General features: G+C 41.5%; 1 protein-coding gene and 1 long non-coding RNA gene across 3 annotated transcripts; one reads left to right on the top strand and one right to left on the bottom strand.

Annotated features, from left to right (window-relative positions):
- The first annotated feature begins 12400 nt into the window (after nucleotides 1-12400).
- On the top strand, nucleotides 12401-21398 carry LOC123353073. 2 transcript variants are annotated; one of them, XR_006574379.1, is made up of 4 exons: nucleotides 12401-12515; nucleotides 17582-17649; nucleotides 19287-19384; nucleotides 20397-21398. It is a non-coding gene; the product is annotated as an uncharacterized LOC123353073 (long non-coding RNA). The 2 variants fall into 2 exon arrangements; XR_006574380.1 differs by lacking the exons at nucleotides 19287-19384; nucleotides 20397-21398 and adding an exon at nucleotides 18441-18635.
- An 8317-nt stretch (nucleotides 21399-29715) lies between these two features.
- WSCD1 (WSC domain containing 1) lies at nucleotides 29716-86038 on the bottom strand. Its single transcript, XM_044993839.1, has 9 exons — nucleotides 85840-86038; nucleotides 71802-72511; nucleotides 63758-63872; nucleotides 61265-61449; nucleotides 50684-50805; nucleotides 39225-39402; nucleotides 35420-35584; nucleotides 33901-34101; nucleotides 29716-32277 (listed from the first exon to the last, which is right to left on the bottom strand). The coding sequence occupies exons 2-9, from the start codon at nucleotides 72226-72228 to the stop codon at nucleotides 31925-31927; spliced, it is 1746 nt and encodes a 581-aa protein (XP_044849774.1). The 5' UTR covers nucleotides 72229-72511; nucleotides 85840-86038; the 3' UTR covers nucleotides 29716-31924.
- Between the last annotated feature and the right edge of the window lie 58141 nt (nucleotides 86039-144179).

Genomic DNA, 144179 nt, shown 5'->3' on the forward strand with positions numbered 1-144179 from the left:
CATGGACTTGCTGGGCTGGAATTTAGGCAGGGTTCCATAGTCTTTCAACATATGACCATGTGTATTCATTTCCTTGGGCACGGAATTGTTAGGGTCTGTTGTTCAAAACAAACAAAAAAAAGCATCTGGCTAGAGTTAAAGAAAACTTCAAATTGTCTCTTTAGATAGAGAGTCTGAAGCCCAAATAGCCTACAGAGCTCAAGGGGGGAGCACATAATGGGTTTTTAGTTTAAAGTTAAATTCAGAGAAAACTGGAGTGGTCATTTTCAGACCCAGACAGGTCAGTTTGTACTGTTGCTGCTTTGATGTTGCCTCTTAATGGTTGTTATGTTACTTCAGTTTCCATTAATGTCCCAGAGTGGTTCTTGAGTCAAAGCTTCCCTGCTCAGGAGCATACTTAAATGAATTTCCAAATGCTGCTTTTACCCTTTTAGGATCATTGTCAGCCTGTCCTTTTGCTCCATGCCATACTGGCTCTAATTTGAAATAATAGAATCACCTTTTTGTAAACCTCTTGGCTTTTTCCCAAAACCTAGTCACAGGCCACAAGATATTCAGTGTGAACTTGCCTGACTTCTTGTTGGAAATCCAACTTGATCATAGAATATCAGGATTGGAAGGGACCTCAGGAGGTCATCTAATCCAACCTGCTGCTCAAAGCAGGACTAGTCCCCACACAGATCAGATTTTTGCCCTAGCTCCCTAAATGATCCCCTCAAGGATTGAGCTCATAACCCTGGGTTTAGCAGGCCAATACTCAAACCACTGAGCTAACTCTCTCCCCCGAAATTGCCTGTGTTTGGAGGCTTTTCATGGCAACCTTTTTTTTATTGATTTTTTTTTTGAAAGCTGCATGCTCATGACTTTTAAAGTTGTTTATGTCCCTCATTAAAAGTTATTTCATTCAAGTATTGACAATATGATTGGTGATGGTGCTGCAGTATTTCTCAGTGCCTGAGCACAGTACAAACAGAGAATAACATGGGTCTGTATGGAAAAGCAATCTTAGGTCCCGATCATGCAAAGACTTACGTTAGGTACTTATTTTTACATTCTTGCAATAGTCCCACTGAAGTCAATGAGATTGCTCATGTTCTTAAAATTAAGTTTGTGAATGACTTTTTGCCTGACTGGTGTTGCACTGGATTGGGCTATATCTATATTGCAATTAGACACCTGCAGTTGGCCCATGCCAGCTGAATCAGACCCATGGGGTCCAGGCTGAGGAACTGTTTAATTGTGGTGTAGACATTTGGGCTCAGGCTGGAGCCTGGGCTCTGGAATTCCGCCCCCCTGCAAAGTCCCAGAGTCAAAGCCCAAATGTCTACACCACAATTAAACAGCCCATCAAGCCTGAGTCAGCTGGCATGGGCCAGTCTTGGGGTTTTAATTGCAGTGTAGACATACTGTTAATCATATTAACTACTTGAATAATATTGACTTTAGTGGGGTTACATCTGTGCTTAAGGGTTTCAGTGACTTGAATTATAGTGCCCAGCACACCCTGCAAGATCATGCCCTAAATAATGATCCCCCGATCATCAAGCTCAGAATTTTCAAATGATCATGTTGGATGTTCAGCTCTTATGAAATTCTGGATAGTTGTAGGTTCTGTGTACTTGAAAATCTGACCTTACTCTAGACCTCGGTGGGAAATGGTCTTCCTGTCCCATGAAAATTTTTTTCCATACATGATCGGAACAAAAAGTCAAAATCTTCAATATTTTCACAAATTGACAAATAGCAAAAATGGTTTGACAATCTAAATGTTTTGTTTGATCATTTCAAAACACTGTTTCAACTTCGTTAACCTTTTAAATCTAAAATCGCTAATTTAAAGTTGTTTCAGTGCAAAAAACTAAAATTTTCCTGTTCAAAAATGGCAAAAAGGGCTGCTGCAACATCTCTGAAATTTTTTTCTTATAAAAATGGCTAAGTTGGGAGATGTATTGATACCAACTCTCCTTTGCAAATAGTTTAGGTTTTGACATATTGGCATTTTAGCAACCTCCCCCGCCCCCAAATGGTTCATTGAAAATTTCCCAAACTGCTCTACTGTGACTCTTTAAAAATTTGTCCCAGAGAGGCCAAAATTCAGGGAGATAAAATAAAACTCACATGAAAATTGTCATATTTGATAGCAGGTTTCCTAGTTAAAGCTCATATTTTTACTCTCTACTTAAGACACAAAAACAAATGAATGGTACAACAGCACAAGACAATTATGCCTTTTTTGTACAATCTTCTTGTTTTATTTTGTACAATAAACAGAAATCATGGAGATACAAAGCATTGTTCTGTAAGGAAATCAGCAGGAGACCCTCTGGACTGGAGCACAGCTATAGGAGATTAATGAATTAGTAGCACAATGGTATATGCATTCTTGTGTCCAAAGCCACAAAGAGGTTGAATGTTCCTTTATTGTTAGATTTGTGAAGAAACAGTATGGTTCTTTCCAAAGTGATTTCCTAAAAAGAATTCATTAGTTAACCATGAGAAAAGTCAAAAGGGCATATTTAATTTGAGGGGAAATGAGGCTATGTGACAGCTCATCTTATCTTTGTTAAATAAATTGAAATGTTTTCTACTTTTCCTTAGGCAGAATTGTTTGGTTGGCATGGAGTGTATCATTATTAGAAATGGGTGAGAACTGAAACCCAAATTCTGAATTTGAACTCCTTGATCAGAATCCAACCCATGAGTCATCACGATGTGAGATGCCAAGGGTGCATTGCCCACTCCCTTCCCACAAAAGCGGGAGAAATAAGAGCACATCATGGGAGATGCAGCCTTACCAGTGAGCCCTGCCTAGAGAGGAAAATGGGTAGCATGAGGCACTTGAATTACAACTCCTGTGAGTTGTAGCATGAGGCACCATGGTAGCATTTCAGAACTGAAATATTTCACGGCAAAGTCAACATTTTCCATGCAAACACCTCTCCCATTTTCCAACTAGCTCCAGTTGGGAAATCTACCCAGGAGGGCAGCTTTAGCCATAAGGCGGACTGGACTGTCTGGCAAAGGCTGCATCTCCTGAGTCAGCATATCTGCTAGCTGGACAAATCATGTTTCCTCCGCAGTCACTTCAAACGAGGGCTGGATCCCTATGGAGGAGTTACAGGTGCCTTTGTGCCCCCTGTGAGCAGATCCTCTGCCCTGAGTTTGGCTGGCTGGTAGAAGCAGTCATATCCCTGGGCTTAATTTAGCCCATACAATCACAGGAAGTTACTAAATCAAATACCATGGCTGTTTTTTTAAAAGGAAGCTGGGTAATTCTGATAACCAAGACCAATATAACAATATAGACTGTAATTATGCATGCTAAGGAAATCTCATGCTTCCAGATGTAAACTGATGATCATAGGGAAGGGTTTTTTTCTCCCTTATGTACAGTATTCTCCAACATATTCATTTTAGAAGGGTTTCACCTTCATCTGAAGCATCGGGCATTTGCCAATGGCGGACACAAGACATGTAGACTTGATGTACAGACCAATGATCTCTATACACCCTCCCACCCTAAACAATACGTTAGCTAAATTTAGTTGCCAAGACTACAGGCCAGAGCCTCAGCTGTTATAAATCGGTGTAGCTCTAATGAAGTTAATGGAGATCAGCTCAGAGCCACAAATGAGCATATGGTTCTTCTCTTTTTCTAGTCTAATAATTCTAAGATCTAAGGCTCCCTGAGTGCCCTAGCTCAGGAAATAAGTTTAAATAGTTTGATAAATGAGCCCCTGATGAAACAAGAAATTCAGGAACACCGTATCTCACATTTAATCAAAGGAGCTTCTCAAAGAAACTGGAAGCAAAGCATTCTCATTGGTTTGACTTTAACTGAAGGAAAGCTTGTAGCCAGAACAGAGGTCAAGATTTTAATAGGGAAGGATGATAAACTTTTTAATAATTCTTTTTGCCAAGAAATCAATGCTTAGAGATGCAGTTATTTTAGGGAAAAAAAGTTAAAAGTTCCTTTAACTCTTACTCCTGGTGCTTTGTCATATGATTTGCTGGCTGTTAATTTTAACGCTTAGGACAGTAAGTCAATAGTCCCCGCTGAAGACTGCAAGCCCTGCTTGCTAAAAAAGTAGGCCACCAGAATTGAATATTCTTGAGGGACTGTATTCAGTGATTGGTCTACATCATTTGGAATAATTTCTCAGGGTACTAGGGAGAGCTGTCCTGATGTGTATATGTGATGCTTCTTAAGAGTACAGTCTACCAGTGTGGATCAATTTTATACCCTTCACAAGCACTGAGGATGTTTGTAAAGTGATTAATAGAGCATCAATCTTATGGGAATTTAATCAGCTCTTTTTATCTTTATTTAAAAATATGCTAAGTCTGTTTAAAACAGAAGGAAACAATATTGGTGCATGGTTTACTGTATAATTAAGTGCATAATTTCAGTATCTGTCTTGGGTTTGTTTGGTTAATTTTGTATGTTCTCCTTTAAAAATGTTGACTGAGAACCCAGCTGGGGCATTATTTATATCCATTTGGAAGCCTCGTGCTAATATTTAAATTGCTTCCCATTTTTATTGAAATATTTACTTTGGGGAAGGTGGGAGAACCAGGCGTTGCTTGCAATCTACGTGGCATAGACACATCTACCCTTAGTGATAAATACAGACTTGAGGAAAAATAAATATGTAGAAGTATTTCCCCTTGAGGACTGGCAATGAGGAAACAATGGCAAATTAAAATGTTTCTTAGTTACGTATTGGAAAATTAGCGAGAGCCTGCATTAATTGAGATTCAGTTCTCTATATATATCAATTCCTCCTTAACCGTCTGGGATTTGCAGTAGTGAGAGAAACACAGAGCAACAGATTAATCCAAATGTTGTCAGTGACAAATATAAATTGAGGGTTTAAAGCCTACATTGAAATAAATTAGTATTAAAAACCTGTTCACTCTTCCTAGATTTCTTAGAAGAACAGGAATTTTGTAAAGAAATGTATTCATTGTTCGTAGACTAAGCTACTGTAGCTGGAAAAGGCAAATAAAAGACTTTAGACCTGATCTAAAGCCAAAAATGTCAAGCTAACATCTTCATGCTTCACCTCATGTGGGGGAGGATTGCCTCATAAATGTGTACAAAGATACCTCCTTGTCCTCCTTCAGATCTGTCCTTAAAACTCTCCTGTGATGTGATGCCTACAAAAAAAAACTTGACAATGGTTAGGCACTGGTGTGTAATGACCACTCTGCCTACCATGTTGACCAATAATCATTGTTTCCTGATGCTCCCCCATCTGTCTGTCTATATTAAGCTATTGTATCTGGTTTTATAGTTTAAATTGTACGTTCTTTGGTGCAGGGATTGTCTCTTTGTTCTGTGTTTCTATGGCGCCTAACACACTGGGGTCCTGATCCATGAATAGGGTTTCTAGGTGCTACCACAATAGAAATAATTAAAAATAATCCTGAAGTCAATGGAGAGAATTGTATTGACTTCAGGAGGTTTTGGATCAAGCCAAATATGCCTTTGGAGTGATTTTCAAGTTTTGTATGTTGTTAAGATGTGGATTCATTTTAATGTATCTTTTTCAATACTTCTGGCCTCATTTACAAGAGGCACTAGATAGGCTTTGTAGATAACTGTGCCATCCCACTACAATGCTGTACTGTTCTTTTTTACTTAAACTTTTAATTTTAATAAGCAACCTTATTATTAACCTTGTACCCACAGGCTAATCTAAAATTTTCCAATGATAAAGATATGAAATCACAGAAAATTAGAATAATTTTGAGTATTCTATAAGGGGCTTTTTATGGCATTTGAAAATTTCAGCTTGCTGCCAATACACTGAAAACTACCTGCTGAGCATGTGCATTTTATTTTTGTTTCCAATTTAAATGTGCAAGGCATTTGAAGACCTAGAAACAGACTCTCTGGAAATCAGAGGGGTGCTCTGTGCAACTTCAGAGATGCAAAGCTGCCGTAAACCTAGTTTAATTGGCCAATTTAACTGAATGTTTGTCTACTTTGGGTGACTACAGTGGCACAAAGCAACTGAAGTGAACTGGTGAAGACCTTAGCAAATAAAATACCAATCTAAGGACCAAATATATGGCTACTTGTCACATTTTTGTTTAACAATACAGGTTATAGGATGCTATCTGTTATGGCAAGGAAGGCGAGAAGAGGGGCCAGATCCTCAGCTGGCATAAGTTTGCTTCACTTAATTGATTACAACTGAGCTGTGCTGACTTGCACAAACTGAAATCTAGCCTGGTTCATTTGAGTTGATACAACTGAAGAGGACAGATGGAGGAGAAATGCTGTGTGGCACCGGGAGACACCGTAAGATTGGAGTCCATTATTCAGCCACAGAACAACACAGGAGCAGACAGAACTCCAGCTTGCCTCATTTTCAGCAAACCAATACAGTGCTCTACTGAATGAAGATGTTCATAAGCTTTCAACTCTCATACCTTGAAATCAGCAATTTTTTCTGTGTCTGTAATAGACTTAGGTTTGAGGCACATTTTTGTCCTATGTCCATAAATATGCAGAACATATAGTCTGTGCAGCGCTGAATCATTTTGTCTCTTTCTTTGGTTTTAAGTCAAATGTCAAAGTCATTCTATGATTCTCATTCGTTAACTATCCATTACTGTGACAGTGAGCTAGGTATTGTCCCTGCCTCATATATTTATTGCTTACAGTACTTTTCACTGACAAAACACATGTTGTGTACCACTACAATGAGTCAAGTCATAGTCATTTTTGAGAAGAGTCATGCCACACCAGTGTTTTATGCTGTTAAATATAACACAGCTCTTTTACCTAAGTGAACATACCCTAGAGTTAGAGGGAGAATTGGCCTGAATGAGGGCTGGTGTATAACTTCTCTGACCAAGGAACAGCCCCAGGAAGGAATGTGACTCAGCTAATCTCAGTTCCTTTCTTGCTGCCGGGGAGCCCTTTAAATGGCCCACCTTATTGGTCCAAACTTATGCCTGACCATCTCCTTGGATCAGTAAGACAGTGGAGCATAGCCAAACTTCACCTCTTCCCCACACCCTTGCTCACTGATGGAGCACCAGGAAGCAGAGATTGTGCTCTGCACCAAGGTCCCAGTAGGCCGAGCAAGGGTGTGTGGCGGGGGGCTTACTCTCCTGCTAGCCCGAGTAAAACAGTGATGCAATCTGGTCCTTAAGTCCAGCTTCTGACTGCCTTATGCACGTTAAGCAGTACCATGCTGTACATTTAATCCTACTGTAGTCAATGGGATCAATAGTGGAGTAAAGCACTACTCTAATAGTAAGTCACTATTTGTACATTACTGAGTTAAAGCTAGGGTGACCAGATGTCCTGATTTTATAGGGACGGTCCCCATTTTTGGGTCTTTTTCTTATATAGGCTCCTATTACCCCTCCACCCCCTGTCCTGATTTTTCACATTTGCTGTCTGGTCACCCTAGTTAAAGCTGCTGTTTCCTGTGAGAGCTCAGCCTCTTGCAGAATTGAGCTGAACTCAGATATTCACCTGGTTTAAAAATTGTCCAAAATTAGCTACACCAGTTGTTAATTGAATGTGTGATTAGCATTGGACCTTTTCTGTCAGCATCCAGAACTCATCTCCAGAATGATTTCAAAATTAATGTTGTGTCTACATTTATAACTCAGCAGTTGCTGCTAAATTTGCTCAAATATTCAATTAGTTCCATTCCAAGAGTTTCTAATCAATATCACTCTCTAGCAGCAAAATAATGCAATGAAAGCCATTATTAGGATAATTTGTGCTGTTATCCCTGACTACTAGCTAATCTTTAGTTAATATTTGATATATTAGTTAAACAGAAGCTATTCATATTTTTTATTTTGATTTTTCTCCCCCTTACAGCACAGACTAAATTGGCAGGATTGACCAGACATTTATATTCTCATACTAGGTAACTTTAAAATGTATTGCTTAGCATTTCAGTGGGGAAAAGTTGTTTGTTTTTTCTCCCTTACAGCTTGTTCTGTACATATTCAATGATGATTCATTTTTATGAAATGTAAGAGGAAGTCATAGCTCTTCCTAAAGCACCATTACATTTCTATTTTTCATGGCTTGGATTAAAGATAACTTGCAAGTGTGCAATATTCCACTCCGCTAATATAAAAATATAGAACTCAACAAAGAGTCCTGTGGCACCTTGTAGACCAGGAGTCGGCAACCTTTCAGAAGTGGGGTGCCGAGTCGTCATTTAGTCACTCTAATGTAAGGTTTTGCGTGCCAGGAATAAAATGTGAAAATCAGCTCACATGCCACCTTTGGCACATGTGCCATAGGTTGCCTACCCCTGTTATAGACTAACGAAGTGGGCATTCACCCACGAAAGCTTATGCTCCAATACATCTGTTAGCCTATAAGGTGCCACAGGGCTCTTTGTTGCTTTTTACAGATCCAGACTAACACAGCTACCCCTCCACTACTAAAAATATAAGAGTATTTTTTAGGGTACAAAGCTGAAATTCTGCATTTTAACTTGAAGAAAGAGGCTGATTCCAGTGAGTTAGGTTATGGTTTTTCTAGGAAACACCCCTGACTTTTCCCCACCTTTCATCCTGGGTAACTCAAGAGGATCTTGGCTTTTAGGAAGAAGATCTTTTCCTAAAAATGTCTCTTCCTCTGTCATTACTTAAGCATGTCTATCATGCCCCTGGTTATCACTAGCAATGGCACCAGATATAGCAAATGTATGACTAATCGCACACTACTAACCTGCGAGAATTGTCTTGGGGTTAAGACACTGACTGGGCCTGAGGAGATCTGAGGTCAAGTACTAGCTCTGGTACAGACTTCCTGCATAGCCCTGGGCAAGTCACTGAATATCTCTGTGCCTCAGTTCTCTGTGTGTAAAGTGGGGATACTTCCCTACCTTGCAGGGGCATGATGAAGGTAAATTCATTAACTTTTTGGGAGTTGCCCAGTAATTAGAGCCATAACACCAACATAGAGTAAAGCAAAGTGTGCTCCTAGTGTTTGTGCATACGTCCAGGAAGAGTAGCAAGATCTTTAATGTGCTACCCGTAATCTGAGACACCCATAGGTTGAAGGAACTCAGAAGTATTCATCTTTCCCCAAACTTATCCAATGTCATTTAAAGAGTGCCCCCTAAACTGGTGTAGTATGTCCTAGGGATGTAAAAGTTTAACCGGCTAACCGATGAGCTTGATGCTTATTTTTTCCAGTTAACAATTAAACTCTGCTGCCCCCGCATGTGCCGGGGGTCCCAGCTGCCACACCGGGGGTCCCGACTGCTGGCCCCATGCACGGGGCTCGGCTGCTGACACCGGACACCGGGCGCCAGCAGAGCCCACACCCCTACTTCCCTGTTGAACCCTTTAACTGATTGACTTTCAATGGGTTAAATGATTACTTCTTTTTACCTGCTATTTACATCCCTCGTTTGTCCAGCTGTGGGGTGTAACTATGTTAAGGGCTGTTATAACAAGAACAGTGATCAGTTGCTCATGTTGTCCACAGAAAGTACGATAAGAAGTAATCAGCTTAATCTTCAGCAAGGAAGATTTAGGTTATAGTTAGAAAGTTTTCCTAATATCTAAGGATAGATAGTTTTCCTAATATCTAAGGTGGAATAGGTTACCAGCAGAGATTGTGAAATCCCTGTCATTGGAGCTTTTAAAGAACAGGTTAGACAAACATCTGTTGGGGATGGTCTTGGCATACATTGTCCTGCCTCAACATGAGGGGGATGGACAAGATAACCTCTCAAGGTCCCTGCCAGCCTTTATATTTTTATCATGTTATGCTTAATCAGCCACAGCATGAATTTAAAAAAAAAAACCCAATTTCATCTAAAAATACCACATCACATGAATATATTTGTAGTGGAAAATTTCAGCAATCTAATAGGATTTTACATATAATTTGCAAGGTCGTTTAGGAAGTTGTTACAGGTTCAACTTTCACTTCTACCATCAGATGGATTAGAAATGAATAATACCTGACCTGCATTGCTCAAGGTGTTTAAAAAATGCATGATACCCCCTGCCCATAAAATAAACACTGGAGATACTGTGTCAGATCTCCAGCCTCTGTAAATCACTGTAGCTCCACTGATTTCATTCCAGCTGAAATATATAGCCAGCTATACTGCATCTTATAGACCCTCAACCATCAAATATAAGCTTTCTTGTGGACCACAAAATTAACTTCACTGGGAGTGAAAGGCTGGGTCCTTTCCTCATAATTTATAGTTGATCAAACACAATAGATAGCAATAAATTACTTCAGTTTAAACATTCCACAATTAATAGAACTCTTTCTAAGGGCTGATTGGAAACAAGAAATGCCAGTAGTGACACAGTCTGTTCTTGTAAGATTTGCAGCCACAAGCCATGAATAAAGTTGTTGTGTTTATTCAAGCCGTTGGACCTCTGATTCATCTGTCACTAATAGAGATCTCACTGCTACCCAATTATTCAAAAGTGGGAAACCTTCTCACTCCTTGTCAGAACTTACTTACAGCTGTATGATTCCAGCTGTGCCTACTGCAAGCCTTCCACGTACTCCAAGCTAAGGCTACGCTGCAGGGTGCCAGCTGTCTCTTCTTAGCCATGAACATCCATCCATGAGAATGATAGGCTACTACCAGGTTAGCTGGTTTCTGAGAGTGCAGAAATATTTACTGAAATAATATCTCAATTTGGAGCTAGCCTGTCATTTTGTACTGTACAACTGTCCTCTACTCAATTCCCAACTCACGTAGCCATACATGGTCTTCCTGTATGTAATATACATACTTCCTGTATGTAATATACATTCCCTTTATATTTGTCTATATCTAGTCTATATCTAGATACATATTTCTATGTAGATAAAATGAGATTTTACATTTTTTCCTAGTGCTGAAGAAATGTGCCAGACTGTGACAACCATAAAGAGTGGCATCCTCTATTAATCCACATGCTGCCCTTCTGCTGAGGAGGAAACTCTTTTTAGGGCCGAGTTGATATTTCACTCTGTATCCAGTCTCTCATATTTCTACTAAAATGTACAGCTGCTTGGAAGATTTTCAGTTACACATGCTGTTGGTGGAAGATGTATTGGTGGAGGGGTGATTCTCTCAAATGCTATAGTCAGGGGTGCAGGTTTAAGTCCCTGCTCTGCCTGAGTCCGAGTGATCTGGGGTGAAAAATCACAGCTCTGAATCAGGCAGAGCAGGGTCTTGACCCTGGGTGTCACACAGGCCAAACAAGCACCCTGGCCACAAAGCCGGATACACTCAAAAAGTTCAGCTTTCCACTTGGCAACTGCCATTTTGACATGAAATAGAATTGGCATCCTCCAGCCAACTCTACTACAATGGGCAAAGGAGGCTCCCAGTTTGTCATCGTGCCAACTGAAATGAGATGTGCATCTTAAGTTACGTCTACACTACACACCAGTGGCGGCAGCGTGTAGCTACATGCTCCAGTGAAACTATTGTCGCTACATGCGTCAGTGACTGCGGCAAGGAAAGGCTCTGGCAGGGAGGTAGGGTGACTATATAGCAAGTGTGAAAAATCAGGACAGAGGGTGGGGGGTAATAGGAGCCTATATAAGAAAAAGCCCCAAATATCGGGACTGTCCCTATAAAATCGGGATATCTGGTCACCCTACAGGGAGGAGGCAGCAGGGAAAGGCAATGGGATGCTACACTGCTAAAAATAGCAATGGAGACAGGGGGGTGCAGCTTGGGTGTGTAGAGAACTGTGGAAGGTATCTACTCAGGTACATACCCAGAGACCTCAGGTGTGTCTTTGCTCACCTAAGCTGTGCCTCATCGTCTGCACTGCTATTTATATCTATATATGTTCTCTACATGCTGCTGAAAGAAGCGTGTGGTGTAGCTGTACCCTTAGGGGCATATATGGCCCCCCATTACTGTAATATCTGAGCCCTTCACAATCTTCTACAAAGTCCCTGCTGACCTTGGTTGGAGTTGGATCAGCCCAAGGCAAATGGCTCCATCTCCCATTATCAATCACCTCAACTGTCCTGATCAATTCCCCGCTGACAAGTTTGTTTTCTTTAAACTTTTATTTTAATAAAAAACACAATCACAATTTGCAATTCCTGCCCTTTTGTTTTTAGTTCAACCTCCAAAATTTTGCAAACAAAATCCCTGATTCATGCCTTTTGACCCACATACGTCCCTACACACAGTCATACCCCGTGTTAGTATCCTGTATTTTGACAGAGAGCCACAGAGGCAGATACAGACAAAAGAGAATCCCAACATGCCTTTCACTTTAACCTCTGGTTTTGTTACATGGTGGTCTGCCCCCTTAAGGGCCTGGGACCAGCCAGCCCCATTCAATTATCAGACCCAGCTGAGAAGGGCTCAAGTGATTATAAAAGCCTGCAAGTAGCTCAACTGAGGAGGAACTGGAGGGAAAAAGGAGATAGGTTCTTGCAGTGGGTGCTGAAGCAGGGCACCAGGAAGGCGTATTCTTTGTTCAGCAATGAGAAAGGCAAAGGGGAAAGTCTTTGGTAGCTGTGTCCTCTGGTGAGCACAGGAGTTGCTTTATTTTGATGTTTTGTCTAAGTTTTATGTTTAGAGACTGGCCCATACCCTGAGAGAAGAGCCTAAAAGAGACTCTGGGTGTTGTACTGGCCTTTCTTGGCCTGGGAACCTACAGGTTTTCAGTGATATCCCCACAAATTATGCAGTAATGATACTGAAAATGATAATTTAGATGTAGAGCCTATTGTATAGTAGTCAGCAAAAAAAGGAAATGTCCAGCTAAACTACATTTGAAGAGGAAACAAGAAAGACAATTTGAGGGGTGGGGGGATTGTGACAAACATCTAAGATCAAATAATAGAACAGGTTAACTTGTCTTCAGCAGAAGGGGGTAGGGAAATGGTTTTCCTCTCCTGTGAGATTTTTGAAAATGTTTCCCACATCAAATCAGGATGGGGGAAAAAAATCAAAATTCCAAAAATGTTCATGAACAGATGACCTAATCAGACCCCCCCTTTTTTTTAATTGATCAAAATGAAACATTTTGATCATCTTAACTTTTAAATATAAACTAAAATTTTGAAACCAATAACTTCTAACTGAAAAACAAAACTGGTTAGAAAACATCGAAATAGGATGTTGAAACTTTAAAAAAGAATTCTCCAAATCAGGAGACGTATTGAAACTGTCCCTTTTGCACAAACATTGTTGGTTTTGACAAATAAGCTTTTTCCAACAAACAAATATAACCCCAGAAAACATGTTGATGCAAGATTTCCAACCAGTTCTAATCTTCGCTACCTACCCATTCCCTGGGTACACTTAAAATGGGATGGAACCTGAGAAAGGAGGTGAACTGAAGCTGCCACGATCTCTATAAGAGACCAGCCTATGCCAATTTCATTAACTTGGGAGTCACTCATATATTGGTGAAAGGCACCAGCTCACAACCTTAAGATAAATTGAACAAAGCATTAGAAAATATCCTGTAGGCTGAGGGGAACATCTTGCATAATATACTATTGTGGGCTACCAGGATTTCCATCCCCAGCAAACCTTGTTTTCAGCTGGTGAATGTTTGTCAGATGGAACTCTCCTATCTATATATACATCAGTGTGATCTATTTAGAGCTCAGCCATGAATTTCGTACTCAGTAGGGAAGCTTGCCTGAGTAAGGACCTCATGATGAGGCCCTTACAAAGAGAATGTCTCCACCTCTACACAAGTGTCTTAAGGCACTAACTCACTTTAAGTGTTTTTGTATGTGGCATCTAGATAGACAATCCCTGCCATAAAAAATATTGCCAATTTAATTATTCCATGAGTGGTCCTGTTGGCTTCTGTGGAGCAACCCATTGGGTAAGGTACTATTGAGTTTGAAAAAAGACTTTGAAATCTGTCCCTGTGTGCTTGGACAATGCTTAGTATAATAGTGCCCAGTTTGGAGTCTATAATATTAGTGATAATAATAATAGTTTACCAGATCTGATGAGCAAAATTACACCTTTAATATTGTACAGCAGGAGTGGAACTCTGCAGTGAAATGTTAGCACTTATAGTAATGCCATGGATTGGCATGCTAATGAAAAGACTGTTCTTTTAACCAGAGAAGGGCTAATGTTATCCTACCTCACCTTCTATTCTTGTAGTGTTTGAGGATGAGAGTTTCCTGGGGTTCTTCCATATCTTTTAAATGCAGTTTTTCTGCTGTGTGAGTGTTTAGCAGCAAGACTGTTCTAGTCACATCTACCTTTGAGAGCCCCCCTGGGCTCAATTAGAAGTTCTGAAACTGTACAAGCCTGCAATTATTTTGCTGTCCTGTCCTGATCCTGGCTTGTATGGGTATAGCTGAGAATATGGACAGTACTTTCACATTATATAGAGAGCATTATTCCTGTACTTACTTTTACTCACAAACCATGAACATTTTAATAGGAAGTTGTTCACAGCACTAGGACTGCTGATCCATTTTTTAAACTACTCAGAATGGCCATTAGTTGGGTGAGAACTCAAGCTGCTGTGGAGAGACTGTATTAGGAAAATGTATGCTAAATTTCATCCTTGAAGTCAGAAATTCATCATGCTTAATTTTAACATAATCTCACTGTAAACTCCCCAATCAAAAAGATCATGAGATTAAAGCTCTCACAGAAACCTCCAACTTCCTTAGCAGTAAGGCACAGAATAATAGAATTGTAGGGCTGGAAGGGGTCTCAACAAGATATATAATCCATCTCCCCCTTGCCACCCACACTGAGATAGGACCAAGTACACCTAGACCACCCTGACAGATATTTGTCTAACCTGTTCTTAAAACCTTCCAGTAATGGATTCCACAACCCCCTGGAAGCCTATTCCAGTGCTTAACTAACCTTATAGTTAGAAAGTTTTTCCTAATACCTAACCTAAATTTCCCTTGCAGATTAAACCAATTACTAATTGTCCTTCCTTCAGTGGATATAGAGAACAATTGATCATCATCCTTTTTGTACCAGCACTTAACAGATTTGAAGATTATCAGGTGCCCCTCATTCTTTTTTTTCTCAAGACTAAATGTGCTCAGTTTTTTAACCTTTCCTCAGTAGTCTGGTTTTCTAAACCTTTTATCATTTTTGTTGCTCTTCTCTGGACACTCTCTCCAAATCTTTCTTAAAGTGTGGTTCCCAGAACTGGACACGGTATACCATCTGAGGAGAGCAACACAATTATCTCCCATGTCTTACATACAATGCTCCTGTTAATGTACCTCAGCATATTAGCCTTTTTCTTTTTTTTTTGCAAATGCATCAGTTGACTCATTCGATTTGTGATCCACTATAACCCCCTAGATCCTTTTCAGCAGTACTACTGCCTTGCAAGTCATTCCCCATTTTGTACTTGTGCATTTGGTTTGGTTTCTTGTCCTCGAGCGTACTGTAGTACTTTGTAATCGTCTCCTTTGGAGTTCATCTTTTTGATTTCAGACAGTTTCTCCAATTTGTCAAGGCTGTGTTGCACTCTAATCCTGTCCTTCAAAGTGCTAGTAATACCCACCAACACCCCCACCGCTCAGCTTATCTGCAAACTTCATATGCATATTCTCCATTCAAGTAACTAGTAAAATGATTGAATAGTACCAGTCGCAGGACAGAACCCTGTGGAACCTCACTAGGTATGTTCCCCCACCCCCCGTTTGACAGCAAACCCATTAGAACTACTCTTTGAGTATGGTGTTTCAATCAATTTTGCACCCACCTTATAGTAATTTCATCTAGACCACATTTCTCTAGTTTGCTTATGAGACTGTCATGTGGGAGTGTGTCAAAACCTTTATTAAAATCAAAGATATATCATGTCAATGCTTCCCTCTAGCTAGTAAGCCAGTAACCTTGTCAAAGAATGGAACTATGTTGGTTTGGCGTGGTTTGTTCTTCACATATCCATGTTAGCTATTCCTTATAACCCTATTATCCTCTAAGTGCTTACAAATTGATTGTTTAATAATTTTTTCCAATTTCTTCACCGGTATTGAATTTAGGCTATAGTCCCACGGGTGCTCTTAGTACCTATCTTTAAAACAGGGAACAAAGTTTGCCCTTCTCCAGGCCTCTGGGACCTTACATGTCCCCCATCAGTTTGCAAAAATAATTGCTAATGGCTAGTTCTTTGAATACCCTACGGTGAATTTCATCAGGTCCTGCTCACTTGAATACATCTCACTTATCTAAATCATCTTTAACTGCTTCTTTTGGCTTTCATTCCTTCCACATTGTTGTTAATATTAACTTAGAGAATCTGGTCACCATTTATATTTTTAATGACGATTGTAGCAAAACAGGCATTGAATACCTCAGTCTTGTTGATATTGTCCATTGTTAGCTCTCCTTTCCCACTAAGTACAGGACCTACACTTTTCTTCATCTTTCTTTTGTTCCTAATGAATAATCTTGCATGCATAATATTAAAAATCACTGTCTACTCTGAGATGTTGTTATAGAGGAGCAGAGAGGCTTGTATTTAAAGGGCAAAGTCTTAAGAAGTGTTGACAATAGGTTAATCAAATCCATCTAGTCCAGGATGAGGTGGCCTGATCTTTGATATTAGTGTGGGTTATATGTGCATACTGGTACAGCATGTGTCACATAGCCCAGGTTAGGGATAACAACTTACTACTGCTGACAGCTGATGGAGTTGTTCTTTGGCTTTGATGGTATAGGAGTGTGCTGTGGGCAGAAGGTCCAGGCTTCAAATCCTGTTGATGGCCAGGCAGGAGGTCTCAAATTCATACCTCAAGATATAGACAAATGAAGACAGTAGGAAGAGACTATTTCAAAGGAAGGCAGAGAAGATCTCCCTAAATGGTTAGAAAGGGAAGTCAGTGTACAACTGCACTGTAAATCTTATACCTTGTGCTTTCAGAAGGATTTTACCTGTAAACGTTATTGCAGGTTGAAGTGCTGTACCATCTAAATTCCACTTAACATGCTACTGATCACTCTCTTCCCAACAGCAATAGATCTCTTGATAATTTGTGTTACTGCTGCAAGGGTTTTTGTGACTGCAGTGTGGTAGGGATAATTTTTGTGTGCTGAAGAGTCTAATGCAGTACAGGTGAAATTCACTCTTGTCAATAGAATCTGCTGGCCTTCTGCACTGCTTAAATCTTCAGAATAATGCTTAATTGGGACTTGTTTTGCTTGCGGCGTGGGGGGTAGGGTGGAGGGAATTTCATCCCTAACAATTTACTACATCAAACCCCAGCATAACTTTACTGAAGTCAGTGGAGCTATTCTGATTTACACCAACTGAGGATCTGGTCAGCAATGTATTTCTTAGAAAACTGATGAAAACAGGGATAAGTTAACAAACAGTGATTTGGTGGTGGTGGTGGTTCGTGGGGTTTTTTTTTATTTTTTGCCTCTTCTCTTCCTCTTCCCCCTCTCCCGCCCAATATGTGATGCCCCTGGTAGAATCAAAATATGATCCAAGTATTGCTATAAATTTTATCATTCTCTTATGCTAACCCTACTAAACTTTTACAGTCTCCAGAATGCACAAAGTCACTCTCCTTTGAGTAGGAAGTTCCTGTTTGTATTTTATAGCTGAGAGTTTGCTTTTTGTCTTTCAGGTCACAATGGAGCATTGCGGCCTTTAAAGCATGATTAAATGATACAGCTTCAGGGCATCTGTCAGAAGGTGAGTCTTCTATTCTCACACTTGATTTTACACTTGGGTTCCTCAACTGACTTCTTGTACAGTCACTCTGATTTACACTAACATAATCAAGAGTCGACTCAGGTCCTATACCTTTAATGCACCAAACAGATTAAACTGTGGGGATAATCCAATGCCCATTAAAATCTATGAGAGGACTACCATTGATTTGGATCAAATCCTGTGTGCATAAAAAGTTTACATTTGCTTTTTTTCCTTTGCATTTGCAGTACTTTGTGTCAAGCAGAAAACTGGGGAAGTTAAGCGTACATCTGAATGTATATTGTCTGCCCTGTAATTCTTATCAAATTTAGGGACACTAAACACAGTTTATTGTCACTGCCAGTGGCTGAAAAAGATGGTATTTGGAATGATACCCAGCAAGAGATATTACTCAAGTAATACTTTGTTCACTCCTTCATCTCTGTTGTTGAGCAAATAGATACATTCATTTTGTTTCAAGACCTGTTGCATCACTAAAATATGCTGCCATAGTGAATTGACTATGGAAAGCTATATGGCACACTTGGCCACATAACACTCTCTTTGAAGTACAACAGGCCTATTCCTGTAAAGAGTTACTCATGTGACTAGACCTTGCTATTTATTCAGATTCTAATACTGTGCCCATCACCATGGTATCTAAGTGCCTGTCAGTGATGTGTTGACTTCAGTGGAACAACTTACTAAGAACAGCTCATGTAAATAGGGGTCTGCAGTGTTGAACTTTAGTGTGCTAATTCATATCTCTCTCTCTCTCTCTCTCTCTCTAGATAGCTATATCAAGAGGGAGATGAGAGAATAAATCTACCTACAAAACCCCAACGCGCTCTCGTATCATTTATTTCTACTGCCCCAATATTAAACACATCTATTGTTTTATCAGTAGGCTATTTTTCAATGATCCCATAGACATACTGTGAAACTTAAATGAATTGCTTGTTTCTCTGTGTAAGGTAGTTGGCACACGCCAGGTCTACTGTATATGGAAAGCCAAACTTAAATTTGGCTAGGCTCATGAATATAAGATATTTCCCAGATGCATCCTGGTTGTTGTCCTGAAAAAAGTCTCATTTTTATAATTTGTACAAATTGCAATGATTCCCCTTGAAGGCTAAAACCTACTTCTTCCCTATCCCCTCAGACTGTAACCATGACAAGAAAAATATAACGAACTGATCTTTTTAGCAGCCTAAATATTTATTAAATGGTAATCCAACTGCTCTATAAAATTCTAATGGATTTTTAATGTTTTGTTCCCCCCCCCAAGCATGCTTTTTTAAAATAAATCTTGCACAGATTTATAGCTCCAGGTTTTTCAAGCAATCTTTATATCTTAGATATTGGGGGGGAGGGAATATGCTTTTTAGGTCACTTTTTTGTCATTAATATTCACAAAGTAAGCGGCAGTGTCAGAATATTAAATAATTGTGACCTGTGCGGGAAAGGAGTTTTTTACTTTAACCTTTTAGAAACCATATTTACATGTAATAGTATCATGAATAATGCATAAGGCTAGGTGCTAAGGTTATTTTCAAAGTCAGCCATTTTGGGATCAGGATGTAGAAAACAAAGTAAGAAAAGAGGCGCTGTTTTTCTTTTTTTCTTAAACTCCCCAGTACTCAGGAAATAGCACTGAAGTTTTATGCCGATGGGATTTCTCACCAAACTTCAAAGCTTAATTTAAACTCTGTTGGAATGAAGAGGCATAAAACAGGTACAGTAGAATCCATTTAAATGAATGTCCGCAAAAGAGACGTTTCTAAGAAAACTAATGTTCTACATAGTGAAGTATTAAAAAAAAATCATGCAGCATAACAATTGCTAAAATATAGCAATCCTTATGTCCTCTTCTCAGCAGAATTGTTTGGAAGCCTTTTGAATTAGTTAAGCTCTGAAAACAAGGCTGACCAATGTGTTTGAGATAAGGGGCGGAGAAATTGATAGAGATGCGGAACATCTCCTTCTCCTATGTGAAAGACACCCTAGAATTTCTGGTGTTGGTGAATGACTAGGGACTTGAGACTGAAAATTAATACACTAGGCCTTCATTTTAGGGCACGGGAATAGAACCCACTTCTCTTGCCATTGGCCTGTTGAGTGACCTTGGAAGAGTGATCTTGCATGGTGTGCTGCTGGAGAACAATTCCCCACACTTGGTCTGCATTCAGTGCCAAGAGCTGTGGCCCCTTTTCTAAATGGACAGGAAGGACTCGCTTGTTTTCCTGCTAGCTTCAGGGGTAGGCTGGGTCTACAAATTACAACCCTATGTGAGCACAGGGCAAGATTCTCATCACAAGTGTAAATCCATTTACTTAAGTTGTATGAATGTGGCCCATAGTGTCAATCCCTTCCGCAAGGGATGAAGATACAGTTAAAGAAAATGCATGCACTAACCTGCATTTATTAAAATGATGTTCTGGAAAATTGTTAAAGTATGCCAGCAAGCAAGATCTGGTTCATTTTCCAGCATATTTGATGCTTCATGAAGGATGGAGTTTTACTTCATCTCAAGGAAATGTTCTTGTCACTGGCAAGGTACTTCGTTTAAATCATTTCCCTACCTGTTTTCTTATCCATTGTGACATGAAAATTTTCTCCTATGAAATGAGCTGTATAATTTGACTAAGGAAATGCTAAGTGCTTCATTTTAGAAGCATTATAGGTTAATGAAGACTTTCAACACCAGAAAGAAAGAGAAGCTGGGATTGTTTCTTCTGTCTTTTCAGTGATTTTATGATAACTAGTTGTAATCCAGTCATTGAATGAAAAGGGCCCCAGTTGTGGAGTATTTCTCCTGACATACCACATTGATGGAAGAGTGACTTTGAAAGATCTTCTTGCTTATGTTTGCATGAAACAACTTTGCTCCCTTTCAAGAATTATAATAACCGTTTGCAATAACGTAGCAGTTTTCAGGATGGAAGGTACTAACTGCAAACAGCATCACCAAAATGCCGCTGTAACAGGTGGACAACCAGATGCAGTCATGCTGCACCGGCATGGGAGGAGGAGCAGCTCTGTCCAAGGGCATTGGCAAGGTTTTAATTTTATGAAAACTATCATGTGGGCTTTCATATCTACTTACCCAAAGAAGGCAGGAACTAGGAGCCCGATTCTGACCTTACATTGGTTTTACATGACCAGAACTCCATCAACTCCAGTGAAGTTACTTCTGACTTACACCAAATGAAACCTTGAAAGCCCGAGGTATCATTTTCATCTTAAAAAACACCATTCCTCCCTCCAGTTCAATAAACCACAGGGGACTCAGGTGGCTGAGGGGCTTTTGACTTTCCGGTGATATTAAAGAGATTCCAGGGAATCTGGATATTTCATACCCAGCAGATACAATGTTGAACAAAAGTTCATTTACCAGCCTTCTTCTTCACTGCCCCTAGGACTGAGTTGTTCTAAGCTGAGTTTTACTGAACATAACAGTTGGGTTAGGACAATCTGCCAAATTGTTCTGGTTTTTTACGTCTGTACAAACTGCACATTCTGTCAATAACTAGCTTAAATTTAAACAGTGTTTCTCTTTGAATTTGCTCTCTGAGTGATATAAAGTAACTTGAATGTTTTCTTAGTATTTACCACAAGAGAGAACGTGTGTTCAAATAGGAATAGTGACTTCTTGTGTGTATCATAATACACTAGAGCTACACACTGAAAGGCCTCCTACCATTATCATTAGAGCTGTGCAGAAAAGTTATGGGTGAATAGTAAATTCACTGAAAAGCAGTTTTTTGGATGCATCAAAGCTATGAAGTCAGGTCAGAATTGACTAGTAGTTTGGGCCAAAAAAGTGTGTGGTGGTCTGTTTGTTTTTTCCTCCTGAAAAAGTCAAAATATTTCATGTCTACTATTTTAAAATTAAACATTTAGACTTTGCATTTAAAGATGTTGCTGTATTGAACTTAAAAACAAAAAGGATTAATAACAATTTTAAAAAAAATCTAGTATTTAAAAAATAACTTCTACTATTCTTTTAATCCATAACAAAATCTATATTTTGTTTTAGTGATAAATGGAGTGCTCAGTTTGGGCGAGAAACAAACCAGTTTTGTTTTTTTCTGGCTTTCTTGGTTCACTTGGGGAAGATTGATTCAGCTCTCACCTGTGCACAGTTTCCTTTACCCAGTCCATGGAACACTTGTGGATCTTTTTAGCTTTCACTGCCAGTCTGGCATGAATCCTTTATGGGAACATCACATTAGCTACCCTGTTGCACATAGGTTCTTTTAATCTTTGGCTTTCTTCCTCCCCTTATAGAGTGACAAGTGGTTCCCTCATCACATAAGGGGAAATTCATCCCCGTGCAAAGCACTTAAGCCTTTGTACCTAATGTAAGAGCTACTTTGGATGCTGAAGTATTGCATACACCTTGTGTTGCTCCTTCGTGCAGGGGTTAACTTCACCCATAAGGAAGTCTCATGTTGTCTATCTTCATTTGTTCTGCATAAGATAGAGTAGCATATGGTCCAAATAAGAGAATAGACAAAGCTTGGAGGTTTAAATAAGACATGCAAAAATGACTAAAAAACTGATCCTATAAATACAAATATTTAAAAAAATATATTTGGATCTGTAACAGTTCTGTTGCATAAAACATTTCATTGTAATAATGCACTTTAATTGCATATCTTTTCATTTGTGGGAGTGTGGGATAGATATAATATGCCTTGGACAAAAATAACGATCCATTAACTGCAATCATGCCACACGTTTAGAAATGATTTAACTTCTGATGTGGTTCTCTCACTTTCCTGGACACATACTGTGAAAGTTACTCTATTAGTAAAATGGAATTAGTGAGAAACTTAGTAGATAGAAATAGACTACACTGAGTAAATCCAGGCCTGAGTACTGAGCTATGAACAAGTCCCGACACTAGAAACCATTTAATTAAAAATAAATAGAATATATTTTACAGGTGCCATAAGGGGAAGCGAGGGAACAAATATGCAGATAGAAATGCTTCACTAATCCTGAATGTGAAGAAAGTTCAAACAAATATATTGGCCTTTGTCATATTGTACTTTGGGGGGGGGGGGAGAGAGGGAATTGAATTAAAATCCTTATAGAATTTGTAGTCTGAAAATTTGTTACAGTAATTAAATGCTAATAAAATAAGAGATTAAAAGGATAGCTTCCTTTAAAGACTACTCTCAGCTACCAAGGTCAGAAGGAAAGGATCATTCTAGCTGGATAAATGTCATAACTGAAACAAGCAGTAACTCAATTTTCTATATTTGAACATCTCATTATAATCCATGCCATTGAAAGACATATTAGGTTCCAGAGAGGTGACACAAGGTCTCCTGCTGAAAATCCAGCCTTTAATTATTTTATGGAGGTTAATGTGGCTGTAGTGGAGTAGTAGCTTGGTCTTAAGAGTGAATAATAGATTTCAACAGAAATGAGTTTAATAGAAAATTAATAAGCACAGAAGAGTTGGAATTCAATATGAAGGCTGGTGATGAGCACAGTGAGGAGAAGGTCTTGAAGCTCAAAGTTTGCAGGCTCTTCCCAAAGGTCACATTTCTCAGGTGGTTTTCCAGAGGTTGTACAGAGGTTCTGTGGCAGGATACAACTAGCATCATACGTACATTTTAAAAGATGAATATTTCAAAATGAAACAAAACCACTCTCCTCCTTCTGTAACATTGGCAGAGTCAGGTTATCACTGTCAAAACATGACATTGCAAAACTTACCTGGTTTTCCTTCCCTAAGAACTGTAACAGAGTGTTGGTCCATTAGAGGAGGCTACAGGCCAAGTACAGCCCTGATCCTGGTTGAGCCCCAAACTGAGGGATTCTTGGGAAGTGTGGTTCATAAAAGTCTGGATACCCAGTCCTGCCCTCCCACCAATAGAATGACAGTGTTCCCAGGCAGTGCGTTAACAGGTGGTAAGCCATGTATGCTGTTTCCTGTTTTCCCCACAGGAAGTACCATACTGAAATAAACGCAATAAAACCCAAACTAAACAGTATTCACTTTGTTCTGAGTTCCATTAAATGCTTGAGAATCAGCCTAAATCCATCCAAAGGTTTGATCTTCCAAGCAAACCACAGCCTGGTTTGGCAAGAGCTTGTCCTGACCGTCATTGTCTATAGCTTTAACATTGGACTTCAGCCTGGTTGACCAGCCACTGGTGTGACTGCAGCATTGCAACCCCCAAGTGTAGACTCCACTTGCCCTCGTGGAGCTTACCTCGGTTGCAGGACGGTGGTGCAAATAGCAACTACGTCTGTCTATACTAAGGTGTGTGTTTGTCAGGAATCAGGGCCTGCAGCAGAGCCAGTTTCTGGGCACGCTAATGAGTGCTGTTGGCTTGCAGTAGCTGATAGCTCCTGTCTCAGACCAAGCCTTGCCCCTGCCTACCCTTGCTTCAGGTAACCCAGCTTGGACTCTCGGCTCCAATTCCTGACTCGTGACGATGGCTCTGACCCTTGGCTCTGGCAGCCGGCCTATGACAGATCTTTTGGCTCCTATTCTTGGCTATTGGCTCCTGGTCCAACCACTGGAGGAGTCAGGCCTAACCCCTAGACACGACCACCTACATGCTGATCTCTGCAAATGTGTGACTGGCCAGCAATGGCTGTAATCAGGGCAGCATAGACTAGGCCTAAATCGTGAGAAATGTGTGCAAGGCCAGGTCAGCCTTAGTGGTTTTGGCTGGAGTTTTGCTTGCAGTTCCTGGGTCCATCCGAGTCTGAACTAGCGATGAGAATGGGGGAAACTATGATCCAATGTGAAATGAAAATGAAGACTCTCAGAAACAGATGTGACCCAAACCCTTCACAGCTCTGCTTCCAGTAGGGTGACCAGATGTCCCGATTTTATAGGGACAGTCCTGAGATTTGTGGCTTTGTCTTATATAGGCGCCTATTACCCCTCCACCCCCGTCCCGATTTTTCATACTTGCTGTCTGGTCACCCTAGCTTCCAGACTAAACTGAATCTTAACAGAGTAATGGGCAAAATGCTGTAATTTGACTGAGAGAAGTTTACTTGGAAAGCATTTATGGCTGCAACTTCTTGTTTAAATTAAAATTGAAACTTTTTTCCTTTCATATAGAGCTTCTCTTTACTTTTCTGCTTATGAATCATCATAGCTTTAACTTCCTGAGGAAAATTGAGCACTCAGGGAATTGAGTGCATGTTGTTACTTCTAATATGCTGGTTTTGAATACAGAATAGGAAAGAATGTGTAGCGAACATCAGCATAGTTTTTAATGGCATAATCACCTATTTTTCTGACTAAAACATCCTGGGTAATTAAGGCCCAGTATAATAAGCCTAGATCTTGGCGAGTATGGGAAAACCTGCCTTGTTAGGGTTGCTTCCTGCTTTTAAAAACTAAATAGCAAGAGTTCTGCTTTGTGAGCTTCATTGAAGTTGATGGAAGGAAAGCAAATTAAGTAATTCAAATGCAGGTCCAGATTCACCAGAACATTCTGGCTTCTTTGCATCACTCCAGTGTGGCAAAGCAGCTGCAAACACATCTGAATTGACTGGGTTAGCCAGGTTTATGGCTGACTTGCAGCACTGAATGGGCATGGGCAGGCAGGTTGTACATGTGAGTCTGGCCCTACGTTCATATCTTAGAATTTTGGGGTAGAACAAACCTATAGAATCTTCACTTTATGATTACGGGGTGCATTTGTACTGTGCCTGGATTCTGGTTGCTGAGTTGGGTTTTAGTACATTATCTTTGCATTCCTGAAGGCAAACTGAAAATTGCATATGCATGGTTTTCAGCCCTTTTTTATGCTAATGTAACCTTTGAGAGGGCTCACTCATCTGAGATGCTCCCTAAGTGGACCCTTAGAACTTTATCAACGGTCCCTAAGCCAAGGCTGGTGTATAGTTGAGGTGCGAGGGTGAGATGCAAAAGACAACTGCAGCTGATGCTGCCATTTTGTCTGAGTCCTGTAAGTCCTGATCCAAAGCCCACTGAAGTCAATGGGAGTCTTTCTGTTGCATGGACTTTTTTTCTCTCTCCAGAATGGATCCTTTCTGTTAGTGTGCAGTGAACTGTTGAATTCTGATGATTGAATTTACCCCTATGTATGTTATGCATTAATGTTACTTTGAGTAAAAAGTCAAGTGATCAATAGCCTATACAGATCTCATTTGATAGCTTCTTTCTCAATTGCTGGCTGTACTGATTTTTTTTAAGAGAAAAATCTCTACCTGGACTGAAGGCAGAAAAAACTGTTATCCTAGGTCCAGGAGAGGAAGGCTAGGTTAACTTGAGGCCTTATTGATCTCTTCTCGCTTATACCAGTTTTATGCGAACATACCCTGGCTGGACATGATTCTGTTGCCCCCCACCTTGGGTAGTCATTCATATCAGCGCCAAATGCCATCCTGCTAATCTGATGGGGTTTTTATACTCACTTTACAATGGTGTACATGGCTGCACAAGGTGCAGAGCAACAGTGAATTGGGCCACAGAGCTACTTCTGATTCACACCTGAGTTAAAGAATCAAATCTATGCTTTTTCTTTTGAGTTTTCTATACACCTAGGCTTGCTAGAGTCTGCTGGATACAAAAATAAAGGTGCACTGGCTGGGTCTTATCCATTAGACATGGCAGCTGTCAGATTCTATAGAGCAGTGCAATATTTGTGAATAATTTCATAGCACATAATGCTGTCTGAAAAATATAAGCGCATGATACCCTTGTACAACATTTGTCTGAGATGCATGAATGCATCAACTCATTGCAAAGCTTGAAAAATCCCTGGTTGCTACTACTTTTTAAAATAATAATAGTAAGAACCAGGGCCTTTGGGTCCTTCATTTGATAAATGCTATTTCTCCTGTCCAGCTTCACTAACTCAGAAATTGTAGTTGGAGCTGGCAAATGACATGCCAGCTGCACTTGTGAAAAAGTGCATTTTGGTGCAAGGTGCCAATGTATTTTTGTGCAGGGACAGTCCTTTATATTTGCAAATGCTCTTAATTCATATTTTGCATAAATTAATTTATCCACAGATAAGAAATGAGGCATATATAGTGCATTCTCCAATCTAGTAAGATTTAGAGCTTGTCCACACAGGAAAATTAAACCAGAATATGGTGTGGTCTTAATTTAAAGAGGATTAACTATTTCTGACTGACGCGTGGATGCCTTATTCTGAATCCCTTCCAAAGAGCATTCACCATATAGTTAGTCAGGAATAGCTCCCTGTATAGACGGGTTGTAAGTTAGCTAGTGTTACTTTTTTTGGAAAACAAACCCACTTTGGCATGCAAAACGCTACTGCATATTCATGCTCTGTAAGATCTAATTTTAGCCAGCTTGAAACTTCATTACAACATGCTCACATAATTAAACGGCTTTCTTCTAAGAGTTTTTGTACTGTCCTATTATTCTTCCTCACTTGCATAGAATTGAAATGATCCAAATGCTTTTCAATTTTTTTTTGTAATGATGCACAGCTAGAGAAGGAATCCACTAACATTTAATTTCACACCAAATTTTAACCTCAAACCTGCAATGGCTTTAACTTTATACACACGAGTAGCCCAAGTTTTGCAGGGTTAAGGCCAAACTTCGATGAATAAATCCCATATACTGAAGCCCAAACAGTTATCAGTGGGTGCCAAATATTCATTTGGGTACTTCAGTGATGATTTGCAAGTGTGTGACTTCTTCATGTGTGACTTCAACCAATAATAAAGGGAAAAATTAGCTTGTGCACCTAAGTATGTTGCACTACATACACGTTCTTGAGATAGTTTGTGCAAAAATAAAATCATGAGGAAAATACTAAAAATAAAGGCCAAAGTGTTTTTAAAACCAACAATCCCACCCGCTCTTCAAAACTTCCATTGGCAATGTATTGGCTCTGATTCTCATTGGCAATATATTGGACCCTTTGTGTTGCCAGAGAGTTGGAAAAGAGAATCAGGCCTGGAGTATAAACAAGAATCGAGCCCACTGTTCTTATCTCCTCTTGGCCTTGTACCTTGAGTGGAATCATTACACTATGAAGCCATGATCCTGCAAGCTGCCTCACATCCTAGATAGAGCCTTAGAAGAATAGTAGTCATTAGGAGAACTTTAAGTGTGCTTTACAATGGTGGTCAGTATCTCTATCCCCATTCTACAGCTGGGGAAGTGACTTGCCCAAGGTCACACATCAGGCGGAGCAGAGATAGGAATAGAGCTCAGGTTTCCTGTGTTTCAATGTAGTGTTTTATCCACTGGTCAACATGCTTTCCACTGAAGTCAGGGGGGCTTGTGTGTGCGCAGGGTTCTGTTCAGCTTGTGGAATTGGGGCCTAAACAATTACGGACCAGATTCCTCACAGCCCTGCACCATGTGCACTCAATTGCAAAGTGGGCATAAAATGGTATCGGTCTGACCAGCGGCGGCTCCAGGCCCCAGCACGCCAAGCGCGTGCTTGGGGCGGCAAGCCGCGGGGGGGTGCTCTGCCGGTTGCCGGGAGGGCGGCAGGCAGGGGTGCCTTCGGTGGCATGCCTGCGGAGGGTCCGCTGGTCCCGCGGCTCCGGTGGACTTCCCACAGGTCTGCCTGCGGGAGATCCACTGAAGCTGTGGGACCAGCGACCGGCAGAGCGCCCCCCGTGGCATGCCGCCATGCTTGGGGCGGCAAAATGTCTAGAGCCACCCCTGGGTCTGACTTCTTAGTGTCTTAACATCCACTTTCCATTTGACGACACATTAGGACACCATTGGAGAATGTGGTCCACTAAATCAATAGGCATTGAAATGAAGACCCTGTATATAGTGTTCATAATTTCTTAGAAAAGTAAATATCTTCCCTCTTCTAGAATTATATGGCATCCATGTTTCTCATAACCAACACATTTTAAATCAGTCTTTTATTATTGCTTCTTGGTTAATCTGTTGTGTTCTTTTGCGCTGATGTAAATGAAAATAGCTGTGTTATAAGTTATTACAAACATGGCTTATATAATAAACACGGACATAGTCTTAATTAAAATGATGCTGCCAGGCCCCTCAATTTAAAATAAAATTATATGACCTTTGTTACATTGCTGTATCCATATTCCAGCTGAAAAGCTAGCGAGGCGGTGGACAGAGAAGATGTAGGCTTTCCGAAGTAAAATGGGACTATATGCTGCCTTTTGATCTATGAAGCCAATTCTCATTACTGTCTGAGACTGTTGCACACAGACTGACTTGTTTGTACTCGGTATGCATAACTGCTTCCCGTCTGGATTTTCATCAGCAGTATTAGTTACCCACCGCTTGAAACAAATTAATATTTGGGGAGTAAGGCTGTGGGTGTATTGAGGGTCTATCCAATGAGCACTGCAATCAATAAAATTCCTTGGGCAAGTGACACACTCTGTATCTGTCAGTTCTCCATCCCTAAAATGTGATAGCGGGTATAACTTCCAAAAGCACCTAAGGGGACAAGGCCCTTTTTGAAAATGGGAACTTATGCCAAGATCCTGAAAGGTAAGATCCATGTCACTTAGATGCTTATGAAAATTTTATCGAGAAATGCTTCCTCTCCCCCCCCACCTTTGGACTATATGTGCAGCACTTAGAGCCATGAAGCCCTGCTTTTGACCAAGAGTTCTGGGCACTACTATATTCCTTCCTTACAGGATAGGAAGAAAGCCTTTCAAACATCTATCTGTATCCAGCATATCTTTATTGGTCTATGTTTTAAAGACAACTCTTACTTTCTTTTAGCATAGCTTGTTAAGTAAAATACTGACGGTTACCTGGGTTCCACTTAAAACTAATTAGAATTGAATGGAGCCTCGAAAATCTTTGGTACAGGGACACTCTTCTGTCTCTATTATCATCCTCCATGTACCTTAAACTGGATTTGCAGCCGCATAGTTCCACTGATTTCATTTATGGTTTACTACTTGTGTAAGTGAGAAGAGAATTAGACTTATTGGGCTTCACTGAAAACTCTCTCACATTGGTGTACAGAACAAACAGCTTCCCTGAGATTAATGGGAGTTACACTGGTGTAAACTGCAGAACCAGAGTGGAAAAGCAGGCACATAGAGGGCATTTTTCTCCATTCATACCTGAATTTCTCTCCTCACTCAAGCAATAAAGTCTCCATCCATTTTTGGTTCCAGCTGAGATGGGACTGTGTAGTTAGTTTCATGATATTGAGCAATTCTTCCGAGGAAGAAAGAAAGAAAGAAGACAATTACATGCAGAGCACAAACAAGAAAAACTTATAAAAGACACGGACCAGACTGTGCTTGATTTACTATATTTTTCAAAGCATCAATGGTACATACTTAAAGGAGGTCCAGCTCCCTTCATATAAACTGTTTTATTATTTTTTTATTAAAACTAAAATTCCATCGGGAGTTTGGGGGATTTTTTTAAAGTTAACATGAACAAATGCACTGTAGAGTAATACAACCTTCCAGGCCTAGCCCCAAAGCATGTAGGGTGATATAAAGTCTCTGAGCTTCATGTGTGACTCCTGCTGACACCGAGGGTGGCTCTTGGACACCCTTAGAGTGAAGCTGTCTCATATCTGAAAGCACAAAGCTAATTGGTGTCATGTTGCTGCATGTGTTCAAGAATGAAATGTAATAAATTGAAGGGAAGCATAATGGAATTAACCCCCTCACCGCCAACCCCAGCCTGGACAACCATCCACCTTTCAGTGTACAACAACCATAGTTATATACGGGACCTATGTTGTCTCAAAGGAAAAGTTACTTCATCGCTAACTCTAAATAACAGCCCTTAAGAGGTTGGGAGGAAAGCTGGAGATGGCTCCTGGGGAAAACAATGAGTAGCTTAGTCTTTACCTAGAGAGCTTAGACGTCTGGAAGGGGCGAATCTACCCAGGTATGAATTTTTTTGTCTGCCAAGAGGCCAGCAAGCATGCTGTGTGACCTCACACTGCATGGTCCTCTTCACTCACCCAGTCTACCAGCAGCACTGCTCACCCATAGAGCTTCTGTTCTCCCATGGCTCCCTGTGCCACCTTCCCCAATCCTCCAACTCATTAGTTTTAATCACTTGACTATAGCCACTATCCTTGCAATAGAAAATCACTTTCTTGACTCTTCAGCACTATACACAGCTAAGCTGTCGTTGGGACCAAATGGCACACCAGGCCCAATGGCAGGACCCATTGTAGAAACCATAAACTTAAAGACAAAGGGTTCCCACTCAGGCATTGAGCGTCACTTGTAACAGAAATGAAATGCTTTGTTCTTCTCTTGATCTCTTCACCCTTCCCCAACCCAGCAAGAATATAATATACAATGGGGCCTTTACCAAGCCTGAGGTATGCCTCTGAATTTGGGGCTGGTTTGAGTGGGATGATATCATGGAGCTTTTGCCCATCCCTTTATACTGAATCACCATTTTCTCCTGTTGGGATTTCCCTCTTTCCCCTGCTCAGGCCCCTTCTGCGTGGGGCTATATATCCTACCGCAAAGGGAGACCCACCACTCTCCTTGATTCCAGCCCGAAAAGCTGGAGGCAAGCTGGAGACAGGATGCACCTCCCTCCTGGAGATTATATTAATATCTCCTCTGGCACATGTTTTGAGTCCATATTATGATGAAAACCCAAGGTCAGTCTTGAATCAGATCTACCATGCAACAATGCAGTTTCTGACAAGGTTTTTAAGGTGAGCCTTAGACAAGGTTTGTCTGACCGTTCATATCTCTGTGGAAGTGTTCACTGCAGGTATATTTCTATTTCTCCCTTGCACACCAACAAAAGTCTAATGTGAGGATGTTGGGATGAGTAGAGGGCAACCAGAGAATTTAGGAGAGGGGAGGGAGGAAAAAATTTAAAAAGAAAGCAACTAACTTTCTTAAAAACTTGGATGAAAATATTGATCACCTTTGAGGGTTTTCCATACACATGTATGATGAATTTCCAAATCAAGCACTGCAAAATCTCAAGTTATTCTTGACAGGTATTGCTAGTAGACAGTAAGGATGAGAAGAAGGAATCCTTTTCCAGAATTAGCAGTGCACAACTGTTAAATTTGTAGCCATTTATATAGGGAAGGACATACATAGGTGGACACTAATAGCTTTTTCCTTGGTTTATAACCCAATTTCCATCCTTCATTGCTTGCCTTTTGAAGCACTTAATGCCCCTGAAGAACATCCAAGAGTGGAGAGAATTTGCATTCCTCAGCAGACTCCAAGAACATCTTTGCTTTTGCTGCTATAAAGCTCTGGTCTCGTATTTATTTATTTTTATTTTATTTTAAAAACACAGCTAACTGCAACTGGGATATCATCTTGGAACATACTCTCTTGGCAGCCCTGTCAGGTTTCTTCTTTTCAGCGCTTCATCCACTGTCAGGATGTAGCTGTTGATAAGATCTTTCATTTCCTGGGTAAACGGCTCAAAATCCTTCTCCCTAGCACCTGACCGCTTGAAATTCCCATCTCTGTTGTTTTCGACACAGAGCAATCGGTCCTCTGTCACCGTCATGTTTAGGAATTCCACCATTTCTTTCAGCTTGGGGATGAGATTCTGTTTTAAGTCTTCATAGTGAATAACGAAAAGATGTTTTCCATATTTTAACCAGTCTAAGACATGAGAGGCCCACCATGAGGCGTAGCTGTTGACAAAGTCTGGCCATTCTAAACATTGGGGAAAGAGATGGGAAGAGGGGAAATATTAGATGATCTTATCCACACTGTGTTTTAATAATTTCCCAAACATTCTCCTGGGGTAGTAAAAGAATGATCTTGCTGAATGGGGCAGCAAAAGTCTAAATTGGAGCAGTACTTGTCCTGTTTGTTAGGGACGGCTGACTTCTTTTTGCCTAAGTTTGATCTAAAGCTGGTGAGATTTTTTTTTTTCTTCAAATTTTGAAATTTCAATGAAATGTTTTTTTTTCACAAAAAAGTTAAACTTTTTAGTGGAAAATGTTCAGTGTTTTTAAAATCAGCTCTAGTTTGAACCCCCACTAACTGGCTGTGTTTGGTCTGAATATGAAAGTTGCTGAGTTTGCATGTTGCTTAGAAAATATATTGAAAACCAGAAGCAGAGAAAGGGGCGTGTTGGTGTGTGTGGGGAGGAAATCTATAAAATAGTTTCAAAAATGAAGGAACGATTATGATGATCTAGTCTGACCTCCTGTATAACACAGGCCATAGGACTTAATTGAATTAATTCCTGCTTGAACTAGAAAGCCTGTGCCTAATTCTTCACAAGTAGAACACTGGTATATTGAAACCACCGGTGTAAACCTGCAGCACGTTTATGTAATCAATTGCTGCAAAGAGAGGAGCTATTCTAACAGAGAGGGCACTGGACAGGAAGTCACGAGATCTGGATTCTAATCCCAGCTCTGCCACTGATGTGCCTGATCTTAGGCAACTCTGCCACCCAGTGTCTCCACTCCACTCCTTTCCTTTGTCTTGTTTGTTAGATTGTAAACGAATGGTCCTTGGTTGTGGTGGGGGGGACCATGGGTTCAGGATAGAAATATACGATGTTGGAGAACCTCCCAAAAGAGTTTATGCAGTTTACCTGTCCCTTTATTCTAATGCTTCGGATATACAAAAGGGGAAGCCCATGCTGAGTTCTTTAGCATTGTGAAGTATGAATGTAGCAATGCATTCTGTGGGGGATTAAAAGTTCTCATTTGCTTTGCCAGCTGAAAGTATCAAAAGAAAAATGAAGTGTGGGGGGTGCATTTTAAAAACGTGTTCAGGGGCTCTGAGTAATGGTCAATGAGTCCTATTGTTACTAATCTGTACTACAGTAATGCCTGTAAAATGCATAAAAATGTACCCCAACAAATCCTGTTCCATCATCTCCTGGATCTTAAACTAATTTGTCTAATAGCTCTCACCTATTAGATAATGCGGGGGCAAATTCTCACCACAGCACATAGCCTGGTTAAATGGGTTGTGTGTGGTGTTTCTCTGCAGAGAGACATTCTCTCAGCCAGGACATTCTCCTTGGTCACTGTTGGAACTTCAGTGCTGTGCTAGTCCTGGTGCTGTGCTCCCTTTCTGTGACTCTAAGCACCTCCAAAATTCAGATCTGAGGTTTCTGGGGGCCTCCCTCTGCCCTAGGACCTGATGGAAAGTTCACTAACCTCAGTGGCAAAACTCCCAAAGACTTTAATGAGCTTTTGATCAGGCCCTCAGTGCATTGCCCTACCAGCAACACCCATAGCACCCCACTTTCAAGGCTTATCGTTTGAAGGCCATTTTAGATGCCCATTGGTTAGCAATGGCTTGGCATGTTACCTTTACTCTTCCAGTTCCTATCTGTTGCATATCCCAGGTGGCCAGCACACTTCCTGTTGAATTCTGCCATTAGAGATTTGTATGGGTTCCTTATCAACAAGATGGCGGAGTCAAACATTTCAATCTCTCTCTTGCCACTTTCATGTGTTTTCACACAGATAGTCCTCCTGCTTCTCCAGTGGTCTTTTTCTCCTTTAAAACCTGTTTTAAAATATGAGGGATTCATTGTTTTAAAAAAATTCAGGTTTCACATTATAAATGAGATCCTCTAATGGTGTAAAATTCTAACAACTACAAGAGACAAAGTAACTTAGTGGATCAAGCCCTGGACTGGGAGTCAGGAGGTCCGGAATTCTGTTACTGATTCTATCAAAGACCAGCTATGTGACTATTAATTCTTAATTTTACTTGGCCAGTAAGCTCTTTGGTGCAGGGACCACCTTTTTTCCCCTGGGTTTGTACAGCTCCTAGCACAACAGGGCCCTGGGCTATGACTGGGACTTCCAGGTACAACCACAATATTAATAATTGTAAATAGATGAGACTTGGGTGGCCAAGGAATTAGTGGAAGCAATCTCAGAATGGTTAGCAATTATCTTCAAGATCTCATGGAGAATAGCTAGGTCCCAAAGGACTGGAGAATGGCAAACACAGAACCGATCTTTAAAAATGGGAAGCAAGGGAGATGTAGGTTAGATATTAGAAAAACTTTCTAACTATACAGGTAGTTAATCTCTGGAATAGGCTTCCAAGGGAGGTTGTGGAATCGCCATCACTGGAAGCTTTTAAGAGCAGGTTGGATGAACATCTGAGAGGGATGGTCTAGGTATACTTGGTCCTGCCTCAGTGCAGGAGCCTGGACTTGATGACCTCTGGAGGTCCCTTCCAGCCTAACATTTCTATCATTCTATGATTTTCTTAAGTGATTAGTGATTTTTGGGTGCCCAACTTGAGACACCTTAAAGGGGCCTGATTTTCAGAGGGCAGCTGTTCAACACTTTCAAAAATTTAGGGCCATTTAATGTCTCTCTCATTGGGCCCACAGCCACTAGTCAGTTTTGAAAATCATGGCCAAATTCTTTAGGTGCCTTTGAAAATCTTAGCCTAAGAATCTAGCTCATTTGTTGCCTATAAAATTCTTTATGGGCCAGTGGAGAAAGGTAGGTGTGTGTGTGTGTGTGTGTGTGTGTGAGTGAGAGAGAAAGATAGACATGATGATGATGATGATAATAATAGATGCTCAAATTTGCACAGTTTACCTAATATGACCCCACAAATCAGAGCAAGTTTTTACTCATGAAAATGTTTGTGAATCAGTTTGTGTATGCTATTCAACCAGTCTCTGTACACTGTACAGAGGATGGTACTCTCACATTCCAAATGTGTTTAATTTTTAACACAGGTGTTTATAATATTGACAGATGTATTTATTCCAAAGAGAAACAAATGTCAAGACAAGTAAATAAACGTGCATGTTTAAAGCTGATTTCATGTTTCCACGTGTCTCCGACAACAATACCTTTGTTGTACAGGGTTCCGTCAAAGTAATAGCTTCCAGTGTAGTATCCAGTGGCATGTTCTATTAAATGACGAGCCCAGGTATTCCCGGCCCCAGGAAAACTAGACAAAGCAACAAACACTTTGGATTTGGTAGTGAGGAATTTCCTATCTGTGCATCGGGTGTCTGTAAGTACAGAAGATATTTCATTGTAAGCATGGTGGCTTCTTATTAATTTTACTGACAGCTACTGATTACAAGATTTATTGCTTTCATTTTTCTATTTATACCATAGGATATCAGTTTGAGTCCAGTTGTGATTCAGATACTTCTCAAAATTAATTCAGCCTTAAGAGGCCAAAGAGTTTCTCTTTAGAGGAGGCTTTCAAGAGACTGACGTCATGTTAGGCAATGCTTTATTATTAGAACTGCAGCAAATTATTGTACCTACCTGCAGGTTCTAATAAAAGCCCCTGGATGCATGTTTGTTTATGCTATTTGCCTGGCAGGCTGGCTGTTCACTGACCAGCTGAATGTACCATTAGGCTTGTGAATCAAGTGTCTCATTGTAATAGGAGGGGTTTCCTATAGATTAGAGTTCAATTCAACCTCTTAGCCTAGGATTTTCAAAAGCAAAACAATATTCCATGCTTTGAAGGCCCTTCAAGGTTGCAAAAGCAGTGCTAAAATATTGCAAACAAGACAGATTGCATGTGCTGTTTTAAAAATATAATTGCCATTACGGACAGCCACAGTCATTCTTTTTGTACCTGTGTAAATGTCATCTTGGTGACAACTGCTGACTATGGTGTCTGTTTACAGAATAATCCACTGATTTCCATACAGAGAGAAAAGATGTAGGTACATTTTGGGGGAGGGGAGGGAATCAGGACCCTGCAAAGAAGCATCACTAAAAAAAATAGCACCACAGGCAGAAGATGTAGCTCTTTCCATTTACAGAAGCGTGTTCAGCATTACAGAATGATGCATCCTTGGCATTTAATCCTCCAACAGTCATGCATCGTGCAGCATCAGTGCATACTTGCCTATCTACAGTATACGGGCCAGAGCCACAGCTGGTGTAGCTTGGTGTAGCTCCATATGAAAATGGAACTCTGCCAATTTATACCAGCTGACGATCTGGCCCTACATATGTAACTGTATCACCCAGACCTTTTGCTACCTCCCGGGGGAACATCTGAGTGCTTTGCAAAGGAAATAGCCATAAATTAATGCAAATGATAAGGGTGGGATGGGGCAGATTGCTCACCCACTATGGAACAACACTAGGCAAGATTGTGTCTTTGTCTGTATAGGGCTCTTTATAGGGCGGGGAAGTGCTGCACCACTCCTAACTCAAGGCAGTCTCTTAAAACCCACAATCTACCTCTAAACATGTATGTAAAGAATGTTCCCGTTGTATCTGAAAATTAGTCAATGGGCCATAATCAACATGGGGGGCGGGGAGAAAGGGCAGGGATTAAGCTTCAGACTTGAGTTCAACATCCTTCCTGAATGGCTTGTGCTGAAATGGAAATCAAAGGAATTAGGCTTTCCGGTACTTCAGAAAGGCTGGGCGTAACCTGTCTCACAAGCACGTTATGTCAGATCTGCTGCAAACAGGGCCAATGACAGTCTCAAAATTCAATCCTCAAAGTAAGGGATGCTGTAGAAGGTAGGGTCAGCTGGCTAGTGAGCTTTTCTCACTCAGAAGAAAGTATCAGACCCTGGCCATGTATATATTAACATGAAATGGTTCAACTTTAAAACAGAGAGTGGTGGTCTATGAGCTATTTTCTCTAGTTATATTTCAGAATCTGTATGGACATCTTACATTGTGGAACTGAAGGAGTTCACAATCATTACGCTACTTTATTGGCATTGCCTGTGGATACGAGGCATTGTGCCTTAGTAGATGGTCCACCACAGTGGGTCTCGGGAGGCCTGGGTTCTATTCCCGTCTCCACCTTGGGAAAGTCACTTTGCCTCTCCCTGCCCGTTTCCCCATCTGTAAAACAGGGATAACGATGCTGACCTCCTCTGCAGAGGACTTTGAGATCTTCTGTTGAAAAGTGCGACACGAGAGCTTGGTATTATATAAGTGTACCTATTAATACCTGCCTAACCTCAGAACGGGGAATGAGGATAACCCAAGAAGGGGCTATGTATGGTCATCCCTAATGAATAGAAAGAAGAAATGCTGCACATTGCTCCTTATCCCATTGCATGCAGTGCCATCCAATTAAAAGTTGCCATGGACGAACGCCTGCACGTGATCCAGCATGGAGGGTGCCCCAATACCCCTCCCCAACGTGATTTCTAAAATCAAAGCACGCTTTGAAGTAGTCAGAGTTCAGATCTGGAACCCTGATCCTGCTCTGGCTGAAGTCGATGGGAAAATTCCTTGCTTGAACTGCTGGATTCTTACCCAAAATAACTTGAACTTCCAAACATCTTGAACTGTGCACAATTAAATCTCTGGATTTTCAGATCAGTTCAGAGGGCTGTAGTCCAATAGGGGTATGAACCAATAAATGCTCAGAAGTGGGTCTGACCTACTCTACTCTGAGTCTGATACGTGTTGGTGAAAATGGGCTATGAACAGACGTTCAGGCCCCTGTCCAGCAGGGCTCTTAGAGGGATGCTCAGCTTCATGCCTAGGAATGGTCCCACGAAGATCAGTAAAATTACTCATGCGCTTAAGTATCCGGTTCACTTTAAGTGATTTGCTGGATTGAAGCCTTATTGTCAATGTTACCAACCTACTTCTAGATGCTTCTGAGGATGAGCATTTAGAGGAAGATGTCTCAAGTAAATTAGAAATGCTGGTAGCACTGGTTTTAATGCAACTATAACTGCAATATGTATGAGTCGGAGAGAGCATGGTTTGTGGTTAAAGAACAAAACTAGAAGTCTAGGTTCTATTTTTGACCGTGACATAGCTATTGTTTGGCTCTGGGCAAGAGGTGGGGGTGGCTGGGTTCAGTGTGTAGGTGATGGGTGGTGTTGCTGGTCTGTGAGATACAGGCTGTCGCAGTGGATGATCTGGTGGTCCCTTCTGGCCTTAGTCACAGTGTTTAAGTGCAGGCAAAGCTCTGCGCCTTTATTTCCCCAGCTGTAGGATAATTACTTACACCCACAGGGGTTTTGTAAGGCTTAATTCATTGTTTGTAAAAGTGTCTGAAATTCTCCTTTGAAAGGAGGTTTATTGAAGTTCAACACGATATCAGTGTAGTTTTAGTTTAGGGTGAAGGGAAAGTTCTAATTTGTATAGTTAAAGTTGTTTGAAAAATCTAAAGCCCATGAAACTGGCCAGGAATTTTAAGGCCAGGGATTTCCAAAATCTTGATTATGTTGTATCAATAACATCTTGTTTGCTTGAATGGCTATTTTACTCTTGTAAACATCGCATACAACAGTGTTAATTTTGTGTTAATTTCTATATTACACGTATGTATAGTGTGTATATAAAACACATATGTTAATGCTACTTAACACATACGTTTATATACACCTACGCAGCAAAGAATCCTACAGCACTTTGGAACCACTTTTTCTACCCCTGAAATGCTGCCATGTCTGGGCTGGAAAATGATCCATTTTTTCAATAGTGCCTGATAAAATCACATATCCATTTGGTAAACAAAGTGAAAGACTATACAACTGAAACTGCATGGGGAATTTAGGTATAGGAAGGCTTCAATGATTCAAACCAGAATGTGGTCCGGACATTAGAGCTAACACCTCTATGGCTAGATGTTCACCTGGTGTAAACAGCTATAGCTTCATTGACTTCCGGGGGCTCTTGCTGAGTTGCAGCATTTACCTTGTACTGGAGTCTGATAGACATGATAGTAATTCTCTTCTCTTGGCACCTCAGCCATACTACTGACATTCTGCAGTCTGCTGCAGAACAACCTGTCCACGCTGTCGTGAAGAGTGAAATGCATTGTGGGATAGCCACAGTAGCATTCTGGCCCTCCGATGACTGCCAAGGGAAATTCCTATCCAAGAGAGAAAATAGATCAGAATGCAAATGCCCTGGCATCAACAATTCTAAGAGGACGCTCCCAATATAAAAGCAAAAACCGTATCTTCAAAGGGCAAACTGTCAGGATCAAAGCGATATTTGTTTTCATTGAAAATTTCATACCTATGTCACTATTAGACCTGTTGTCCATTTCTCAGGACAAGTTTTTGAATCTTTTTCTGATTGTTTTGCTGAGAACTTAGAGATTCAAAACACTTTCCATATCTACTACTAATTCATGGAATTTAAGGACAGAAGAAACCTCTATGGTCATCCACTCTAACTTTCTGTGGAACACGGGCCATAGAATGCCATCTGGTAATTCCTACAATGGAGGATGTTCTTGTTCTTTACTATAAAAGTCAACATTACTAATCCCAATAATTTGTTGCTGAACTAGAGCATAACTTTTTAGAGAGAGATTCATCCACAATTTAAAGATTCCACAGGCCAGCTCCTCAGCTGGTGTAAATCAATATAGCTACATCAACATCAGCACCATTTTTCTGGTTTTCAGCAGCTGAGGATCTAGCCCAGACTAAGTACAAAACTGAATAACCACGGAGGTCAATTACCAGGATTGAGCCCATGGGGAAGAAAACTGTCCTTGCACTTCAAGAATTCTGTTTTCAGAAAAAGGATCAAGGGGGAAAGCAGGATTTAGATGAATTAAATGCTAAATACATTTACAAAAACAATGGAAGACCACAAAGAACTAAATATCTCCTATTCTGACTCATTCACATGTCTGAGGGCCCAAACAGTGTTTATTTTGTATAGCTTTCAGAGGAGAATCTCCCAAGCTGATGAATCATGAGCAGAAAACAGTCATTTAAAAACAAAGCCAATCAGTTTTATACCAATCTCTGTTAAAAAAATATAGTAGGAAGAAATGTTTACGTCATCGTAGACAAAGAGACTGAAGTAACAGCACATGTGGGCCTCCATCAGGGTTTCCAGAGCCAGTGGGAGATCTATGGTACCATATTCAGTTATATGCAGTCACTGCATGGGTGAGTTAAAGAGGCAGGATGGGCACCTTTGCCACTCACTTCCCTGTGTCTTGGGCTACGTCTACACTTAAAACACTACAGTGGCAAAGCTGTGCTGCTGTAGCATTGGAGTGTAGACACTATGGTGATGGGAGAGGTTCTCCCATTGCTGTCCATAATCCACCTCCCCGACAGGCAGTAGCTAGACTGACGGAAGAGTTCTTCCATTGATTTAGCACTGTCTACACTGGGGCTTAGGTCGGCTTAGCCATGTCTCTCAGGGGTGTGGATTTTACACACCCCTGAGAGGCGTAGCTAGGCCAATGTAACTTTTCAGTGTAGACCAGCCCTTGAAATAAATACTTCATACTGCAATTCTACTTTATGGCTCTCTTAAAGTATATCTACTGGGTCGGGGTGCCGAAGGCAAGATGGGCAGGGGAACGCCTTGTTTGTGAATCCCACCGGGGCTTAGATGTGAGTTAGGCATTGAGCTGCTTGGTAGTGTTGAGACTCAGGTGACTGCGCCCGGCCAGCTGTTGAAATTTAGGCACCTAGACTTTAATGTTGTCAACCTAAGCACCTACGGTGGGATTCACAAGAGGGACTAAATCTAACATTTAGGCACTAAAGACAGTCGCAAAACTCCTGCTCAACTGCCGCCTAACCCTGTGGGCACCTAAACTCTGCAGGCACCCCTAAATCATTTTGAAAAATGGGGCTGACTCTCCTAGGGCACTTGGGAATTTTTGAAAATATGATATTACATTGATCACATGGGTCAATACCTACCAGGCTGCTATCAAAGTGTGTGACTGGCGATACATAAAATTAAACAACACATCCAGATACTAGGAACCAGATTTTCAAGAAGCTCAGACTAGATTTTTTTGTTAAGTGCACCTGCAGTTGAGGGTAGATTTTCAAAAAAGCTCAGCTCCTATTTATGAACCAAACTAAGAGTCACATTTTCAAAAGATCTCAGCCCCCAGGAGCACCGGGGGTGATATTTATGGGCAAAATTTTCAAGAATTCAGCTTTTTGAGAATCTGGCCATTTATTTATATGCTTACACGGGAGCTGAGCTCGCTTGAAAACCGGATCCCAGTTGTAGGAGCTGAGCACCTAAAAATCTGGCCCTGAGGTCTGTTGAAAATCCCTGATGTCTTTTCCCTTCCATGCGACAGCACATCTTGGGTTGTATTCAATGTTAAATTAGGCCCTTAGACTTCAATGGGGTTACTAAAACAAGGCAGGCTTGCTTCACTGTCTAGAGCCAGTGGAACATAGTGATATATATTTGACATGTTTTAAGTACGCAGTTGGGAAGGGTTATAACAATATAATTTAGTTTTGGAAGTGTGAATGGAGCAGAAGGATTGGGAGAGCTTGAAAAACCACAAGTTCATGAGCAAGTTGTCCCCATTCAAACATCATCCCCATTTTTCATCCTTTTAAAAATATTCTTTTGGACTCTTCTTTATAAAATAACTCCTCAGTCTTGAGACTGGATAGTTTTTCCCTTAAAAACTTTTCTATTGGCATGCACGTTTGGGACAGAAATGCTAGGAATTTTTATAGAGCGGGACTGCAGTGTAGGAACCGGTGCACAATGTTGAGGGTGGAGACCTAGAGGTTCTAATCCTGACTCTATCACTTGTGACACTGTCTGTAGGTAACACAACATGCATGAAATTCTATGGTCTGATTTATATAGGAGGTCAGACTAGATGTTCATAATGGTCTCTTCTAGCCTTACAATCTATAAATCCATGAACATCTACTGTGCTCCTGTTTGTAAAATGGGTCTAATACTTGCCTTATAGGAGACTATGAGGCTATGTTAATTAGCGAGTGCAATACGCTTTGAGATCTTCCGATCACAGGCGCTATGCAAGGACAAAGCTTTGTATTACTGCAAGGTTGCACATGGGAATTGGCAACTTTCTGGTTTTGCATATTTATTTAATTTTAGACATGAAAATGACAAATGGGGGTGGGGAAGAGAGACTGCATAGTCTTGATAAATAAATACAAGCTCAGGAAACTAAATAATTAAGTGCCACTTTTTTGTGTTTAGCACTTTTGAAAATATGGCCCTTATTTAGATATCTAAAAGGGAGCGGAACTCTTCTGGAAATCTGTCTCAAGGAAATCCAGTTGCTTCTGGGTGTGAGAGTTAAAACTTGCCATATGGATGCTAATACAGCCTGTTGGATTATAGCTGTGAATATCTCACTGTTACAAGGATGGAAATCCTTTAGTTCCTGGAATGAGGAGTTATGCCAATGCTTGCCTAAGAATTAAACTGATGTATAGTTCTTTAACATCTGCAATGTTAAGAAGAAGCTCCTATCATAAAGTTCCTCTGCAAAGTGCTTCTGTTCCTGAAAAGGAGCTCACAGCCTTTTGAACAAATGGATTTAAATAGGCCAGGTGTGCTGAGTCATGTGACATGACTTGTCCCCTTTGTCAAAAACTGCATCTTCATCGGGGGGAAGGGGCAATTACAGTTGGCTAATCTTTTTCCGTGAAAACATAATTTTGAAGAAAAATGGCTTTTAAGGGACAAGCCAACATTTTCATGGGAAAATTGCATTTTTGATGCCATTTTCCAGTTTTTAAATGGAAAAGAAAAAACCCTGAAACCCAAAACTTTAGATTCCTCCCCCCCTCAAATAAAAATGGAACATTTAAACCAAAAACAGGTTTCAAACATGTCAGTTTTGGGCTTCAGTTTTTCACCAAAAAACTGGAACAAATTTGTAGGAAATTTCAATGAAAATGAGACAATTTTTCCCTATGGAACTTTCCAGCTAAAAACTGGAATTTTTAAACCAACTCTAATGGCAATGCATTAAATTGTCAGTGTAGCAATCGCTCTCTCTCGGGGAATGGGGAGAATAGGTGAGCCAGCAGGCAGAGCAGAAAGGGAAAGCAGTGTGGCTCCTTACTGCATCGTACAATGGTGAGATCAAGGAGCAAGGGCAGTAGGACCAGGACTAGCGCTAGATTTTCAGAAGAAGAAGCCAGCTCCTCTTTCCCAAAGTAAATACTGTCCAAAGGATTCTGGAAGAGATGAAGAATCTGGGGGGCCAGATTCTCCTTCAGCACTGATGTAGATCAGGAGTAAAACACTGACCTCAGTGAATTTACACTGGAATAAAGCTGGTGCATTAGACTCGCTATATGTGTATCATATGCATCTAAGCACATGTTGGAGTCAATGGCATTAAAGCTGGGGCTTTGTTAAACACGTGCTTAAGTTCTTTTCTTAATAAGGATGTGATCACTTATGTGGTTAAAGTGAAGTATGTGCTGAAGTGCTTTGCTCAACAAGGGCATATAGAATAAAAATGGCTGAATCTGAGTTTCCCCCCTTTTTTTACCATAGAAGAGCGATGTTGTGGGACTTTTAAAGACAGGGTCCCAATAAATGTTTGCATGAAGTGTGGGTGTATTTGCATGTGCATGTAGCAGGGAAGCTAAAGTCCGTGACCAAGCATTTAATAGACGTTCAGAGGGTTGTTCAAGCACACAGAGGGTTGAATTCCACTGAATCTATCTGAATGGCTTGCTGAGATGCCACTATCTGTACACTTTTAGCAAATGCCTTTTAAAAATCATCTTGATTCTCATCTATGGAAGCGCGTGACAAAACTGCTGAGTGGCTTATCTCTTGCTCTTCCCCAGTGCTTAGCCTCTGATAAGGAGTCAAATATGATGTGTGCCCCATTTGTGCCCACGCTACCAACATTTGCTTACTGAGTGAGATATGAGATTGTCAAAAAGTATTTGCAGATTCAGTCCAAGGGCATAATGGTCCCATTTCTGTTTGCAAAACAGAGCTGCAGCTTTTCAGCATAGGTAAAATCATAAATTTCCTCTCCTAATTTGGTTTAGAATAAAATTGCATTGTTTTCCTAGCAAGATGGCACCTATGGAAAGCTTGCAAAAGTGCAAGCAAAGCTAAGCAAATGGGCCTGATTTGCTATCCTCTGTCCCCTTTGCAGTCATTTCCACCAACACAAAGTGAGTGTGAAATGCTGCCACTCTGATCTGGTGTCTAAGATACAGTGTGGTGGTGAACTAGGTTCAGTGTTTCAAACTAGTGCAAGACACAAAAAGCCTGGTTCTCCTCTTGCTTACATAAGCATCATGCTGGTCAGACTCCACTGACCTCAGGAGCTATTTCTTGTTGCGCTTTCTATATCTGTATCTCAGTGCCTTTCCCAGCGTTCTCTACTGTCAGTGGAGCTTTGGCCTCAGCAAACAAGTGGTAGAACTTGGAATGAATCCTACATCCTGTGGCTAAATGTACCTGGTACCTCCACTAGATGTGTCTAGTGAATGGTCCAAATTCTTCTAGTATACTGTGCGTAAATATGCATCAGAGAATTCATATCCAGCAAGGGGGGTAGGGGTGGGGGGCTGAAACCCTAGATCCTCAGGGAGAAATCTTTCTAAAGGCTTCCAAGCAAATGAGCTATCTGGCACAGTGCCAGAGGTTCACTGAGTAATGATCTCTCTTTATGCACATACTCAACTTGACCCAGATACAGCACCAACGTATAAGCCTCCATGCCTATTATTTGTGCTCCTAATAGAAACAGTCTGTGCTGTGTGAGCATGGGTGCCACCTTGGGGGAAAGGATGGACATGTGCCCCTCATCTTTTTATTATCGTGGGGATATCCCCCAGTGCAGTGCACTCCTGGTAGCCCCAACATTTCTCTGTGGTTGCCTCATTATGTGAAGATGGGGGAACCAGTGCTTTCCCACTGGCTGGAATACAGATGCTCATGCATTCTAACATTGGTTTTGAAGTTAACACAAATGCCCATTTTGAGTGTAGAATTTGGCTCCCTGTGAAGGTTCTTCCCAAGTAAACCACAAATGGGGTTTAACTCTCTCACCCCTACTTCATACTGTGGGCTGGCGTATCGGCCCCAATGAGGCCTGTAAACAAGTGGAAAAAACTGTCAAGCCGATCAATTACCACATTTCAGGAAATGCTTCCCCAACAACGTTAAATGTCAGCTGCCTCGCTCAGCCAGAAAACATGGCTTGGTCGCCAATTTCGGCACAGAGAGTGCATTTTTCACTAAAGTTTCTTGCACATTTGCCAGCCCCAAAGAGAACCCAAGTTAATAAGCATTCCTTCCCCATTCCTTCAATGCTATTGACTTTAATATGTTGGCAATTTTTAAATCAAAGGAAGATCTCCCCTTCAACTGCTTGAACTGTTTTGTTTCATCAAGTATATTAAGCTGTCAAATCTCTGTACATTTTCAAAATGATTGGAGAATTTCGGATAATAATGTTACTTTATTTACAACATTAAGGTTTCAGCAACACGATGTGATTCTGAAAATGCAGAGCAATTTTCAATCCTGGAGGGAATTTCTAAGAGCTTATTTCCATAAAAATTAATGTATAAAATCTTCCTTTTTGGCTTCAACGTGCGTTGGGGAAGGGAAAAAACAGGGAGCTGGCTTCATCAGTGAACAATTTTCAGCAAATGTACTGCACTCGTTGAGAGCCCAACAACCGTTCTGGGAAACGCACCAGGAGTCTAAGCACGAGTGTGAAGCCCTGCAACTCTTTATGTTTGGCCCCCTGATTATTCAGATTTTGTGCATATCTTATGCAGAAAATGGAATGATTGCAAAATAATGTATTCAGCCATGACTTCCTTTTACTGTTTAATCAAGGACTACAATCCATCCCCATTCTGTCAATCTAACCTTCAATAGTGACACAGCCCCTGATCCAGCAAAGGATTTAAGCACGTGCCTAAACTTAAGCACGTGAAGAGTCCCACTGAAGTTCAAAGGGCCCGATTCTCTATTGCTTTACTCCAGTGTAGATCCACTGAAGCCAGTGGGCCTACCCACAGGCTTAAAGTTAGGCATGTGCTTAAGTGCTCTTGCTGGATCCAGCCTTACTGTACCCACAATCCTATTGAAACAAATGGGACTTCTTGGGGCTCATGGGGTGAAATCCTGGCTCCATTGATATCACTGGGAGTTTTGCCCTTGAATTCAGTGGTGCCAGGATTTCACCTGTGAAGAGTAAGTTACTACCTAACATGCCCCAAAATGGCAGAATCTAACAGTTTATATTAAGTTCCTACTTGTGTAAACATTTGCAGGATCAGGGCCTGCAACCCCTTACGCATAAGCTTATGAGTAGCTTACTTGCACCAGAGTCCCATTAATATCAACACCCAGGCCCTTAAACATTAGTTTTCTAGTTAACACAGCTCTAATTATTTTTGTTTGCCTTCCTTACAGCATTTTCTTCACCATTTACATAAATGCATCCTAACCGTAGCCTCTAAAACTCTTTTTTATTATAAACCCATTCAGTTAATGAATTGCCAAGAGATCAAAAGCATATAGAATTAGTTCAGCTCTGATCACGGCTAAACCTTGGATGCAGCTTTCCTTGAGACAGGGGGACACAGTTGGGACTACCCAAAAAGCACAGAGACGCACTAACATGTGCAAAGAAAGGCAGTGCCCGTCATCGAAAAAAATTAATCCCTCAATGCTGCTCCTGATTTGAGGTTTGTTTGAAAATAAGCCTGTTCATTTTGCAACCAAGTCAAACGTCATTTAGCAAATTTCTATCAACTGGCCTGTTCTAAGAGTAAAAAGGAAAATACCTTGAAATTAGCTGTCCCCCTGAAATAAAAATCTCTGCTTATTTTACATTGCAAGGTCTTTAGGCAGGGAAGCATTCTTATACATTGTACAAACATATAACACAATGGGGCCGTGATCCTGAATGGGTTCTCTAGGTGCTACTGGAATATAAATAAAGGTAATGGAGCTATGATGATTTACACAGACGAAAATCTGGCCCAGTTCCTGTTATCTTACTGAGTTAAGACCAGTTCCAATTCCCAGTGAAGTCAACAGAAAACCTCCCATGTTCTTCAGTGAGAGCTGGATCTGGTCCCTAAGAGCTTTATCTTAACTAAGTACTCATGAATTAGCTTTTCTGAAAACCAAGCCCTGTTAAGGTATCCTAAAAACCGAAGCATCCAAAATCACCAGTCATTTGTGACAATGTAGGCATCAGTGTTTGAGTGCATGTTTAAGATAACCTTTCTTCTCCAGGGTTTTCCATACAATCATCTGAGAAATTGACAAGCAATAATTACACCTCACAAGTGGATTAGTTAAACCCCATTAAACCCAGGTGGACATTTTTATTCCCAATTAAAGTGGTCTTCATTCGGTTTAGTTTAATTCACTTCTAAACTGAATTAAGGCCACTTTAATTCGGAATAAGAGTGTCCACACAGAGATTTAATGTGGTTTAACTAATTCATTTAAAATTCACACTTTTAGGTAGTTCAGACTGATTTCCCTGCATAAAAAAGGGTAAAGTTGGGAATAGAACCCAGGAGTCCTTCAGTTCAGTGCTTTGCTCTACCCTTTATTCCCACACACTCCCTATATTGGTATTGCGTATGCATGTGCATATACTATGGTAACTAATTAACACAGAACAACGCTTCAGTGGCATTTTCTCAAAACACATTGAACTGAGGAGGTGGTAGAAAGGATATGTTGACTGGAAAAAGACTTCCCACTCCTCATCAAGGGATAAAAGCTGCTAAAATTACTCTACCTAGTGATTATGAAGATTTTGTTTTTCGTGCCTTAATACTTTTAATCACTTTGTGTTACTAGAAGACAAATTAATTGAATGTTTGGTTTACTCCATGTCGTCTGGCTTTAGGCTAAATCTGACCACAAACCAATTCTTCCTTTGCACAAAGATACAACCCAACTCGGGCGGGGGAGAAGGACTGCCTCTCAATAGAAAATGCCTGGGCCAAATGCCCCACTCCATTACACCAGTTCATCTTTACTCAAGTCAATGGAGTGAGTTATGCAGATGTAAACCCAGTCGATTGAGGATGTATGCCAAGGCCAAGACCCTAACAGGGTTCAAAAAAGAACTAGAATAATTCATGGGGGATAGGTCTATCAATGGCTATTAGCCAGGATGGGCAGGGATGGTGTCCCTAGCCTCTGTTTGCCAGGAGCTGGGAATGGGCGACAGGGGATGGATCACTTGATGATTCCCTGTTCTGTTCATTCCCTCTGGGGCACCTGGCACTGGCCACTGTTGGAAGACAGGATACTGGGCTAGATAGACCTTTGGTCTGACCCAATAGGGCCACTCTTACATTCTTATGACCTCTATGTCAGTCTACAGGCCAATAAATAAGTAGCAGAACTTTATTAGCCACTGTGTGGTCATTTGCACCAATGCAAAGTGGGTGTAAGATGTTACTAAGTCAGAATTCTCCACTCAGGGTTTATCTAAACACGTAAGTGGAATCATTTTAACTATGCCATTATAGGGGCAGTACAACCCCCTTTGGGTATGTCTACATTGCAATCAGATGTGTGATTGTATATGCACACCTGAGCTAGCTTTGATCTAGGTACCTTTGGTAACAATAGCAGTGAAGCTGTGGCAGCACAGGTTAATCCCTCAAGTGCATACCCAGTCAGGATCCACAAAATCATTTTATTTACTTATTATTATTGTTGTTATTTTTGTGTTACTTTCTATGAAGTCTGGACCTTGACTATACCTTGATCAAGAAATTTGGATATTGGAAAAAAAAATTGATTGTCCTGCATGGCTTCACTGCTATTGTAATGAGCTACCTAGATCAAAGCTAGCATGTCTACACATGCTGCATTCACACCTCCTGGTTGCAGTATGGACACAATTATATCAGAATAAAGGTGCTTATAGCTTAGACTCATATGAAAAGGAGAATGAGCTAGTGGTTTAAGGAATCTTTGGGCTAGTATAACTGAATCCACACTTGAGGTTGTACCAATCTAGTTATTTCAGTAAAAAAACGGTACCCCAACCAGTTATACTGGTACAAAACTGGGTGTAGATAAGACCTCAATTATAACAGTAGTAGAACCTAATTCTCATTTAAACTAAGGGTACGTCTACACTACTCGCCAGATTGGCAGTTGGTGATCGGTCTATTGGGGATCGATTTATCGCGTCTAGTGTAGATGCGATAAAATCGATTCCCAATCGCTCTGCCGTCGACTCTGGAACTCCACTGAGGCGAGAAGCGGAAGTGGAGTCGATGGGGGAGCAGCAGCGGTCGACTCACCGCCGTCCTCACGGCCAGGTAAATTGACCTAAGATACGCTGACTTCAGCTACGCTATTCACATAGCTGAAGCTGCATATCTTAGGTCAACCCCCCCCCCCGCAAGTGTTACGCCACTGTGGCAGTACAAAGTGGCCTTCAATTGGGAATAAACATAATCTACATCCACTTTAAAGCCCCAAGTGTAAATGAGAATCAGACCCTTTGTAGTCACCTTGGACAGCTGTCAAAATGATCACACACGATGCAAAAGAGTGGAGAATCATTCCCAGAATCAAAGTGGAACTTAAACTCCACCCATTCAGGTAAACTGGAAGTAACACCATTGTAGCTAATAGAGGTACCTCTGGGTAAAGCTGGTGTGAAACAGGAATAAGGTCAAAGCACTGATGATCAGATTGTCGTCCAAATTATTTTGGACACTTTGGACCCACTCCCTTACACCTGTGCAAAGTTGGTATAAAATGCTACCAGATAATATTTCTCCCCCACTCATACTACTTGTTGTTGTTGTTTGTTTTTTAAAGGTGTGTAGTCACAGAGGCCAAAATCCTCATCTGGTATAAATTTACAGCAGTGGAGGATCTGGCCCCCAGGGCTTGATACTGATCGCCTATACACGACTATTATACTGCTGTAATTCCAGTGAGTTCAGCAATGTGACTGGTGATTGACAGTAGTATAACTGAGATCAGAATCAGGCCCACAAGCTACAAAGCAGTGCAGCAGGAGGTACAACTGGACATAATTCTTCCATTCAAGGTGCTGAACTTGAATCTCTTAAGGGAAGAATCTGTCCTATTTAGCATTCATTTCAGGTCTGTACTTGTTAGTCAATATTGTATGTCACGTTACTTTCTGCTGGCCCACTGGATGGTCACTTAGGATTGGTTTCCCTGTACATCATCTTTAGTGGCAGAATTCTGATTTCTCCTCCCCCACATAACTAATTAGACACTGTGAGCTTCCTTTCAAGAAATCTGTCCTTTGGAAACTAATTTTTGAATCCACAGCTCCAAAGACACTAAGCTTCTCCATTTACTTCATAAATTAACACATACAGAGAAAAAAGCGAAATGAGAACTGTTCTTACTTTCTTGGAGCAAAATTCAGAGCACATCTCCACCGTCAAATTGGACTGTATCAAAGAGGCTGGAAAGGTGACTGTTAAATTTTCTGGAGCTCTAAAACATCCTCGATAGATAACGTTCCTCCCTGCGGGGATATGAAATAGGTTTCTCTTGAGAAAACAGCATCCATAGTAGCCTGTCACTATCACAAAGGACAATATTCATTTGAATCTTTAAAAAGAATTCTCCATATATATGTATTTTCAGAGTACTTTAGAAATAAGCGAAATAGAGAGAGACACTAGGAAAATGTATTGCAAGTCCTGCTATACTGAAAGGAACACACCCCTTTAGCCCTGTACTAACTATTGAAAGTAGGGCTGCAGAGAAGAATTTAAATTAAATTCCGCTGGTGGAGGGCATTGCTATTGTTTGCAAGCCCCAGTTTTCTTTTGAAGATATATTTCCCCTGAAAGGCTTAAAAGCCCTGATACAAATCTACAGAGCTTCCCATGATCTGCACCAGAGAAGAAATGGAATTTAAATGAGTTCAGAAGCCCCTTCAGGGACCCACCTTTCTGCACATCTGTTCAGTTATGAAGACATCCTCCCCCCCTTCTCATTCATGTGCATTCTTTTCAGATCAGAGGATCTCACTGCAGCCTTCAAAATCTAAACTCAGCTTTTACAAGTCATTCAGGGAGAATGCATGCTCTTTGCTGAAATCCTGAGGGCCAGATTCTGATCTCCATTGCACCAGTGTAAATGCTCAGTAACTAAAGAGATCAGTAAAGTTACTCCAGATTTACAGATGAATAACTGAGATCTGAGTCTTGCTAGTACTTAGAGTGTAGTGTTCTGTCCCACTTACCATACAAGGACAAATGTCCCTTTGCAAAGTTGTCCTGGAAATATACTAGCCTAGTCATGCAATTGGCTTTCCTACTCTTTGAGAAGGTGAATGATGATGCTACGGAAAGTCATGATATTTTACGAACCCAGTCACATAACAACAGTACCTACTTTTTACATCACTTTTAACCCTAGATCTCAAAGCACTTTACAAAGGAGGCAAATATCATTCTTCCCATTTTACTGATGGGAAAACTGAGGCACAGGGAAATGAAACAACTTGCTCAAGCTCGAGCGACAGACCTGGGAATAAAATGCGGGTCTGCTGAGTCCTAGTCCAGTGCTCTATCAACTAAACAATAGAGCGTCTACAAAAAAACATGGTAAATGGGCAAATATAGTTAATATTGGACGGAACTAATAGGAGATGTAGTTTGGGCCCTTGACAAGATTACATGCATATGACTGTCTGGCAACATGGCCTAGATTTCAATTTCAGTTACGCCAGTGAATTCAGAGTAAATCCACAGATTTCCATGGAGTTGCTCCTCAGTGACAAAGGAGTATATGCAACTAGTATCGGGACCCTAAAATTTTACCTTTCTCAGTGGAAGGAAGAAATCAGAGATGCAATCACTGAGATGCAATTTTTAAGGTGATCTGCTTGTTTCTCAGTAGGGATCTGCAGAGGCCACACTGCCAGTATCATCTCTCTCACAAAATCTTTTGTTCATAAAATCATAGATTTTTTTAAGGCCAGAAGGGATCATTCAACCATCTGATCTGACCTCCTGTATCGCACAGGCCAAAGAATTTCACTCAGTTACCCTGTATTGAGCCCAATAACTTGTCTGACTAAAGCATCTCTTCCATAAGCATTCAGTCTTGATTTGAATCTATCACATCAGGGGATAATCACTCGAACTGTTTAAACTGTGTTCCTTATTTCCAATGTGAATTTGTCTGGCTTTAACTTCCAGCCTTTTGTTCTTGATATGTCTTTCTCCATTACATTAAACAGCCCTTTAGTACCCACTATTATCTCACCAGGAGCTTATTTCTCCGTGGTAGCTTTACACCATAATCACCTCTTGATCTTATTTTTGATAAGCTAAACTGTTGTGTTGGCATCTCAACAGCTTGATGATCCGCATATAGTGATCACCATTTAAAAGAATCACGTACCAATCAGCCACCTCCCTGTTTTAAATACGAGAAAACATTATGCTAGCCCAGGTACCACTCTACAGTATCTGGTGCCAAATGCTGACCTTGCAATGGTAACCACTCTGTTTGCAGAACTGAATGATTTTTTTTTTTTAATGCTGAGACTTTCAAAGTGACCTACAGGATCTGGATGCCTAACTACTGTTAGACCTGGTCTACACTGGGGGGGGGGAATCGATCCAAGATTTGTAAATTCAGCTATGAGAATAGCGTAGCTGAAGTCGATGTATCTTAGATCGACTTAGAATCACTTACTTTGCATCCTCGCGGTGCGGGATCGACGGCCGCTGCTCCCCCGTCAACTTTGCTTCTGCCTCTCGCTGAGCCGGAGTTCAGCAGTTGACGGGAGAGTGATCGGGGATCGAATTATCGTGTGTAGTCTAGATGCGATAAATCGATCCCTGATAGATCGATCGTTACCTGCCGATCTGGCGGTTAGTGTAGACGTACCCTTATTAGAAATGAATGGGACAATGGCATGTTCAGATGGTACTGGCCAGCTATGAAATTTCCAGGCAAAAAGTATCTTTTTGTTTCTTTTTATTTTGGGACGGAACAAAATATGCTCAGTGTGCCAAAAAAAAGTGGAGTCCAAGGTATAATCAACAGGAATAAGAAAACAAGGAGTAAAACAGTCAGGAGCAGGATACACACTAAGGTGATAAGATTACAGGAGGCAAAGGATCTGATCCATTCTATTCTACATAGGTTTTCAGAACACTGTAGAGCAATAAGTGACATGAGCAAGATCTGTCTTGTGGTTCATTCTCTCTCTCATCCTCGCCCCAGGAGAACTGCACGTGCAGTGGAGCTTTAGTGTTTATACACGAGAAGTTGGGTTGAAGAAATATACTCTGCACTTGGAGTGGAAGGTGCGGAGATTTGTGATGGTCCTCCATTTCTGTGGGAGTTCGTTCCACGGCCTTGAATCAGCCCCTGAGACAGTCTGGCGGCTGCACAGATGAGTGTACCCTTATGGTAGATTTTGATCTCACGCACATTTGAGCAGGGTCTAATATTAGAGTTCAGTGACGTTACTGCTGACCTACACCAGCAAGAGAAGAGCTTCAGGTCCAGCATTTGTGTGTATGGGCATCTTTAATTCTCCAACAGCAACATGTGTTCTCTTTGCTGCATTTAAAGACAAATCAAGCCCATATCCCTTGCTAGATCTCTCTATACATACACATGCATCTTCCCTCATCCAGGCCAGGTCTTCACTTCAATTTCATAAGCACCCCATTTGTCCCAAGACAAAAGTGAATATTTTCCAAGCAATTCATAATGAATTGGGCCATGTAACCCTGCCCCATAGCTCTGACAATTTACAGTTGTGCTATTTGAGAGGGGTTGGGACTAATGTTTCCTAGAAGTAATTTATTTTATTCCAGTACAGAAGCTGCATCTGTGGCTTTTGATGTGCTGTGCTTGGCTAGATAGGGTACCAGTGCTCAGTGGATGACCATCTTATCATGTGATCTGAACACACCATCACTGTCACATTGCCTGCTTTCAGTCCTGTATAGCATGGCACTGCTGAGAATCATGCATAGATAAATGTGGGGTGGAAGGGGGCGAGGGGGTAGGAAGAAGATGGCAAAGATATATGGAGACCATCAGAGGGAAAAAAGACCGAGATAAGAGCATGACAGAGGTAAAGACAGGAACTGCTGGAATTCCATAATGATTTCCCTCCCCCAGACCCCCCAAAAAGGTCCAATTCAAAGTACTAGCTCAAGATGAACTATTTCTCCATCTACTGCAGCAGTATAATTCTTTACTAGGTATATTAGAAGAGCGTGCAGAGGCCTCATTGTGCGAAGAACTGTACAAATGAGATGACATGGTGGTTGCCCCAGAGCTGTTCCCCTATGAGAGCATGCCAATGTGCATCACGCCAGCTGATTATAAAGAACAGCCTATATGTTATAAGCTAGAACTGGGCAAACCTATGAAGGCTTACTAGTTTAGATAAGGACAATCGGAATGGTCACATGCTGATGTGAAACGTATCTGATTTGTGCCACACTTTTTGATGTCTCTTCTCACTCTTCCCTTTTCCTTCTTCCTATCCTCCTATTCCTTTCCACCATCTGAAACAACCACAAGCTCCCCCGTCCCCATCCCATCCTTCTCTTCCATGCCCCACCACCAATCCTCTCCTCTATCTCCAGAAGGTCCCTTTGATATTCTAGCTCTTTTTGCATGGCCCCAAACAGAACCCTTAACCAAGAACACTTCCCCAGTCCTGCACTAACTTCCATCCCTCAACAAGTCCCCGACCTTTGGTGACATCATAGCTGGAAGGTGTGAAGGGGAATGAGGCTGTCAAAACTGCAACTCTCTCACTTGCCCTTTCTCTCCGCAATGTTCAAATCTGTTCGGGGCCAGATCTTCAGCTGGTGAATAGCAACCAAGATCTGCTGAGATCTGGCTCCAAGTGTTTCCTCGAATCAGATGTGTAATACATTATGGTCCTGATCCTTAGCTGGTCTATATGATTCATGCCGGCTGAGGTATAAATTCCTTGCACTCGAGTACCTCTGTCTGGGGAAGGGCGACTCTGGTTGATAATTGCCTCGCGAATGCTGGAAGGGGAGATTGGGCTGTTCTGTGACATTGCAGCTCTGCTTCAGACCCCAAAATGGAGGTTACTTGTGCTTACGGCCTGACTTTTGCTCAATTACACAGTACGGTTCCCTATAAATAGTAGTGCTGTCAGACCTTACCACGGTATATGTAGGATAAAACCCGCAGGCATTAATAGAGACGGCCTGAATTAGGACATTTGATCATTTTAGGTGGAAAGACTTCGGCCTCGATTCTGGATTGTGGTACGACCACCTTCCACTACATCATTGGTGGATTATAGGTCTAACACCAACAAAGCCAACCACAGGAGGATCACCTCAGGGCAAGGGATCTTCTGGTGGCATAGAGGTCTGCTCTGCCTTTGCCCTCCCTATCCTTTGTTTCCAATCCACGAGAGGACCTTCTCTCTTCTCACGACAGATTACTTTGTATAAGAGCCTTTGGTGAGAGACTTGTCAAAGGCTTTCTTAAAGTCCAAGTACACTATATCACCCTGACTGCCCTTGCCCACATGTTTGACACCCTCAAAATATTCCAAAAGATTGTTGAGGCATGATTTCCCTTTACAAAAGCTGTGCTGACTCTTCCCCAACAAAGCATGTTAATCTATGTATCTGATCATTCTGTTTTTTACTATAGTTTGAACCAATTTGCCTGGTACTGAATTTAGGCTTACTGGCCTGTAATTGCCAGGATCGCCTCTGGAGCCTTTTTTAAAAATCGGTGTCATGTGTTCTTATGTTCTTACGAGAACTAACAGCAAGGGAGACTATCTGGAGATATGCGTCAGAAGAATACATCTCAAAGGTACACAGTACAATAATAAGAAGGGGAAAGAACCCTTTTGTTATCCATTACTGAGGGAACAGAAAGGTTAGTGCTCCCTGCATTGCATGAATGGTGGGTACCCAGCCCTGTGGGGTGGTGACATTGAAACTTATCTTAGTCAAGGATTGTAGCCTGTTGACTTAAGTTTTAGTCATGAGGAAGTGTGACTGTACTTTTGTTTTATTTGTAGCCATTTTATCACTCTATTATCACTTAAATCTGTTACTAAACATATTCTTATTTTATGATAAATTCATCTCGGTGCTGTTACATTCAAGTAAGATGTGCCTCCTTAGCTGAGCCAGGAAGCTGGTGTATATATTCTGTCTCTTTGGAGGCAGTGGATTTGATCATTTCTGTGTGTAACCAGTGATGGGCTGGATGCTGCAGGGAGATGCTTCTGGAGTGTTTGGGGACTGAAGTACACCAAGGGTTGACCTGCAAGCCAAAGTTAGGACTGGTGGAGTCCTAAGGAGTTTGCTTGGCCGAGTAGGGGCTGCCACACAATCTAGCACCAGCTCCCTCTTATGCTGAGGCAGAGGGGTAACAGGGTGACTTACATTTCCAGACATCCCAAGAAAGCATCTCAGCAACCCCCACTCTGAGCTGTGTGGTCCTCTGCCATAGTTCTTTGTTCCTCTAACCAGTGATACCCTTAAAGATGAACTGTAACTTTAACAGAGGATATAGCACCAGCTACATTGCAGAAAGGCCTTGTCCGATCAAAAAACGTGCAAACAAAATAACAAGCTGTGGGGAGAAAGAACTCTCCATAGGATCAGACTGTTAAAAACAACACAGCACCAAAAAAAAAAAACCCACATAGAAGATTCCCTGCTGCCCATGAGGCTCTTGAAAGACTCATTGCTTCCCACATTAATATATGATTCACGAAACAAAAGTTTTATGAACCTATGGCAAATCCTATCAAATCTGATCTGGACCAGAGCTCCAGCAGCCTACACCTACATTCTCAAGGGACCGGAGAGCAGCAGGCTCTGTGCACAGCCAACAGATAATAATTTAAGCATATTGCATTGTTCTGTCTTAGTCTGCCTGATTTGCAAGGGAGAAATCTATAAATAGATGGCCAAATTCTGCCCCTATGTAAATGATGGGCTCTATTGTGTTTAACTGTAGCTGCAGAGTGGTAACAGGGCCAAAGTACATTGCTCCAGCTGGGGCTATTGTTTACCACTGGTTCCGTGTGTGTCTTAGGCATCTCCCATTGTGCCCAATCTACAGAGGATGTGAGTCTGTTACAGCTCTCAGCTTGAGGAATAAAGCTTTAAAGCTGTAGAGACTGCTGGTTTTTGCTCTGGAGGGCCCTGACTCAGTCAAGACGGCAGTTGCTGCACTCCCTGATCCCAGGAGGCCTTGCAAAGGAGCACAAGAGATGGGTGGAAGCCCCTTCAAGCCTCCCCCACCCCCCAGCCTGATACGTACTCTGCTTTTATATAAGATCTATGCAAAAGGCATTCACATTCCTCTATTGTTCTGAAGGCCTTGCCCCAAACAAAATGAGTGGGAAGAAGAGTGGTGATCCCAAACCACAGAGAGCCTCACTTGTTTGTGCTCATTCTTTTGACTGATTAATAAATTATGAGACCCAGCTTGTAACTTAGAGTCATAGAGTTTAAGGCCAGAAGGGACCACTAGATCATAATCTCCCGCATATCGCAGGCCACCAGCACCACCCCTCACACTAAACCCAGCAACTAAAATGAGATCAGAACATAACAGACAGCAGAAGACTAAACTATTAGGTACCACAGGCAGAGAATAGGAGGGACTGAGCTGCATCAGTATTTGACAGGGAAATGATTAGGTGAGAGACACCCAGAAACGCCTGACAAGTGACACAACACCCCTACTGCAGAGGAAGGCAAACTTCCCCCAAGATCACTGCCAATATGACCTGGGGGAAAATTCCTTCATGACCCCTCAGATTCCTTCCTGACCCCCTTGCACACCTTGAGTAATACCTTACTCTTTGAACAGTCCCACTGAAGTCAGCAAGACTATTGGGCAAGTAAGGTACTAATCAAGGTAAATAAGGATAGCAGAACATAGCCCTGGAAGCTCTGTAGAATGAAGGGATCTATTGAAATGGTGATCAATTAGACCCTGAGCTTGTGAGCAAGAACCATCCGAGAGAGACTGCTCAGTGCCCCTTCAGAGCCCTGGCCCATGCCTTCCAGCATCCCAGCGTAGGCTCTACAGTCTGTTCTCTGAGCACCCAGAGCATCATGCCAGAGCCTCCATTTTCACCAAACACCCTCACAAAGACAGGAGCCATGATCACTTAATGGATTGCAGCTACACTGCAGGACAGAGACTCTCCTTTCTAAATGGCACAGAGAGGCCAGGATATAGTTCTAACTTCACAGATAGGAATTTCTCCAGCATAAGAGGCATATGATATTGCTCATACTATATAATATTCATCTAAGTGCAGAGGGCCAGCAGATGGCCTATGTCTTCCTTAAATCACACTAGCCTTATTCTGAGGCCTTAAGGGATGCATAGACTTCTGCAAATAAGTGAATTTCACTTGCACTGACTACTTATAAATGCTGATAAAAATCCCACTGAAGTGATCCCCAGCTGGCCATCAGAAAGAAAAGTCAACATTGAAAAGAAGTGGATTCTAGTAAAGTATTTTTTTACTGAAAGAAGGAACAGACCAACTTTCCTGCTGCCTTTGTCAATGGGGGATGGATCAGTCTACTGCAATTAATCAGTAACTAGTTTATTATGTTCCTTTAAGTTTAAAGCATCTAAGTTTAGGTACCTTGGTTTGACAGTGTTGGTGCAAATATTTCTCTTGATAATGATTAACTTCCACCCAGTGGACAAATTCACATTTGCATAATTCTTTTTAATTCTGAATCAGAATAAAATGTTGGAAATGTGAAATTTTCAGTGGTATGAACCAAAATGGAATTTTTTTAAAACTTCCAGGCTGGCAAACTGGTGCCCTGGGAGCCAGCTGTGCTGCTTGGGAGCCGGGCAACCTAGAGAGCCTTGGGGTACATCTACACTGTGCACTAAGCCCAGGCTCTGACTCAGCTTTGACCCCAAATCCCCCTTCCGTCCACACACAAATCAGTCTTACTTGGGTCAGCAAGCACTGAAGACCCAGGTCCTAGAATCCTGCTAGGGTGGAGGATCAGAGCTCAAGTCTTGCTATGACTGAGGTCCAAACCCCACTCATTTTGCAGTGTGGATGCAGCTCAAGCAGCACACCTGAGTCATGGACACACAAGCGTGGCTGTCAGACCCAGGTCCAGCAATTTAAAACCCAAGTTTACACTATGGTGTGGATGCTCAAGCGCAGGTCCACAAGCTCAGGTCTCACAGACTCCGGCTTAGTGTGCAGTGGAGACATACCTTTGGGAGCCCATCAGCTGGGCTTCTAGGGAGTCAGGTGGCCCACAGAGGCTAGGGATCCAGAAAATCCATCGGGTTGGCTGCTGGGGAGCCTGGGGACCTCAGCATTGCAGCTGTCCACCACCTCGTGGGCTGATTTGCAGGCTGGTGAGAAACTAAGGAGGCTGGCCTGCCTGCCTGGTTTCCATGGAAAGTTTAGATACAATAGACACATTCCTGTGTTTTGATTCTGTCAAACCAGCATTATCTGATGAGAAAACTGTTCCACTGGAAAAATTTGGACCTGCTCTACCACTGACCCTTTGGGCCAGGTTAGAGGCAAAATAGTGGGAAAGCAGGCAGAAGCAGCAATAGCATACACCGTATCTGCTTTGTGGATTATATTCCATAGATCACTTCATTCTACATAGCTTCCAGGACTATATTCTGCTATCCCTATTTACCTTGATTAGTATCTTACTTGGCCAGTAGTCTTGCTGATTTCAATGGGACCATTCAAAGAGTAAAATCTTAATCTAGGTGAGCAAAGGCATCACAATCTGGCTCTTACACACACACACACACACACACTCCTTCCTTCCTTCCTTCCTTCCTTCCTTCAGAATTAAACAGTGATGCAAATCCTGGGAAACTTGCCAATGTACCTGTCGGCCTGACATTAGCAATTTAGGTCTGTGTACCTGTGATCTATAATTAATGTGTAGCAGTTGGCATTATTGTACAAATCTTGACTCTTCTTTCACCATATATGCTGATGCAACCTGAGGTCTTTGTTGTTTTGTTCTCAGCAAATAGTAACATTAAGAAATCAGAAGGTTTGTAAAAGTAAAGACTGCTCAGCTGCTTAGATATTTATGTGGTTTGTGTTGGTCTGAAGGTTTATCTATTTTATTTCCCATGATAAATCCTAACTGAATGGCAAACAAGAATTGGCAAAACTCAAAATTAGTCACAATTCCCCACAAACCCCAGCTATTAGGAGAATAGGTGTCCTGTAGGGACTAGCAAATCTTTGTGTCATATCATTACCAGCTCTCATCTAGAAGAGACAGAGGCATATTCCTCTACCACTGGGAACAGAAACGTATTGATTTTGTTTAAGAGAAAGTTTGGGGCAAGAATGGTACATGCATTCTCTTAAGCGAATGGCAGAAGAAATAGGTTTCCTAAATTTCTAATACACTTGCATTTTGCCCTGTGATAATGAATGCAAGACAGATTTTTTTTGCAGATAACCTCTTGTTGAGGTGACAGTCATAATGCTCTATATTTTACTGGTTCCCATGGTTACTCAAACTCTTTATGTAGCAACTCTGATGCAACTGAGTCAGATGCTTCACACTCCTCCTAAATAAATAGTTGAATGACCATCCAAGCTGAGCTGGATACTTGCCCCAGCCATAAGTGGACATCATGGTCCAGCTTCTCAAAGTCTTAGGCACCTCACTCTTATTGAAATCAATGGGAATTAGTTGCCTAAGTAACTTTGGAGATATGGGCTCATGCCCTTAGAAGCATCTTTGCAATGTCAGCTGTCACTTTCCATGTTTCAAACCCCATTGAAGGATTCTCTGGAGGGTGGAATGATACTTTTTTCCCCCACTGATGTCTGAAGCTCCCTGTTTGCGGGATGAACTTTACTCAGGACAGCATGCTGAATGCCCTGTCCCTGTTGGGAGAAAATACTCATCAAATACCTTTACATTACTTACGTCGTTTGGCCCCTGCCCGCAGCTCCTCCACCCTGTAGACAGACAGCCTATTCACCCCACCACAGATGGAACCTTTCTCTCCTTTACATTCATTGTTGCACTCTTCTTGCTTTGCAATAGTTACTGGGAGCTTGTTCCCACAGTAACATTCTGCCCCATACTCTAAGCCAGCGTAGGTATAAGCCCTGTAGGAAGAAAACAACACCTTGAATACAGCTGGACCCTTTCATGCCAAAGTTTCTCTGGGCAGTTGGCAAACTTGGGAAACTTCTATACACATGCCCCTGACCACCACAAGAAATGTAGCCAACTCTGGGCAACAAGGCAGCGACTGTTAAAAAGGTGAATAACAACACGGCACGACAGTGATTGGCAAGAAGTGCAGAATAACATATCCAGTTGAAAGCAAACAGGGAATTCTGTTAGGCGGAATATAAAGATCCCCATGGCAGTTTGCCCAGTGCACTCAGTTTTAATACCCCTGCTTTTGAAAGAAGTGCTAAGGAAATATTAATAGTGATATTTTCCCAGGACTTTATTTTCATGTCTTATCCAAATGACAGCCCAACAGCACAGTGCTCTTAAGACTATGCTGGGTACTGGTTCAGTAGTGTCTCCTGTGGAATCACAGCACCATTTCTTGAAACAAGAGTGTTTGTTGGAGGTTCTGATCCAAGTACTGCTCAGGCCTGAGCCTGTTTAGAATGTCAGATGTGTCCTGGTCCAAGCAAAATATTTTAGCTCTTTTTTGTAAAGTATTTGACCATTTAGAGCAGCACAGAAGAAAAGTCCATTTCTGAAGCTATCTTGACTAGCCTTTAAAAGGAGCCAATTTTGATCCAGTTAAGGAACTTTCAAATGGTCAAAATAAAGAACTGGCTATTACTTCAATTTTAGATTAAAGGCTTCCTTTTCTCCTTCAAGGTATAAAAGTGTGCTTCAGTGAACAGTTGCTATATAAAATGAGAAAACCCAAAAATAAGTATGAAAGGGCAATCCGCTCTGATTGTGGAGGTGTCTGTTAAAAATTTTGACATATGGCTTGGTGTAAGGAAGTTAACTTTTGCATGGATGTAGTTTAACTGTCAGTACAAAATGATGGCATACAAATAGAAAGCCTTTCTCTCTTAAGGTGAACTCTCTCTCTCTCTGAGTTTCTTGCTGACACCAAGATAAACACACACACACAGCTGTGAGAACACAGGGTGAGATCTGGAGCTATGCTGATTAACATCAGCTGAGGGTCTGGCTCATTATTCTTAAATATATTTCAAACAAGAATCAATAAACTGCTTGTAAAGGGATTCCCACTTACGTTTCTTTTTGGTGGGGTAAGAGTTAATGGCTAATTCCCTATTGCTGTTCAAGCAGAGCTGTATTATTACTTTCAGTATTATTTATTGTATCCGCCTCTTCAGCTCCTCTCCAGTCTGAATGTAACCTAATGTCATTTAATACTTGTAATCACAATCATCGTTACTAAAAATTAATACTAAACAAGCTTTGAAGAAGGATGGTTTTGTGGTTGACACACTGGACTGGGACTCAGGGGATCTGGGTTCAGTTCCCAACACATTGTCTGTAGGGCTTCAGGCAAGTCATTTAATCTCCCTGTGCCTCAATTCTCCATCTGTAAAATGGGGATAATAACCATTCCTTTCCGTGTGTCCTGAGTCCAATATGAGCATCTGCTCTGGAGTATAATTCCCCTGTGCACCAAGTTAAATCCTGAGCAAGATCAACCCTTCCAATACTTCAAGCTGTCCTGAATCATAAAGTGTCTCGCCAGTTTTCATAAGTGGGCTCTGCTAGGCCCTGCTAACCTGAAGCACTACAGCTAGAGGAATTAGCATATCCCAAGAGTGAGTCTCTCTTGGTTACACAGTGATTTTTAAGCATTGCCCTGAACAATGGGTAGCACATAAGGATGATGATGATGTAGCTGAGGAAGCGGTGTGCCTGAGACACACCTCTGAGTCTCCATTCTTCTTCTGCTTCCTCTTGCCCCTGGGAGCAGAGAGACTGGTGGAGAAATGCAGGCCCATACCTGCCATCAGTTCTTACCACCGATTCACATGCTGGCTCAGCTAATGTGGCCAGTGAGCCTGGGGGCAGAGCCAACATTCTGACCGGTTCTTACCCCCTCTTATTCCCCATGTGCAAGTGTGTAGGTCACGTTACAGTTCAGACCACAAATTGGGCCAGCGAACATTTCCTGCACTCTCTGTTCATTTCCATGTAGCCAAGCAGTAATTCCAGGGAAGGACACTGACCCCAAAATGGCTTTGCTTCTGTGGTTAGGCAGGGGTGAAAGAGTCCCCTTTTTGCAGTGTTGCCAAGCAACCTTATGTTTGGAGGCATGAGGTAAAAACTGTTTTCAAAACGGTTTGTCTTCTCTTTAATATATGCACATTCTTCCACATTGTGAACTCAGTTCTAAATTCCCTTTGTTATCGGAGAACAGTGAAAAGTGCAGTAAAAATCTCTCTTTACCTCTCAGCACAAGCTTCTTGACAATGAGATACTGTCATTTTTCTTAAGTCATAAAACACAGCTCCCTTCAATGTCTTCTCCCTGGAATCATCACTGAAGCATCCAACATAAGTGCCTAAAGTACATGAAATAGCACAATAGTTAGAGATAATCTTACATCCTGGAACATTCAACTGCAAATTCAAGGTCCTTCATTATACATGGCACTTTGCTATTTGCTAAAGTTGTAGCAATATGTTTGGCAGCCTGGGCTGATACATAGACTAGTCGTGTTGACATTCAGCTCTTCTAAGAAATCTTTTTGTTATTGGGGGTGAAGTTAAGGTTGAGGGTGAGAGGGGGCAAAGTAAGGATGAGGCCCACCACAGAAAGGCAAGAGGATAGCTGTGAATGCTGGTGGGGGTTATATCTGGTAGGGTATGTGGGGAGTGGACAGGTGAGGGAAATGTAGGGGAAAAGGAAACTTATCCACAAAAGTTATTTTAAAATATAAGGTCCTTATGTTTTTCCTAGATCCTTGCACACTCATTTACTCGCTTCAGTAGTTCCTTCTGTCCATCACCCATGGCAACAGAGCCCTCCGTCCACCCTGGTCACCATCCCTGATCCACCATTCTAGGTCATCCTGTCTTGAGTCCTCACCACACCTCCACATCTTCTGTCCCTTGGCCCGTCTAAGTTCCCAGTACCCTACATCCTCTTCCATGCAGCCTATTCTGCATCCCTCCTACGGCCAGGCCAGGGCCAAGTTAAGCCCCCAGCGCGAGTTATGGCAGCATTTAACTTGCACCTGGCTGTAACAGCCCCCACCAGCCAGAAGCTACTGTAGCAGTCACCAAGTGCAACAGCGCTTCAGCCATGCCCTTCTTTCTATAGCTAGCTCACCTATTTAGGGCAATAGTGTTGGCCATACTGGCCCTTATGCCATCCTGGGATTCCCCTTAGCCAGCTAAGCTAGTTCTGTAGCAGCTTGGGACCAGCAGACCCGCTCAGAGCAGCTGCAGCAATTGGTCAAGATATGGCGCACGATAAGCCAACAAAATGAGTTAGGAAAAATGTTCAGAGTGAAGGGAAAGTATATTTTTTACAAATACCGTGACTTGGAAAAACCTTTGGGATTGTTCAAAAACTTCCCTGAAAAGCTCTACCCTGGAATGAAATGAGGTGTAAGAAGTTTCAGGAAGCTGGTTCTTTTTGAAATAGGTAGGGCTGTATTGAAAACTGAGTCTGCAGTGGAAAGGTAACTTTAGCCTTAGCTATGGGGCTCTCTGTCTGTCTATCCTATTGAACCTCACCTCCTCTCACATCGCTATTACTGAGACCTTTGAAATACACCTGGCTTTACTTAGAGTTTGAAAGCAAAATATTTCAGCCTGCCTCCTATATTAAACATCTTGTCTTTTTTATTTCAATTACAGACTACATGAAAAACTTGTGTAGCCTGTGATATACTTAAAAGAATTCCCCACCAGAAGAAATATGGAGATGCTTTATAATGTACAGTGGAGTGATTCAGGTATATGGAGTCATTTGGGTATAAAGAATGAGAGGAAATTTGATTCTGGAATTTGATTCCTATTAAAATAGGAATATTAGAGGATGCAAGTATCATGTGATCCATAGACAGGAAGGGAAAATAAGATTAGAATTGATAAAAACCATACTGAAGAGTAATAAATCAAACTACAAGGGGGAAAAAAGCTGCTCCACATTCTAATGGAGAATTCAGAGCTGATAAAATAAATCCAACATTTCAATGGCACAAACAGCACAGTAGTTTCAAAGAACTGCACATTGGTAATTTGCAAACATGCAATTAGAAAATTCGCAAGCTGTGAATATACACCTACAAAAAGCTGTTAATGAAATGTGAGTTATGCACCTGGAATAAGAATTTTTTATATTTCAGTGGGGCCTTTTGATTTCAGGGGCTTGATTCCACCCAGTTGCCACTGAAAATGTAACATGGGTTCTTGTCAAACTCAGAGATAGCATAAGAGAATCTAAGTTAATGTAAATTATACCTGGTTCTAGCCCCCATGAGTAATTTCCATCACTGTAGACTCCTATAATTCTCTTATCTACTTATCAATATCTGCCTTAATCTTTGTCATCACTCAGACCACATGACCTTAGAATGCAATGGTGTTTCAGTGATAATGTCTGTCAAATAGTGAATAACATATAATGGGATGATAATTTCTGATGAAGCCATATGAGCTCTTATAAAGCATCCTAGAAATATGCACTATTATTAGCTGGAAATATCTTCTACTGCACAGCAACACACCATGTATTATTATTTGTATTAGAAGTAATACTTGGGAGACACATTGTGTGTGGTGCTGTACAAATATCTGGAAGAGACATTCTCTGCCCTGAAGAGCTTAGAATCCTAATAGACAAGAAAGTTAAGGATGGTAGGGGGAAACAGAGGTGAAACGACTTGCCCAAAGTCATGCAGCAAGTCAGTTGGCAAAGCTGTAAATTACAGCTGCGTGAATAACTGATTTTTCAGTTACCTGTCAATTCCACAAAAATGGAGGGTGAGGGGGATATTGCTGAGTTGACCCAGATCTGAAATTTTTCAAAATTTCTGTCAAATTGGGGAGGAAAAAAAGTTTTGAGTCAAACAGAATGTTTTGTTTTGATTTTGAGCTCTTCAAAAAAAAAACTTTTTAAAAAATAAAACAAACTTGGAAACAATAAAATAAAAATAAATAATGAATTAAAAAACAAATGCACATTTTGTTTTGAAAATGTCAGAACAAAATGTTTTGATTTTGTAGAAGGATTTATTGGGGGTGGAGTTTTGACATAAACCATTATACATATTCTATATGAATCTATATATTTTTGCCAAAACCAAAACAAGTTTGGTCAAAAATGTTGTTGACCCCATTTGGGACTAGAACCACATCTAGCGTCCTACACACAACAAGACACTGCCTTCCCCTTTTAAATCAAAAATTTTTCCAGCCCTATCAAAGTTGTATCCTTTGAGGCTGTATCCTGTAGGAGCATCACAGATGCTGTGATGATCTTAGTAGGAAAGCAGACCTTTTGCTGGTTCTCTGCACCAGGGTAAAATTTCCCCCCTCCGAAAATTATTTTTTTTAAATGATCCAGGTGTATTGTATTGACAGTAATTTCACACCAAGGTGTCTTTACAATCTAAATGGCCAAACTGTTGCTCAAGAAAGTCAGACTGGGACTTTTAAAGGTGCTTAAGTGAGTTTGTCCCATATCTCAGTAGGCACTCCGATCCCAGAACTGGGTGTTAGGCCCGTCCTTTTGAGGATCTTGTCCTGGGTGCCTTATTTCCTTAGGGTAAAATTTTCAAAGGGTCTAAAGGCCAGATTTCTAAAGGTATTTAGATGCCTAAAGATGCAGCTAAGTGCCTAGCATGACTTTCAAAAGCACTTAAGTAGGTTATGTGCCTAACTCCCATTGATTTATAACTGATAACTCCCACAGCCTAGTCTTCCTTTGAAAATCCTTCTATGACCTGAGAATCTCACTCTTTCAGGACCAAAATAGCTTTGAAAATCTGGCCCTAAGTCACTTTTGAAAATGGGATTTAGGTGCTTTTGAAAATTTTACCCTTACGATCCTTTGTAAATCTTGGCCTTGTTGAACTATGAGCTCTTCAAATTATTACATTAAAATACATTAATGTTGAAAATATCCATAAACGTAGTTAATACCGATGCCAGTACCAGCCATTAATCTAGTGCCTTGCTGATGTTATAATTGCTAACTGAAAAGGAGCCAAGAGATTATTTATTGCTGCATCTCACTGGATTATGCACATTTGAATATGCATCATTTGAATATTCAAATGAACATGAAGTGACAATATTAATAACAGCATTATTAGCAAGCCTTTGGAAATTACTATCAATTAAACTTTCCATGTATAGAGTGTGCTGTTTTTCCCCTCTCCTAGTAAACTTACTCACTCTTTATTTCATTATGGATCTCTTCCAAGATATAATGAAATACTTAGTGATTATAATGCCTGCTGAAGTTTCAACCTCACATGGTGATTTCCTTTCAATAAAATGTCACATCGCCTTAAAGCGGCTGTTTTATTTGTATATGCCTCCGTTCTCAGCTTCATACTGATAGCAGGTGGGCTTGCTCATATGTTTAGCTGGTGTGTCCACCCCACAACTGCTCAAGCATAGCATTTGGATAGCTAGTTAGTCAAATCCTTGTTGAGCATAGGTGGCAAACCCTAGATACTTATGTATGTTTGGTACTTCCATGGCCTCTGTTTCCGTAGTATTTGAGCACCTCACAATCTTTAATGTATTTATCCTCATAGCACCCCTCTGTTTTCCCAATCTGTAAAATGGGGATCTGAGGCACTACGTAGCTTGCTGAAGGTCACACAGGAAGTCTATGGTGGAGCAGGGAAATAAACCGGTATCTCCCAACTACCAAGCTAGCACTCTGCACTCTAGGCCACCCTTTCTCACGTCTCCAGTCAGTCTCACCCTCTCTTCACATGCACCAGACCTATTCAGCAACAGCTAAATTGAAGTGAAAAGAGCTAGAACAGCATACAGCTGTCATGAGCGAGAGGAGAATCAGAGCTACCATCTTGATAGTTTCTTCTGCTGTCCAGACTTTAAGTCATGGGGCATGTGGGCATTTATCAAAGCCAACAAACCAGGTTTATTTCAGACGGCACCTTGAAACCCATCAGAACTATATTGGGGTGTAAAAATGTGAAGCATGAAAGTACAAATCCTAGGGAATCTGGATGAAGTGAACATAATGTGAACCGGTTTCATGAAGGTCTCTTCCCCTCCCCTCAAATATCGTCACACATGATACAACAAACCTGTCAAGCCCATGTGCTGGATGTGTCCTTGCCTTGCTAAATCACCAGTCATCTATTGGGTGAGCAAAAGCAGGGTGTGTACTGTCTTCACGATCAAAAAAGAGACCCTTTGAACTTGTTAAATACTAACCTCCCAGGTGTCTCAGCTGATTCTTACAAACAGTCATCCTTTGGACAGAAGTACATTAAAGTATGTGGGAACCAATGTTAGGGAAGAATTATTAGTTGAAAACAAATTGATTCATTCCTAAGGGTTCATTCTCAGGTCAGTCACAAGTTTGAGTCAACCACAAGTGTAAGGAACAGCTTGACTTTGTGTTTCTTGCTAGTCTAGGAGTTTCTGTTAGTCTGAAGCCCACAGTCTACAGACACAGTGCAGTCTGCTGAATCTCACTTAGGGCTGGTCTACACTACCGCAGTAAATCGATCTAACTTACGCAACTTCAGTTACGTTATTCACGTAACTGAAGTTGACGTAGTTAGAGCCACTTACTGTGATGGCTACACTGCACTGTGTTGATGGGAAAGCGTCTCCAGTCAACTTCCCTTATGCTTCTTGGGGAGGTGGAGTACACAAATCAATGGGAGAGTGCTCTTCCATCAATTTAGCGTGTCTTCACCAGACCTGCTAAATCGACACTTGGTGCATTGGTAGCAGCAGTGCCAATTTACTGGTAAGTGTAGACATGCCCTTAGACTCCACCGTATTTAAATTGCATAAACCCTTATGATCTTTGCCACCCAAACCAGTTAACTGTGAAGTTTTACTCCATAAAGCCATGAGTACTGTTTGAATCTGGTTCTCTGTCAACCTGAGAATTCCAGCTGCAATACTTCGATCCATCTATTGTGCACCATTAATCCTAACTTCTTGTCTCAGTTTCCAAAAATGTCCACATTGGGTGCAACCAGTTGACATCTTTTTGTGGGGAATTTCAGACAATGTTATTTCTTTTGATTATATGCTCTTCATATTGTTTATGATGTTGGTAATGTGGCATCTAGTTATTCGGAGTCCCTTTCCTCTAGGTCTTTATTGGCCAGGGAACATGCCAGAAGACCACAGCCTTTTCCAATTAAGCCTAGAGATAGTGAAGTTTAGATAGGGTCATTAGTACCTTGCATATCTGTTCCAGTGTAATGTTGTTGTGGCAGCCTTTGTCCATGGGTGCTGAAAACTCGCATGCACTTTTACAGTGTCCTAGTGGACTTGCTACAGATGACTACAGTGAGCTCAACATATATTGGTACACATAATGGCTTGCTCTTTTTTTTTTATCCTGTAGTGACCTGGCACCCGTCACTCAAATCCTTCTGATTATTGTAATTCCCTGATAGTAGGGCTTTTGCGCTTTCAGCTTGTTTGGAAGGAAGCAGCATGTTTGATCATATTACTCCTGCCCTACAGATGTTTAAGGCTGACTGTCTTTAATGCGGCTGACTGAATCCATCTTATCCTGTTCTTTTGTAGGGCCTTGGCTATATTACAGTCAACTCTCACTGAAATCAGTGGGAGTCTATCCATGTACTCTAATAGGTTCTTCAGGTCAGCTTTTCAAAGATATTTAGACACCAAAAGATGCAGACGGGCAACTAATGGGGTTGTCAAAAGTGCCTCAGAAGGTTAGAGCCTAACTCCCTTTGAAACTAGTGGGGGTTAGGTGCCTAACTTGTTACGGAAACTTTTGACAATTCTACTTTGGGCAGGTGACCATCTCTGCTGTGGTGGACCATAATGCGTGAAACTTATTCTTTCTAATAATCCACCCTTGTCTCAGCCTCCAGCCTCAGTCTCACTTATTCCTCCAATAGGACTCTTCGGTAGGACTGTGAAAATCACTGAGCCAGGCGAATCACTGAATTTTTGTCAGTTCAGTGGCTGAAGCAAAAAAAAAAGTCACAGAACAAACAAACAAAAAACTTGTTTCAAATCAAATTCAATGTTTACTTCCTCCCAAGAGAAAACATTTCATTTTCGTTTTGTGGTGTAGTCTGGTTTTTTGGGTTTTTTTGTTTTTACCTCTTTCTTTTAAAAAAAAATAATTGAGGTACAATTTGAAACGAAAAGTCACTGCGAATTGAAAAAATCAAAAGATTTTCTTTCGAGAATGTCAAAATGAAACATTTTGGGAGTCTGGGGATTTTTTACCAGCCAAAATGATTTGGTGAAGTCAACATGAATTCAACAGTTCACCCAAATCGGCATTTTTCAATGAAAGTAAGTTCCATCCAAAATTTTTTGCCCAGCTCTAAGTATGACCCTTGTTTAAATCACTTCATTTTCTTCTCCTTTCCTTCTGTCAGACACTATAGCTTCACGATGAATATTTTATGACCTCTTGCTGATATTCTATATAAAATCATTGTTACTTTTTTACTATGAATTTTCAGGCCGCATCCTGAGCGTTTGGCTGGGGATGCTCTAAAAATACGAGGCTCGCAATTATGAAATTCTTTCTGTGTAGTGTGTGGGGAGGGAATACAGAGCCTTCATCCCACTGTGAAGCCTTCTTTAAGGCTGGCTAGAATAGCAGCTCCATGCACTAGAGAGAGTGCAGGGTTTCCTAAAGATCACACTGTGCCCAAAAGTGGGGAAGAGAGCACGGCAAGACAAGGCTCCATTTCCCTTCCCACCCATGCCACACCAGCTGGTGGAACCAGACAGTCACATGGGGAGAGTATCCTGCACCCCTTAAAGGGGAGTAGCAGTTTGCACTCACTCCCACAATGCACCAGGGAGTTTAGAGAGGCTGACTGGTTTCCAGTACCCTCGATGAGGTGGTTCAGCTCTGCACTGACCCAAATGCCAGGCTGGGCCTTAAAGGTACAATCAAGCCCAAGGAGACTAGCCAGTGTTTTTACAAAAACAGATAGAAAATATAAGGCCTGATTCTGCTGTGTTAACTCATGCTTTGGTCATGCCTGTTTCCCCATTGAATTCAGTGGGGCAGCACATGTATGTATTTTTCAGCATGAGTTAGGGTGATACTGATACAGACTTACACGGTTACCCCTCTGGAACCATACATATACTTAGCTTGTATAAAATAGTTTGTAAATGCTCAAGAGCTAATACAGAAGTACATTCCTGTAAGCAGTCAGAATACCTCTCACATGCTTATGAAAGGTATCAATCTTTGTCTGAAACAAAGTCCTACATGACAGAAAATGGAAGTTGGGAAAAGCCCTTACCTTTGTTTTCGCCTGTATGTTGCATCACCTTAGATCCCATTGCTTGCATGGGTTCTTGTTCATTAATGAACCTGTGAAACCATCTTCTTCTTAGCTGTCTCAGTTCTGAGTTCCGGGACATTAGCCACCGTGGCCCATACCTCTGATCCGATGTTGGATCATGGAGCATATCCATGTCCACCAGAAGCTTAGAACTCAAACGAGGGTTTTGCATTGCTCTGGTATCTAGGATTCCAACTCCTATCACCATGTCTGAAACCGGTGAGACCTGAATATTCGAGGTCCCACGTGTGCCTTGTTGGATAACCAAGCGGGATCGCTGTAATAGGAGAAGGCTGCCAGCCATTAGGTAAGCTGCTGTGAGAAAGAAGAGCAGAAACTGGGTCCGCCGAAGAAATTTCTGTAGTCTGAAAAAAGGTTTGGCCATACCCTTACTGAAACTGGGCCCTTCACACCTTCAGAACGGCCCCTGAATCACCGTTTGAAATTGTATTAGTTCCTCCCATAAGTTCATCCCATCACTTGAATGTGTCCTCCCCCATAAAAATTGTCTTTTTCAATAGCAACAGCAACTACAATGCCATCATGCTTTATATCCATAGAACTGTGGGGTTTCTGGGCAGCTGATCTGGTTCAGGTGAACTTATGAACAGTTCCATGACTGTGGCCAGTTGCACTTCATAACATCAGATTCCAGAAGGAGAGGAAACCTGAAATATTAAGAAAAATAAAGTTGGCTCTGATCCCATTAGCAAACACTTACCATGTTGAGGTCTTTTCTCCCTTCTTTTACTTTAGCTAAACATATAAAGACAATAATCCTGGTAGAATTATTGGTTTAAAAAGGACCCAGCTGCAGATTTCTAATTTTACATTTTTCTTTATTTTAACTTGAATTGTACAAGAAACACCTGTATGATTAGAATATTCTCGGGAAGTTTGGAACAGTAAATCCTTTTATTTCCTTTTGTAAATAGCTGACATCTCCGGTCTTTGTTACTGACTTTAACCAGGCAGTCACAATATAGACATCTTTAGAGGAAGGTATTATTGGATACTTTCTTTTCAGTGTTACAGTAGCTAAGCTACAAATCTAGATCAGAAAAAAACAGCAGTGTGGGTGTATGGTGAAGAAAAACGAAATGGCATCAGCTCTCAAAGGATAAGAGATAATTCTTAATCTCCATGAATCACAATAAAATGAGGCTTTATGATGGAAGGATAGTTCCAATATAGATATATATTTTGTGTGTGTGCGCGTGTGCGCGCGCCTTGCCAAACTTAAAAGGAAGCTAAAGTTTCCACTAATTTGAATCTAGTGTATGTTTCTATGTACCTTTTGTGTGAGTGGGTGTGGCTGGGGAGTATGTATATATATATAGATTTAAATTAATGGAATCTTATATTTTCTTTTAAAGTTTTCCAAATATTTCTAGACTATTTTGGGGCTTTGCCAGGCTGTTAGTTGTGCTGATCTACACAGTGACAGGATTGTCCAAGCAAGAAAAAGCTCTTTTATGCTCTAGGTAACCTTTAACCTTCTGAACAAATAAAAATGGGCATCTTGCCATATGTTCTCTGAGTTCCCAGTTAATTGCTCCTCTGTGGAACCATGAAAGCACTGAGAAAAGATGCAGTTTTTCCAGAAAAGAAAATATTATGGCTCTAGTTTAACTTGCATTCAGAGCACCCTCGAAACCAGCATCAGAACAAGGAAACTTGCTGTCCACTCATCTGCCATTCTTTTCATAGCATTCCTCCACTCTTTGCAGTTCCTGATTAAATATCTGAGGATACTTCTATATGCCTCTTGCTAAAATATATATGATCATGTAAAATTTCTCCTTAATTCTCTTTAACATTTTGTTTTTGCTTAGTTGTGTAATCTCTTTGCTTCTTAATCACCAATCAATGAAAGGTAAACGTTTCTCATTCAAACATATACTACAGTTCATTTGACAATCCATTCTTTTTGTCCAATCCCCTTTTTGTCTATTTTTCCTAAACAGCAGATTGGGTTTAGGAGAAAAGGTCAATACATTCTAACTTTGCAGATCAGGCTGACTAGGTTTTTGATGACCTGATTTAGAGAGCTCCTAATTTAAAACCAAAGTATCCAATTTTTAATCCCACAGGGGCTGAGTAGCATCTGAAACATGGGGTACGAAGTAAGATTTTGCTGTGTTCATATCTGTCACTCCATTTTCTTCAAACATCAACCTTCACAAGCAATTCTCATCTTCTCACCAATAATAACTGTGGAACTTTGCAGCTCACATCCATAATTCAGCTGACAAACTTTTGAGAGATTCAGTGTGTTCCAAAAGACGCATCATATTTTATGAACTATTTAAGGCCAGATCCTCAAGTGGTGCAAATCAGCATGGCTCCATTCGGTAATGCTGATTGAGACCAGCTGAAGATTTCACCCTTAATATTTAAATTGTTTAACATCTTTGATCAACAACATTGATGCTCAGAAATGACAATAATGGGGTTATATAAATACAGAGCTAGATTAATAGATGATTTATAATAATTACATATTGCAGATTACTACTCTTCTAATTATGCTGAAGTAACACTGTAAAAGCACATAAGAACCATTTGATTCACTATTTGTCATAATATTCAGCTATTACCAACATCTCTGTTATTCCCTAACTAGACTATAACCAGCTTTAAAAGGAAGCTGGGCACACGTTAACTATTCAAGATTCCGAGGGGAAATTACGACTCTTTGAGGTGTATTGCATTCAAGACAAAGGCTTTGCAGATAGAAGAATCAGCTAAGGCACACCCTTGTGGCCAGTTTCTGATCAGATCGCACACCTCACCCTTCCATTTGTTAAAAGGGAGACTACAAGAAATCAGGCTGAAAGGTGAACTGTCAGGCTGGAGGGAGTTTACTGGTGGAGATCCTCAGGGATCAGTCTTGGGACCAATCTTATTTAACATTTTCAATAGTGACGGGGGCACAAAAAGTGGGAGTGTATTTTCAAAAAAATCAGCGACTGACACAAAGTTAGGAGGTATTGCCAATATAGAGGTGGACCAGAATATCATGCAGGAAGATTTAGATGACCTAGAAAACTGAAGTAATAGAAATGGTGTGAAATTTAATAGTGCAACGTGCAGTTAGGGACTAACAATTTTTGCTATAAGCTGGGGAGTTATTCATTGGAAGTGACAGAGAAGGAGAGAGACTTGGGTGTACCGGTCAATCACAGGATGACTAGAAGCTGCCAATGTGATGCGGCTGTGAATAAGGCTAACACAATCCTAAATACATCAAAGGGATAAAGACCAGGGAGGTAGAGGAGTTATTTACGTTAAGGACCAATGTTGGCACAACAACAAATAGCTATAAACTGGCCATCAGCAAGTTTTAGGCTTGAAATTAGACAAAGGTTTCTGACCGGGAGAGGAGTGATATTCTGGACTTGCTTTCCCAACGGAGTGGGGGCCCCACCTGCGACAGGTATTAGTAAGTATTGCCAACAGCTGGAAATGGGACACTAGATGGAGAGGATGTTAAGTTATTACAGAGAATTCTTTCTCTGGTGTGTGGCTGGTGGGACTTGCCTCCACACACAGTATTGGGGCCTGGGATGGAATTTTCCTTCAGGTCAGATTGGCAGAGACCAGGGGTTTTTTTCACCTTTCTCTGCAGCATGAGGTCTGGATCATTGGCTTGTTTGAACTAGAGTAAATGATGAATTCTCTGAAAACTGAAGTCTTTAAATCAAGATTTGAGGACTTCAGTAACTCAGCCCGAGGTCATGGCCCATTACAGGAGTAGGTGATGGCCTGTGATGTGTAGAAGGTCAGATTAGATAATCATGATGGTTCCTTCTGGCGTTAAAGTCTAAGTCTATTCATAATAAGGTTTGGCAGAATTAATATTAAGCATTTTTTTCTATTTTTATTGATTTAAATGTTCACAGTTGTAGGAAATTGTGAGCGACAAGACAAGGGAGGCTCAGATAATTTTTTTAATGACAATAGATGTTGAGATTCAAAAAGTTAAAGCTTTATAACTGTTAAATTACAAATTGTCAACATCACATGTCAAATTATACCAAGTAAATATCCTTAAACTCTAAGATCTCAACCCACATTTTTTTTATTTTACACATCTGTACATTTTTATTATTATTGATGGAAATATTTTTCATCTTTTTTGAGTGTACATCAAAATTGATGTTTACCAACATTTACTGATAAAACTAATCCTTCGAACCCTGTTCATAATGTAGCTTCTCAGAGCTGCAGTTATTAATATGCTATAACATTCAATACTATGATCTCTTTATTAAGGCAATGATTATTGCAATCATATACAGTCAAATGTTTTTATATTTTTTCTTAGCACTCAGACATGACTATATAGATTTTTTTTATATATTCACAATACTTTTGCCCATTTTTTTATTTCAAGGTTTTGTTTGATACTCGGAAAGAGATCCAGTAATCATTAGAAAAAATGGTTAAAAACAAGGTCCTGGAATATGTTCAGAGAATCTGAATAAAATGCATTGCCGGGTGGAAAAGAAGTAAAACACACATCTCTGACAAGCACAATACTTAGTTTACAAGAGGTAGTTCTTCTCTACCACTTTTCATTCAAAGATTTCAAAGTGCTTTACAAAGGACCAATTTTACAGATGGGAAAACTGAGGCACAAAGTGGGCAGGTCCAGATCCCAAGTGGTAATTAGGTGCTTACGTACCTTTTGTGGATCTGGGCTGACATGATTTGCTAGGGCCACAGGGCAGTGGCAGAGCCAGGAGCACAATCCAGGTCTCCCAATTCCCCATTCAATGCCCTATCTATCTACACATGGGTATTCACACTTCTGTTTATGGGGCAGAGGGAAAAAACCCACCTATTCCCAACCTCAGAAGCTTTATCCATTATATGGATGTCACGGGAGACAGACCTTGCAGAGATTAGTGCTAAATACCAGTGACTCCGAAAGGTTAGGGTATTACCAGTAATAGGTTGAGGGGAAGTCATATTTAATGGGATAGTTCTGACAGTGTCTTACCTCTGCCCTTAGCAGAGGGACTGTAAACACCTGCATTTCTTTGTGTCAGCTGATCACAGAAAAGTCTCCTTCTGGCAGAGTACATCTCTTTTTTTCCCCCAGCCTTCCCCTCCCTGCAGGTGTGTAATAGTGGCATCGCAATAATGCAACACACTGAGCTAAGTGACGGCTCTGAGATCCAGTGGAAAACGGTAGTGGCTAGAAGCAGCTGTAGAAGCTGAGTGCAGATGGATGGACTCATTGTGCCCAAACACTGTATAATGCGCCTTGTTCTGCTCTCGCTTAAAACCATTTTACGCTGCTCTATTTCCACTTACTTCAGTGGAATCACTCCATATTTAGGTAAACCGTGTAAACCAGTGAGAGCGGATCCAAGTCCAATGTGTCTAGGAGCACTGAGGATGGTTCACTCAACAGCGATACCTGCTACACCTGCCTCCAAAGCGTGTCATGTTTGCTCCTTGGTGATGCCTGTCAGTGTTTGCGGAGAAGGGTCTGGCCAGAGCCCCACCTCCCGCCCACCCAGACTCAACCCCTTTGGGCTATGCAGTGCTGCCGGTAGTGCTAGCAGGCCTTGCTCTTCCACTCGGAGCACAAAGAGCCCCGTTATGGTTGCCTCTTGTGTCAGGGCACTGTTGGAAAGGGACTACCAGCACCCTCTCTTGCCACCCACCAGCATGGAAAGCCACAAGTTAGCCTTATGTTTGCCACCTGTTTATTGAGCATGCAAAGAAAACACAAGGCATCTAACATATGCAGAAGAACAACTTCAGTCTAAAAGACGCTTAGCACAGCTCCCACTGAGTTGGCTCAGAGGGAAGCTTTTTATTATTATTATTTATTTACTGCAGATGGACTTCCCAAGAGTTTCACAAACATTTAACCTACAGACCAGATTTGGTGGGTGGACTGGGGATACATGGGAGGGGTGAGTAGTGAGGGGGAGCTCAACTATATTGATTACATCCACTCTCGTGTACTGTTGCCAACTCTCTCGATTTCATTGTGAGCCTCTCAATGTATTATATTTTCCAAAAAGCCTCAGCTCAAGTCTGGTGATTACAGGAGGAATCTCAGCTTTCATTAAACAAAAAAAAGCCAATTTCTAGCCCTCACAGCTGTAGAGAAATCTTGGAAACGTGATGCAAGTATGATCTAAAGGCTTAGAAAACAGCAGATAAATAAAATGGACCCCAAATGCATTACTCTCATGATTTTTAAGCTAATCTTGTGATATGTTTTGGAGGAATGACACAATTTTTGAAAGTTTGGGGTTGACCTCACTGCTGTGTCCAGCCATTAGTTGACATGCACAACAGTATGAATGCTATGCTCCCCTCTTTTCCACAGAAGAGGAGCAGAGGGGTGAAAAGAGGTACCAGAGTAAGTCATTATTCCCTGCAAATTAATTTAACAACAAATCCTATCTTCTTGAATAGGGTTGGGTTAATAAAAAATGGGAGACTCGCATACTTTCTGTTTTAGCTTCCTTTCCACTATTAATAGGCCCGAATAAAGAATGAATCCTTTCCATTTGCTTAAAAAGTTTCAAATGTCAGAAGTGAATTTTAGCATAGGCAGTGTGATGTGTGTAAATTATCTCCAAATCCAGTGTCCCTTAATACAGTTGTCAGACAAGTACATTGTAGGCAAATTGCAAAAATACTCCACTGGAGCAATACTGCAAATGTACAACTCACAAAAATTAAGTGTTTCTGTTAGTGGGAAGACAGAGGAGTGCCACTAGCAAGGATTGCCACTGACATATAAAAATGCCATTTAATTTTTCCATGAACTGTGTATTTCAGTATTGCCAGAGTAAGTCTAGAAAAACATCACTTTTTGACAATTACATTAAGAAATAAGAAAGACATGGTGAGATCTGCTAGTCGGAAATTTGTCTTGTGTATATAAATGTTCACTTTAAACTACTGAAATCAATATGAAAAAGGCATTCCTTAGTAAGAGAAGAGCCTTTTACCCCTATATATCTGTTCTCTCATGACTGGGGACTTATCCTTTTTAGATGCCCATTAGCCCCAGATGAACTGACAACACAGATTGGTTGAATAGATTTGGGAGACCTGTTTAGGAATGCTACAATTCCCATGGCAGTCAGAAAAGGAAAACGACTGTTAGGGTGTATAATTAATAGGATAGAGGCTAATGATGAAAATATGTGATTATGTCCTTGGAATACACCCACACCTACAATATCAGGATCTGTTCTAATCACACCATCTCAAAAAACTTGCAGTAGAAACAGAAGGGAGGTTGAGATGGGCAATGAAAATGATTAAAGAGATGGAGATGCTTCCTAATGAAGATAGAAATAACAGGACTGGGATGGTTAAGGATAGAGAGAAAACATAATAGAGGCATAAAACACTGAATGATAGAAAGAAGGTAAATTGGATGCTCTTATTTCTCATAATACAAAAACAAAGGAACATTCCGTGACAATGAAAGACAATGCAATCTAAAAGAGTAAATGCCAGTGTACACAAACCATAACTAACCTGTGAAACTCATTGCCACAAGATATCATTGAAGGCAGGGTCTTAGAAGGATTGAAAAAAGCAATAAACATTTATGTGGCTATGAGAACATCCACCATGATGGATGTTCCCATAAACTCCCATAATTCCTGTTAGTTAATGCTTGGTTTAGGACCTGATTTAGGAAGAAATTCCCTCTATGGATAGTCTTCCATAATTCCATGATCTTCCAGTATAGGGTATCTTGTATTTCTCTGAAGTGTCTTATTTTGGCCATTGTCTGACGTAGGATTTTGGACAAAGGAACCTTAGGTCTGATCAAGTATGAAAATTCCTCTGTTCCTAATATATAAAAAACCACAGCCTTACTTACTGTATTAGCTGTGGGTGAACCTCCAAATATTCATAGACCAGATTCAGATCAGATAAGTGCTGAAATGCCTGAACCTTTATGGGATCTGTAGCCTATTCTAACTGCTTGCGTCTGCAGAATTTTCACAAGAACAATTAGTTTTTCTTCTTGCTTCTGGCCACAGTGGAAATACCACGGGAACCTTACACAACACTACAATTCCTAGCAAGATACCAGAAGTGAGAAAATATCTGAACATTCAGAACCTCAAAATAGATATGGTTCAAATTTGGTTCCTAAACTAGCTAAAGTCATGTTTCTTTCCACCCGGCCTGAAAATAGCTACTCAAGAAGATGGCTCAAAATCATACCAGATATGTTAATTTGTTAGCGGTCAAATCTTCCCACTCCACCCCAGCCTGGGGTGGCACAAGAGGGCTTGTGGGGATGACTGGGAAGGAATCCACCCCTGAACACGTTCATTCATTATTTTACAGTAATGGGTAAATGCCCCATAGTACTAGGTGCTGTGCATGCATGTAATAATAAGACCCTGCCCCAAAGATCTTACAATCCACAAAGCACTGGCATCAGCAGTACAAGGATGGCTGTTGCAACCCGAAGGTCACATTAACCCTTGCAGCTGGTGTTACACCTTTACTTTGCGAAAAGTAGATCACTCAGGCCTCCAGCTCTTGCAGACCACCTCATCCCATCCTTAAATCCCATTCTACTCGGCTCTGTAGCAGTCTAGAGGCATGGTCCCCAAACCAGTCACCAGAAATCCTGTACCCTTCCATTTAGTTCCCCTCCATGTAATTCTAAGTCCTCCATAGCCATGGCACAAGGGGGCAAGATTTGCCTCTGGGGCTGTAATGCCAAAAAGTATGACATATTAGAGTTGGTGCTACTTGCAGAATTTTAATGGGTGTAAATCAATGTAGATCCATTCACTGTCATGAGGATCTGGCCCTATTAATCAAATTCCTTCCTGATGGTGGTAGTAGGCCTCTGTCTTGTAAAGTGTCCTGTAGTGCTCTATAAATGTTTAATAGCAATGACATGAGTAATAGATATTTTTAACACCCACTCATCATTAACATGTGCACAGTGAGGTGTGGTTTTTTTGAAGGATTTGTATGTACGGCTTCTGAATAGCTTTGAAAATTTGCCTTGTAGTTAGTGTCTCTGCAACACTGATAAGTTACACATAGTGTCAAGAAATGTGAGAGCACATTTAATCCCCACCGTCTCTAAAACATTCAGCACTTAGCATCCCATTGTGCATTGACAGTGCGAAAAATCAGACCTGAGGCATTTACAGTTCTGATTTTCTTTCAGCACATATACAATACCAGATTTATAGCCGTGCCATAAAGAATTTGATACAAGGAAAAGCAGGTTGATGATAGGCTTCTAAAATGACGTCAGTTGACAGGCACTTTCCTATTGACCACAGAACAAAACAAAAATCACATTAGGCATGCATTAGTACCATTAAAAATAAAAAGACACTGGAGATTCTATCCTCCCAGCCAAGTGGTAACCACAGAAACCTTTGGGGAATACCACTCACTTTTTTCAGGCTTCAAAGAAGATACCTGAAGAAGAGGAGTCATTGACTGACAGGTGAATTTTATGCCCTTTTCAGGGCTGTCACTGAATATGTTGCACAACTCAGACTTGGGTCAATACCACAAAGTAGTTAAAGAACAACAAATGCAGAGTTCTTGGCATGAAGGTTCTATTTTGTATCCTAAACTAAATGAAATGGGACGCCTGAACAACATTATTTTTAGAAAAAAAATCTGTCTGTCTTCCACATTTCTCCTCTACTTTGTCAGCTCTCTTTGAAGACAAATGTAGTCAGCTTGGAAATGATTTCAAGGCCTAACAAAAATAGATTTTGGCTTGCAGCCTGTCTTTTGGATATAGACGGTCATTTTCTTGAGGCTTTATGGGGGGCGGGGTCAGGATTAATATAATAACATGTAGGCTCAATCAGAGCACAGAAGGCTGAAAAGGGAAAAGTCACAAAGTTGGTTCAGCCTCATGCCTAAAGTTGAGCTTTAATTTGTGGCTCGCGTTGGGTGCAAAGCTCCAGATGACTGAACTACTCTGCAGAACATCTGTCATCACCACTACTGCAAAAATGAATAGCAAGCTCGCCCTATAGTATTATGGGTGGGGGTTTTCGTTTGAGTTGTCAGAAATCAAATGAAGGAGAGCACAAAGGGGACGTTTCCAACCACTCCACCCTCCCACTTTGGGGCAATGGGAATATTCCATATTCTCCCACCGGACAAATCTTGTCGTCATTGCCTAGGATCAGAAATATACTGTTGGTGAAAAATTCCATGTTAAAGCAGAAAAATCACACTGTAAAAAGAGCTTATAAGAAAAATCTTGCTGCTACAGAGCCTGATGCAAAGTCCACTGGCTCCCATTGACTTTGATGGACTTTGGATCAGGCCACTTAAGAAGGCAGTAGTATTACTGTCCCAGCTGTTGCACAGTGTTCTCTGGGGGTTGATGCAAATGCAAGAAAAACAGCACACTTTCCTCTCTTCTCTTTTTTTATTTAACAAAAACAAAGATTTTCTAAGAAGAGTTATCGAAATAGCTCATTTACTTGAAACAACCTAAGAGACAGGTCTGTGGGAGATAAGCTGATAATTGACTTTTCTGGCAGTTACAATATTATGTTCAGATATGACTCATCTAGAATCCAGTAGATTGGCTTTCAGGGTGTATTTTGGTTTAGATCGATGGGAGGAGGCACTCTAGGAGTGAGGGTTATTCTTAAAGCAGAATTAGTATTCTTGCTGAAGCATTTTGGCCAAGCATGCAGTATACCTGATGGCAGAGCACACTTATGATAAAGGGTAAGGACCCTGGAGGTCTGGCCTCAGGCAATGTGAGGATGCCCAGTAAGGATCTGGTGCTACACCACTGAAGATAATGAAAAATTTGCAATTTATTTCAATGGGAGCAAGATTGTGGTTTAGATCATTAATGATAAGTTGTGTGGTTGGCTCAGTTCTAGGCACCAGTCTAAGTTTACGCACTGAGAAAATAACAAAATCAAGTCTCAGAGAGGCTTTTACTTGTTCAGAGGGAGGGAGGAAGGGGAGATATAGGAAGGAATATAAAATGCCTCAACTTCAGAATTAAAGTTCAGGGCTTTAACTATCCAGTCAATTTTGAGTACAACTCCCTCTGAAATGAAAGGGAGCTATAGGTTTACAATTCATGGGGCAATCATGCCTTAGGAGCTCAGAAAGCTGGATATCCTATAAACCTGAATAAACAAAAATGAAGGAAAGTGATACAGGGACAAATGGACTTCTCTTCATAAGCTAACATAGGGCGAGATCCTTAGCTGGTAAAAACCAGTGTAGCTACATAGGGCTAAATTCTACAGTTCCTGTTCACACCTAAAGTCAAAGGGATTTTTGCCTGTATTAAGACTGCAGGTCTTGGACTCATTAACATTCCCAGGAATGCACTTTAATTAATCCCAGTGAATACAGTGCTCATGAGACAGAATAATAGCCTTGGTTTGAGCCTGGTTTATTGCAAACAAGTGCCATGAAAGCTATCACACACAGCTCTGCCAATGCACCTCAGCCCATTCTACGTTAGTTTGGTTGCATTGTTCATTGGTTTTCTCAGCCATGTCCTCCCTTTTGCATAGCAGAAAACCAAAATCATTTTTACTTGTGGCTCAAGCAATGATCTCAATTTAAAAATATTTGGCTAACGGTGAACTGGTAGCAATCCACTATTCTTACAGCCTCCTAGGACCACACTCTGTCAAGCACTGGGTACAGTTGATAGTTGCTAAATATTTTCATTTATTTTTGCTTTAGTAATTATGTATTTTAAAAAATTATATTTAAGATCAAATTAAGGTTGCATTTTTTCCAAATCCACCCCTGCTTGCATGAGTTAGATAAAAACAAAATGTTGCTTTAAATATTTTTTAAAATATGATATTTTTAACTCCGCCATCCCCTTTCCATAGAAATTAGTATCCTATGAGTATTGGCAGTAAGAAACTAATGATAATAAGAAACTCTCACTGAATTCCCATTGCAAGCTTTTGGGCAGGAAATCATTTTTTTCTTTTAAAAAGTTGATTTTTTTTTTCAGAGAGGCATTGATGTAAATGTAGAGAGCCAGATCCTCAGCTCGTGTAAGATGGAATAGCTCCACTGATCTATGCCAGTTTATCTCAGATAAGGATCAGGCCCTCATGCCTTGACATTGAGGTGCTAAGCACCCATAACTCCAGTTGAAATCAATGGAAGATGGAGGTGCAACACATCAGTGTGGGGTTAACATCATCTTCTTTGTCTTAACTGTAATTATTTTTTTCCTCTTTTGTAAAAGGGCCCTCCTACCCAACTCATTAGTGAAGTTTAATCCCTGAGTAACACTGCCATGTTGATACTTTAAAGGGTGACAGCTGTACGCGCGAGTCTTGTGAATAATGGATCTCAAATGAATTATTATACTTTAAACATAATATAAAGTCAGTCAGCAAACTGGAAGTGAGATGGGAACAAGACAATTTCTCCACACACCCAAGCGCAAAGGCTGCAGCTGGCGAAGAATGCCTAAATGAGTTTACTTTTTTTCCTCTATTATTTTTGAAGTGAACATGCTATATAATTTAATCTGCTCACCAAGTTTATCTTAACACAGGTATCATGTTAAAGTTTTTAAATAATTCTGCACGCTGATCTAAGTAAAGCAGAAAAAAAATATGCAGAGATGTCAGGCAGCAAAAATGTAGAAAACCCCGAAAATGTCATGCCAATGTTAAAATACTTGTGTTTACACACTACACACTGTATGGAGGTGTTGGTATATAGTATACAACACAAGCAGTGTTACAATTGGTACCAAATTCATTTACTTAAAAGTAAATGGTGATGTTACCAATTAGCACAGAGCTACGACCCAACTGGGTTGTGAAGTCAGCATTTAACTTGTGCAAATCTGATCATAACATCTCTATAATTGGCTATTGCATTTATACAAGGCTAATTTGTTATCATAAGTAAATGTCCGTCAAGATGATCATTTCCAGACCATCGCCCTGCCCTGTGGGAAGGCATGGCGAGAGAACACACAAAAGGTAACAATAAGTTAAAAAAACATTCAGCTTAAACTAGAATAGTGACTTGGCAAGTGTTAAAATGACAGGTTTGTAACATTAAATATGCTGGAATGATATGTTGGGTTCATGAAAAACAACACTCAACACCTTTTATAGGTCAGTGATCAAATAACTTGATTATCAAGTAGAATGAACCCACACCACTATGGAATAAAGGCAGACATGCATATACATATGTGCTGTGTATACAGAGTATTGTGTACCATAAAGACACACAGAGTGCATGTAGCCTGTCACATACCTTCAAAAACAACAACAGAAAGAGACATATCTGCAAAAAGTCATCTGGAGGCTGGAAAGTCTTTTAGTACATGGTAAATCACATTAGTGTAACGTACATCTCTTTGATGTTAGAAACTCAAACGAAGACACAGCAAACGATGTGCAATTTCTGAAAAACAATATGGTTCTGTTGCTACAGGCTGAAGTTTTCCGAGAGACGGTTGTAGAAAATGCACGATGAATGGATTTGCACATCCCACAGAAGCTAAACATGAGAGCAGTTTCTGTGTGCAATAAAATACATTGAACTGACAATACCCTAAACAGCCGAAGTGTCGTAAGGGTCGCGTACCAAAAATTATTAGATTCTATTTATACGGAATAACGGGGCTTAAAGAAACAGTGCTACCTAATTTGCCTTGCCATGCTATAAAACAAACACACACCATCCATTCCTACTTTTTAAGTATAATATTTCCTAGCTGCTCTGGGAAGGGCATCTCAGCAGCAAACTGCAATCTTCACAAACAATGCAGCTAAGCCCTGCGTGCTTGAGATGGCATGGATAAATTTAATAAATCAAACAGCCATTTGGGTCTGTAAGGTATGTTAATGCCCCAGTGTCTGCAAAAAGTTGTCTGGTTATGATTTGTGTGATGGCCAGCAGATTAATAGCTTCCCGAAGAAGATAATTCAACTATATAAGAAATAGAAGAAGAAAAACTCACCTTTCTTTTATGGTCAAGGAACTCCTATTATGAGGCAGAGTCTTAGACAATCCAGGGAAATATTAGAAAAAGCTGTAATGCATATTTGAAAAGCTGATAAATCCTGCTCCCTTTGCCCTTTCCCCACTAATCCTTCTTCTGTCTCCCAGATTTCAGTACACAGAGCTGTAATCCTCCTGAGTACCCCCTCAGTGCTCTGCCTGTATCTAAGCTCTGCACTTCAATACCTCCAGCTGTTTATATCAGTAACTAACCAAGCAGCAAGAGATCATATCCTGTCTGCACATGCTCACTGCTCACCAGTCTTTGCAGCTGCCAAGCTGGGAGATCTCCAGGGTCCTAGTGACTCAGACCAGTGTTCAGGAGTTAGGAATTGAAAATGCCGGAGATGTTTGGTTTTAGAGTGTTGTATTTGGTGGGGGGGGGTTGGGGTGGGCAGAACAGGGAGAAATAACCCGTGCTCTTGTGCACGTAAAACTGAAGGGAAGTAATGACACGCACAGTATGTCTTACTGTGTCAAAATCAGCAGCCATGATCTGTGTGCTTTGCTTTTCCTTTTCAAGTGAGCTGTAAAAGTTACCCCCCTTCATGTTTGTTTTATAGAAATCTATAGACTTTGTTCACAGCTATAGACTTCTACCTATAGACCTGTCCAGGAAGGCAAATAAATCTAACCATCCACAACATAGAAGATCTAATACTATCATCTGAAGGGAGGCTTTTTTATGCCTCTTTTCCACTAGAATCAGAGCTGTTTTGGAGCCACCTTTTCCTAGATACATTCCCAACAGGTGAGAGAGAAATACAGGTAAATGGTTCTGCAGAAATTGTTCCAACACAGGCTTAGAGAGTTCAGACAGCATCTTGTTGTTCAAGGCACAGGTGGATGGAAGTAAATTATTTATAAATGTGAGAGCTGAAAGACAGTTCCCTGGCTGTCCAGAAGATTGACTGATCGGCAATATCATCTTCACTGTGTATTTGGTGTCCCTTGTCCTGTTGGTTCAAATGGTATTAAAACAACACCTGTGTTCACTGAGAGATTGGGAGTGAGCTCCAAATTCAGCTCTGCACCTGGATTTGGACCACTCCGTAATTCTAGCGTGTTTGGATCAGACCATTATAGCTGTAGATGTTACATGCAAAATTCAGATCCAGTTTTGGGTCTGGATTTCAAATGACCCATATCGCCTCTAATCCTCAACACTCGGGTGTTCAGATTTGTAATACCGGATCACATTCCTTTCTCACTAGGGTTGTAAACTTTGGTTGGATGAATTCCTGGAGATTTCATTACATGACATAATGTTTAATTAAAAGTTAATCTGTTAATTCCTGGAGATGTCAGGACAATCCTGGAGAGTTGGCAACCCTATTTCTAACCAAGAGAAAACAACCACTCTACCTGTAACTTTAATTAGAGAGTATAATTAGGATCTCAGCTGCTGCTTAGGGTAGAATTCTATCAATCTTCTTCATGTTGTTTATTACCTTAAGGTATGTCTATACTACCCGCCTGATCGGCGGGTAGTGTTTGATGTATCGGGGATCGATTTATTGTGTCTCATCTGGATGCAATAAATCAATCCGCTAATTGATGCCCGTACTCCATCTCGGCAGGAGGAGTAAGCACAGTCGACGGGGGCGCCGTGGCAGTTGACTCACCGCTGTGAGGACGGCCAAGTAAGATACTTTGACTTCAGCTACATGAATAGCAAATCTTAGTTCGAAACCCCCTTCTCCCCCGCTAGTGTAGCCCAGGCATTCTGTGACCAGGGGCGGCTCTAGGCACCAGCAAAACAAGCTGGTGCCTAGGGCGGCAAAATCTAGGGGGCGTCCCCTGCGGCCGGGGGAGGCGGCAGGCTGGGCCGGCGGACCTGCCGCAGTCATGCCTGCGAGAGGTCCACCGGAGCCCCAGGACGACTGGACCTGCCACAGGCATGACTGCAGAGGGGGCGCTCGTCCCGCGGCTTGGCTGGACCTCCCGCAGGCATGACTGCGGCAGCTCAAGCGGAGCCGCCGGACCCGTGAACCGTCCGCAGCCACGGGAGGTCCAGCCGAGCCACGCGGGACCAGCGGTCCCTCTGCAGTCATGCCCGCGGGAGGTCCGCTGCTCCCGCGGCTCCGGGGCGCCTCCCGCGCATGACTGCTTGGGGCGGCCAAAAACGTAGAGCCGCCCCTGTCTGTGACTAGCCCATTCATTTCAGTGGTGCTATTTGAGCAGAAAGCACTCCAGCAGCAGACCCTTGACACCCAGTCCTGGGTCTCTGAATTAGAGAAAGGTGCAAGCTGCCAAATTCTACTTGTATTTCAGACACCACACAATTGGTCAAACCAATGGTTTTCTTTATTCATTATAAATATTTGCAAAATATTCCCGTTCACATGCAGATCTGGATTTCACACACACCTGAAGTTTGGAGCTATGACCTGGGCTCATCTCTGTGCAGTGTATTGCAAGATTTTGTGCAGAGATGTTCCAGGCGTACACAGAGTTTGTGTTGGCTTTCTGCACCAACGGGGAATTTCACCATCTGTGTGCTGTAATATTTAGGCACAGAAACTCTCTCTTGTTTGGTCACTTCTGGGCAAACAAGGTTGGTGCTGTAATTATTTGACTTCGATTTACTTTTTTAATATTTATTTTCAGACTAAAGGTTTGGGCGAGGGGGACGTTGTTTGGTTTTTTTGGTTTTGTTTTGTTTTTAAAACAAACAAAAATGCAGGTATTTCTACTACTGTTAACTGCACCCAGGAAAACAATTGACAGAAATGGCAAAGCCAGAGGAAGAATCACATTTCTGTTGGTTGCACTTTGTGGGCCAGATCCTCAGCTTCTGTTAGAATCCTTTTACAGAGCTGCAATGGCACAAATGGTCCTTAAACCAAGCCTGATTGGGATGCTTGGGGGAATCTTCAGCGGGCATTAGGACAGCTGTGCTGGATTTATGTCATCAGCTCTTCTCTCCCTGGTGTGCAAGTCAGGGAAAGGCAAGGCTGGGTCTTTCTACGCAGCATAACTTAGAGCACCCCTGAGGCTGCTCATATTTATGCCAAGAATGTTTTAGGCCCAGGCACTCTATGGGTTGGGGAAGTTGAAAAGTGGCCTCCACTTCTCTCTCTCCAGCTGAGCTGAGCATAAGCTCATGCAGCAGATGACCTGGTTGTATAGTTTGTATTTGTTTTCAGTGTAAAGCAAAGGTCATTTTTCTAGGTAAAGTCAACTTCCATTTCTCTGTGAATTTCTATACATCTGGGATAGCAGCATGATGTAGTAGATATGGCACTGGACTAGGATCCAGGAGATTTGGGGTCTATTCCTAGCTCTGCCACTGAGTGTCTGTGTGACCTTGGACAAATCACTTCACCTCTTTCTACCTCTGATTCCCCTCCCACCCTTGGTCCGTCTTATCTATTTTGATTGAAAGATGTTCAAGACAGGTACTGTCTCTCGCTATGTGTAGGTACTGTACGTAATAAGCTGGTTGGATCCTTTAGGGATATTATAATACAAAAGATAACTTATTATCTCCATAAAAATGACAAAATCCACCTATTATCCATAACAAGATGAGCCCATTTTGTTTCTATCATAAAAATCTTGTTGTTGGTGAATTTTATCTCAATGAATAAATTTGCAATTTGTTGTAAAAAACTAAACCACCACCACCTGCTTTCAAATGTGGAAACTCAAGAAGCGAAGATTAAGGATTTCTAGCAGTTTATACCATTCACACCAACTTTGACAATCCTTCAGACTTGATAAGATGTGAAACTGAACTGCTAGAATCCGTTTGCTGATATTAACATGTCAAACATTTGCTGAGGTTTAGCATAGTGACAGGGCTACAATTTCACAGTGAGTTTCTGGATTTTGAATAGCAAAGTACATGCAGAATAGTCTGAGTATACAATATCCTGTATTTTTTACCCTTAAGCCATGGAAGAAGCCAGGGCTATGGTTTATTTTAGCAAACAAATAGCAAGGTGCACTTTGTTAAGGGGTGTTGAACCTTCACTCAACCTCGTTAAGTCACAGTAAAGACCAGTAGTGTAGACAATGTCTTTGATCGTGTCTCAATGTTCCTCCATTGTCTGTTTCAACCAGATAGGGTCTTAGTGTGTGTAACTTGGCGTTGACACTGCCTGGCAGCCGCTGACCATTAGAATTCTGTATGCGCTGTCTCTTCCTCTCCTTCCTGGAGAAGAGGCAAGGATTTAGTGTTCCTACTGTAATATTTGGACTGGTGAATCTGTTCTTCAATGTGTGCATTCATACAAGGCCAAAACAGCAAATCTGGTCTGGCCCTCACGCTACTCTTCCATGTGTCCCGAATGAATGATCTTTGTAATTTTCAATCTCAGTGATTGTGGAATCACAAGCCTTTAACCTTTTAGAATAAGATTATCAGTAACTGTTCATTCTTCACAGGCTGTCCAGAATTCTGTCACTTGTAGCAAGCACACAGATTTTTTTTCTTTAGGAAATTCAGCAATGGATAACTGGAGAGCCTGCAAAGTTGCCACACTTAATTCTCTTAAAACAGAAGTCTTTGCAAGATTAGGCCTTAGTTTTGTTCATTTCTCTTCTGACTCAGATAAACAGGTCACAACAAAATGATATTGTGCCTCATGTGACCCCTCTATGTTGTCATGAAGCTTTTGAAGAAAAACTCTTTGAGCTATCAGCAAACAATGTTTCTTTTCATGACCAGTTCAATGTGGTATTTAGTAGACTTGGTGCTGAACTTGGGCAGCTGAATGTCAGAAGACTCCATAATCCTGGACAGTTTCTTTCCTTAGTCTGCTTCTGCACATACTGTCCTTGGCGTTTAACACCATGTGAGTTTTTGGCACGATGTGCTCTCTTGTTTGTGTGCATGAGGGCAGTAACTAAGGGCATGTCTACAATTGCATAGAAGGTATGATTGCAGCTAGGTAGATATTATCCACACTAGCTTTAATCTAGCTAGCATGGCTAAAAATAGCAGTGAAGACATTTCAGTGCGGCTGTACAAGCCTACACAATCCCCCTGCGTATGGACTCATGTCGTTAGCCCAGCCTTTGCAGGATTCTGACGGTTTTGCTGCTATTTTTACCTATGCTCAATTAAAGCTAGCGCAGGTCGGCCATCCCATGATACAATCACACTGCCTGTTGCAGTGCAGACATGCTCTAAGAATGATTCAGAGGGAGAGAGGCTCAGTGCTTGTCTATATGCATTAGTTTAACCTAAGTTGTGAGTATGCACTGATTTGGCTGAACCAGTGAAAAGGGTTATGTAACCACTTGTTTCAGTTTAAATCCAGTTTATTTCCATTTAGTTTGTTAGACTAGATCAGCAGTTGATTAGACTAGTTGATTAGACTGGTCAGACTAGAGGATCATAGTGGTCTTTACTGGCCTTAAAATCTATGAATATAGAAATTAGAGATTTGAGCTAAGCCAAAATAAGATTGTCCATACAGGGATTTGCACAGGCTGAACCAAACCAGTTTATCAGGTTTGTGTGTAGACAAGGCCTCTGGTGGGAATAAGAGACTTTACTAGTGACATACTCAGCACCTGAAAAGACCTGCACCACAACTGATAATAGGCATTTTCTATAAGAGCTAACTGCTATATAATCAGATAAATAGAACTAGCAAGAAATAGCACCATCTGGTGATGTTATGTTAATGTTACACTCTCTTACACCAGTGTAACTCAGCTAACTTCAAAGGAGTCATTCCTAATTTGCACTTGTGTAATTAAAAAAGGATCAAATCCTACATGGTTCTGGTAAGGTCAGTGGCAGTGAAAGGTGCTTAGCTAATGACTGATCTCCTTTGTAAAGCACTTTAAGATCTACTGCTGAAAAGTGCTGTATAAGAGCTGGGTAATATTATATATTATTAGCACCTTGCAGAAAACGCTCAGCATCTGGCATGACAAGCCCCAAATCCTTGCAAAAAGGAAGAATATATAAATGTACATATAGCTGTCAATGTTTTCTCCAGCAGAGAAAATAGAGGTTGCTGAACTGGTGCAGATCTCTGCAGCTCCCTTTTACTCCCAATACAATTAGATTATCAAGATAGTACTTTAAAAAATAGATTGAATCTTTTTTGTTTGTTTTGTTTTGTTGTTCAGGCAGTTCATCCTTTTGTAAGATCCAGTGATCTTTCATTCAACAGAGGTAGTGCTAGCTATCTTTTGATACTAATATGCTATTACACTGAAAAAGTAACAATCAATAAACTGTTGTAGTCAAGAAAATAGCAGGCTGAATTCTGAAATCTGCTTTTGCTGCATGCTGGCGTAAAGCTGGAGTGACTCCACTGAAGGCAATGGAGTTACTCCAGATTTATACTGCTGTAAATGAGAGCAGAATTCTGCCTAGCATATCTAGTAAAGTGTTGGGTGTATGATGAAAAACATTAAGTTTTGGTTTTTTTTTGGGGGGGGGGGGATCACTTGGCTGAAAAGCCTGGTTGTAATGAAAGCTTTTAGAAAAATACATCATTTTCTGGTAAGTGGAAGGGAAGCTGGAAAAGAAAATCAACTTCTTCATAGAAGCTGCGATGGAAAGACCAGAGGTGGCTTTAGAAATCTCAAGGTCTTTTGCCAATACAAGTCAAGAGGACCCATTGGTGTTTCTAATCCAGGAATATGTGGGATACCAATTCACCGCCATCTGGATTTCAATTAAATCCCATGAGAAAATATTATTTTCTTCATTTTATTCTGCTTGCACATTGAGGACAATAGTTTATTTCACACAGTTTCAAGAAGCAGCAGGATTGTGCCTTCTCGGGACTGGGAATAAAGACTATGATCAAGATGAAATAGGCTTTGCAGGCCTTCTGCGCTAAAACTACTTTTTTGGAAAGAATTTGGGATTCTGACTGGCTGAGGGATAGGGCCGAATCCCACTGTTGGCCACACATGATTTTACTCTCATTTCTAAATGAGAAATGAAAGATGATCTAGAATTTAAGTCATTGGACTGTGACTCGGGGCAATCTGGGTTTGAGTCCCAGCTTGCCATAGATTTCCTGGCCTTGGGCAAGTCATTTAAATTCTCTGTGCCTCTGTTTTCCATCTGTAATGTTGGGATGAAGATGCTTCCTTTCTCTCACTCTTTGTCTGTCTTGTCTCTTTAGGGTGACCAGATGCCCTGATTTTATAGGGACAGTCCTGATATTTGGGCCTTTTTCTTATATAGTGGCCAATTACCCCCTGCCCCCGTCCCGATTTTTCACACTTGCTATCTGTCACCGACTGCCTCTTATGTACAATTTTGGTTCCACTCAGCCACGGTGGTTCAGCTCTTGTTTTATTCCTACTGGGTCATCCGTCACTGATCATTTTTGTGCAGTTGCTTTTTAAATGCCTGAAACAGAGGTATCTATGCAGCATCTGAAGTGCTGGTACAGTTTCAAGTACAGTAGTGCAAAGTCACCACTGTAAAAGGCAAAGGAGTTTGCTGAACTTTAAGATAAATGTGAGTAACAGGGCTTTCAGGGTAGAGCTGCATTACCACTTTGCACCACTATTAAAACAGGACCTTGAGGAAAATCTACTACTCAGAGAGAAGTTCAGACTGTGGTGCACTTGGTGAGGACGGTCATGTGTACAGTTCGTTATTAGGAGGAACAGCTGGGCTTGTTTTGCTTATTTGCAAACCCACTCGTACATAAAGAGCATGATTCTGACTTGACTTGCACTGCTTTTGCACCAGTGTGATTCCATTCTCTTCAGTGGCATTACATATGATGTAGACAAGTATAGAAGCCTGATTCAGCTCCTATTGAATTAAAGAGGGAGTGTTTTTAGTGATTTCAATGGGAGTTCGATCAGGCTCTAAATGAGAGAAGGTTTGAAAGTTCGGCTAAAAAAGTATTGGGTTCATGTTTCGGTTGAGGGAAAGAGAGGAGAAAAAGAGTAGAGAAGGGAGGGAAAAATGGCTAAAAACTGAGCAACGTGTGGGGAGAGAACTATGAGAAAAAGAAATATGAGCCCACGAGAAAAGGAGCAGACATGGGGAGAGGGAAAAATTCTAATGAGGGAAAATAAAGTATATTTATATTGGGATGAAATGCCAGGTCGATTGAAGTCCACGGCAAAACTCCAGGATTCTACCTACCATGTATAGGGTATCTACTTACTGTCTGGACTGAGGAAGATTCTTCTATTCCTAACCTATGCTGCAAAATTCCCATTAGCTATAAAAACCGAGGGCCAGGCACCAAACAGAGCAGCATCATTGAATGATTTACACCAGATGGACATTGGTCCCAGGGTGTTGAACTGACCACGGACACCTGGACATAAATGATAGGAGTTTGCAAATGCAAATATCCAGAAGAGAGAGGTTTTCAAAACCTCAAACTCCATGAGGTTCACCTCCATGAGTATTAGTGTTACTAAAGTCCTGCAAACACTTACTTACCACCAGATCATTCCTGTGAGTGGTCTTAAGGGACTAGCACCGTGCCTGAGCTCAGTGGTTTGAGCATTGGCCTGCTAAACCCAGGGTTGTGAGTTCAATTCTTGAGGGGGCCATTAGGGATCTGGGGCAAAAATCTGTCTGGGGATTGGTCCTGCTTTGAGCAGGGGATTGGACTAGATGACCTCCTGATGTCCCGTCCAACCCTGGTATTCTATGATTCTAAGTGCTTGCAGGGATCGGCCCCTAGAAGATAAAGAAATGGAATTGAACAGATGAGCATCTTGAACATTTTCCAATATCTCAGTGGAAACATAACAACAATACAAATAGTATAAGGTGTACATAAACAAGGGAGAACCATGCCACCATCCAGATAATGATGAGAGATGAAAGATGAAGAGTGAACTTTTTGCATAAGTAAGAATCATTGTAGCGATCATGGTTTCTTTTGTTGCCTGACTTGATCTTAATTAAAAGGGAGATTGAAGCCTATTGAGAAGAGAATGTAGTTAAATAAGATGAGTTTTGTGTGAAATGCTGCTGGAATTCAGGTCATCAATGTTTTGTTTTTGATCTTTAACAGTCAGTCTTGATCATTTGGTCATTTTGTTTGCTAGTATTTTATAAAGCAGCAACAAAGTTAAAATGTTAAGCAGTTGTACATAACTGCTTTCACGGCCAAACTGCACTGGATTCTTTCTAGTGGTGAATTAGGCCCAGAGTTCTTTACCGGTCCAATGCATTCCACTGTATTCTGAGGTGTTTTTCAGTTTGTCTCTCACTATATCTCAGTATAGTGCCTAGCTCAGTTGGGACCCCACCTTGGTGAGACCTTCTACGTGTGACCGTAATCCAAATTATAACAACATTTTCTGGCACGCCAGTCTGAAATATTTGTATAAAGTTTATTTTAAATCACCTTCCTGGTCTCACTTTAATAAACATGTTGAGTGATGTGACTCTCTGTGGGAGACCGCATGCGGGTCCCTTTGGAATTTTGGCCACAGTATTCACATACAAATTTCAATCATTAATTCTGAATAATAAATGAAATGGGGTGTATTGAGAATTGTGTTTTCCTTTAATTTGGATGTGGCAGTGATTCTCTGGGCTGGATCCACAGGTGCTTTGAATCTGCCCAGCTCCACTGATTTCACTGTAACTATACTGGTTTACACCACCTCAAGATTTGACCCTCGGTTTCTTGTCTCTATTGATTCATAGATTCCAAGGCCAGAAGGGGCCATTGTGATCATCTGGTCTGACCTCCTGTATTACACAAGCCATACTGATGAATGCTACTCCTCTAACTTCTCAAACCATAAAGCCTTGGTAGGACTTTTAAGGTCCACTCCTCCCTAGCCCCCAGTATCTGCTTTCAGCCTGTGCACCAGATTCTACCCTCTCTTACACTGGTGTACGCTCGGAAGGACTCCACTGGTTTTACATGTTTACATAGGTGTAAATGAGAATAGAATTTGCCACACTGGATTAAATTTACCTCTGTGCAGAGGCCCATTAGCCAGTTAAGTCCACAAAAGGGGACTTAAGGGGAATAAAGAGGCTTGTGCTGAACCCTTACTCCCAAAGGCTGATTTTTCCCACTTACTCTCTAGAAGGCAAATTCTGGAGTCAGCCTTTACTCGGGTAAATTTCCATTCAGTATGGCAGCCGTTGACTTCAATGTGAGTGTTGCCTGAGGTGAGGAAAGCAGAACTTAGTCTGAAAAGAATAAGCTGACAGGATAGAGAGGGTCTTCAGGGAATTCAGGGGCATGACAGCACAAGTCTGTTGGAAGTTTGTTTTTTTATTAGTAAAACTTGACAGTTGATCTTCTTGAGGCCCGACCGTTTTCTCTCCACAGTACCCCCATCAAACAAATGCCAGTGCAGATGAGATTCTGATGACTCCCTAACCATTGGACTGGGATCCAGTTTTTCCTTCCCACTCTGGGCACCTCATCCATTCTAAAAAGCTCTGACTGCATGGGGTTCACCTCCGGGCTGGAAGAGAGGGCCTAATGTCACTGCTGCTCCAGGCACTGCGTCCTAAGAGGCTGAATGCCCAGGGAGTCATTGGGAGTCTTTCCATTGATTTCAGCTAGCATCAGATTGGACACTGAATGACGAGAGAGCAGCCTTCACCTTCCATGGAGCTCAACCACACCACCTCTGCTCTGCAGCTGAACTCCACCAGTTCACCTGGGCCATCTACACAGGACACTGCCACTGAAGTAGGGGGAGAATTCAACTCGCACCTTTTTGCCACTGCTAAACGGTACAAGCCTGAATCACATCCACATGGACCTTTCAGAGCCTCATGCAAAATGACCTTCCAAGCTCGCCATATGGGAATGGTTGTCATTTGAAGTGGACAGAGGAAGTTCAAACTAGTGAAAATCTGGCAACCCACCAAAAAGTAGCAGGGGAGATTGTGTAGCACTTGTTGTTTTTTTGGTTTTGTTTTTTCATTAAAAATATTGTGAACTTGTTGTTGGTCCCTTACTGCACTCATGCATTATGTTGTATTACAGTTTTTGTCATGTTTCATTTACACCCTTATAAGCTCCACGGATATTTAAGTATTTTTTGAAGAGGTGCCAGCGACACAGATGGCAATTGCACAGGCTGCTGCACAAGCAGGCATTGGTGGTCTGGTTAGCATCTCTGGGAAAAGAAGCACAACTGGTGGGGCTGAAATTAGATGACAACATGGCCCTTAAGCAGAATTGAGTAGGAAAAAGACACCTTGCTCTTCTCAGAAGGCACTGGAAAACTCAAGGGAATTATCTAAGAGAACTAACTTCCTGGTGTGCTATCAACTCAGCGAGACAGCACAGATGACTGCATATTTTGTTTCTTTTGTGGAATCCTTTGCTAATTTGGCATTAAGAATCACATTTTACTGATCTCTTTGCTACTAGCAGTGTTTGCAGTTAGGGCTTTATACAAAATCCACTGCAGTCAAGTGGAGTGTTTGGATCAGGCTCTTCAGAAGGGTGCAAGGCAAAGGGATTATTTTAAAGTGCCTTCTAAAATTAGAGTTGCTGAGAGAGCCATTGTAAGGGCTTGTCCCCAGGCCCTGGAGGACATAGAGCCATACGCCTCTCTCTTTCCAGACAGTTTTTTGTTTTCCAAACATAGACAAAAACAGTTCCTCAGTCCATCCTGGGTTACCGCTCCCTTCGTCTCCCTCAGTCCCCACTGCTTTATGGCCTGCAGCAGGACTTTTTCTTGCTCTGTTTAGCTGAGCACAATCCACTCAGGGCTTTCTCCTTGGAGGCTCTTTTCTCCCAGCAGCTTCCCACTGCCTTCCTTCCCAGGGGACTCTGGCAGCCTCTCCCAGGGACACTCTACAGCCAGGGCCAGTGCAAGGATGTCTCGCGCCCTAGACGAAACTTCCACCTTGCGCCCCCCCGTGCCCCTACCCTGAGGCACCCCCCCCGCGGCAGCTCCCCCCCTGCCCTGAGGTGCCCCCCTTGCAGCAGCTCCCCATCCCCCACCCTGCCCTGAGGCACCCTCCCCCGCCCCAGCTCACCCCTGCTCCGCGCACGAGCACCCCGAGCACACCGTCGCTGCTTCACTTCTCCCGCCACCCAGGCTTGCGGCACCTAAGCCGATTGGCGCCGCAAGCCTGGGAGGTGGGAGAAGTGAAGCAGCCACGGCGTGCTCGAGGAGGAGGCAGGACAGGGGTGAGCTGGGGCGGGGAGTTCCCCTGCGTGCCGCCCCCCCCTTACTTGCTGCAGGCAGCCCTCCCCTGCCCCAGCTCCCTCCGCCTAAATACCGGTGGCAACTGGGGCGGCCAAAGATCCGGCCACCGGGCGGTCGCCTAAATGGCTGCACTGGCCCTGTCTACAGCTCCTGCTTTTCCCTTCCTTACTGACTTCTGATGGAGCACTGTCTCCCCTTCAGCTTCACCTGATTAATGAACAGGGCTGGTGGAATCCCAGGCTTCTGGCCCTTAAAGGGACAGACCATCCGGTTACAACCATTCATAAAAATTCAGATCCGTAGACTATTGTGGTACCTGTATTTTACTAGCCAGACAGATATGTGTAGGGTAAGGGTTTATATACCTCCCTTATCTCTATGATTGCTATGTGCACGTGAATACTGCCTTTTTCTGAATGCAGAACAGAGCTGAGCGAGATTTGGAATTGCCTTCCTGTGGAGAATTCCAATATTTTAACCTTTCGTGGGCATCCCGGGTTGGGATGAAAGGCTGTGACACATTCACATTTTCCAGGGAACGAAGTATGGGCCACTCACAGCTTCTGTTAGAATCAGTAAAGTGTTCAAAACTCTAGGAAGTTTCCATTTGGATTTGGGGTGAGAGGGCAAGATCAGGGGAACTCTAGATTTACCTGAAACAATTTGTTCAACCCTTTGTGTTCTAGCTCAATAATTAGATATGACACATGCTCAAGCGCAGTCACAAGATTCGCTTTGGTGCATGGGCTTGTGTACACATACACTTAGTTCACAGCAAGCTGGGGTGTAAATCTACCCAGCACTCATCTGGAGTGCACGAAGTGTCCGTGTGGACTCTGCTGATGCACAGTTCCCTAGTGTGTTTTAATCTACCCTGCTTTGAAATGGGAGTAGCTCAAAGTGCAGAAGGGGACTGTTAGTGTGTGGTAGCAGGGTCCACATGGACACTTAGAGTTTGTCTACACTGCAGTTAGACACCCGCAGCTGGCCTGTGCCATGTAGATTTCCAGGATAGGGCTGGAGCCCAGGCTCGAAGAACCTGTGAGGTGGGAGGCTCCAGCCTGTGCCCAGAATTCGACAGCAATTAAACAGCCTGAGTCAGCCACGGGTTTTTACTTGCTGCATACCATACCCTTCATGTGTGGCATGCTTGTGCAGGAGTTATGCCCCAGCTTGCTGCAAACTAACTGCTTGTGTAGACAAGCCCCAAGAGGGCAGAAGAGATGATCGCAATGGTCCCTTTTGACATTAAAATCTATGAAATACCAGGAGCTACATGTCCCTGTGTTCTTCTGTGCAGTGCCCACGTTTTTCTGTCAGCCCACAGAGTTGTCCTTCTCTTGCCTCAATTAAAATGTTCGAATTTGTTGAGCGTGGCCACGAGTCTCAAAGATCTAAAGATAAGGGACTGAAAAACAAAACCTCATAAAGATTAAAAAAAAAACCTGGGCCAGTTACTCTGCAAAAATAATTCTTTCCTACCCGATGTGGGTCTTCCATCTCCTTTTCTCCCAGCACCCTTGGTAACTACCCCCGCACCCCTACCCCATTCAACTCCCTCCCACTTAGCAGGATCCCTCTGGCCAAACAGCCACAAGCTTCCCTTCGTACCCAGCTCTTTCCCAGTGCCCTCAGACCCCGTTTCTATATTGGTTGGTTTCTTCCTCCACAATATGCAAATATAAAATTTAACTTGCGGCGCTGAAGAACGCTGCACCCTAATAATGAAACAGAAAAGGAAGGGCAGGAAAAGAGCAATATACCATCATTTTACAGATGTGGAACTGAGACGCCGAGATTTTAAATGACTTGCCCAGAGTCACACAGGAAGTGTATGGAAAAGCCATGGATTGTAGACCGATCTCCCACATCCCAGTATAGCGCCGTAGCCACGAGATTGTCTCTCATCTTGTGCATTGCCATTGGAGCCTCTTGCATTAAATAAAGTCAGGAGTGACTCCACCAAAGTCAATGGAATTAGTCTACGGTTAAACCAGCACACAAAAGGGAAGAATCTGGCCCACCGTTCCAATATCAAGTGGTTTTGACAGAGTTATGCTTTGAGAATATAGATTTGATTGAACACCAGCGTGAAACTCAGAGTGCATGAACATGACACCTTGCAATATAAAGCTGATGTATTTTGCTCCACTCAAGTTTCTTTGAATGTAGCTTGTCAGCTAGATTTTTTTCTCCATATTATAATTGTAACAATTATGTTCTTGTTTCTTTGCATTCTGGTAGCACCTAGGAGCCCCCATCATGGACCAGTACCCCACTGTGCTAGGTGCTGTATAAACACAACAGAAAGATGGTCCCTCCTCAATGTGCTTAAAATCTGTGCATCCTGGCTATTTGCTGGGCCTCCTACCTCTGAAAATAAAATCTGTGTAAATACTGGTGTTTTCCCAATGGGGCCTTCTTATACTTTTGACCTGGATAATCTTTTAATTCCAGCTGCTCATGAGACAGAATAATGGTAAAAATATGTGAAATTTCACTATGCACCTTACAGCACTGCTGTCATAGCAACGTGCTCACTAGATCTTGTTCAATACTGTGGTTTGGCGATATCACCTTCCCAGATAGAGCCCTCTGTTGAAGTTTGGAGGAGTGCTTTAATGGAGACTGCTCTGCTACACTGTGTGAAAGAATAATATATTTTATAAGACCTTCTGCTGTGCCAGTCGCAAAAACACCACCAGCTAATGCCTTCAATTAAAATCAGACTGCTTTTGTCTGGTGCTTGAAAGCTCAGTCTTTTGACAAGTATAAATCATGTCTTGCTTTTTGTTTTTAGTGGACCATAATACACTTGAGTAGATAGAATTTCACCTGACTAATAAACAATCTAAAGTCCCTGATGTCGGCCTGTATCATAAAACCACGGCATCAGCATCTCCCATAAACCTTTGTAGCTTCCCTTTGCAGATTCTGAAGAGAAAAGTTAGATTGCTGGAGCATCGAATCAGGGGTCTTTTGTCCCATGCTGACTCAGTCATTCATTATCAGGAACTGACAGCATCAATTAGTGAGCCCCAGACACTCAGCATTGCAGAGATCATGCTGATTCAGACTTTAAATTAGAGCGCGGATACCATACGGTGTTCGTTGCAAGTTGGCCTTGTAGTTAACATGCACCACCTTTTACTGGTTTTGAAAAGAGAAATAGTTAAGTCATGGCAATTAGTCTATCTTCTTCAGCTTCCACTGAATTAGCATGTCATAGTCGGGCTGTATCTAGTTAGGCCAATTAGGTTCCCTTTGTCATTTCCCCCCTGTTTTTAGTACAACAAAACCAGCAAATGAAGATAACCAGAGGATGAAAGCAGAGAGCTGCAGGGCTCATAACATAAGAATCAAAGAGGACAAGATAGAGGGATATAGAATAACGAATGGTAAAGAGGAGGTAAATTGAAGATTCTCAATTAGCCTGTTTTGTAAAATAAGAACAATGGAGAACTGAAAGGCATCACGTTTCAAACTGTTGAAAGGAAACACTTGTTTACACAATGCATAATTAACCAGTGGAACTCCCTGCTACAACATAGCATTAAGGTCAAGAGCTTTGTAGTATTCCAAAGAGGATCAGACATTTATAGGATGACAATAGTGACAGTTACATTAGATAAGATAAAAAATGGAGGGCTACAAACCAAACACTAACTGATGGAGGATGGGGATGGGGCAGAAAAAATTCTCTATAGATTATCTCATAACTGTCCAAGGTTTTTTGCAACTGCCTCAAAAGTATCTGGCATTGGCCATTATCAAAGACAGAATGCTAGACTACATGGACAACCAATCTGGTCCTTTATGGAAATGTCTATGTTCTTATGTTAGTTACATTGAGCATTTTCCTATTCTTTGTATGTTTTCATTATTTTAAATCCTCCATCTCCCCCCACTTTTCCTACCCTTCTCAAAGTAAAATATTTGTATTTCCTTTATGAGAACTCCATAGGTTGAAAATGTTCCTAACTACACATTTATTTTTTCTTAATGTACAAAGGCCCATTGAGAGAATCTGTGTTCTCCGGGTCGCTTGACTGCATAATCCTTCCCCTGTGCCATCTCAAATATTTTGGAGGTCTCTCTGAACAGTGTTCTTTTCCCTTCCCCTTTCCCTTCCTTCTTGTTCAGTGCAGGCTCCCAAATTGTCAGGCATGCTGTTGTTGCCAATGTGTCAGGGGCATAGTGGTTGCTTGGTAACCAGCAGCAACACTTCAAAAATGCATCCCTTTTAAATCGCGCTTTCCAAACTTAATGGCTTTGAAAGGAACAGTTGTTCTTTCAGGATTATTTTCATTTTAGGGGTTTTTTTTAAATTCTCCTTTCAGCTCAGGCTTTGCTTTTCTTCTCGAGTCTCTTTCTTCACATCTGGTTTCACAAAGGCAAGCAGTGTCATTGGCCTTGCCCATTTGCCAGTAAAAACCCTTTTATCTTTTTTTTTTTTCTCATGGAGTTCAGATGTTATCGTTTCTTAATTCCAACTGGAATGGAAAGAAACTCCACTAACATTTCCAAGTACCATTTTCATTTCTGTTATCTTTGGTCTCTCTCTTCTTTTGGGAGGCTATTTTTTTCTTCTGAGGAATATAAACATAAATCAATATCGGAACTGTGTGAATTATCTCCTAATTTATGGAAGGTAGTGTGATGTAGTGGGTAGAGCACTGACTGGGAACCAGGAAAACTGGACTTGTATTCTCTCTCTCGATGTCCTGCTTTATGACCTTTGTTTTACTTTCCCTTTCTGTAAACTGGGTGCAATGCTACTTGCTGTAAGATATATGGATGAACAGTGCTATATGGTCTTGTTTTTGTATGACTGAATGTTGATGACATCTCCATTATTGAGGTCAGTGGTAGCTGAGGCTGCTTGGCACCTAGCAGCATCAAAACCTGTAAGAGCTGCATGTTTGTATTAATTCTGGGCAAATAGAAGGTTAATCTGTCTGATCCTGCTCCCATTAAGCTAGTGGCAACATTCTGTCACTTTTCCTAATGCATAACCAGTTCAGCACTATGGGCCAAATTCATATAGGTCACCTGGAATATTGTTTGAAGTCAGTGGAATTGTGTGTGAATCTCCAAGATGTTCTGTCTATTTCACTTTAATTTGTTGTGCTTCTTTCTGTATATCATGTCTATCACAAATGACATAAAAGTATATAGGTTCAGGGAACAGGAGGGCTTCATGAAAGAAATAGTTACACTGGTGTCATGGAATAAGTACACCTCTACCCCGATATAACGCGACCCGATATAACACAAATTCAGATACAACACAATAAAGTAGTGCTCTGCGGGGGCGGGGCTGCGCGCTCCGGTGGATCAAAGCAAGTTCGATATAACATGGTTTCACCTATAACGTGGTAAGATTTTTTGGCTCCTGAGGACAGTGTTATATCGGGGTAGAGGTGTATCTACTCCCAAATCTCCATCTTGGGAGGAATGAGTGAGTTCTGATGAGTGGTTTCTTGGAAAGGCAGTTTATTCAGATTCTAACCACTTCTAACTGACACACAATCCATAAATTGTAATGTTCTTTAACTGTATCCAAATGGCATTTTTCCTACCTATGAAAACATCAGACATTTTTTTGTTAAAAATTCCAGTCTAGTCTTCACAACAGAATGTCATTGACCAGTATGACTAAGGGGGGCCAACCACATTAGCAGCAATAGAAAATGGCTATGGGAAAATAACTTTTGATGGATAAAGCTGAATAATCACTAGCAGCCGGGATCAAATTCAAATCATAGAGGGCAAATTCAGAACACCATGGATATTAAGTATTTTTACAGAAAAGTCCCGAGATGTCAGACCTGATTCTGTGATATCCGACTCCAGGAAAATTTCAGTCCAGTTCCTGTCACCAGAGTACCTGGTGACAGCGTGACTGCGCTGGCTGGGCCATCTGAGAAGGTTGGAAGACAGACGCATACCCAAGGACATGCTATTTGGGGAGCTATCAAAGGGAACAAGAACAACAGGATGGCCAAAGCTTCTCTATAAAGACACATGCAAGTGAGATATGAAGGAATTTGGAATTTATCCTGACTGATGGGAAATCTTGGCAAGCGATCTTAATAAGTGGCACCATCATCTCCATCAGGGTATCAAAGTCCATGACAGGAGCTTGCTCCTACAGCTTGAAGAGAAAAGACCCTGTAGAAAGCAGGCAGCTCCCAACCAAGATACATACAGTTGCAACAACTGCCAAAGATCATGCAAATCTCGGATTGGACTATTCAGTCACATGAGACATTGCAAACCATCTACATCATAGGCTGCATTCCCATCGTCTCTTGTAGACGAAAGGACGCCAACAACAGTGCCTGGCATCTCTCAGACATCAAGGAATTTATCCACACAACATCCTGTGGATGTAGGGTAGTATTAGCACCATGTTGCAAATCAGAGAGTCTAGTAGCTAGATAATTTGCCTGAAGGCTCACAAGGAGTCTGGCAGAACCAGGAACTGAACCCCAATCAGCTGAGTCCTCAAACACAAGCTCATTCATCCTGTCAGAATGCATGAGAACCAGCTATTTTAGCTTTTCGTACTCTCTGCTTAACCATAGTAGCTCCTTGGGACACATGCACAGCCCATCTCAAGTAACAGCAGGACCCAGATCATCGCCCTGCCTGGCAGCATCAGTAGTATGAAACGTTAGGCCGTTCCTTGTTTTTTAAATGATGGGGCTGTGCACAAAGGTCTTCAATCAGCTCCTCCAATCATGCTAAAGCCATTTAGTGCTTCTGAAGAGCTGCATTCATTTTGTGCCAGCTCAATCTGTTTGAAAATTGAAATGACAGAGGCTTAACAACACTTGACACGTACTGTCACTTTTTATTTCACCACTTCTGTCCCATCACCTAGAAACATGCACAGCTGCAAAATAAGAAATGGCTAACGGTGCAGGGAACACATCTCTGAGCAACATCTCAAGCATGTAGCACTATTGGAAATGCTACACAAACAGACAGACAGATACCAATGTTAATTAGACGTGAGAGACAGATTGTCTAATTCTTCTAAACTCGGCTCAGTACAGGAGCGTAGTTGGGGGCCAAAGGTGGCTTTAATATCTTTGTATCTTTTGTATTCTTGGGATAGTTGGGGGTCTTGCTTGGTCCTCGTCATAGGTCAGAACAATCTCAGGGCTGCTTTAACTTGCTGTTAGCTGTAGTAACTCCATAGGAGCCATCCCATTCCTTAGAAAAGACATAGCACAACATTCTCCAGCCAGGCTACCTCCTTCTCCTGACACCTCCCTGCATGACTCCTATGCTGGGAGTTGGGAAGGAGTGTAGAGCCATTTTGTCAGCTCTGTGACACCTGGGGAGCCCACGTACCCCAGGGATATTCACCAGAGGCCTGTTCCATCAATGATACAGCCCTTTTGTAGCTCCAGAGTGGTGTGGAAGGGCCACCGCACCAAGCAGAATCTGGCGCCTACATAGGTTAAATTTGAAGTAAATATGAACTTTAAACCTTCAGTGGATCTATTTTCAATTTTTTTTCAATTAGGATTTTCAGAACAGGGAACATAAGAACGGCCATATTGGGTCAGACCAAAGGTCCATCTAGCCCAGTATCCTGTCTTCCAACAGTGGCCAGTGCCAGGTGCCCCAGAGGGAATGAATAGAACAGGTAATCATCAAGTGATCCATCCCTTGTCACCCATTCCCGGCATCTGGCAAACAGAGACTAGGGACACCATCCCTGCCCATCCTGGCTAATAGCCATTGATGGACCTATCCTCCATGAATTTATCTAGTTCTTTTTTGAACTCTGTTATGGTTTTGGCCTTGGCATACATCCTCAATCGGGCTAATCAGTTTATTTCCTGGCCTTCCCAAGCCTTAGCTTTAAGGAGATACCCTGTTAATGGGCTTGTGCAAAATCAACCTGATAGTCTCAAAGAAGTTGAGATCAGAGAAAGAATAGATTTTCTAGGTCAAACAGCTGAAAAATAGACCATCACTAGGTAGGTTGTTTTGTTTTGTTTTGTTTTGTCATTGATTTATGTGGTTCTCACCACAACAAATTTATTAAAAAAAGTACATAAAAAGATGCCAATACATAAAACTGGAATGTTCTTCCATAATGCGATTAAAAATAGATATAATTTTGTATACATCAGAATACTTCCAGAAGCTATTGCTGCATTACAGAAGTAAACGTTACTCACACATTTATAAACACCTGTCAAAATTATTTCTTGAGGTAAATGAAAGTAGCATCCAGCACAATCTATTTGCTAAATTGATCCTAATTTTCACAGCTGTGTTTGTGAAAAGGTGTGTACAACAAATATGGTTCCGTGCTACAATTCTTAAGTGGGAGTTTGGCCTGAGGGAGGAGTGCTGGATTGGAGCAACCCTCCCTCAAAATTTTAATTAACACCTTTATATTGCATCAGATCTCCTACGGTATCCTGTTTTATCCAAATCTGTCTTTTTGTGCTCAGTCCAGCTCCCATTAAAGTCAACAATAAATCTCTTCTTGACTTCACTAGTTCCTGGATTGGGTATGTAAGATTCTTAAGGCAGAGACTACTTTTATTTATGTCTTGAATAGTGCTGACTACATCACCAGTATTCATATTATTATCAATAACAACCATCATCATTATTATTGTTTACCCAGCCTTCTCAGCTCTATATTATATGATCTGAAAGACATATCACAGATCTCTGTGCCCTTGGCAGCATTACGAAATCATATTTCCACATTAATTAACATATGTTCAAGACCTGACATTCAGGACCGCATCTCCTATTCTGCATTCCCTATCTCCTTTTTGTTCACAAACGTATTAACCGGCATCAATTGGACATAGCAAGAAAAATCTTATTCTGTATCACTGTTGTATTGCTCTTTGACATCTTCAGTCAAACAAGCCAAGCTGCTACACTCAAATATTTTGAACAATCTGTGAATGTTTAAAAAGAATTAAACAAAAGCACACCCCAGCCTGTTTTATTGTAGCACCAGCAACATCCAAAACAATCAAGCTGTTTACATTGTGGAAAAACCATGAAACAACGGACAATATCATTGGCATCCAGTTAAAAACCAAAGATTGATACAGGGATGTCATATAAATTAGCGTATGTCCTGTGGTTCAGTAGTAAACTCTGACCTCTTGGTACAGATGTTCATATAGCAAAGTGATAAACAGGGTATAAAACCTAGAGCTGGCTAGGATATTTTCCACAAAACGTGTTGTCATGGGAAATGCAGACTTGCTGAAACCAAAACTGTTCATGAGAAAGGGCTGGTTTTGATGAATTTCCCAGTTTGAAAAACATTTGAAAAGCAGGTTTCAAAGTCGTTCAAATGCCCTGTTTTGATATATTCAAACTGAAGTTCAGTTTCGTCAGTTTGACGCGACTTTTCATTTTGAAATTTAAGTTCATTTAAAGTTTTTTTTAAAAAGTAGTAAAAAAATAACACCAAACTTGAAATGACATATTTTGAAACAATCAGAATGAAACACAGGCTATGTCTACCCTTCCGTGGTGTGAAGAGCACAGGCACTGCATGTGTGACTACGTGCTGCAGTGAAAGGCTTGCTGTGTCCACATTTGTCGCTGCACATTGCAGTGAAAGGCTCCGGCAGCCGAGATTCTGTGGGGAAAATCTCTGGCGGTGGGTTGCTTCCAGCGCTTTTCCCGGCTACCTGGCTGTTGCCAGAGCCTGTCACGGTGGTGGGGAAAGGCTCCAGCAGCAGGGAGGCTAAAAATAGCAGTATAGACATGGGATGTATTGCTTGGGTGTTTAAAGACCCTCATAGGTGTAGTTTGACTTCTATATTTAGCTTCAGTCAAGCTAACATGGCTGCACATGGGGAGGGCAAATTCTGTGCCGGCTCAGAGAGCACCATTTCAGATTTTTCTTGGGGGGTGGGGGGGAGGGGCAACTTTAACTATGATTCCAGAGGCTTCTTTTGCAGGTAATAACTTAGAAATTATCTGACAGGAGCACTGTATCTAATTCCTATATCAAGAAAGAAATTTAAATAAATATTAAACTCACTCAGCTCTAATACTCACCTGTTCTGACATCTTGTGGCAAGGCACTTAAAGGACACTGGTTAGGTTTAAAGTTGTAATGTATATTCGTTCTCAGATACTGTTACTAAAGTGAGAAGGGACCATTGTGAACATCTTGTCTGACCTCCTGCACGTTGCAGGCCACCAAACCTCACGCACTCAGCATCCTCTACTCGCCTAATCTGTGCCTCACTGTGTACACTGCTATTTCTACCCATGCTAGCGGGTCATGCAGTCTCTGTACTCTATGTACGTCCGTAAGTGTCGAGTACAAATTGTACTGAACAGTCCTAATGTCTACACAGATTGCGAGACTGGTGTCCTGCCCCCCATATTTAGCTTCCACTAGGACTAGGATGGTAACACTTTAGGGAGAGTCAATGCGGCAGGTGTAGTAAGTGTTGTTGCTAAATGTGGCCCTCCCAGCATTCCTAGAGGCAATCCTATCTTATGCAGACCTGGGTTCTATGTTACTATGCACCCCCGCCTCTCATCCCTTCCCACAATGTTTGACTGGCTCTATCAGCCAAAACTTGACACAGGGTTTTTAATAAGGATGATGGGAACCAGTTAGAATAGAATAAGGACCCAGCCATTTCACTCGCTACTCTCTCTTATGAGTCCCTTTTTGAGCTTCAGAAACAAAGTTAGGTTATCTATTTTTCTGTCTGTTTTTTATTTGTTGGATGCCTCTGTTTTAAGCGATTGCAGCCATCTTGAACTTTTGAATGCATTAATATTTCAGCAGGATGGACAGCAGGAGTCTCTACAGTGTCAATCATCATTTAAAAACTCAAAGGATTTGAAGCAGAGCTTGGAGAATTTTTTTTTTAATTCAGCATTATAGCACCAGAGGTAACACAGACTCCTTTCTCCTCTCTACAGAAAATAAATGTGATAGTCATTTGCATTCAGTAACAAACTTGCGACATGTTTAAAATGATCTCTGTGCCGTTTCTAAACAGAAACATGTTTTCATTTTCCCCTCCTCAAATTCTATTTTGGAAAGTAGTTTTTGTTTGCTTCAGAGATAGAAAAATATGTTGAAAACACATGCATCAAATAATAAATCAAAGCAAAAACACACAGACAGGTACCTCAGAGGGTTTGCTCGACATCAGCAAAAAAGTAAATCGGAATGAAATCCTCATAAACATGGGCATTTTTCAGAAAACGGGGGTTACACATTCCAAGTTCACACTTAATGGTCTTTGGGGGGATATTCATTCTTCGGAACAGTTCATATAGCCTGATGGGAAACTATATTTACGATGCTTTTAACTCTGACTGGGTCCATTTTTTAAAGTTGTTTCCAGAATGTAAATTATTTAAAATCATTGATTTGTTTCTTTTCGCTGGGAGGAAAGGTTAACCAAAAAGCTTTCCTGTCCATGACAGTCTTAAATTCTGAGGAGATCTATGTGGTTTCGCTTAATTGAACACCTAAGGAAAAAATTATGTGTTTAGCCTCATAACATCTTTCTTGTTTTAATGTAAGTAAACGGTAGATTTATTTAGCCCCCATTGGCTTTTGAAATACATCCACTAATAGTATCTATTTAAATATTGTCCTCCGGAATGGATAAAAATGTTTTATCACAAGATGTTAAATCCACTACAGGAGTGTTTTATATACCTCCTCATCCCCGTTAATGCTTCTCTGGCAGATCCGACAATGCATTCTGAAGTGGTTCCTAACGACGGGATAAGTTGAACCGTTGGGCGGAAGGGGCAGCCGGTGGCTTCACTACCCCCATAGGCGTTCTGGGAAAGGAAATGCGACACAGAGAGACATCATTTCTCTCATGAGGGGAGAGGGGAATGAGCTAAATACATCACTTCTGTTCATGGAGCACCTTACTCCACTCCCATGTGCCTAGTCCACTACTATGGCTGTTCAGTAGCAGCCAGGGCTGCCCCTGCTCCCCACTCCCTTACTGCCCACCCAGGGCGGTCTCAGCTGAGCATCTCTCCCCATGACCGCCCAGGGCACAATCTCAACAACACACACTTGGCAGTGCAGAGGGGTCAGGGTTGTGGCAGGGCTTAACACCTCAACAGTTCTGCATGGTCAAATAGGCACCATCTGACCCAAATAAGGACAATCTAAATGTACAAGGGGTAGGGATTTCAAAAGCACCCAAGTGAAACCACAATTTGAGGACTTCAATAACTCAGAGATAGGTTAGGGGTTTGTTATAGAAGTGGATGGGTGAGTTCTGTGGCCTGCGTTGTGCAGGAGGTCAGACTAGATTATCATAATGGTCCCTTCTGACCTTAAAGTCTATGAGTCTAAGTGATTTAGGGTTATAAGTCCCATTGACTTTCAATGTGATTTGGGCTCTTAAGTCATTTAGGGCCACATTTTTTTTAAAAGTACTTATGCATCTAACCATGCAGATAAGGTGCCTGGTGAGATTTGCAAAAGCACCTAAACAGATTTCACACTTATGTCTCATTAAAATCAATGGGAGTTAGACATCTGACACACCGGTGATTTTTTCTAAAACCCACTAGGTGCCTCTGTGCTTCTTTAGGCACCTAAATATATTTGAAAACTTTTGAAAATCCCACCCAAGGCAGGGGAAAGTGAAAGGGGAAATCGAGGCACCGAATGATGCTCGGTGACTTGTCCAAATTCACTGAGCAGCTCTGTGGCTGCACTGGGGATAGAATCCTGAATACCTTGTTCTCAGTGTCCTATCTACTAGGCCGGGCAAAGTTTTGGACCAAGCTCTTCCTGACTCCTCAGCCAGGGAACCTGAAACTATAGCTAACTTCCGTACAAAATTGCAATGGATAGTTCTGATATTTTGTGAACACCAAAGTACATAGGTCATGAGTAATAGTGTGATAAAGCTCTAAATTTTCATAACACAACTGTCGTGTACTAGTTATGCAACAGAGGGGTTTTTCCCCTCCCAATTATTGTCTTTCAGATAACTGCTGATACAAATCTGAGGGCATAAGGTCAGATTTCACATCAAGGTGTTGTGCCTGATATTAACCTTAAAATCACTAAGTAAAAAGTTGGTGGTTTCAGGTAATTCTCATTATGGATAAACTAGAGACATTTGGATTTCTCACCATAATTACCACTGATTCCTTCATTTTGGGGACTTTGTTGCATAGCAACTCATTAAGTTGTCACATGCTTGTGAGACTTTCATTTATGCTCAGGAAACAGTTGGCATATTACTCGTGAAACCAGAGTTGTTTAATATTCCTGACAACAAAACTGGTTAGAAATATTTCATGTGAGAACTGTAAAGAAACAAGTTTCAGGAGTATTTGTTGTAGCCAGAATCTCTTCTTTTGCCTAGATTTGATACTAAACCAGCAGAGCTCTGTTTGTAAAGATGGTGTTTATGGGAAGGGGATGGGGTAGTATTCAATGGTATTTTGTGTAGCTCTGTAGGATGCGGCCATTGTCCTCATCTGCAGCACCCCGCCCCAGTGCCATGCAGTACCGTCCTGTCAGCTAAAGAATGCTGGAGCCCTACGCAGGTTGGGTATCAGTGTCTATTTCATCCAGCTGGTTCTTTGGAATCACATAGGCACATTTTGCTGAGCCCACCACAGAATACCTGAACTTTTTTTATGGATGCTTGTAGCGATGTGGGACTCACCCCTGTGGTGCCTCCTGCTGGTCGCCTCGGGAATTAGCTCTCCCAGCCTTGGAGCGCCCTCTGCAGGTCGGTGTCCCGCTGCCACTTGGCCCCCGTGTCCCTCCCTGGACTCGGCTGACCCCTGGCAATACCCCCGCAGTCTCAGGGTCTCCCCACCCAGGGGAACCCCCACCCCCTAACCCTACCTCATCTCAGTCATAGGCTACTGCCTGTCACCAACTCATCCCCGCGCCCTGGGGCAGACTGCAGTGTCAGCCACTCATAGGCAAGGTTGGGTCTGGACCTGCTGCCTCTCTCTGGAACCCAGTGCCTCTATGGGGCCTTGGACAAGGCCCTGCAGCCTGTGGAGTTGCCAGCCTGGAGCTCCCCAGCCCCTCTGGCTTTTCCCCAGCCCTGCCTCACTCTAGGCACCCTGAGCTTCCCAGCAGCCAGGCCCCTCTCTCTCTCTGAAGGCAGAGAGAGACTGTCTGGGCTCCTGGCTCAAAGCCTTTTGATAGGAGCTGTCTGTGGTCTGTTTAGGGCATGGCTCCCAGTTGTGCCTACTTCCCCAATCAGCCTGGGAGCTGCTTGCCCCAGCCCCAGCCCTCTGCTGGGCTGTTCTAAGCCCCTCAGGCAGGAGCGGGTGACCACCCCGCTACAATGCTCCATGCCTTTTAACCTAACAGAATTGGATATCTGGGATGAAGAATAGCTTGCAAATGCTATTCTTTAAAATAACCGTATTTGTCCAAAAGCGGGGGACAGGAGAGATCATTTTCAACTGAGATGTAAGTTATTTCAGCTCCAGGGCAACAGTCATTAACACAACAACCATTTAGATGGGTTTTAAGTGTCTATTTATACTGGTGAAAAAAAATCTGCTCACTGTAACATGGCAACGCTGACTCAAAAGGTGCATCAGTTACAGCAGAAAAACAAAGAATTTTCCGGTTAACACAAGGTCTCTAATACATTTTCCAATATTCACAGAGAAAAGCATTTGAATGGTAGAGTGGCAATTTTTTTTAAATGGAATTTGAATTGTACTTGGCAAAAAGCTGTGCAAAGAGATGAGAAATGTGGCTTAGCAGCTTTTCTCTCTGGTGTCACGAGTATGGTTTCTGGGAAGCAGCATGACATGGCTATTAAAATTTCTTTGTCAGAAACATGTCCAACAGTAAGCGATGCATGGCCTGTTCCTAGCTGCATATTCCTGTTTTATGTCACTTTAAAAAAAAGGGGTGTAAAGAGCTAACTTCTTGGTTCCTGGGTAAAACTAGGAGCTGGAATGATATCCAACTTTGCTTGCTATTTGTTCTACAGTAGCAAGCAAGCTAAGTACACCAGAGGGCCTATGTGAAAGATTGTATCTCTTCCAGTGACACTGCCATGGCTGCTGCTGCTGCTGTTTGCTTGCATTGCATTGCAGTAGAGCTCCAGTTATGGACCTAGAGCCCATTGTGCTAGGTGCTGTACAACGTAGTGCCCCAAGGAGCTTACAACTGAATGATCAGCCAGAGGCCTTGATATAACAGAGGTGTACTGGTAGTGTGGTATTTTCCATAGGAAACTCAGTGCTCTGGGATGCCCTACTGCCATAGTGTGAAATAGGACAGATTTGCTGACTTTCAAGGCACGCTGCTACTCTGCTCTGCCTGGACTTTCAGGACAGTGAGGGGAGATTGGAGCACTGGACCCAGGTACTAGGGTGTTGTTTATAGGTAGAGCTGATTCTCTATGGAAAGGCTGAAACAACTGAAATTTGTATTTGGTTTTGCAATTTTAACTATCTGGCAAAGCACCCATTACAAGTATATGGGCACATTTTGTTGTTCCTCACCAAAGTAAAATCAATAATAGCAAGCACACTAGAGATACGCTTCGGTTAGTGTGTGATTGTAAAATGCCTTGAACGTGAAAAGCCCTATATACTGTTAGCGCTAAGCATCATCATTGTTTCTGATCAATACATTGCAGCAAACCTATACTAAGAAAATTGTCCTGATCTAGTCTCAGGCTACAACATTAGATGAAATGATACCTTCAGATATGTGCAATGTGGATTTAAAAAATGGAAAACAAAATGCCACCAAGCCTCTTGCAATGTTTTTAGAAACTGTAGGAGGGGCGGCTGCTTTTCCAAACTGTATTCCCATTGGATGAAAGTCACCTTTCCTGTGCAACATTTAAATCCCATTTAAACCCTATATGCAGGGACTATACAGATCATAAGTGGTGCCCAGCTCTTGTGTTCGTCCTCTGCAAAACGGGTGAATTTCTCCCATTTGCACTACTGCAGATTTAGAGGAATCTTTCTACTGTATGATAACATTGTGGGAACTTGTTGAAATATATAGATTCTTAAGCTACATGTTGCCTGGAAAGGCAATTTTATATGTGCATTGGTATAAAATGCATAAACAGAAAAAAATTAGGCATATGTACAGATGTATAATAAAATATGTTTAGGTTTAACCATTGCTGTGCCATGTGGGGTTTGTGATCTGTCTCGGGAGTTTTAAACCGTGCCAAGAGCAATGGTAACCATGAAAATGACAGTGGCCATATACAAAAGCTTCCTTGCAGATGAAAGAATTTAGCATTTTTATTGCAGTCATACCAGGGGGTTAGGAAAAACAGTCTGAGTGGAAGGGCCATGCGAAATGGTATTAAGACAGATTTCATTGTTAGATGAGGTCTGTTTCTGGATTTAAGAAAGGGTAACTCAGAAGGTGGTGGCTAGGAAAGGTTGTAAGTTTAATATACAAAGCTTGTGCAGTGGAAACCACTTCCACTGACCCACTGTGTGACCTTGAGCAAGTCACCTCTCTGTGCTTCTGTTTCTCCTTCAGTCCTTTGTCTTGTCTATTTCGGCTGTAAGTTCTTTGAGACAGGGACAGTCACTTATATATGTCTATAGTGTCTAGCTCAGTGAGGCCCTGAGCTTAGATGGACCTTTAGGCATTAATAATAATAATTTATAATAATAATGATATCCCTTCCTGAACAAGCCTTGCTGTCTGCTTCTTTATGATCATTCCATTCAGATTGAAATACAAGTGATGCACAGACACCACCACCAATTTATTTCAGTAAGTAAGAAATAATCATCCATGATCCTGTCATGTTAGGATTAGGCCCTAGATTTTCACAAACATTTTGTCCTGTTTCTTTTACCTCAAAAATTTTCATCAAAATTTCAAATTTTGGAAATGTTTGAACAGACCCAGCTAGTCACAAGTATCTGATGTAATGACTGATCGTTGAATAAGGATAAGTCTCTGGAATTTTGAACCTTTGGGGGAGATTTCAAAAGGCAGAAAGAAGAGTTAGGCCCTAAACTCCAATTGACTTTCATTTAATCCTTTCCTTTCTGCCTTTGAAAGCCCCCTTTTATCTCTACCCTTTGCCTGGATTTTCATAGTCTGTCCTTTTGGGCCTAGTCTTAAATCCATTGAAATCAGTGGAAAGATTCTCACTTATTTCGATGAGCTTTGGGTCAAGTTCACTGCAGTGCTACATCCCTTAAAAGTTGGGGTGAAAAACTGGCGCCATTGAAGTCAATAGGCATTCTACTATTGACTTCAGTGGCATGATGATTTCACTCCTCACACGTAAGATGACTGTGTTGTCATTTGTAAATAGAAAACACTCAGACTTTTCAAAAGATGTCTATATATTTACATTCTTATGGGTATAGATACATAGAGCTAAGCGGTCTTGATAGATGGGGAGAAATACAGTTATAATGCTGTTTTACTAATCGTATTGTAGCATTCAATTTTCCCACAAATGTCCAACTTGAAAAACCCCAGAGCATATTGGCTCATGAAATTAAAGTTCTAAGCACAAATATTGTAGCCATTTATTAAGCTCTAAACATAATGCCCAACCAAATGAAAACTGTGAGCTTTTTTACTCTCTAAGGCAAAGTTATTTAAAACTTCAGGGGATTTGGAGTTAAAAGAGCAGAGAAGAAAAGGGTATGAAAAAGGGGGAAGATAACAAGATAAGCAGGACAATCACAATGCAACAAGATGGCGATTAGGAACATTTACCTTTGAAAATAAACATGTACATATTTCCTAATCCCAAATGAAAAGAATCCCTAGAGAGTCAAATCTTCTTGTCCTTACCTGTGTTAAACTCCTGGGATTTGACTGTCCTACGTCTCCATTACATTCCTGAAAAGATTTATGGACATACTTTAAGTACACAAATAGTCCCATTATGCCCGTAAGTCCATTGTGCAATATGATTCTATCTGCTTCTCTTTTCTCCCCTGGTTTTTAACCCTGGGTATTGTGCTCTTCTAAGATGTTTTATCTCTTTAGAAGTCTTCCAATTTGTTTCAGTTGATGAATCAAGGACTCAGGCTTCCTTTTAGAGCCCTAATTGGGAGCATGCTTGGTCCTTAAAATGAAAAATGTATTGTACATCTTTGCTCTGCTGCCTGGGCTAAGGATATTTACATGACTTATGGTCATGTTCCTCTGTGTGGCTGTGCCACAAGATTTTGACCCTGTTGCCGGAGAGAGAATACAGAATCCGTAACAAAAGTCAGTGCAATTTCTGTAAATGACTGCACACTATTTCATGTTAACGTGGTAAATAACAGTAACCCTCTGTTACCACTATAAATAGCAGGCCAGCTCCAGGAGCTTTGCTGATGTACAAAAGCAGAGGATTTGACCTATCATATCTGATTATAATATGTGCAACTTCATTCATACTTTGCTGTTCTTCAAAACAGTGTTTTATACATTTTCTGTACAGTACTTACCAAAACAGTGTTTGGAAAACATGCTCACATATAGTCCTGGCATGTGCTAATACTGCCATTATCTGAAGATACCAGCCAAGGACAAATTGACTATATTCTCCTCCTGTCCTAATTGATCATCTGACTTGACCATTCAGAGTTTAATTAGAACTGTATTTTGGCTTTACACTTAATCTCTGAACCCAGAATCAGCCTCTCTTAAAGCATGGAGGCTAGAGAAAAGTTGGTTCCACCATAGACTGGCACAGAAGAATTGAATAATCAGCCTTATCACGCTCACACACCTGATCAGCAATGCTTCTAGACTTCTGCGCCCTACATATAAAAGGAAATGTGGGATTGTGGGTAAGATACTGGACTAGAATCAGGTGGTCTGTGTTACAGAATCATCGAGTTTAAGGCCAGAAGGGAGCACCAAATCATCAAGTCTGACCTATGTATCACAGACCACCAGCACCACCCTCACTAACCCCAATGACTGAAATTACACCAAAGCATTACAACCCTCAGGATACAAGACTATTAAGTGCCACATGCCAAGAATAGGAGGGACTGAGGTGTACCAGCAAAAAAACCAAAACCAAAACGAGGAATCCTTGTGGCACCTTAGAGACTAACAAATGTATTTGGGCATAAGCTTTCGTGGGCTAGAACTCACTTCATACATCTCTTCCTTTCTTGGACAAGTCGCTTATGGCCAGATTTTTAAAGCTATTTAGGGACCTAAAATAGGTGCCTAACGCTGATTGAAATCAGAGGGCATTAGGCACCTAGGGGCTTTAATCCCACTAAGCCCTAATCTTTAGTTGCCTAATTACCTTTTAAAAATGGGGCCCTTAGTCTCTCTCTGCCTCAGCCCCCGATCTGTAAAATGGAGATAATGTTTCCAGTCTCTATTATTTTTGAATTTGCAAAAAGTGGAAGATAAAAGCAGGCTTGAGCTTGCCTTGAGGTGGAAGGAAAGATCTGGAAGACATATATCTATGTCACCAGCATAGTCAACTCATTATTAGGGGCATCAATGCAGTTTTCCCAGGAGCCTCAAACAGGGATGCTGCTGGCAGGAGTTGAGACTGTTTCTTGGCTTCTCCACTTCCTTCCCTGTTAGGAAACAGATATCAGTCTTAATGGGCAGCCAAAGAACCCAGCAGTTGATCTTTCTGCAGATGTTTATCTTTCTTTCTCTGCATATAGAATATCTTTCCTTGAGAACACTCATCTATATTAGTATTCAAAATTGAATGCTGTCTTGGGTTTTTTTTTTTTTTTTTTAAAGACCTCCTTAAAGTCAAGTGGCTATGGCTCCAAATATATTTGTAAACTGACTGCAAGAAAGAATAGAATAGAAAATAGAAAATACAAAAGTGGAATCATACAACAGTTACATTTAACCCTAAGAATCTTTAGCAAGAGCAAAAGAACGAGCATTGCTTTGTCGTTGGCATTCAGTATCAATGCAATTCTCTAGGCAAGGTATAACCTAGTGTAGGCTTAGTGATCATCTCACAAATGCAATAATAGAGCTGTGATTCCATTACTTGTCAGATCAGTTCACAAGCCATGTAATGCTCACAGCAATGGCATCAGAAAATTGTGGTTTTAGTATAGATAAAGCACTTTTGGTAAAATTGCAAACCTGCTGTGATGTCGCACGATTTGATAGTAGGTCACTTCCACTGATCTCTTAAACTAGTGAGTTAAATTAAGACTAGTCCTGCTGGAATTCAGTTATATTTGGGGCAAACATCGATTTTGAAATACATGGACCACAGTAGCAAAGTAAATAGTTCCGCAGCATTTCCGTTTCTACAGCTTGTACATTCTTACAGTTCTTAGGTTCTGCTGGGACTTTTGTGTTTACAGAATGCTTTTGAACTTTGACCTGGATACATTTCACTCTGCTTCTTTAATAATGTCTTATAAAGTACAATTTGTTGGGTGAACAAAATACCTAGTGCAGAAAGCAAGATTAATCTTCAAGCTAAATACTGCATATTCGGTAAAATTGGGACACGGTGATGAAAGGAGAAGAATAAAATACATCTAAATAAGACTCAAACCATTCTGCACTTACTGCTACCTGACACTGTGAACCCTGAACACCTCTTAGAACACTTTTAACTTGAGCAAACCATATTGCAATGATCTAATAACATCAAGGAAATTATTATAGCTGCCTTATTGAAAAACTGCAGTAGTATATAAACTGATCCATGTCAATGTATTGGGTTTGCTTAAGATCTGTGGCTGGTTGCAATCCCAGTGGAACACACTTCAATGTGAATTTCTGCTGAAGAAACAGATGTGTTTAAAAGAAGCCAAACTTTGGTACAACACAATAGTTCACGTTGGGTCAAATTTTCAAAACAGGATACAGACAGATTTTCAATTGATCAGCACCTGCAATCAGGGACAGATTTTCAAATAAACTTAGCGCCCAGCAGTTCCCATTGTGAGATTTGTGGACAGATTGGACTCATTGGCACTCAACATGTACTCAATGTGCTGAACTCTTCTGAAAATCTGTTGTGGGCACCAAACACTTTTAAAAATTCTAAAACGAGAAGCCAATCCATTAGTTTTTATTCTGGTAAATTTCCTGTTGAAGCTGGGGGGGAGCAGTGTGGGTAGGATTAGGCAATATATCAGTAATATCTATGAGACTGATTAACACCAGTGGAGAATCTATGTAGCTCTATTTATTTCAGTGGATCTTTGCCAATTTACACCAGCAGAAGCCCTTAGGATGGGACATTTTATGGGGTTTACTATCTTTAAAAAAATCAGTGGTGATGGAGATATATATGTATTCTGCAGAGGCCATGTGAAAAATGGCTCACTAAGGTTCTGATTCAGTAAAGCACTTCGCCACGTTGATTTCTGTGGGACTGCTCGTGGACTTCAAGTTAAGCATGTGCTTTGCTGAATGGGGGGCAAGGGCTTGTTCCAAAGCCCATTAAAGTCATGCGGGTGGGAGGAAGGTAGGTGTCTTTTCACTGATTGCAGTTCATTCTGGATGGTCCTTAAAGGCTTGATTTTTGCACACACTTACAAACACATGTATAACTTCAGCTATATGGCCCTGATTCAGCTAAGGGACTTTAGTATGTGTCTGAATTTAAAACCATGAGCAGTCCCATTGACTTCAGTGCAAGATTAGCTCAGTTGAAGTCAATGAATGAATTCCACTGAAATCATGAATCAACTCAAGTTCTCTCCAAGCTCAGCTTAACTAAAGGTTTGCAAGACTGGCCAACCACAGCTTCTTTTTCAGGGACACTTCACCCACTTAAAAAAAAAATGTTGAACCTCCCTTTGTTCCTCAAAACTGGAAAATAAAACTTGCTGTTTTGGTGACATTTGTTGCAAAGGGGCTTCTGTGGAGTTTTAAGCTGATAATTTTCATCTAAACCAACAAAGAGTCCTGTGGCACCTTATAGACTAACAGACGTATTAGTCTATAAGGTGCCACAGGACTTTTTGTTGCTTTTTCCAGATCCAGACTAACATGGCTACCCCTCTGATACTTGACATCTAAACCAATGCACTCAAAATACTTGAATTTAATTACCTCTTGCTCATTAAGGTCTATCCCTTCAAATACAGAATTATAAACAAATCCATTTCACTATGTGAGTCATTAAGGGCTGCTTGAGTTTTGCATCTGTGTAGCTGACCGGCTATTTGAGGAGTTGTTGACAGATAGAGCACACCGTCAACTCCCCTTGTGACCTGAGAGAATGTATTTTTTTTTTTTTACTGTTGAATTGTTGAATTCACATAGTGAGACAATTAATCGTCCCTGCTCTCAGTCCAGTATTTATCAGGGGTCCAATTAAAACGGTGCAATACTTGGTAAAAATAATTCACAGTAACTTTCACTTCTGTTTTAGGCTTCCTTACTGATGCATGACATAACACACACTGCATTTTCAAAGCACTGAATGCATTGCATGACGAGCCGTAATATGAATTCTTCACACTTTTCGCATGAATTAACAGAGCAGCTGTCATGGATCCACAGGCTCAGTGCTGTGGTTCCAGTCTTGAAACAGTCTCTAAGAGGATCCCCTTCAGTATTCCAGACCCTCTAGGGAAGTGGTCCCCAAACTGTGGGGTAAGCCCCCCATAGAGGAACATTCTGGGGGTGAGTGGAGGGGCAAGGGCCAGCCTAGCCTCCATGGGGGGTGGGGAGGGAGCACACCCAGCTCTGCTCTGGCTCCAGACCCAGCCCTGCTCCCAGCTGAAACACTGGCTTCGGCTTCTAGCCTCAGCCCCTGACCAGGGCCTGGCTCTTGCCCCTGGTCTCACTTCTGGCCGCAGCTCCTGCTCCCAGCTTCCAGCCCTGGCCCTAATTGTGGCTCCACTCCTGGCTGCAGCTCCAGCCCCATTGTCAGCAGCACGAAGGGCTAACTCAGGCTTCATAAAAATATTACCAAAAAATCTCACTTCATCACAGCAGCACTAGCCCAAGCTGAGATGCCGTTGCACTGGTTCCCAGTGGAAATACTAAGCGGTTAAGGTGAAATTAATACAAGGGTTATGTACCACTGAACTTCTGAGGGCTGAAGTGGGACGTAAGTGGTGCATAAACCTTGGACTGGCCCTCTGCAAAAGGGATAATTTCACCCTTAACTGAAATAATTGTAATACAATTAAACCATAGTATGTTTTACAGTGGCCCCGTAAATGCGGACTTATCTTCAGCTGGTGTAAACTGATGCAGATGCATTGACTTTACTCCTAAGGTTAATGAATCAATAGAGCTAGGCTGATTTACACCCACGGAGTATGTGGCCCATGGTGTTTCCATATTCATGGCTCTGTTACAGCAAATCGCTTAAGCATGTGCTTAAATCCATTCCTATTCAGCAAAATATGTGCTTTTAAATATGTGCTTAATTTAAAGCATATGCTTAAGACTCGATGACCTCAGTGGCATGTGGGTCCAATACTAGTCCCTATTATCATTAATGACTTGGATAATGGAGTGGAGAGTATGCTGATAAAATTTTCAGGTGACAGTAAGTTGGGCAGGGTTGCAGGCACTGTGAAGGACAGGGTTAAAATTGAAAATAACCTTAGCAAATTGGAGGATTGGTCTGAACTCAACAAGAGGAAATTCAATAAAGACAAGTGCAAAGTACTTCACCTGGGAAGGAAAAATCAAATGCACAAGTACACAATGGGGAATAACTGACTAGGTGCTAGTACTGCTGAAAGGGATCTGGAGGTTATAGTGTATCACAAACTGAATACAGTAACTCCTCACTTAATGTCCTAGTTATGTTCTTGAAAAATGCAATTTCAAGCGAAACAATGTTAAGTGAATCCAATTTCCCCATAAGAATTAATGTAAATGGGGGAGGGGGGTGAGTTTCCAGGGAAATGTCTTTTGCCAGACAAAAGACATATACCTATACAGTATAAGTTTTAAATAATTTTAAACAAACAATTTAATACTATACTCACCAGTGATGATTGTGAAGCTTGGTGGAGGCAGGGGCATAGCGAGATCGGGTCGCGGGGGCTTGCCCGGTTCCGCTCACCCGGCACTCCTGCCAGAGAGCGGGGTTGGGGCACAGGGCCTTGCCCTCTTCCACCCGCCTGGCGCTCCTGCTGGAATGCCGGGTGGATGGAGCGGAGCAAGTCCCCATGCCCCGACCCGGTCCCCAGCATGAGCACCGGGCGGGTGGAGTGGGGGGATCCAAATGTTATAAGGGACCATTGCAGAACTTTAAAGGAGTAGGTTCTCTAATAGCTCAGTGACCTAATAGTGAAACATCATTAACCGGGAGGACGTTAATTGAGGAGCTACTGTTCAAGCCAGCAATCTGATGCAGTTGTGAAAGAGGCTAATATCATTCTGCGGGGTATGAACAGAAGTGTGGTACATAAGATGGAGGAGCAGGGGGGCTGGAACAATGGGGTGCTAAGAGCCATTGAACCAAACTGTAAACCCTGTATATAATGGGAACAACTTCACACCCAGGGGAGCGGCAGCACCCGTAGTTCCAGCACCTATGCACAGGAGGTCATTGTCCTGCTCTACTCAGCACTCAGCTGGAGTACTGTCCCCAGTTCTGGAGACCACATGTTGTTAAAGATGTGGACAAATTGGAGAAAGTCCAGAGAAAAACAACAAAAATGAAAAAAGGTTTAGAAAACCTGACCTATGATGAAAGGTTAAAAAAGGGGGCATGTTTAGTCTTGCGAAAAGCAGACTGAGGAGGAACCTGATAACAGTCTTCCGTTATGTTAAGGGCGGTTATAAAGAGGACAGTGATCAATTTTCCTCCATGTCCATGGAAGGTAGGACAAAAAATTATCTGGTTAATCTGCAGCAAGGAAGATTTAGGTTAGACATTAGAGAAAATTTTCTAACTGTAACGATAGTTAAGCGCTGGAATAGACTTCCGGGGGTTGTGAAATCCCCATCATGGGAGCATTCTAAGAACAGGCTAGAGAACTGTCAGGGATGGCCTAGGTATACTTTGGTCCTGCCTCTGCACTGGGGGTTCAGCTAGATGACCTCTTAATGCCATCTATGATTCTATTAGTCTATGTGTTGAGGTTCCTTGCTAAAAAACCTATATGGTCACCTTTCTGTTCACAACACAGGTCATAGAGCTTCTGCCAAAAGCAGAAGTTTTATAAGGGAAAAGCCTTCCAGTTGGAGATAATCGTCTTCCTGTGCTATCGTCTGAACTCTCATTGCTCAGATGCATTCACTGATTTCCTCCTGAGGGCAGGGACTGTGTCAGCCCACATCTGTGACCGCGAACAGCACCTAGCACATGGTGGGCACTGCTGGAATACCAAAAACAATGATATCCAAGGAAGTTTCCCCTGAGAATCCCGTAGACTTCACTTAGCAGCAAATTGTGACACTCTTGTTTCTAGTGGCTTAGAGGCCTGGAATAAAAATGTCTCAAAACTTCTAATGCTGACAGTTATCAGAGATTCTGCTATAGCTCACGTGGCAAAGCTGCTTGTCTTTTGGGTTCATGAATACCCAGCTCAAATTCTAGGAGGACCAGCAAGTATCCTGGCAATAAAATGAAAAGGGAAAGATTCACTAGTGCTACTATATGGACCACTAATTTGTGCCAGGCAACTTAATCACTGTTCTCTAAATGTGCTGCTGAAGGGACTTGTAAGAAGAAGCTGCTGTACAGCAACTGTGCCATTATATAGCAAGCACTGAACTTACTGAGGTGCTGATGTTTATTCCCCCTGTGGTTTCTTTAACATAATTGGCAGCAAGACAGCTTTTGCATTATTCAAGTAGTTTTCATAGGTGCTGATCTATCCATTATTTCATCCTCCGACCACCCCATAAGATTTTTAGAAGGATTTACACAGGTAAACCAGCACTAGAAAACTCTCATTTTAGGTAGGCGGTATCAGTACAAAACTGGGCTGGATCCTCAGCTCATGTAAATCGACAATGCTATTTTGATCTCCATAGGGTGATGCCAATTTACATCCCCTGAGGAGCTGGCCCCGCAGGTGTATATTTTCCAACCATGGCACTTAGGGATTTTTCTCTGGCACTGGTAGGTGTTAAGTCTGTCCTATTAAAGCACAGTCAGTTTTAATCAGCACCTGTTTGCTTTCCTTGAGTAATGGCATGCTGCCTGCCTGGTGTCAGACAGCAGTGTATAATGCAGATCATTCTGCTGGCAAAATGACCTTTTTCATAGTACATCTTATTTCCCAGTTGGTTGTTTGGATAATTCCCTACAGGGGCTTGACTTCCCACAGCATCAGTGTCTCCTGCTCTAAACCTAACAACTACAGATCTCGCTGCAATCCCACAAACCCAATCTTTTCTGCTGACTTTACAGAGAGGGTTGCAGAGACGACATTCTTAGAGGATGCATGGATTTCTCAAAAAAAAAGATGGACTTAGTTTCTGCAGCAAGGTCCCATGGATTTTGCAGCAGTTTCAGGTAAGAGGCTTTTATTGAATTATTGAGTTATAGGCTTGATGTAGGAATTCTCTGGCCTGTGTTATGCAGGAGGTCAGATGAGATGAACTTAATGGTCCCCTCTGGCTTTAAAACCTCTGTTCTATTAGTTAAATAAGAGAATAAAACAAATACTCTGGACAGCATTCCCTATGTTATTGATCTTATATTGAATTCAATTTATCTCACTCTGACCTTACATTTTTAGTCTTCAGTGTGCTACAGATTTTTCTCCATGAGTGTGTGGTAGAAATTAGCATGTTAGCATGAAGGCACTCACCCCTAATTATAGGTATCTGTGAGAACAAACTAGCTTGCAGCTGATCCAGAACATTGAAAGCCAAAGGCCTGACAAGGGAAGCAACGCAGACTGGTGTTAACAGTTTGGGGCTCTGCATAGCGTCTACCCGTGAATAGAGAAATATTTCCCAGCAGCCACACAAGAGGTTGCCTTTGAGGGCAGAAAGGACGTACATTCTCCAGGCCGTTTTAGATGTTCTCTTGAGGATGTCAATCAGAGTACCTGTTAGTGCTAACTGCAGCTGTGATCTACACTAGGGTTGGCTGATCATTTTCTGTTAAATTTGTACTTGACTAAATGTCTTTGTGAAGCATTTGCTTTCTGTGGACAATTACAACAACACTGCAAACAACTTTTTTTAAAAAAAACAAACAACCTGAAACCCCAACAGTTTGGAAATACTATCTCATGAGAGTTGTAGTTTGGGAGACTTGTCTCTATTCTCCTGAATGGACTGGATTCCCCCGCCAGACTATATCTCTCAGATCAATGGAATTACATCTCGTAGGTTTATTCTGAACGAGGACGTGAAACGATGAACATAACATGAATTCACAGTAGCCTTGAAAATATGGAAAATATGTCAGTGGGAGAAAAGAGATAGTAGAGAAGTAAGCAATGTGCAACAGAAAGCAGGTGTGTAGTGTATGAACAGCTCATGATCTGTGTAGAGATTAGTGCCCAGAAATTAATGAACCAAACATAGACCCCGTGTGATATAATGTAGAATAGAAGGTGCGTGCAAGCGTCTTTTTTTGAATGTGTATATAAACTAATTAATAATTTTGGATGTGTGATATACCCACTCTCTGCATGGAAGTTGGATCATCTCTGTGTAGTCTGATTGTATGCCAATCAAGAAACCTGAGTTTCCCTCTGGGACACCTGGCATTGGCCACTGTAGGAAGGCAGGTTACTGGGCTAGACAGGCCTTTGGTCTGATCCAGTATGACCATTCTTAAGATCTTATGAATGATGAATTCAGAGTTGAGCTGAGTTCTTGGGAACTGAGAGGTTAAGGTCTCAGAGGGAATCCCAACACCTCTGTGTAAAACTGGAGTAAAGTAGTGAGGAATCAGACCTACTGACTGCATAGATTCATAGACTGGAAGTACAGAAGAGACTACTATGATCTAGTCTGACCTCCTGCATAGCACAGGCCAGAGAATTTCTTCAAGCTCATAACTTATGGTTGGGCTAGAGCATCTCTTTTAGATGGAGACATCAGATCTTGATTTCACTGAGGCTACTTGCAGAGTACAATGCTGTTTAATGTGAGTAAAGGTGGCAGGATCTCTCCCATAGTCAGTAAAGCGCACATCAGAACTCTCCTAAGTGATTTGATGACTGCCGTCTTGTTGCAGTGAATTTCCCTTCCTCCCTGAGTGCTCCTGCCTAGTCCATTATTTCCTTCCATTGCCTGCTTACATTGCTGAAGAAGCTCTCCCACCTGCCCGGCCTTTGCGGACCATAACTCAGGCTGCAAACATTCCAGCCAAGCACATTTGGCTTAATTAGGTATTATTTCAAAATCCAAGGGTACAGTAAACATGGGAATCTCAGCACCGCTCAGATTAATACAGCTTCTGCTGCCTTTTAACAGAAAAGGCATTAATGAGCTTTGGAGGGAGCTGTGTAAAATTTTATCTTGTGTGTTTAATGAGGAGTGGAGCACAAAAGACAAATTAAAAAAATACCTTTTGTTTTGATATAACAGTTATATTTCACGTTAATTCTCCCTATTATTTTTCATTTTGTACTCATATCTGATGTGATCCTTGGAAAACAAAGGGATTTTATTTTCATGTTTCAAATACCACCCATCTCCATTCTTCAGGGAAAGTTGCCCAAGGAACAGTCACAATCACCATGATCAGCTGGGTATCAGGCAGGTTTTCATCTCCTTTGTCTTCCACCTGATGGAAAGAGAGGACACTGAATAATACATTTCAGCTAGCAGCTTATCAGAAGAAACAGTCAAAACTTGATGAAAGTATGAAAGTTACAGCAACAGGGAAGGTCAGAAGGCAATTGCATGGTCTATCAACGACCAGTCCTAATAAACCCAGGAAACAAAAATCGTTGATGGAAAAATGCTCCCAAATCAGTTTTATAAGCCACTTAGCTAGGGTGGCCAGAGGGCAAGTGTGAAAAATCAGGACAGGGCATGGGAGGTAATAGGTGCCTATATAAGAAAAAAACCCCAAACTCGGGACTGTCCCTAAAAATCAGGACATCTCGTCACCCTACACTTAGTAGAGGTATCAATGATGATACAAAGTGAAAGACAGTAGAGGTCCAGGTCCAGTCAGTCAAAATCACCATGTGAGTGCAACTACCTTTGAAATCAATGATCTCAGGTTAAGCAATCCCCCAAACAGGTTTAGATGAGAATAGCAGCAGCCCAAAGTGTCATCCACAGGAATTTGCTATGGAAGTTGAATGAATGAAATGATAAGTCTGCAAAGGATAGGAAATATCCTAAGGGAAAGGGATGAGGAGGCTAAGGAGGTTTGGGGATTTTGATGACTGAGAAATCCTAAGGACCCAATTTTTAAAGGTATTGGGCATCTAGCTCCCATAATCCTAAATGATGGCTAGTGTATATTTTCAGAAAGCTAGTTCTTTGGGGCCTGATCCAACACATTCATATTCATCTGTTTGGCCTTCAGTGGGATGACTTCTGTGAGTAATTCTGTGCAAGAGGGACCCCTCCCCCCCATTTTTAATGTACATTATCTAATGTGATATGTAGTTGTTACGAGATGCATTAAAATCTCTCCTACCATTCCCTAAATAAACAAAAATCCCTCCTAACCTGCAAATTATGTACAAATGGCCTTATCCCCAGGCCACTGAAGTCAATGGGAGGCTTTGCACTGACTTCACTGGGCTTTAGATCTACCCTATGGATGTAAGCATGTGTTACTGTTACCCTTAGCTTCCCCCTTACTCCCTCACTTGTGCGCCTTTTCTCTACACTTGACGCTCCTTTAGACAGGAACAACGTATTTGGATGTCATCCAGCGTAACGGGGGCTTTATCCTGAATGGGTTCTAAGAGCGCTACTGCAATTCAAGTAAATTAATTAGTAATTAATTAATTATTAATTAATTGATTGATTAATTATTAATTGATTGATTAATAATCATTATTAATAGCCTACTATTCTTCATGTCCCCTTTCATCTGAAACCCTCTCCCTTCTGATTCAAATGAGGGCCAGATCCCTCACTGAAATTAATGTGTGCCTCTCTGTGGAAGTCAATGGAGCCAGGCCATATTACAGCAGCTGGGGGATCTGGCTATACGTATTTTTAAAAGAGGACAAAAGCTAATTTGGTATTTACTGTGATTGCCACCACTAAAGAGTACTAGTACATTAACTACTGGAACAATTTACCCAGGGTTGTGGTGGTAGGGTGACCAGATGGCCCGATTTTATAGGGACAGTCCTGATTTTGGGGGCTTTTTCTTATATAAGCACCTATTACCCCCCACTCCTGTCCCGATTTTTTACACTTGCTGTCTGGTCACCCTATGCGGTGGAGTCTCCATCACTGACCACTTTTAAATCAAGATAAGGTATTTTTCTTACAGATCTGCTCTAGGAATTATTTCAGAGGAGTTCTCTAACCGGTGTTATACACAGGGCCGCCCAGAGGATTCCGGGGGCCCGGGGTCTTCGGCGGTGGGGGGGCCCTTCCATTCCGGGACCCGCTGCCAAAGTGCCCCGAAGACCCGCGGCGGGAGCCCCCCGCCGCCGAATTACCGCCGAAGCGGGACCCGCTGCCGAAGCGCAGCCCGGTCTTCGGCGGTAATTCGGTGGCGGGGGGGGGTCCCCGCCGCGAGCCTTCAGGGCACTTCAGCGGCGGGTCCCGGAACAGAAGGGGCCCCCCGCTGCCGAAGACCGGGCTGCGCTGCGGCGGGTCCCGCTTCCCCCGCCCCAGCCTCAGCCTCAGCCTCTTACCCGAGCGCGTCTCCGGCGGGGCCTGAGCTCCGTCCCGCTCAGAGCCGCGTGGTGAGGGGGCGGGGCTGGGAGCTCCACGCCGAGCCGAGGCAGCTGCCCCGCCCCCTCCCCACGCCGCTCTGAGCGGGGTGGGGCTCAGGCCCCGTTGGAGCTCCCAGCCCCGCCCCCTCACCACGCGGCTCGGCTCGGGGTGGGGCTCAGGGGCTCGGCCGGAGACTCGGCGCTTGATGCGCTGAGGCTCCAGGAGAGGGGCGGAGGCGGGAGCCTCCGCTGTTCTCTTGGGGGCCCCTGCAGAGCCCGGGGCCCGGGGCAAATTGCCCCCTTTGCCCCCCCCTCTGGGCGGCCCTGGTTATACAGGAAGTCAAACTAGATGATTACCATGATCCCTTCTGGCCTTGGAATCTATGAATGAATAACCAAAAAAATCTGCAGTAATTTGACAGGTGTGTGAGTCCCAGAGTCTCTTAATTCACTTGGAATCATTTCCAAGTTTTCAGTCATAAAATCCTAGACTGGGTTTCTGGGCCCCTTTGGCTTTCCAATGTCTAACCTGATAATCTGTTCTTCTGTCCATCTGCGTTATTGATCTTTAGGGTTTTGGGGGATATCTAACTACCCAGGTGGGATGGTAATTTGATGATGTCACTGAGATTTTATTAGTTAACTCTATGCTGTGTCAGAAGTGTCACAATTATCATGTGAAAATAAGATAATAAAATGCATGCCAGCTGCCACTATGTATGCTGAGACTCCGGGATTTGCGAGAAGGGTAAGAAAGTCCAGGCCTCTAGCAAGAAAAAAAAAGACACAAAACATGTTGGAATACATTTCACTTTCCCGACAGTGTAGTGCTGAGCCATACGAGTTCCTACAATCTCTTAAAAGGCTTAAAATCATAGGTTCATGCATGCTGAAAAAAGAATCATCACTTCACTCTAGACACCTGCATTATCCTCCCAAGTGACTATGCAATTATAAAGTCCTCTGCTTTGTACAGTACCTCCCCCTGTTGTCATCTCCTCCACTTGCTTTGTCTTAGGAGCCGAGCTCAGGTTGTTCTGCACAGAGCCCCATTGACTTCCAGTGCAGCTCCACATAGGTGCATAGGTCTATCTCCATGGAACAGCCTGCATGACCAGGATCTTCCCCTGTAAGGTCTTTGGGGCCAGGATTCTGCTCCAGATCATGTTATAAGAGGGCTTTGTGGAGAAGAGCTGGGCTTAAGTCTTGCAGGAGAGTTGAGGAAGTTGATTTCAAGGCTGGGGCTCTGGCTCTGTAGAACGTGACTGAATTGTGCTTTAGACCTTTCCTTTGTATTTGGTTGAGGGCAAGCCAGTTGCGCGCGTGTGTGTGTAGCCTGTAAATGGGGAGAACAATTTTCAAATTTACTGTTGTTTTGCAGTAAAGCCAAAGTTAATACAAAGTCTGAAAAAGTCAACCCGTTGAAACTGCATCCGCTGTGTCCCAGTCTATTCCTTCACCACAGCCCAAAACATCCTCCTCCTCCTCACCCGCAGGTAGAATCCTTCCATGCTCAGAGCAGCCTGTCACAGTCACATTTACACCACAGTTTGAATCATTCTTCAATTACAACGTCTATAATTTTGAACACTTGCATTCTTTGAAAATGAAGTTTCACTCCTAGGAATATAAATTTCATTCTAGAAGAAAAATCAGGCAATATAGAAAAGGGAAGTATTTGAAGTGTTTCTAAAAATGTCTGCTTCCTGCCAGTTAGATTGCCTTGTGGGAAATGGAGAAAGCAATCTTTCTGTGTGTTTAATACTATATGCAGCAGTTGGTTACCCCTGAGATGTTGACTGCCTCTGCTGCACTCATCCTGCGGTAATTGCTCAAGTCAAGGGGAAAGAACCCAAGTTTTGTGTCATCTTTTTTATTTCTTCTCCAATGCAACCCTCCACCCCCCAAAATACCCCACCTCTTTATCACCACATATTTTGCCTCTTTCTGGCTGAGTGTGGGCTTGACCATTCATATTCACATAAAATCTCATGCCAGCAGGCGAAGGAATATGTTAGCAATTCTTAAAGACAATGGAATTCATCCATCAAATCTGAGTCTGTTTCTTGATGATCCAACAACATATCAGACTACACCATGTCTTTTGACTAACCAGTTCTACAGACAAATTCCCAGTGGTTAATGAATTACAAAAGCAGAAATAATTACTTTGATGTTATTCTTAGTTTATTTCTAGCTAAAATATCTGCATTGTATTTCAGTGTGACATAACGACACTCAAGGAATATTTTTTGGGGAAAAACATTGTATTTTACATAATCCAGTCTCTGTTGTGCTTATACTTCCAAGTCAGCCACATTCTGGGCATAACATCAAAATGACAATGGACCAGATTATGAACACAGTTATATAAGTAAAAAAAAAAGAGGCATATGAGGGAGAGAGGAAGGATGGGCCAACAGTTGGTGCCCTTGCCTAGGACTCAGACAGACTCATTTGGAATGTGTATATAGATTTGGAATGTGTATATACAGATTTGGTGTGATCTTGATCAAATTAGTCTTAGTCTACTTATGCCTCTGTAAAATGGATAATAATAACGCTTCTCTCCCTCACAAGAGTTGTGAGGATAAATACAGTAAAAATGGTAAAGCGCGCAGGCATTAGGGTGAAAGAAGCCATGTAATTAATGGGGTTTTATGAATGTCAAATGAATATGAAAGGAGAATCAAGCTTAGTATGTATAATGTGCAAGGAGCCCCACTTGAATGGATCTCTCTCTCCAAAATACGCTTAAATGGTTACCATTTGTGTGCCAGATCCCTGTATAGTCATTTGAGAAATAAGAACATGCCAGTCAAGTAATGCTCAATTTAAGGTGCAAACAAATCCTGCTTCTGACATCTAATGTCTGTAATGTCTTGGGATGGCTCCTTCAGACTTCTAACCAGCACCAGAAAGAACCAACTAGACTGATCTGATAACCCATGCTTTGTTCAGCTTGACTTTGAGAGATTGCCAGATGCATACACACATAATAATGCTCATAGTTGTGTCTGTACCACATTATCAATAGAAGTGGTTGAAATTTTCCAGACTTTGGGTTTGTGATTAAATGATTGGTCAACATTTAAACCTTTTTAAAATTTTGAAAAACAATTGGAAATTATCAAAAGATTCTCCTTAATCTTTTTTTTTTCTGTTTTTTAGCCAGTTCTAATTATCTAAATCTAAACAATGTCCAATAGCTGTGTCCAAAAACTAAATATGGTTCTTTTGGCAATGATGGTTCTATTCCAGCAAATCATGTTTTTGGCATTACAAATATTATGTATTATTTTGAAGATAATAAATAATAAACTCAGCAACGGGTCATAACAGTTGGTAGACGCTTAGGGTGAAATCATTTAAATGGAAGTGTGGTTTTGCCATTGATTTCAATAGGGCCTGGATTTTACTTGGAGTGTTTTTTCTAGGTTACTCAATGCTCAACGAATTTTAGACACTGTATATGCAGAGATGTTGTCTGTGAAATGTATGGGCCTCTAGGATTCAATGTGATAGAGTTCTTGGAGACCACATCAGCACAACTGATCAGAATAGGAGGAGAAAGAAACCGTATCCAGTTGAAACAAATGAGGATGTTTTAGACAAGAAGAATGTAATCTCATTTGCTCCCATGGGTTTGTTACCATCTCTTTCATGATGAGTCCCAAATCCAGCTCTCCTCTTGTATCTAACAACAAAAATTCCTCTGCGCTTCCCTTACCTGAAGAGTTTTCCAGAGTCTTATCTCATCCTATCATTGCCTTGTCTGTGTTAGGGCGCAGTGTCGTGTGAATATGGATCATGTCCTCACCTATGTCTGTCAATGCCTGTGTGCATTTATGGTACTATAGCAATAATTTTATTAATAGTTAATGATCTGTTTGTTGTTTGCTCCAGACACTGGAGCTTACACTCTTACTCCTGCAAAGGAGTATGGATGCAGTTGTTCTGGGACTCACTTTTCTCTCTATTGAAAGATGGTCCCAGTCAGGACTGCTGTAGTCTGTCGATAATCACTGAATTAAGATACAGATGAGGCAACCTGCCTGCTATTCGGGTGCCTGCTGTGCATGTGGAGGCAGGATTGCCTGTGAGTTAGGTTTCTAACCTGGAGACCAGGGTTCAGTTCCTAGCTCAGCCAGTCTTCCTGTGTGACCTCCCGCAAGTCACTTAGCCTCTCTCTCTACCTCAGTTCCCTGTCTGTATAATGGGAATAATAACATTTTCCTGGGTGATGGTAAGAGTGTGAGGTGCTCAGATACATAAGAGGTAATAAAATTAGTAGGCACTTTAAGACCCTCATAAGAGCTCCTTAGATAAAGGCTGCCTAGTTGACCTCCTGAAACACATGCGCCCTGTTGGGGGGCTGCATTAACTAGTGTGAATCCCCTGGTGCAGGGGAGGTTGCATGTACCTCAGCTCTCTGAAGATGAAGTTTCTGTTGTTGGGGGCCACCGTGTGAATCTATCCCAAAGGCTAATTTCTTTAACCTTGGTCTTCAAGTGCTTGCAAGTTTATACATTGTACAGTGCTCCAAGATACGTATGTGAAACCTACCCAGTAAAGCGTCACTGACTGATTGGGTGAACAATTGATTGTTCTCTCGGGCCTCATCATTCAAGTGTATATTTAGACACCATTAGCTAGTTCATTAAGTATGGGGGCGGGGGAGTGTGATGTTGGTTCAGTGCAAACAAAAAACATATTGTTTGCTCAGTTATGGGTGTTGGATATGTAAGATAGAGAAACAGCACTAGATTTACAATTATTTATGCTCATTGCCCTATGAGTTTTTAGAAGTTCATCACCATGATAATATATAATTCATTTATTTGTTTTCACCGTTCCAGTACTGAACAATCCGCATGGTTCATTTATTCATGACCTACAGTGGAAAACAGATAAATGAAGCATAAAACAGTGTTGTATAACCCTGAGACTTTCTAAAGCAGCCTGTGACTGCTACCATAGTGAATTTACATTAGTGATCGATGATCTTCAGTGGATTCACAGGTTTGGAATAAGAGCCTACTGGTTTAGATACTTATCAAAACATAATCTAAACTGGAGACAGTGGAATATCTTGAATTTTCACTGGGATAAACATTTTTTTACCTGGACCTCTTGTTGTCTGTTTCTCTGGTGGAAATGTCACAGGAGTAGTCTTGCTCATGGAATTTGGACTCTTATGATTTTGGACTCTCGTGCCAGGACCAGTAGATGCATCAACCCAGTCATGATTTGAAAAAGTCAAACCTTTCCAAACCCCTGAAAAGCTGCTTTGTGGGACTGCATAGTATTTGATCCAGCTCATTCTTCAATTTAAGAACCACTAAACAAACTCTGCAAGTTGATGACAGTCCTCATTGTACTGGAGTTTCAAGAGTTCTTCAAACCATGCTGAGTTCAAATTGCAGTGGGTGGTAATGCACCTATTTTTATGGGTTTGGTTGGATTTTCCACACAAATGTGACCTTTAAGAAGAAAATCAACTTCTTCCTCCCACAGATGGGACTACTGTCACTTCCCTGCCCCTCCCCCTCAAAAAAAAACCCCTCTGCCCCTCAAGTTCTGGGAGTATTCCTCATCTCACCTCTTTCTATGTTCATTGAGGGATCCAATAACCACCTTACATCCGCTCTCCTCTGGTGGTTGAATGGCAAACTATTTCAGCCTAGTTTTATTTGGACACAAACATAATGAGTTCAGTCCAACGTTTTCTTAATACACCATTATTATGCCCAAAACCTCATGTCTTTTACCTATGCAAAACTTTCAGTGAAGCCAAGATTTGGCCTATATCTTCATCAGTCATGCCTTAACATAGTTCATCTTAGAACTGAGATCCAACCCATTAGTTGCCTCTGTTCATAAGATTCTTTTTTATTATTTATAATGCTATATTAATTTTTTCCAATAATAGCAAATATACCAAAATCACAGATTCATCATAATACAAAAAGTAAATAAAGAGGTTTAGGATAAAGGCAGGGGGAAGGAAGCGACATATCTGTCTTTAGGGTCTACGTTAATCACAGACCTCTAAAAAGTCAGACCAAATTGCTTTGCATTTTTTGGTTATTTCTTTGTTCATAAGACTCCTAATGGTTGTCACCATGCGTTTGTGTTTAGTTAACTTCATAAGGACATATCATAAGCTCTCCCATTTTGGCACAATGCTAATTTTCTTCTGAAAGGGGCTATAAGATTGAATTTATTCTACTTATTTTAGATGTCCAGTGACGCTTTAGACAGCCACTCCATCATTATTACTGCTACAGTATGGCTTCTCTCTGGAAGAGCTTAAAACACGACAAAAAGGGAACCAACATAATAAGTGTGACAGACTCTGAGAGGGAGCGATTAAATGTAAGATAATGAGTTCTGCTGGAATTTTAGTTTTAGTAACAATTCATACTACTGCAGCCTGTTCATTCTCTGGGTTTGAAATTGAAATGTGCTACAATGACTTGGATTGAGTGGAATTTGCCCTTCTGCAGCGATATACCTCTTAAAAACAAAAAAAGTAGCAACTTCTCCAGCAGTGTCTTCAAATACTATAACTACCTTTCTTTCCAGCTTTCTCAAGCCTTGTATATGTTATCTGTAGCTGCCAATCTTCCTAAATTCAATGTGTCACATGCTAGTCTTCAGTTTTAGTTGGAAGCTAGCATAAAAATATCTCTACCTCATTTCTTTCCCATAGCTGAGCAGAGTCTCTGGGACTACTTTTCAATTATGTGCACCATCCCATCCTTGAAATTCTAGGGGTGAATGAAGGAAGAATGGGCTGTATAAGTAGGGGCATTTTGGGCTGTGTAAGTAGGGGCATTTCCAGCAGATCGAGGGATGTGATCATTCCCCTCTATTCAGCACTGGTGAGGCCTCATCTGGAGTACTGTGTCCAGTTTTGGGCCCCACACTACAAGAAGGATGTGGATAAATTGGAGAGAGTCCAGCGGAGGGCAACAAAAATGATTAGGGGGCTGGAGCACATGACTTATGAGGAGAGGCTGAGGGAACTGAGATTGTTTAGCCTGCAGAAGAGAAGAATGAGGGGGGATTTGATAGCTGCTTTCAACTACCTGAAAGGGGGTTCCAAAGAGGATGGATCTAGACTGTTCTCAGTGGTAGAAGATGACAGAACAAGGAGTAATGGTCTCAAGTTGCAGAGGGGGAGGTTTAGGTTGGACATTAGGAAAAACTTTTTCACTAGTAGGGTGGTGAAGAACTGGAATGGGTTACCTAGGGAGGTGGTGGAATCTCCTTCCTTAGAGGTTTTTAAGGTCAGGCTTGACAAAGCCCTGGCTGGGATGATTTAGTTGGGTTTGGTCCTGCTTTGAGCAGGGGGTTGGACTAAATGACCGCCTGAGGTCCCTTCCAACCCTGAGATTCTATGATTCTATGAAGCTAAATTGAACTTCATTATTTTTTTTGTACTGTTTCCTTAGAAACACCCCATGGAAATTGAAAAGGGATTAGCAGCAATGGCATAACAAGACATTTATTTTATTTAGCTCTGATGCTTTGTGGGATTTCTCACACCCTACTGCAAGTGCAGTAGCTAAAGATTTGCAATGTGAAGCACAACCATGCACCATTTGCAATGTGAAGCATCATCAGTGTTATGTTGCCTCTGTTATGCTAGCAGTACTTGGCAGATTTTGCAACCTGGGTGTACTTTTGTGGTATTTCATTGCACAATTTAAATATTAACAAGAGATTATTTTGTAAGATAGTCTGTGCTATTCAGCAAAAACAACAAGGAGTCCTTGTGACACCTTAGAGACTAACGAATGTATTTGGGCATAAGCTTTTGTGGGCTAAAACCCACTTCATCAGTTTTATCCCACGAAAGCTTATGCCCAAATAAATTTGTTAGTCTCTAAGGTGTCACAAGGACTCCTTATTGTTTTTGCTGATACAGACTAACACGGCTACCACTCTGAAACCTGTGTTATTCAGGATAGTTTAAAAATAAACCAACGAATGATTTTGAATCCCCAACTGCTAAGCACCCACATTTTGGAAATCAAGCCCCTCTGAATTTTCTCAAGTGGAGTTGGTTGGAAAGCTCCATTTTAAGAACTATTTTGAGATTTCAAAGAAAAAATTTCACCTCAGGTCAGTACAAAAAGCCAATTTTTTTCACACAATGAAACTCTGGGAAAAATTGGTTTAGGTCCATCAAAATGTATTACTTAAATGTGAAACATTTTGTTTTTATTTTAATCTTTCAATTTTTTTTTACTTTTTAATAATAATAAAGTAAATTTCAAAATGGATTCATGGGGAAATGAAAAAAGCAAAACTTTTCATTCATAAAATAAAAAATGAGACATTTCGACATTTTCAAAATGTAAGGTATTTTTTCAATTTTTTTCTAAATAAAACTTGATGAAAACAGACTTTTTTCCATTTCCCCTTTTTCTTTTGATGAAAATGTTCAACTAACTCTAGTTTCAAGCTGGGCACTCAAAATAACATTAGCCGGTTTTGAAAATGTTGTGCACAGGTGTAGAAAGGCCCGAAGTTGCATTTCCAGCTCTGCCATTGACTATGTAACTTTTTACATAGTGGGTTGCTTTATCCCTCTGTCCCACAGTTTCCCCATAAGTAAAAGAGAATTGTGGGATAAAGGTCATGAAACAATTCGTTTTTCAAATGGGTGTGATGGGGCATCTACCTCACATCAGGCCTGAGTAGGTAAAAAGGGCCAGTTAACCCTGTGGCAAGCTGAACCTGGAGGAGAATCAGGGCTGATAAGCTCCAACTAATGATGAAGCCCAGCTGGTCAGGGGGCAGGCTGAGCTTGTATAAAACCAGGAAGTGGCCAGCAAGAAGAAGCTGCAGGAAATAACTCCCTAGAGAAGTGGGGAGTGGGTGAGAGACAAGGAGGCAGCCTAGGGGAGAGAAAACCCTGGGATCTTGCCTGGGAATACAGACTCTGGCAAGAACCCAAGAGAGGGCTGGACCCCAGAGTAGAGGAGAGGGTGGACCTGGGTTCCCCTAACAACCACTGGGGAAGTACCACAGTCTGGGGAGAGGATCAGAAGACTCCCTGAGACAGGTCATCCAGCGGGACTTTGATACCCTGGAAGAGGGGGACTGTAGTGACCTGGCTGGATGGCTAAGTAATGAAGAGGGAGCAACTGAGTCCAGAGAGAGAGAGAGACTGAGACCAGAGGGTGAGCAACTAAAGAAGGAAGCATCAGACTGGTGAACAGCTAATCCCAGATGAGCCACATGGAGGCGCCATAGTAATAAACCCCATTATAATGGGATTCCTGAAGAAGGAAGGTATTGAAACAAACAGGGATTTCCCCACAGAGGCGTTGTATCTAGAGCCAGCTGAAGCCAGTGGATAGACTCCCACTGACTTCAATGGGCTTTGGGTCAGGTCTGTGGCTAGTTGTGAGCAAATGACATTTCTAAGTCAAATAAGAGGTGACTGAGATTTTGACTTTAATTAAAAAGAACAAACCTAGAGAACAAGGAAGTTAAAATCCTTTGAAGTCATTTGGTAAAGAAATCTAGCTCTGAGTGACAGCTGGGAGAGGAGGAAAGGGAAAACGTAGTTTTCTTAAGATATGTGAGTTCATATCAGATCTGGTGCTTCTAATGTTTAAGAAGGGTTCCATGTGCATTTACTTTTTGGCCTGTATGTGCTGCACAGAGGAGAGGTGGCTAGCTAGAGGATCTATTTACATTCAACTCCTGTTTAGGCATGGCTCATCAGTACAAGCTGTACAAGCGATATAAGGGAGAGCCAGGGGTTGGCAACCTTTCAGAAGTGCTGTGCCGAGTCTTCATTCAGTCCCTCTAATTTAAGGTTTTGCGCGCCAGTCATACATTTTAACGTTTTTAGAAGGTCTCTTTCTATAAGTCTATAATATACAAGTAAACTATTGTTGTATGTAAAGTAAATAAGGTTTTTAAAATGTTTAAGAAGCTTAATTTAAAATTAAATTAAAATGCAGAGCCCCCTGGACCAGTGGCCAGGACCCGGGCAGTGTGAGTGCCACTAAAAATCAGCTTGCGTGCCGCCATCTGCATGTGTGCCATAGGTTGCCTACCCCTGCTCTAAGCTCTATTGAACTATACACTAAACACAGAATCAAGTAACAAAATTAAAACATACTACAGTTGGGTACCATATACAAGTGCTCGCTGTGTGTGTGTGTGTGTGTGTGTGTGTGTGTGTGTGTGTGTGTGTGTGTAATGCCCTGTGTTAGTTAGTTAGTTATTGTAGGAAAACTATTTTCCTTGACTCAGCTAATCCCCAACCTGAATAAACTCTTAAATGTGTGATCTGAATAAAAAGCTAGTGGAGATGGTGTTTAGAATGTGATTCACAGACTGAAGTTTTCAAGTCTCCTCTGAGTGGCCTGTTTAATATGCAAACTTTAATTCAGAACTGTTAAATTGGGTTTTTTTTTTCAAAGCTGAGGTGTAAAACTAACTCAGCTAATCCTGATACAGTGACATTTTAAATTAGAATGGACAAGCATCTAGAAAATGTCTTGTAGGAAATAAAACTGAACTGGCAGGGAAATAGGTGAGTTATGAGGTCTTTTCCATCTCAGATATCTATGATTATGTGATTCAGTGGGTGACACTGTGGTCGTCTCTCAGTGTGTACAGTGTTGATTAATTCATATTAGAATTTAATGAGGAGTATACAGGGTCAAACAATACTTAACACTTCTACAGTTCTTTTTATCTACAGATATCAAAGTGCTTTATAAATGTGGCTAGGGATTATTATCCTCACTGTACAGAAAGGGAAATGGATTCATGGAGATTAAGTGATGTGTTCAAGGTCACATGGCAAATTAATGGCAGTACCGGGAAGAGAATCTAGGGCTGTTGATTCCTATTCTTAGACCATTGAACATGATTGCTTCCCAGTAGCCAATTTTCTAGGTGAAACACCCATTGGCTTTGATGAGAGTTTTGCTGGCTAAGGAAAGAGTAAAAATAAAGCTCTCTGGGTTATGAAAATCTTTATTTGTGAATCATTAATTAGCCACAAATATTATCACCAAAAGGGGAGATTTTCCAAGACAAAAAGAGCAGTGAGGCACCTAATTCCATTGAAAACCAACGGGGATCTCAGTGCCATTGTACCATTGAAAACCTCCTCTTAAATCTACAACAAATATTTGTAATAAATTTTCTTCACCAGCAATTGAGTTGATTTTTTTTTTTTGCGGCAGGATCCTAGACTCATTTTGCAAAGAAGGAACATCATCCATGAAGTGCATCTAAACATAGTCTTTTAAAATACAGGTGCTAGAACATGACATTGTTTCCTGATGAAATTTAGTTAATTAGTTTCCCCTTAAATGGCATGCCTATTAAGACACTGGCTGTATCATAGATAATACTGTTAGGAAGCCATTTTTACATCATGAATTTTAAAAATAGACTCTGTTTCCACTGTGTGCCTCCATTGCTAATGGAGCATGATGTTGTTTAAATGTTTTTTTGAAAACCATTCTGTTGTCATTAGTATATAAAAATGGTTTCTGAATTGATGTGGTTTTCGTTGGAAAATCTTCTGGGGCAGTGGGTGAGTAATTCAATGCAATGGAACTCAATGAATCAAAACAATGCATAAGCATCAGCATCTCCATTTATGAACAAAATGTTCCTTTTGGGCTTTCTCTCATTGAAGTCGCCCGCAAAGCATCCATTGATTTCAGTGGGGTAGGATCAAGGCCATCAGATGCACAAAACGGATTAAGGAGGCATGCAGAAATTATAATCCATCTTGGTTTCAATGCAATAGTGATATTTCTCTGGATAATTTACATGCTCCCAAAGGGAAAGCCCATTAGCTATGCTTCAATTCCACTTCTTGGGCAAAGAGTCTGGAGAAAGAGGTTGGGATTTGACCAAAACAGCATGATTATGCTTCTTCAGCATTTCCCTGCCTTTTAAATCCTGTGTTCACAATTCCACCATATTGATAATAGCGCTTTGGGGCATGGAAGGTCAATTTGTTCTGTGCTTATACATGATCTTTGTTGTGTATTTGGTTGTCATGGTTTTGTTGCTATGGCAACTGAGTTCGATTATTATGGGTTAGCTCAACCGGTTTCAACCGGCTGAGGAGCTCTCTGTATATATGTAAATAAAATGGAGGTTTTGGTTAGCTGCCTGCTCTCTGGCCTCAAGTGATTGCTTCCTACACCGGCTGCCCCAAGGATATAACAATCTTGAGCTCCTAGGTGCTACCACGATACAAATAAATGATGATCAATAATAATGAAGGTGCTGTGAACCCGTGTCATCATTTACACCTTTGCAAAGTGGGTGCAAAATGCTGCTGAACGTGAATGGTTCATACCAAGTCATGTTGCACTGGTGTAAATGATTCCACTAGGTGCAAGGCACTGGAGAATCAATCCCCACATATATATATTCCTATATCTAGGCCCTGATTCTCCACAGACTTACTCCAGCTTTACACTGCTGCCATTGCATTGACTTCATGGAGTCAGTCCCGAACGGTGCATAATGGAATACACAAGAGAAGTATCAGGCCGATTGGGCTCTGAAATATGATTTATAGAAATGTGAACAGCAAACGTTCATTTTCACTCCAGTTCTGGGGCTGCTTTTATAATTAATGCCCCTGAATCAGTTTGATTTTCTTCCATCAAACACTTCTGTGCCTACATGCAAATTTTCAGCATCTGAAGCCTTTTTTTTTCTTTAGAAAAGAATACTCTGCTATCATCAGATAAAAGTCATTACATATTCAGAGCTATTCTGCTCCACTGATGATAAAACATTCTTAAGGCAAGGTGACCTTTGTGCAATAAACTTATAAATGTCAGGACTTCAGTATTGTCTTTTCTCATTACAAGTCTTACTTTTTTTTTTTTTTAAAGAGTGAAGTTTATGATCTTAAAGACCTATCAAAGCAAAGGCATTAAAGAAATCTTCATGGCATGTTATTTACATAAACAATGTTTTTGAGTTTTATATGACAAATATTCTGATTTTTCCTTTGTTTAAGCTGAAGTCTGGATTCAGGTTGGTTTTCTGGAGAAGGACCAGAAATAGACTTTTAGGTAGGGTTCCTACATCTAGGTTTATAGCCTTGGAAATCTCATATGAATTACCTATTGCAGTGACTTCCAGATGAGACAAAGGCTTCAAAGCTGCTATGCTATTTAGGGGAGTGAGCATAACTGGACCAGTTAGGGTGAGGAATTCAAAAATATTCTCCCAAGGGAAATGATGCCAGCTCCATAGCTCAAGTAATTTAAAACTATACTGCACCAGCCCTTTGAGTTTAAGTTGTAGGTAACAAACAATGAGCTAACTGGGCTTCTCTAACTATGAAAAACCTAAAGACGTCTCTTGAGATGACAAACGAATAAGATGGACTACTAAATTCAGGCAGTTGTGTGGCCTAAAAAAAGACATCATTAGGAGGACATAAGTTAGTGAAACAAACAGAAAGATGGAGAGAAGAGCAGTGTTCAGGCTTAGCTAGATCCACGGCAAACTGGGCATTACCACACCAAAAAATCAAAGGGCTGAGAAGAACAGAAGTGAAAGCAGGAAGGATGACCATCTTAAGGTTTAAGGGATACAGTGCACAATTACCAATAAACTTTCCAAGATACTTTGCATATCAGAGTGTATAAATAACAGATAGGTTTGAACTTAAGAGGGGGATGATGGTGTACATGGGAACAGGTTCATGAATATTTTTATTTTAGGGCGTTCCGTGGTTCCTAAATGATACATGAATGGCCTTGTTTTCAGAAGTGCTCTATAACCACAGCTGACTTCAGTTGTGGGCACTCCTCGCAAGTGAACTACAGTGAGTACAGTTTCAATCTAAATCTAAAGATGTTATTGTTTCCATTTATATTCCCCATGTTGGGTCATCTTTTGATCCTCTGACTCACAATAACTAACACTTTACTCCATTGATTTCAGTGGGTCCACTAGTGGAGTAAAGTAAGTTATTGGGAGTCAGAGGATCAGAATCTGACCCAACATGGGGAATATCACTGGAAATGATACCAGTCAGGTTAAGTAAGGGGGCCCTTCAAATATAGATGGGATTTTCATGAACACTCAGTCAACTACCATTGATTGCAATGATAGCAGGGTTAGGCCAACATTAAGAACTTTTGATAATTCCACCTGTAGGGAGTATCTCTAAACCAGAATGAACGTTTTAAGTGCATCCATTGCATAAGGTTTGTAGTTTGCTTTTGGGTTTTTTTGCTGCTGTTTGTGCTCTACATTAAAAACGAAACCCTTACCGTTCAGTTTTAAAGCTTCCAAAAAACTATTTGCTTTACAATAGGCCAAATTCAATATGAGTTTGGATTTTCTAGTGAATTTGGATAGCAACTTAAGCACTTATCATCAAAGAGACTGCTGTCTTGGCAATTCATGAAGTGAATGAAACGGCTTGTGAACAATGCCAAGCAACCAACGGGGAAAGCAAAATTCTGTTTAAAAAAATATATTGGGGCGCAGGGGAAATCTCGTTTACCTTCTCAGCTTTCTGGCTTACTTTGGAACCTACCATAATTTCATTTTCTTCTTAGAAACTTAACACAAACAGCTGGTGTTCTGTGTCCATTTCATAAGAAGCAGATGTCTATATCACAAAACCACCATCACAGTTGACACAGTTGTTGGCATTCACAGTAAAGAAGTCAAGAATTTATAAGGAGGGATTTTCAAAAGCACAAAGAGGACTCAGGTGCCCAAATCTCATTGATATTCAATGGTAATTGGATGCTAAATTTTACTAATTTTTAACTCCCCTCCCCAGAAGGACTATGAAGGAAACTGATCTACTTTGTCATCTTTAGAGAGAGTACCTCATGAACACGTTTGAGGCATCATGTGAGATAAACCGACATTGCTCCTGCCCGCGCTGTCCCTTGTTTTATAGATAAGTACTACAGGATACTATAGAAAGCAGTGAAGGAAGCACCATCATAAGAATGATGGACCTGTAACAGAGGTGGCACGTTGCTGCCTCAGTTTCCCCAGGTGGTCTTTCTCCCACTTCTGCTATAGATGTGGCCAATTTACTTCAGAGAGTTCAACCCCTGCTGAGGTAAGAGTCCTTTAGTTCAAATCCAAAAGAAGTATAAAACAAGAATCTTTGGCCCAGCCATGCTCAGCTTTCAGTTCCATTCCTTGCAAGCAGCCCTACCTGCAATGGGCTGTCTCAGTGTACAACAGGCTCCTACCAATTCTGCCTTGTCTATTGGTATTTGTCTGGCATAAATGTATGTCCAGACACTGCAAGTGACAACAATTCTGTCTGAAATTGTATAAATACAGGAGAAAACTGATTAACCTTAAATTGGGTGGACTTGTGACTCGGTTTCCCACCTCTACCCCCAACAAATTCCAGCCAGGTATCAGTAACAGCCTAAAGTAACAGCCTAAAGTAACAGCCTG

Source organism: Mauremys mutica, chromosome 19 (assembly GCF_020497125.1).
Source record: "Mauremys mutica isolate MM-2020 ecotype Southern chromosome 19, ASM2049712v1, whole genome shotgun sequence".
Taxonomy (NCBI): domain Eukaryota; kingdom Metazoa; phylum Chordata; order Testudines; family Geoemydidae; genus Mauremys; species Mauremys mutica.

Bases quoted from the DNA above. Each gene is read 5' to 3' on its own strand.
- WSCD1 (XM_044993839.1), bottom strand. From the start codon at position 72,228: ATGGCCAAACCTTTTTTCAGACTACAGAAATTTCTTCGGCGGACCCAG. The intron at 35,585-39,224 runs GTAAATGCTGCA...CTGTACTTACAG, and splicing joins CTATCAGACTCCAGTACAAG to ACACCCGATGCACAGATAGG. The intron at 32,278-33,900 runs GTAACATGCCAA...CCCAATGTTTAG, and splicing joins TAGGAACTGGAAGAGTAAAG to AATGGCCAGACTTTGTCAAC.